The 144,179-nt window shown below is 37.3% G+C and overlaps 1 pseudogene; it reads left to right on the top strand.

Moving 5' to 3' along the window:
* The first annotated feature begins 16,365 nt into the window (after nucleotides 1-16,365).
* On the top strand, nucleotides 16,366-66,501 carry LOC139176521 (large ribosomal subunit protein uL24 pseudogene; annotated as a pseudogene).
* Nucleotides 66,502-144,179: the final 77,678 nt, after the last annotated feature.

Below are 144,179 nucleotides of genomic sequence, written 5' to 3' on the forward strand. Positions count from 1 at the left end.
CAATCTTGATTCTAGCTTGTGCTTCTTCCAGCCTAGCGTTTCTCATGATGTACTCTGCATATAAGTTAAATAAGCAGGGTGACAATATACAGCCTTGACGTACTCCTTTTCCTATTTGGAACCAGTCTGTTGTTCCATGTCCAGTTCTAACTGTTGCTTTCTGACCTGCATACAGATTTCTCAAGAGGCAGGTCAGGTGGTCTGGTATTCCTATCTCTTTCAAAATTTTCCACAGTTTATTGTGATCCACACAGTCAAAGGTTTTGGCATAGTCAATAAAGCAGAAATAGATGTTTTTCTGGAACTCTCTTGCTTTCTCCATGATCCAGCAGATGTTGGCATTTGATCTCTGGTTCCTCAGCCTTTTCTAAAAACAGCTTGAATATCTGGAAGTTCATGGTTCACGTATTGCTGAAGCCTGGCTTGGAGAATTTTTAGCATTACTTTACTAGCGTGTGAGATGACTGCAATTCAATGTGTAATATACTAAAAATAACTGTATAACCATGTTAATTGATGAAGAAAATCATTTAAAAATTCTACACATTTTCATGTTTAAAAACCCAACCATTTTTAAAAATAGAATAGAATGGAGTTTCTTCAACCAAAAAAAATGTTTATCTGTGCAAGTCCTACAACCCAACTCCTTCTTAATGATGAGAAAGTGGAATTATCTCCCTTAGTGCAAAAGAAAGACAAAAATGTCTCCTCTCTTCATTTCTATTCAACAGTTTTCAAAAGGATCCAGGTAATACAATAACTCAAAAAAAAAAAAAAAAAAAAAGGCATATGTGTTTGAGAGAAATACTCACAGATGAAACAAACACATTTGTAAAAATCCTAAGAAGTCAACAAAATATCTATTAAAACTAGCATTTGTAACAAGGTTATATAATCTGTGGTCTATTTTTTTGGCTGCACCATGGGGCATGAGAGATCTTTGTTCCTCAACTTGTAATCAACTTGTACCCCTTACAGTGGGAGCATGGAGTCTTAACCATGGCCTGGCAGAGATGTCCTGTGGTCTGTTTTTAAAAAGCAGCCTTATTTCTATATTCTGACATCAAAAATTGGAAAATGAGATTAAATACACAAGAAAAAATTGATTATTTAACATCTGTTTGAAAATGTATTTAATCCACATGAGCAAAAAAAGAGCTACTACCTCTTTAGATTCTAAATAGAAGACCTAAACTCTTTTCTCTGAAAGGGAGAAGATTAACTCAATTGTCAACTATTTGATGAAATAACTTGTATTTGTAAATTACTGCATTAGTTCCTGAGAGGCACAAAACTTAATTGCTTGTAATTTCATGCCCTAGGGAACTTGCTTAAGTGAGCTAAGACACATGTAATGATCTATGACATGTAGGAAGTGGCATCATTGTGCCATTAATTTCCTGAGGCAGCGGAAGCTGTAGGGCTCTATGTAAGGTTATTGGTGGCCCTTGCTAAGAAGATTAAATCTTAGGGGTCATGATGGTGTGAGACCAGTTAATCAGAGCAGGCTGGAGGGAGAGTGGGGAGAAGTGGTGGAGCATTAGATGAGGTACATTCTATAAAACAAGTTAAGTTATTGTTAAGTTATAAGTTATTGTCCCACTAGGTAAAAGTTACTTGGTTTTATGAACCAGTTTGATTAAATGGCCACCTATAACCTTATTAAAAGACACTTGCTCCTTGGAAGAAAAAGTATAACAAACCTAGACAGCATATTAAAAAGCAGAGACATCACTTTGCCAACAAAGATCCACATAGTCAAATCTATGGGTTTTCCAATAGTCATGTACCTATGTGAGTTGGACCACAAGGAAGGCTGAGTGTCGAAGAATTGATACTTTTAAACTGTGGTGCTGGAAAAGAGTCTTGAGAGTCCCTTAGACATCAGGGAGATCAAACCAGTAAATCCTAAAGGAAATCAACCCTGACTATTCATTGGAAGGACTTATGCTGAAGCTAAAACTCCAGTACTTTGGCCACCTGATGTGAAGAGCCAACTCATTGGAAAAGACCCTGATGTTGGGAAAGGTTGAAGACAGGAGGAAAAGGGGATGACAGAGGGTAAGATGATTGAATGGCATCACCAACTCAGTGGACATGAGTTTGAGCAAACTCCAGGAGATAGTAAAGGGTAGGGAAGCCTGGAGTGCTACAGTCCATGAGGTTGCAAAGTCAGGCACAACCGAGTGACTAAACAACAATAACAACATAATCTTATGTGATTTTGCTTTCTCAGCAAAATCTCTTTCTTTCTCTTCAGTGGTTTGTTCTCCTTTGTGAAGTTAAATTATTCTCCCTTGACTTAGTCTTAGATATTTGAGCTTGATAGCTCGGCTACTTGAGGTAACTGATGATCTTTGTGGCCTATACCCGTGCTAAAATTTTATGTATATCCTCCCATTTCCATAAAAGAAAAAAAATATTGTGAACAGGGAAAGAAAACTGGATGGATTATGTATCCAGTTGAGGATATTTTATCAAAAGTAAGCACCCACTCTAATTTATCTACATTACCTGTTACTAACTTTAAAATAATTGGTGAGGTTTCTTGTACTGTCAAGCTATCTTTACATCTGATTTTTCCTCTTAAAGGGCAAGATTGATATGTCTCTCACAGAAGAAATTATGCCCCACAATCATTCCTATTCTTTCTTGTATTCCTGAAGTAATGAGAACTATATTTAGAAGGCAATTTAAAACACACACACACACACACACACACACACACACACACACTTATCCTGAGAGTTAAGAAGTTCATGTTCACATTTAATTGATTAGACAAAAGAACAGAAAGGATGAAATAAATCCAGTGGCTGCTTATTTAATGTCTAAAATAATTGTACTAACCAGAGAAAATATTACTCAGTTAACTCATTTTTCATCTTTAACAAATAATGGTGTGTAAATAATACCCATTTATTTAAACTTTTACTGAAGGTAATCTTTAACTATATGAATGTTGGTTAATTTTGATAAACTTAAACCATAGTAATAAATTTTATAAATAATTTTAACAAACACAAATCACAGTAATCCATTGCTAATATTGAAATCAAGTATTATGTCAGAAATGAAAAAGTGAATTAAATGTAAGGGCTGGGGAAATACACGTGATGTATGCCTTGGAATTTGATAAACTTTTTTATTTTATTGAATCAAGGCAACATACAAAACAACTACCTGTGCTTCTGAAACTGCATATAAAAGACAGAAAATGGTGACATGTTGATGATGAAGTACTGAACAGTCTCTCCTCAACTGCTGAGAATCATAACCTTAAAGAGAACCATGCACATCTTGCTATACTCCAGATTCTGGAAAAAGTGCCCGCATTTATAATAGCAAGGTGGTAAAGACTGGAATCAGAGATTTCAGTAAGGTCATAGTAAAACCAACTGCCAAATAAGAAGTCTTTCGCAAACCAAGCATGATTAAGGAATCCATACAATATAAACTATGATATAAATTACACATATATAAGTATACAGAAAAAAAAAAAAGTTGGCATTTGTTGAAGAACAGTTTAGTTCAGTTCAGTCACTCAGTCATGTCCAATTCTTTGTGACCCTATGAACCTCAACACACCAGGCCTCCCTGTCCATCACCAATTCCCAGAGTTCACTCAGACTCACGTCCATCGAGTCAGTGATGCCATCCAACCATTTCATCATCTGTCATCCCCTTCTCCTCCTGCCCCCAATCCTTCCCAGCATCAGGGTCTTTTCCAATGAGTCAGCTCTTTGCACGAGGTGGCCAAAGTATTGGAGTTTCAGCTTCAGCATCAGTTCTTCCAATGAACACCCAGGACTAATCTCCTTTAGGATGGACTGGTTGGATCTCTATGCAGTTCAAGAGACTCTCAAGAGTCTTCTTCAACACCACAGTTCAAAAGCATCAATTCTTCAGTGTTCAGCTTTCTTTACAGTCCAACTCTCACATTCGTACATGACCACTGGAAAAACCATAGCCTTGGCTAGATGGACCTTTGTTGGCAAAGTAATGTCTCTGCTTTTGAACATGCTACCTAGGTTGGTCATAACTTTCTTCCATGGAGTAAGTGTCTTTTAATTTCATGGCTGCAATTACCATATTCAGTGATTTTGGAGCCCAAAAAAAGTAAAGTCAGCCACTGTTTCCACTGTTTCCCCATCTATTTGCCATGAAGTGATGGGACCGGATGCCATGATCTTTGTTTTCTGAATGTTGAGCTTTAAGCCAAATTTTTCACTCTCCTCTTTCACTTTCATGAAGAGGCTTTTTAGTTCCTCTTCACTTTCTGCCATAAGAGTGGTGTCATCTGCATATCTAAGGTTATTGATATTTCTCCCGGCAATCTTGATTCCAGCTTGTGCTTCTTCCAGCCCAGCGTTTCTCATGATGTACTCTTCATAGAAGTTAAATAAGCAGGGTAACAACATGTAGCCTTGACATACTCCTTTTCCTATTTGGAACCAGTCTGTTGTTCCATGTCCAGTTATAACTGTTGTTTCCTGACCTGCATACAAGTTTCTTAAAAGGTAGATCAGGTAGTCTGGTATTCCCAACTCTTTCAGAATTTTCCACAGTTTATTGTGATCCACACAGTCAAAGGCTTTGGCATAGTCAATAAAGAAGAAAGAGATATTTTCCTGAAACTCTCTTGCTTTTTTGAAGATCCAGCAGACGTTGGCAATTTGATCTCTGATTCCTCTGCCTTTTCTAAAACCAGCTTGAAGTACAATTCAGGAAAAGAAATGAAGCCTCGTCAGTGAAAGAGAAAATATACTAATGAACATATAGAAAAATGGAGCAAATTTGTTCTTAAAATAAGAGGTATATGTGAAAAAATACTGAAAATAAAATTATAATTTAAATAAAATATGTTTATTATAATAACTGCATATTTTAGCATGGAAGTTAAATAGTATGGTAGAGATTTCAAATCTTACTAAAAACTATGGTCATTGATATGTGTTGCAGAACATCTTGGGAGTTTACAAATAAATTCTCACATTTTTGGTTGTTGAATTTTGACAGTGCTGACCATACAGTCCAGTTGGAAGAGAGAAGGTGTTTTCACAAATTGTTCTGTGACAACCAGATACTCATTTTATATGCATACACAACCTGCAAAACAGATCATAGACACAAATTTAAAACACCAAACTTTAAAACTCTTGGGCACAACATAGGAGTAAATCTTTGTGACCCAAAGTTAGGTAGTGGTTTCTTAGACAAGACCAAAAAGCCTAGGTGAAAATATTAAAAAAAAAAAAATAGGTTTCATCAAATTTAAAGCTTTTGTGCTGCAAACAATTTCAACCTAGAGAATAGGAGAATATATATCCATATTTCTAAGAAGAGAAACATATCTGTAGTATGTAAAGAATACTTTCAAATAAATAGTAAAACAACTCAATTGAAAATGAGCAAAAAATTTGAATTATTTCACCCAAAGTTTATTTATACAAATGCTCAGTAAAAACTTATAAAAAGATCTCAACATTATTTGCTATTAAGGCAACACAAAGCAAAAAAAAAAAAAAAAAAAAATGAAATACCACTTCGCACTCACATTTTTAAAAAAATTTTCCTATAATTTTTTAAAACAAGTATTGGTGTGTATGCAGGAAAACTGAAACCCTAATTCATTGCTGGTGGAAATGTAAAAAGATACAGCCACTTAGGAAGATACATTAAGCATAAATTAATCACATGAGTCAGCCTTTCCATTTCCTAGGAAGATACTCAAGAGAAATGAGAATATGTCCACACAAAATCAAGAACATAAATATGTATATCAGCATTATTCATAGTAGTCTATATGTCAATCAACTGGTGAATGGGTAGGAAAATATATATTTATACAAGGAAATGTTATTTGGCAATAAAAAAAAAGAATGCTGGAACATGCTACAATATGAAAGAATCTTGAGCACAGTATGTAAAAGAAGGAAGACCACACAATATATTATTTACATGAAATTTAAACGCTAGATACATCTAAAGAGACAGTAGGTAGTTTAGTTGCTTAAGGTTAGTGGTTGTGATACAAAGTGAACTCTGGTGGACATGTGGTTTCATTTTTATGGAGATGTAAATGTTTTAGCATTAGGTCATGGTGATGGTTACAGAACTCTGCAAATATATTAAAAAACATTGAACTGTATTCTTTAAAGAAGTTAATTTTATATGTAAATTATAACTAGATAAACTTAAAAAATATGGTATACACAACTGGAGACAGAGTTAGTGAATGGACAGTTAGGTCGGAGAAAATCACTTAGAATTAACTATAATGAGATAAAATTATGGAACAGAAGTTAATATACATGAAGCATAGTTTTTAAAAACCAATAATACACATAAGTATTGTCATAGTCAATGAATAAGTAAAAACTAAGATCAACTAATTAATATTTTAATTGGTGAGAAATTTCCAAAATCGAAGAATGACATGAGATTTTAGCTCCAGTCTAAAAAATTATCAAATTCACATCCATATATAACCTGTGTGTGTGTGTTCAGTCACTCAGTAGTGTCAGACTCTGCAAACCCATGGACTGTGGCCAGCCTTATTTGTCTTGTCCATGGGATTGCCAGTCAAGATTACTGGAGTATGTTGCCATGCCCCCTTCCAGGGGATCTTCCTGACCCAGGTATCAAACCCATAGCTCCTGCATTGGCAGGCAGACTTTAACAGTGAGACACCTAGAAAGTCTCACTATATAGCCTAGAAATATTTAAAGTAAATTCTTAAAATAACAGATAAAAATGGTAAAATCTCAGAAAACAATACAGACAAGTGAGCAGACCACTTTTCATTCTCCCCACTGCTAAAAAGATATAACAGAAAAAATAGAACAATATAAATCTGTATTGTTAAGAATATATACCTAGTAGATAATTCCTTCCATGGAAAGTAATAGTCTGGGACGTTTTTATGTCTAATGTCTTTACCTGTAAGCATTTATTACAATGACCTGGCTTTTATATCAAAATTATGTTATGAATTATTTTTCAATTTGTTGTTGTTCTGTTGCTAACTCGTTATCAACTCTTTGTGACCCCATAGACTGTAGTATGCTAGGTTTCACTATCCTTCACTGTCTCCCAGAGTTTGCTCAAACTCATGTCCACTGAGTCAGTGATGCTGTCTAACAATCTCATCCTCTGCTGACCCCTTCTCCTTTTGCCTTCAAGCTTTCCCCGTGAGTCAGCTGTTGGAATCATGTAGTAGTAGTAGTAGTTAAGTCGCTACGTCGTGTCTGACTCTTGCGACCCAATGGACTGTAGCCTGCCAGGCTCTTCTGTCCATGGGATTCTCCAGGCAAGAATACCAGAGTGGGTTGCCATTTCCTTCTCCAGAGGATTCCTGGGTTCAACCCAGGAATCGAACCCAGGTCTCCTGCGTTGCAGGCAGATTCTTTACCGATTGAGCTATGAGGGAAGTGGCCTAAGTATTGTAGCTTCAGTTTCAGTATCAGACCATCCAAAGAATATTCAGGGTTGATTTCTTTAGAACTGACTGGCTTGATTTCCTTGCCATCCAAGGGACTCTCAAGAGTCTTCTCCAGCACCACAGTTAAAAAGCATAAATTCTTCCATGCTCAGCCTTCCTTATGGTCCAATTCTCACATCCATACATGACTACTGCAAAAACCATGCTTTGACTATATGAACCTGTATAGGCAAAGTGGTGTCTCTGCTTTTTAATATGCAGTCTGTTGTTCAGTTGTTAAGTCATGTCCAATTCTTTGCCCCCCACCCAGAGACTGCAGCAAGCAGGCTTCCCTGTCCTTTGCTATCTCCCAGAGTTTGCTCAAACTCATGTCCATGGAGGCAGTGATTCCATCCAACCATCTCATCTTCTGGCACCCCCTTTTCTTCCTGCCCTCAATGTTTCCCAGCATCAGGATCTTTTCCAATGAATCAGCTCTCTGCATCAGGTGGCCATAAGAGCTTCAGTGCCAGCATCAGTCCTTCCAATTAATATTCAGGGTTGATTTCTTTTAGGATTGATTGGTTTGATCTCCTTGATGTCAGAGGGACTCTCAAGAGTCTTCTCCAGCACCACAATTCAAAAGAATCAATTATTTGGTGCTCAGTCTTCTTTATGGTTCACTTCTCACACCTGTACATGACTACTGCAGAAACCACAGCTTTGACTGTAGAGACTTCTGTAAGCAAGTGATGTCTCTGCTTTTTAACAGGCTGTTTAGGTTTATCATAGCTTCCCTTCCAAGAAGCAAGTGTCCTTTAATTTCATGACTGCAGTCACAGTCCACAGTAATTTTGGAGTACAAGAAAATAAAATCTGTCACTGCTTCCACTTTCCCCTCTTCTATTTGTCATGAATGATGGAACTGGATGCATGATATTAGTTTTTTGAATGTTGTTTTAAGCCAGCCTATTCACTCTCCTCTTTCACCATCAAGATGCTCTTTGGTTTTTCTTTACTTTCTGCCATCAGAGTGGTATCATCTGCATATCTGAGGTTGTTGATATTTTTCCTGGCAATCTTGATTCTAACTTGTGATTCATCCAGCCTGGCATTTCTCATGATGTATTCTGCATAAAATTACATATGCAGGGCAATGATATATAGCCTTGTCATACTCCTTTCCCATTTTTGAAGCAGTTTGTAGTTTCATATCCGGTTCTAACTGTTGTTTCTTGTCTTACATACAGGTTTCTCAGGAGATAGGTAAGGCAGTCTGGTATTCCCATCTCTTTAAGCATTTTCAACATTTTGTTCTGATCCAAATACTCAAAGGCTTTAGTGTAGTCAATGAAGCATAAGTAGATGTTTTCTTGAAATTCCCTTGCTTTCTCTATTACCATATAATATGAAAATAAAGAAAGTGAAGTCACTCAGTAATGTCCAACTTTTTGCGACCCCATGGACTGTAGCCTAGGAGGCTCCTTGGTCCTTGGGATTTTCCAGGCAAGAGTACTGAAGTGGATTGTCATTTACTTCTCCAGGGGATCTTCCTAACCCAGGGATCAAACCCAGGTCTCTCACATTGCAGGCAGATGCTTTACCTACCAAGCCACCAGGGAAGTTATGCAATATAGTACCCCACAATTTAGTGTCTTAAAACAATAAATATTTTTACAATCTCAGTTTCTGTGGGTCAGAAATTTAGGTAATGCTCAGCTTAATCTTTAGGCTTGCTATCCCCCACAAGTATGCAGTTTGGGTGTTGACTGTGAATGTACATATTTCAGGATTCAAGTAAGGGGAAATTTGCTTCCCAAATCAAACATATTATTGTTGGAAGAATTCAATTCTTCACTCTTTTCAGAAGCTAAACGTGGAAGGTGGATTCCATCACAGCAAGTGAGAGCAAAGGATAACAGAAGTTCATCTTTTTATTATGATTATTTCATATAATTTATTCCTTCAAGTGAGTCAGTTTTCACATGCAAGGGGGAGATTATACAATGACATGAACAGGAAGTAGTGATCACTGAAAGGCATTTTAGAGGCTGCCTACCACTTGATCATTTGTTGTCTGCTTTCCTATTGTCTATCTACCTTCTCAGCCTATAAAGTAGCTGAGGCCATTCAGTTTCTAGTCTCATGTCCATGTAATTCCGAATTATCAAGTGGGAATATTGGATGATATTCCTGGGAGTGATGAGAACTTGACCACACTCTTGCTGTGTACACTCTCTTGTACATCTTGTCTTCTAGTTGATGTTAGATGACGCTTAGTTTCATTTAATGAAACTAAGGAGATGAAGTGTCTCCTTAGTTTCATTTTGATCTGAATTTGAATTACTGTCAAGCGGAGCAGACCTTTATATCACATCAGGTTCCATTTCCTTTTTTCCCACTGCTTTTGGAATTCATTGTTTATTTATTCCTCAATATGTCACTTCCATAAAAACATACAATTTCAAATCTTAATTAAATTGGAAGTTTAAAAAATTTCTTCTTTTTCTTGGAGAAAGATAATTTTTCATGATAAGGAATGCAAAGAAATCAGAGATGCTTTTCTAAAATAAAAATGTTTTGAGCATTCCTGAAAAGAAAATTTGAGAAAAAAGAAAACAAACCAATAAATCAAAACTAACTTGAACCTTATATATTTGTCTTCATGGTGTATGGCTACATGACATTTCATTGCCAATTTCACATGTCTTCCTAAATATGCACACTTTTAAAATAAGTTATTAGGTATATGATTATTGAGAGGACCCTCCTGATCAGATGCATATGTGTCTCTTGTGTTCCTGTTTTCTTTGTGCTGGTTGTATATCTGCACACTACATCAAAACCACACTAGATTTTTAAGTCTTTTTATGAAATCTTAAAGTTACTTGTCTTACCCACACCAGCGCCCATCTGGAACTTAATTTATGCTTCCCTTTCTGTTGTAAATGAATTTTCTCCTTCTCCTGTCACTAACCATAGATCCACAGACCTTGTGAAACTAACTGCTACTAATAATTCATATCTTTTTTTTTTTTTTGATTTGATTTTATTTTTTTTATTTTTTTTTTTTTTTACATGTGTTCCCCATCCTGAACCCTCCTCCCTCCTCCCTCCCCATAACATCCCTCTGGGTCATCTCAGTGCACCAGCCCCAAGCATCCAGCATCGTGCATTGAACCTGGACTGGCATCTGGTTTCATACATGACATTTCACATGTTTCAATGCCATTCTCCCAAATCTTCCCACCCTCTCCCTCTCCCACAGAGTCCATAAGACTGTTCTATACATCAGTGTCTCTTTTGCTGTCTTCCAATAATTCATATCTTAAATTAAATGTTTCCTTGCCAAGAAAATTACTCTTTGACATCCTTAGACCAGAAAATTACCTTTAATAATAAAAGCTAATAATATCATATACATATACATGTATGTATATGTCCTTTTTGTTGAAGTAGGTTAATTTACAATATTGTATTAGTCTCACATGTACAGCAAAGTGATTAGTTATATATATATATATATATCAGATTATTTTCCAGTATAGGTTATTGAAAGATACTGAATATAGTTCTCTGTGTTATACAGCAAATCCTTGTTGTTTGCCTATTTTATATATAGTATATTTTATCTATTAACCCCATACTCCTAATTTATCCCTCTCTCCAACATCTTATATTTTTGATAGCTCATCTGGTGGTCTCTAATTAAATTTCTGTAATTTTGTGATTTATTTTATTTACTTATTAACCTGTGCAGCCCTTGAGGACAAAAGATGTGCTTCTTCTTTTTTTCTTTCTCAATCATGGCAAACAGAGTGTTAGGTCAGTGTCTACAAAAAGTAGATTGTCCACAAGATTGGTGGAGTGTATGAATAAACAAATGGAGGAGATATAACTGAAATTTAGTAGAAATACATATAAATGTACACCTGTGTTATTGCCGTTCTGCAAAGGTGAGAGAGACCTCCACCCAAAATTTAATTTGAAGTTTGAGGCTGATGGAGCCACACACACAATAGGGTATGAATAATTTATTAGTTACATAAGGAAGTTTCCAAGGAGAGCTGGCATACTTCCCAAGCTGTCCTGAAATGACTTGAGAAAGAAAGGAGACTGGCTTGTGGTTAGAGTGTAGGACTGGGGGACAGGATTTTGTATCTGAGCAAGAGATTGTGTTCTTTGGTACTTAGGCTAGAGCCCAAACGGGCAGCATCCTGCTTTCTTATAAACTGAGCCAGATAATAAGCAAAAGGGGATGAAGGAAGGGTGAAGCATAAAAGCTGTCAGCAAACATCTAAAAAATAGGTTCTGTGTATTTACTAATTTATTTGTCACTGTGTTGTGTTCTTTTTATTCATTTAATCCTCATAACAAACTTAAATTGCCAATAATACTACTGTATTATACAGATGAATAAACAAGACAGGAAAGTCAATTCAATGGATCACACTTAATCTCAGCAGAACTAAAAGAAAAGGAAAGGTATATTTGATTCAAAAACCTATTATCTTAAACATAATTTAATCTTCTTTCTCCTGACCTGGATATTTTACCCTCTTCCTTATTTTTTTACGGGTTTCTCTCGTAGCTTAGTCAGTAAGGAATCTGCCTGTAGTGCAGGAATCCTGGAGAAGGAAATGGCAACCCACTTCAGTATTCTTTCCTGGAAAATCCCATAGACAGAGGAACCTGGTGGGCTACAGTCCATGGGGTCCCAAGAGTTGGACATGACTTAGCGGCTAAACCAACATAATTACATATCTGATGCCTTATTTTTCAAAGACATACATAAATATAAATATAGAAAAGAAAAGGTTACTAGGATTGGGTATGTTCATGCATAAATCACACTGAGATTGAAAAAGTCACATTAAGATAATTACACTTTTAATGACTTTTTCAATTTCAGTGTGATTTAGCTCCTGTATAATGTCTATAGGATCTGTCAATCAAAAAAATTTGTAAAATGATTTAAAGCTAATATACACATGGTCCTATGACATTGGTATTGGGATTTAGTATTTGTAATATATTTTTGATCTCTCACAAGTTACTTTTTCTTTTTATTATTCTAATACCATGTATACATGTCTACCAGCACATAACATATAGAAAAAATAATAATCCCTACCTTTACCCATCATTTCTATTTTTTTGCATAGGTTGTGGAATCAGAGATAACTGACTTTAAATGTTGGCTCTGTCATTTACAACTTGTGTTACAAAACCAATTTGAATAATGCTTCCTACCTGACATATTTTGAGGATTGAGAAAAAGTTTAAAAAAATACTTAGCAACTGTCAAAACCATATAATCAATAGTTCTCTTTCTTTTCTTTCTTTTTAAGCTTTCTCTTTAATTGTCTCCATTGAATTTTTAATTTCTTTATTTAGATTTCAGAGCTTTTTAAATAGATTAAAAACAATATATAAAAAATTATTCTGGCAACATATTTTTAGACAAAATCATATTATGTTGATACATTTGAATCAGTAAATATTATCAGACTAATAGCCTATTAGTTATTATTTAGTTCTTTAACAATTTAAAATGCATCTTTATTGTATGGAAGATGAATTATTTTAATTTTATTTTAATAACACCTCTAACAACTTATCTTTTGGTTTCTATTTGAATAACCTCTATAACAAGTGCATGAATTTAGATGCTGTGTAGTATTTATGGTGGGAAAGTTCATGACATCTGACATAAAAAGGATTTTGTCTAATGTTCCATAATAAACTCTTCCTAAATTTCTCCTTGCATGCATGCATACTGTCACTTCATTCGTGTCTGACTCTTTACGACCCCATGGACTATAGCCAGCCAAGCTCCTCTGCCCATGAGATTCTCCAATAAGAATACTGGAATGGGTTGCGATGCCCTCTTCCCAGGATCTCCCCACCTCGGGGATTGAACCCACATGTCTTAAGTCTCCTGCATTGGCAGACGGATTCTTTACCACTAGCACCACCAGGGAAGCCCTAAGTTTCACATGAAGCCCTAGGAAAAGAGTAATTATAACTTCAGCATTTCTAAAATTTACTGATAGCAACCACTAGGATTTAGAGAGGCATTTCAAGTACTTTGGGGCTTTCCTGATAGCTCAGATGGTTAAAATTTGGCCTGCAAAACAGGAGACCTGGGTTTGGAAGATACTCTGGAAGAGTGCATGGCAATCCACTCCAGTAGTCCTGTCTGGACAATCCCATGAACAGAGGAGCTTGCCAGGTGATAGTCCATGAGGTTGAAAAGAGTCCAATGGGACTGAGCGAATAACACTTTCAATTAATTTGGGGGAGATTTCAATTAATGACAGTGAAGCTATACAGGATACAGAAACATAATGTTGGGTAATAACAAATTTACCTTCTGACACTGTGTAATAATACAGAATTCTCTCAACTTTTTTTTTTTTTTAACTAAGAGGTGCATGCTATGTACTACAAAGAATACCAAGCAGCCTCACTTTAAACACAGATCTTGCTTTTGGAGAAAATCAACTTTATCCCCATTACATCTATATGCCTCTTCTTCTTCTTCTTCTTCTTTTTTAATCATTACTCTTCTCTGTTTATGTACTTCTGTTTCTCACTGGTCTAATTGATATTCTCAATATCATCAATTCTCAAATATCTCAAAGTGATCTTAAAATGTAAATATGTTTACTATTTCAACCACTTGAATAAATGATTATAATTTCCTATTTCCTTGAGTAAGATACAACAAAAAAAATGTCTTCAGTGGTATATTACTATCAAATGTGTGTGCATTTATTAATGACATTTTATTATATTGTTTCTGTATGTTTTTAAATGCAATTACTTTATCAAGTCCTTCCCATGTGACAGGAACATTGCTAAACACTTTAATATTTTAATTGCATATCCCATTGAACATCATAATAGCCAACGAAGTACATGTTGTTATTATAGTTGCCATTATAAAGATGGTGGAATTAAAGCTTATAGAAGCTTTTAGAAGTTAAACAAATTGCCCAAAGATATATATACTCTTTAGTAATAAAGCAATAAAGTTGGTGTTCAAACCAACTGATGGATATAGAGATACATACAGACTGATTTCCTATATAGCCCTAGTATGAAATACTTGTTGAAAAAGTGAAAATGACATATGTGTATAATTATGGCTAGTAGAGGTAGATAATTGCTCAGAATTATGGGTAGGTAATCAACAGAACAAATTTAAATGCATGGGTAACTCTTTCAAGGTAGGGCTTGCTGCCTTTTGAGTGGAATGAGCACTTTAATACAGATAATAATATCTGGAAATTAGAAATAAGTATAGAATGTTGACAAAATTTACCAAGCTAATGTGAATTTGTCTCTTAATGAAAGTGAGCTAATGTACTAGTGCCTATGCTGCATTCTATGGGCAGACGGTTTTGTTATAATCCATTATCAGCTCTACTAGTATTGGATTTCATAGTGCGATAAGAGCTTATCTCTTTTCACCTTGAGGAATATAGGCATCCTCACTTCAGGATAGTTTAAATGAGTCTGCACTAGCAAGTTCTGCCATCTGTATATCCCCCTCCCAGAAAAAATGAAAATTGTCTTAAAAAATAGTAATAACCAGCAGGCTGCACATCTGCACATGTAAGGAACTCAGAAGTCACTACCAGAAAATCACTACAAGTGAAAATCTGAACAGCTTGTTGGCTCCTTGAGACTGAGATTACAGGGAAAACCACTGCCCCCAAGACTGCAGAGACTGACAATTTGGAGAAACTAAGGGGTGAATACAGGGAGCCCCAGTTTATTTGAACAGAGATTCAAGAGCAGAAACCACCAGGAGAATAAGCCTTGTGTGAGGACAGCAAACCCTGAACTTGACTTGATGAATGGCTGGAGGCCCAGTGTGGACAACTTGGACAGCAAATGCTAGAGGGAGGCTGAGGCATGGGGTGGGGACCCTCAGTATTGTAATATTTATCTCCAGAACCTCAGCCACACTCCCACAGTATCACAGGGAAAAAAAAGAGAAAACATACCTTCAGGCTTCTGGTAGGGAGAGGGAAAAGAGGTAAGCATTTTGAAATACACGCGTGCCCTCTTCTTCTTCTTCTTCTTTTTTGTCCTGCTCTTAGCAAGACCTGTCTTATAAAAAGTTAACTTGAGTCTGAAATGGATGGAGTATTTTCAAACCTAACAGACCTGGGGAAGGGAAATAACCAACTTCAGGACCAGTCTAGCCATCCTGTCTCACCTAAAGGAAAGAGAAAAAAAAAAAAAAAAGAGAGAGAGAGAGAGAGAAATTCTCATGAAATTCAGTCCAGAGGCACAAGCTTACTAAGAGTGAGACCTAATTAAAGATGATAGAACACTTCCCTTTCCCCTATACCTCACTACTACACCACCAAGACCTGTTTACAGCTCCTGCTGCTGCTGTTAAGTTTATAGCAGTTCCTTTACTCAATACATTATGTAGTCCTGTCAAAAAATAAATAAATAAATAAAATGCCTACCAAAAAGCAAAAACACAATTTGAATAGAAAGAATAAACATCAGACCGGAAACTGTAGGGATGTTGGAAATATTGAGTATTGATTATACCAAGAATATAAAGCAGCTATGATTAAAATACTAAAGCTGTGATTAAATACTTGATCTCTAAATGCTGAGGATGCTAAAGGATGAGGTGACAGCATTCAAGAACAGACAGGCAATGTAAGCAGACAGGTTGGAAGTTCTAAGAACTAAAAAGAAATGCTAGATTTCCAAACTGTTGCAACAGAAATGAAGAATGTCTTGAATGTGCTTATTAGTGGACTGGACGTGGTTGAGGAAAGGATCTTTGAGGCAGTGAATATAATTGATAGAAACCTGGAAAAACGAAATGGAAAGAAACAGGCTGAAAAAAGCAAAACAATATTCAAGGACTGTGGGACAACTACAAAAGATATAGCAGACGTGTAATGGGAGTAGCAGAAGAAAAAGAAGAGAGAGGAAATAAAAAAGGAACAGAAGAAATATTTGAAACAACAATGACTGAGAACTTACCCAAATTCATGTCAGACACCAAACAACATATCCAGCAAACTCAGAATATAACCCCTCTCCCAAAAAAGAACTCCACACCTAGGTATATCATTTTAAAACTACAGAAAAATCAAAGATAAAATATAATATAAAATATAAAAATCAAAGAAAAGATATTCTGAAAGAAGCCAGAGGAAAATAAAGCACCTTATCTGTAGAGGAAAAAAGATAAAATTATATCCAGCTTCTCAGAAACCATGCAAGCAAGAAGAGAGTAAAGTGAAATAGTGTTGGGAGAAAAAACTACTAACCTATAAAATTCTGTTCCCAGTGAAATTATCCTAACAAATGAATAATAAATAATATTTCTTCTCGTAATGTTTCTCAGGAAGAAATATTCAGATAATTTTTTGCCAGTATACCCGCCTTTGTAAAAATGTCAAAATAAGTTCTTAAGGTAAAAAGGAAATAATAAAGGCAGAATAAAGTGAGTAAGAGCACGGAAGAAGGAATTATACCTTATAAATTATACCTCATTTGCTATATTTCGTAAGTTTAAAATTGTTTTGAAAGAAAAATTTTAAATGTCAAGTTTTTAATCCTTGTTTCTTTTTCTCAATCCAACCCTTCTCCCAGGGTGATCTCAACCAGTTTTATGGTAGAAAGTACACCGATACTTTTTAAAAATTTTATCTTTGGCACTGCCCTCATTCTGCTGGTATATTTAAATAAAAAATAGATATCTTAGGGTAAATAATCATAATAAACACTATTTTCAACTCTTAAATTTATCCTTCCACAATTATTTTCTTCTCAATAAATAGCACTGCTACATACCCAATAGTTCAATACTAAACACTTTGGTTCCTGCTGCCCTCATCACCCAGTTTACCCTGTTGCTACCACCTTGCAATGCTTCTCAATGTTCTTCTCCATTTCGACTCCTATTTCTCTAACTTTCGTCCCTGTCAATCTCGGGGCTGTTTTAACACAGTAGCCTCTTGTCTCCTACTTTTGGTCTTGTTCACCTAAAATTATCTCCACACACAGCAATCACAAATCGTAGTTTGGATCATAGCCTTACCGCACTTGTATGCTTTTGAAGTGTAACATCCACCGGCAAGTTTCAATTCGGTCTAGCTCTTGCCCAGCTCTTCATCACGATTCCCTTTAATTCTCCCTTCCTTGCAGTCTACATCAGCTCTCCTAGCTTCCCTTCTGTTCTATTGTGCCAAATGCTGACTAAGTTTAATCCTTCATTTTAGGTAGCAACTCCCCATTCCTTAGTTAAAATTATCATGTCACAATAATTTATTTTACAGATTGTGACCCAACTAGAAATGATCTTATTTACTTTTTGACAGCTTATTTTTTGTTCATCTCTACCCACTCAAATTTGAAGACCCCTGGTAGCTCAGATGGTAAAGAATCTGCTTGCAGTGCAGCAGACCTGGGTTCAGTCCCTGGGTTGGGAAAATCTCCTGGAGAAGGGAATGGCAACCTACTCTAGTATTCTTGCCTGGAGATTCCATGGACAGAGGAGCCTGCCGGGCTACAGTCCATGGGATTGCAAAGAGTCAGACATGACTGAGTGACTAACACCCACTCAAATTAAGCTCCATGATGGCAACAAATTGTTTGCCACCTCTCCATTCAAAATAATTAACTAACTCCAAAATTATCTTAGGAAAATATAAATTAGGATGGATATATGAACCTGTATCACTCTGAAATTAATTCCAGCTTTCTCTTGTAATGTTTTTGTACATCAGTTGGTGAATTATTTAAATGACAGACACATTGTTACATTTCCTTGTGAAGAATGTGAGGCTATTATTGATATATACAGAAGAGAGAGAAAATGGAAATTAGCTGGTTGTCTAGTTGACTGACTCCAATTACCTGGCATAAGTCAGAACACAGCAAAGGGGTCCTGCCAAGAAAAGAGAGAAAGGCTCAGTCTTATCATTTCTTTGCAGGTGGCCATCATTCAGAGCTCACCGTGACTTTCTTGTGCATTCAGTGAAGATAGTTTCAGAGTAGTAGATATTGATGCACTGTAGAAAAAATTCATTGTTTTCGGTTAAAGAAAAAAAAATCAACCTTAAGCATTCAGTTGCAATCACAGGTAAATGTTATTGTCCTTTAATGTAAAAGAGAGAGAGAAAAAAAAAACTCATCTGCCAAGAACAAGAGAAATATTATTACTAAGACTGGTAATAATAGTGGCAGACACATTTAAAGATATTTAACTTACACTTCTCTTTTTTAAGCACACTTTCTGCCAAGGACAGGCTGCTTGAAACAGCAGACCCAAGTAAATACTTCAACACCTTCTGTCAGGGCAAGTGTAGCAACACAGAGCTGCCTTTCAGCTGCTATTTTGTAACTAGCCTCTTTCCTCAACAAACTATGCTGATTTGTAGCTTATGTTTTACCTTAGGAATATAGCACTTGAATACTCCTGGAACTGTTGTTTGCTGGGCTAGACAATATTTGTTCCTTAGTTTATTTCAAAACAAGTGCACCTACCGTTTTATTCCTGTTAAAAGGGAGATCACATTTTTTTTATTTTTCTATTTGTTGGAAAGCTCTCATAGCACTTTGTAATAAGTTAACTTCATTTATTCATTGTTAAAGCCGATCATTGAGTCACATATAAGCTATTTACTGATGTTCTCATACTCTCCCATTCTCTAAAGACACCGAGAATAAAACTGTGAGTAAAGTTGTGTTACCCTCAGGATGCATAGAGTTTAGTGTGTAGACACATTGATCAGATGATCACTGAAACTGAAATGCTTGGAAATGTTGAAGAGCACATAATTGCTGTAATTGACCTAGACAATTTTATCATGATGGCCATAGTTAGAAAAATTTATGCTGCCATAAAATGTACCAGTAGGGAATCAGGCTGAAGAATGAGGTTTATGATTGCTTCTAGTTTTTTAAATGCACCAAACAAGACTCTAATATTTTAATACAGTAAGAGGTAGACAATGTGTAGCTAAGAGGACATGGAATAAGGACAAATTCGTGGTTCTTGCCAGGTCATCACTGTTATGTCTTATAATGCAAAATCATAAGAAAATCAAACTACCTTAAGTGGCTCACTTTGCTTTTCATGTTTGCTTCATTGTATCTAGCATTATTTCATTCATTAATTTTACTGCAAGCCAGGAAATATTTCACCTTTGAGGATGTCATAAACAAGTAAAAGCTAATAGCCTCTGTCCTCAGAGATCTTACGGGTTATATCCGTATATATTAAAGGAGAAATTTTATATTTATACTAATACCTTACTTGTTCTTTTCCTTTAAAGGGAAGAAATAACAAATATCCATGCAAAAATTTAGGGAGGAGATGCTAAAGCTGAAACTCCAGTACTTTGGCCATGTCATGTGAAGAGTTGACTCATTGGAAAAGACTCTGATGCTGGGAGGGATTTGGTGCAGGAGGAGAAGGGGACGACAGAGGATAAGGTGACTGGATGGCATCACTGACTCGATGGACGTGAGTCTCAGTGAACTCCGGGAGTTCGTGTTGGACAGGGAGGCCTGGTGTGCTGCGATTCATGGGGTTGCAAAGAGTCGGACACAACTGAGCGGCTGATCTGATCTGATCTCTATTATATTTTCTCATAAATTAGTTTTAAGTAAAGCAGAGCATAATACCCTATTTTATTTTGTTTCTCTTGTTCTTCCATTAAGTAACTTTAAAAGTCAAAAAAAAAGGAGAATCTTGTAAAAATACATATCTTTTGATTAACCAAGTTAAATAATTTTATTGGCCAAATTAAAATTGATTTCAGAGGCATCCAAAATTGTAAACTGCTTTCTTTATTATTGGAGTTAATGATGAGGACATTGCTGCTGATACTACAAATATTTCTTCTATAAGTTTGTTAGGGAGTTTATAGGTTTTGGCAAGGAGCATTTATCTATTTTTAAAATAATTTTACTTATGTTTGGCTCTGCTGGATCTTTGTACTCTTCGTTGTGTTACACGGGCTTCTCATTGCAGTGGCTTCTCCTGGTGTGGATCATGGGCTGTAGGGTGTGCAGGCTTCGTAGTTGTGTCATATGAGCTCAACAGTTGCAGCCCCCAGCCCAGTGCACAGGCTCAGTTGCTGCAGGGCATGGGTCAGTTGCTCTACTGCATGTGGGATTTTCCCAGACCAGAGACTGAACTCCTGTGTGTCTCCTGCATTACAGGCAGATTCTTTACTGCTGAACCACCAGAGAATCCCCCTGTTTACTTCTTTTTGACTGAAGAATAGTTTTTTTAAAAAAAAATTTGGTTTTGTTGACTGGGTAGAAGGGAATGGTTATAGAGTAGTGAAAGACAGTGCCTAGACAGCCAAATTACTTCAATCTGGAAACAAATTGGATAACAGATGTTATAGCCTCATATCCTACATTTCTATACATGCTTATATCCTCCATTTGACTATTTACAAAGACATTTTCTTTGTTTGACGTTTTTCATCCAAAACAACAAAGCTATTACAATGCATATATGTGTCCACATTTTACAGATGAAAAACCTAAGACTGAGAGTTTCCTTTCCTTGCCCAAGTTCACAGTGCTTACAAATAACGGAGGTAATAAAAAAGCCGAGTTTTATGAATTCAAGTCTGAGGCTGTATGGATTAAGTCACTCTGCAAGATACGAAATCCAATGTGATCACTGCTAATTTAAATCTTTTAAAACTGTGACAATTATAGTAGAGATGAAAAAAGCTCTTAAGCCAATAAACCTTTTTGAAATGTATGCAGTACAAAGTGCTTATATTTGTTACTTTGGAGAAGATATGATTATGTCGATAAGTCTGAGGGAAATATAAAACGAAGTGAAAGGTCCCCTTCATAATTGTTATGATGTATGCACACTTATGTGGATTCAGATTTTCCACTTTCCTGTGGAGTTACTCATAAAAGCATTACAGTGTACTCTGAAAGATTACTTTTCAGTTTCTCTCTGTGATACCTGTGGTCATATAGTACTTAAATCCCTGCTGCTATTCTGAAAACTCGCATTTTCTGAGGTAGTTAGTAGATTATCCACTCCATGGAATGATTTGTGCCAACAGATAGATTGACACATACCTAATTTACTCTCAGCTACGTGAAACCTCTCATTTTCTTCAGCGTGCGCTTCAAATCAAGTGCGCTCTGACCATCTCGTCTGCTCATTACTTCTGAGTAAGTGTTGTGGTGGAACTTGCCATAGAAATGACAGTGGTGCTCTGACCTCGCTCAGATGGTAGTTCATGGAGTCCGTCAGTGAACTGGAATGTTTTCAGAGTTGGAAGTCTTGTTTCTGTTGATGTGTTTCAGCGTGGTGCCTCAGATACACAGCATTCACCAGTTCGCCGTTTTAGAGATGACTGCCTCTGAGGAGCAAAAGTAATGATTCAACTCCTCAGATGAAAGTTGGAAACCCACTTTAAATGAAGTAGATTGTGCATCTCTTGGTGATGTATTAAATAAGTCATCTAAAGTGAACCGAGAAAATATGCCCAATTGTGAACAACTAACTTCACTTTATGGTCTTCCGATGTGGCCCAGCAGTGAAGAACCTGTCTGCCAAAGCAGGAGACATGGGATCCATCCCTGGGTAGGGAAGATCCTCTAGAGGATGAAATGGCAACTCCACTATTCTTGCTGCAGAATCCAATAGACAGAGGAGCCTGGAGGGTTACAGTTCATAGTGTTTCAGAGTAGGACATGACTAAGCACGCAGGCACACACTTTCCTGTATAATAGGAATCGTATAAAAATCCTCTGAGCTTGAAGCAAGAAGCACTAAGGATGGTGTTACATGTAAAAATTGTAAAGATATTCTGTAAGGCATTAAGACAGCATTCGTCAAACTAGTTAAAATCTGGAGATTTAAAGTTATTTTCTTTTTTTATTTCTTGATATATTTAAATGTACCCTCTCTCCCTCCCTCTCTCTCTCTCTCTCTCTCACTCTGCACATTTGTAAACCAACAAGCATTATTAAATAACTTGAATCTGTCTCTGCCACGTGATTTAGAACTTTATGGAAATCTTATTGTTACTGTTGTGGTTTCTGTGTTTTTCCCTTTAAACATATAAAACTGTTTATAAGTGATTGGGTTTTCTCTATCCCTTTTATCCATAATAATGAAAAAAATTTTTCTTTAAATCTTCATTTTCTTACTGATTGAATGAACTACTTTTCAAAATTCACCATGTGATTAAATTTGGAGTGGGAAGAAATTCTCAAATTGCCTGGAAGACTCTGTTATGGTAAATATAAAATGATATTTATAATAACTGTTGTAGAAACTGATATATTCTATCGAGTTTCATTCAGCATGTCATTCATTTCATTGTATGTCACCAATGACACTCAACATGTCATAATTGTACATAGGAAAAATAATTTTCTATTAGGCTTCTTTCTAAAATAACATAAGACCATATATTCCATATCATAGAACCAAGAAAGGCCTTAGCCTTAAAATAGTCCTATTCCCTTTATTCTATGAGAAAGAAAATGAAAAAATAGACACTATTGCAACATTTGTTCGAGTCACATCTTATTAACAGGAAATGGAGTAAAAATAATTTTATATTTATTTTTCTATTGAAGTATAACTGATTTACAGTGTTGAGTTACATTCTGCTGTACAGCAAAGTGGTTCAGTTTATATATATATAAATTATATATAGTGTATATATAGTTTATGATTGTTCAGTCACTTTGTTGTGTCTGACTTTATATATATATATAATTTATATGTTATATAAATTGTTTATATATGTATAATTATTTTAAAATATTTTTCCATTGTGGTTTATCACAGAATATTGACTCGAGCTCCCTACCTATACCTTGTTATCTGTTCTATATATAATAGTTTGCATCTGCTGAACCCAAACTCCCATTCCATCCCTCCCTCCACCTACTTAGCAACCACAAGTCTGTTTTCTATATCTGAGAGCCTGTTTCTGTTTTGAAGATAGAGTCATTTATGTCATATTTTATAATCCACATATAGCTGAAGTCTAATTATAATCTATTATATGGTGTTTGTCTTTCTCTTCCTGACTTCACTTAGTATGGTAATCTAGATCCATCCATGTTGCTGGAAATGACATTATTTTGTTCCTTTTTATGGCTGAGTAGTATTCCATTGTATATATGCACCACATCTTTATCCATTGATCTATTGATGGACATTTAGGTGGTTTCCATGTCTTGGCTATTGTGAATAGTGCTCCTATGAACATAGGGATGCATATATCTTTTTGAATTATAGTTTTGTCCTGATATATGCCCAGGAGTGGAATTGCTGGATCATATGGCAACTCTATTTTTAGTTTTTTGAGGAACCTCCATACTGTTTTCCATAGTGGCTGCACCCGTTTATATTTACACCAACAATGCCAGAAAGTGCCCCTTTTCTCCACACCCTCTCCAGCATTTGTTATTTGTACAGTTTTTAATGATTGTCATTATGATCAGGGTCAGGCAGTGGCTCATTGTAGTTTTGACTTGGATTTCTCTAATAATTAGCAACAATGAGCATTTTTTCATGTGCCTATTGGCCATCTGTATGTCTTTTTTGGAGAGATGTCTATTTCATTCTGCCCCATTATTCAGTTGGTTTATTGTTATTGAGTTGTGTGAGCTGTTTGGTTATTTTTGAAATTAAGCTTTTGTTGCTCACGTTGTTTGCAAATGTTTTGTTTCAATCCTTATATTGTCTATTTTGTTTGTTTATTTGTTTGTTTATTATTTCCTTTGCTATGCAAAAGCTTATAAGTTTGATTTTGCCTCAGGAGGCTAACCTAAGAAAATATATTGGTATTATATATGTCAGAGATTGTTTTGCCTATTTTCTCTTTAGGAGTTTTATGATGTTATGTCTTATATTTGTCTTTAAGCCATTTTGAGTTTATTTGTGTGTGTGTGTGTGTTGTGAGAGTGCGTTCTAACTTCATTGACTTACATGTGACTGTCCAGTTTTCCCAACATCATTTGCTGAAGTGATTGGCTTTATGGAAGATTAATTGACCATAGGTGTATGGGTTTATTTCTATGCTCCTTATTCTGCTACATTGATCATGTTTGTTTCTGTGCCAATACCTCACTATTTTGATTATTGTAGCTTTGTAGTATTGTTTGAAATCAGTGTGGAGGGGTTATGCTTCCTGCTTTGCTTTTCGTTCATTTTGTCCTTTTTCTGGAAATTCTGCATCTTTTATTGTTTCATACAATTTTAGGATTGTTTGTTCTAGTTCAGTTAAAAAATGTAATGGGTGATTTGATAGGGACTACTTAAATCTATAGATTGCTTTGAGTAAATATAAATATTGACTTATTTTATATGCTTTTTCAACTCTTCCAAACAGTCCTATTTAGGGAAATTTATGAAAACTATGTGGAGAAGGCAATGGCAACCCACTCCAGTACTCTTGCCTGGAAAATCCCATGGATGGAGGAGCCTGGTAGGCTGCAGTCCATGGGGTCACACAGAATCGGACACGACTGAGCAACTTCACTTTCACTTTTCACCTTCATGCATTGGAGACGGAAATGGCAACCCACTCCAGTGTTCTTGCCTGGAGAATCCCAGGGATGGAGGAGCCTGTTGGGCTGCTGTCTATGGGGTAGCACAGAGTCGGACACGACTGAAGCAACTTAGCAGCAGCAGCAGCATGAAAACTATGTAACCTAGTTGAAATAATTATGAACACCAGAAGGTTTAGAGGTGCTGTTTTGCTCAGACTGAGAGTTTTTCAGTGGCTAGGTGTTATATGTGGCTATTTAATTCATTTTGCCTACATATTTAGTGAATATTAGTGAGAACAGACTTTTGGCCAGAGCATAAATTTCTGTAGCAAAGGAAATACAGGGAAAAGAAGCCATATTCCTAATACCAATTGATAAAACTAATTAAAAACTAAAGCATAGAGACCAAAAGCATATGTGTATCATTTCATCCCAATTTTTTTTTACTTCAGTTAATTTTCCCATAGTTCTTAAATGTCATCACTAAAGAAAATGAACGATGGTCTTACTAAATTTCTTTTACTATATCTCATTCGCCTATATCATTTAAAACTCAGTTTTCATCAACCAACCAACAAATAAATAATCTAAAATAAAAATCTACTTAGAGCTTTCTCCTTTTGGATAATGTCAATCTCTTATTTCTCTTTGTTATAAACAGATAATAAAATCTGCCTCTCAACTTTGCCATGATAATTAAATGGCTTATAACAAGAACTCAGGGTATCTCCCTCCCATCTTCTCTCTTTGTTTCTCTCTCTCTCACCACTTCCACCTTCAAAGTTTTTTTTTTTTTTTTTTTACTTCAGAAAACATTTCACTTAATACAGCATACTTGGAGTGAGGTATTTTCATTAATTCCAATTATACACCAGAAATTGTAAATGTAATTCTTCTTTATCTCTGGACTATGTGCAACACAAGCCTGTGTTGTTCTGTTTCTTCACCATATTCCTCTATCTGTCCTGCTTTGCTCTTCCCCACCAAAACCATCTGAGCACTGATTTTCAAGCCATCCCATTATACTTTCTGAAATGTAGTTTCCTTTACTGTAAATTTTTTGTAGTATGTAAACCATCAGAGATTTTAAGCATTCTGGTGGTTTTGTTGTAACCTGAAGTGAGAACTTATTCTTTCACATCTATCTAAATCCTTTGCATGTTAAAAGCATTACTAGGTATTCCATCTCCTTGTGTAAAATGTGTCAATTACAAATGCCAGACAAAGCAGTCTGTATATATATTATCCTTGATTTGCCATTTGTCAATATCTTTGACATTTCCTCAAATTGTAGTTAATTTCATAATCCACTGATATTAGGTCATTCCTCCTCATTTCAAAAGTATTTTGGCTTACAGTTCATTTTAACTCTAATACTAATCCATCTTAATTTTTTTGTCATTTCAGTGTAGATGCATATAAAGGATTTTCCCTTTCCTTGAATCAATTTTTTGTCTCATTAATTATTTTCATCAGTGTAATTTCATGCTGGTGTTTCTCTCATCTTAAAACCAACCAAGAAATAAGCAACTAGCCAATGCCTCATTTTTCCCCCCCTTTGGCTATTCTTTTCAAAAGCAAAAGCAAAAGGATTATTTATAGCCTTTCTCCAGTTCTTCTTCTCTTTTATGATCTCTTTCCAAATCAAGATTCATACACTTCACCAGTTAATGTCATTGTTCTTACAAAGTTTGACAGTGATCTTCATTTTGCTAATCCCAGCAACCGGTTATCAGTTTTTATTTCAGCTAATGTATATCCTTCCTCCTTGATGTGTTTTGTCCTGTCTGGTTTCTAATCTCTCACATTTGTGCTTTTGCTCTCAGTGCTCTTCAGTCTCTATCAAGTCCTCTGCCTCTTCCTGCTCCATTAACATGAACACTTCAACCCTCCTCCACCCCAGTGGACACTCCTAGGTCTTAATTGTTGATTTTCTTCTTTATACCCTTGCCTTTTGTGATCCCACTTAGTCTGTGAGATTAAATATCATCTATATGCCAATAATTAACAATTTCCGCACAGGTATCTCACCCTAATACCAGACCTTTGCTTTAACTTGTACAGTGGACGGTTGACATTTTACACTTGATAGATATCTCAAAATCTGTATTTCAAGGATAACTTAATCTGAGCCATCAAACATATATTTCCTCCTGCTCCCTACAAGCACATACACATACATCTCTCATTTTGATGGCAGCTTTTTTGGGGGGCAGATTATTGAGTTCATCACTGACATCTTGCTTTATTTCACATTCTGTATTTAATGTGGGCTTCTGTGGTGGCTCAGTGATAAAGAATCCATCTGCCAATGGAGGAGATGTGAGTTTCAATCCCTGGGTGGGGAAGATCCCCTGGAGAAGGAAATGGCAACCCACTCCAGTATTCTTGCTTGATAAATGCCATGGACAGAGGAGCCTGGTGGGCTATCATCCATAGGATCTCAAAAGAGTCAAAGACAGCTTAGCTACTAAACAACAACATCATCTAATGTACCAGAAAATCTGTCTCTATCTTCATATATTAGAATTTTGCCACATCTCAATTCCTATTCTCATCATCACATTTTCCACTTTGGTACTATAATTTGCAGACTTGAAGTTTAAAGGTTATATTAAAAAAGTTGTGTAGGGTAGCTCTGTGTATGTGTGTGTGTTTAATGGTGTCTTGACTCAGGTCTAAGGCCTTGATTAGAAACTGACCAGTTCCCTTTTTGAGTAGTAAGTGAAGATCACAGTCCAACCACAATGCCTGGTTGGGTTCTCCCACTCTGGGCCACTATGCAGTTGCCTTCATTGCCATGGGGCCCAGTACCAGATAGCTGGGGACAGTTCTTTGTCCTGATTCTAGGGAAATTATTCAAATTAGGTAATCAACAGGGAGCCCAGGAAACAGCCAACTGTACCCCAGTTACCATAGAGAAGCTTCCCCCCAAACTCCAGCTTGTTATCCTCTCCCCACTATAGCCATCTCTGTAGCTCTGCTTGACATCCTTCTTTTGTTCAGAGGTGTAACCAAGAGTTCAGCTTTTCATCTATTCAGGTGACATATATTGTGTCCTACATCAAAGAATCTTTAAATCGCAAAAAGCACTTTGCCTTCTGAATTCTTCTTACTTTCTTCAAAATGGAGAAACTTACAGAACAGCAGATGAGAAAAGAAATTGGTTGGAGCATTCATTCCCTAGTTTCTTCTCTGGTGAAAGTGATTTTGGAGGGAGAGCAGTGATCAGTCCTGAAGAGAGATCTTAGTTCCCAGTCCAGGAATTAAACCAGGGTAACCTGGATGAAAATCAAGTGTCTTAGCCACTAGAATGCCAGGGGCTAGAGGCAAGAAGCAAAGTGGCCCTGGCTTTTGCCCCTGTTTGAAAGCAAGAATGTTTCAAGGAGGCAAAAATGGTAAAAACAGGTACAAAGTTTATTATTAGAGACACAGAACAATGCATGGGAGAGCACAGAGGAAAACAGTTTGTTTATCCAACTCAGAAGCAGGGCAGAGATGCACACCCAGAGAGAAAGGGTATAGGCATCCTCTCGAATGAAGGGGAGGGCAGTAAGTCAGGCACTAGGCAGACACACACCCAGAGAGAAGTGCAAGCATCCTGAGTGATGAGGAGCACAGTGCAGAGGTGATGTCAATCACTTATATAGGATGGTCCTTCTGGACGTTGTTCAGTTCAGTCACTCAGTTGTGTCCGACTCTTTGTGACCCCATGGAACACAGCATGCCAGGCCTCCCTGTCCATCACCAACTCCTGGAGTCCACCCAACCTCATGTCCATTGAGTCGATGAAGCCATCTAACCATCTCATCCTCTGTCGTCCCCTTCTCCTCCCACCTTCAGTCTTTCCCAGCATCAGGGTCTTTTCAAATGAGTCACTTCTTTGCATCAGGTGGCCAAAGTATTGGAGTTTTAGCTTCAGCATCAGTCCTTCCAATGAACACTCAGGACTGATCTCCTTTAGGATGGACTGGTTGGATCTCCTTGCAGTCCAAGGGACTCTCAAGAGTCTTCTCCAATGCCACAGCTCAAAAGCATCAATTCTTCGGCATTCAGGATCTTTGTTTACCTTTGGCCAATTATCTTTCTTCTTTCTTTACATCTGTTTGGTCCATGGATCCTCCCCAAGATGAATGAGCAAATTTTTGCTAAGGTAGATCCCACCACAGAAGCCTATGGGTGTATGTCCACATTTATTATGGGATGTGTTCCCTCTCTTTTTGACCCCCAAGAAGCCTTCCTGTGCATGTGCAGATAAAGAAGTCTTCCTTGACCTCAGAAGTGGACACCTTATCTCTTTGTTCTGGTAGAGCTCAGCTTTTACCACTAACTTTGTCCTTGGAGAATCTTGGGGAGAACGAAGCTTAAATTTTACTTCCCTTGATAAATACAGAGTGTCTGGCTTAGAGACCCCCTGTCTTGTACCTCAGAAGTTCAAAAGTGATTATGTTTCTCTACCAAAGGGCACAGCTCATAAGGTGACTTTTTCTATGGCTAAAAGTTTCACCGAGTTCTGTTCACTACTCATTCTCCTGATCTTTTAGGTGTGTGGTAGGTGTTTTCTTCTTGATTCATCATGCCTTGTTTCTTTTTATTTTTTCCTTTAAACAAGGAAGCAATTTTGTAAAAGTTTTCTTTATTATATTACATTTAATTATTTATAAATTAATATTTATTACTTTAAGAGTGCGATTTGTTTCCTCCTTGGACCCTGACTGATACTATTACTGCCATGCAAAATTGAACCATTGTCATATGTGCCTGGATTATAGTCTCCCAACAGGCATTCTTGCTTCCGCCATTGTCCCTTTATAAGTTCTTCTCTGCAAAACAGCCATAGGTTCAAAAACATATCCTTTTATCTATTACTCCTCTGCTCAAAGCCTTCCAGCAGATCTCCATTCTGCTCAAAGTAAAAGCCAAATTTTAAAAAGTAACCTTAAATAAAATGGACCATATTATCACTCTGATATTAGCTCCTATTGTCCTTTCTCTTTACTTAACCCAGAAATACAATCCAGATTGATTCCTCAGTGGTATAAGCATCTTCTAATGCTGGGCTTCCCTTGTAGCTCAGTGGTAAAGAATCCCCTGATCCCTGATTAGGGAAGATCCCCTGGAGAAGGAAATGGCAAACTACTCCAGGGTTCTTGCCTGGGAAATCCCACGGACAGAAGAGCGCTGTGGACCACAATCCATGGGGTTGCAAAAGAGTCGGACAAGACTTAACAACTAAAACAAAAAACAACAAATCTTCTGACTCTAGACAATTTCAGTATTAATTATATAAATATTTAAGACAATAAAATTACCTTCAATAAGTTTTCCTTAAAGAATCAAAAAATATATGTGATTTCAATTATTTGTCATTTTTGTGATTAAGAGAATTTAAACTATTGGATAATAGTTCAGTCTTTTAATTCCATTTATGATATCATATTGTGCAACTGAATTATATGTGTTTAAAGTGATATTTTGCTGATATAATTATATAATTTTAGGTATATTTCTACAAATATATCCCTTCTGCATACTCATGTTCATATAATTAAGAAATATCTTGTTAAAATTTTAATTTATTATAACCTATCAATTATATTTTTTAAAGTTATGATAAGTCATTAAAACAGAAACATATTTGTTAAGGAAATTATCTATAGCAACTTTCAGTGCACTTAAAGTAATTAACAATATAAACCAATTCAATAAATAGATTGAACACTAATTCAAATACTCCTAAAAGGAGTTGCAAATATTTACTAGACTTATAAATAGAAAAATAATATTTAGAAACTGAGCTTAAAAGACTTAGGAAGGACATGGATTTCGAACATATATCCTGACTGAACTGATGGTACATTTATAAGACTCTAGTAACTTCTAAAAATTTTTTATTTGTACATAGAAACCGCCCTGAGGTTTCAGCTTTTGCTTGAATTGTATAAATCTACAAAGAGCAGTGCCCACCTTTAAGCAAAAGCAGACAATCTAAAAAAGTCACTTCCTTCCTTGATCCCATCAGAGAGGGAAGGGTGAGAGACAGGGGAAAGCTTCCACAGTCATGCAGGCATGGGGAGGGGAAAGAGAAGACATAGCAGGAGATGCACAAACCAGAATCATTCTTCTCATTTTCCCTGTGGAACAAAAGCCTTCGGCCATTGGAGAAAGGGAAGATTTAGTGTCACCTTATGGGGATAGGTGAAGGCTCATTAGATCTAAAGAAGGATAATAACTTCAAAAAAAAAAGACCAATATAAGGGGCAACAAATACAAGTATTTCCTTCAATCGCTCTTCTGTTTTCCCCTGGAAATAAAAACATGCACACATGCTCCTTCTTAAAACCTGAACAAACGAAAAATATGTACTTTTTTTTTAAAGTGCTGCTCCTTTTCTCTTTTATCTCTGTGTGTATTTTCTTATTCTTCATCCACTCCTCAATTCGGTACAATCTGGCATCACTCCCCTAGCCCTCTATTGAGAACGCCAGTCCTAATTGCAGCAGCAGCCTCTGATTTGTCAGTCCTTAGCTTTTATACCCTACACTTTCTGTAGCACTTTGCTTTATGAAAATATGTCAACATTTCTATTTTTAAATGTCCAGTCCTTTAACTTCATTAATTGTACATTGTTTCTTGGTTTTCTGCTTATTCTATGAGAGGTTCACCTGCCTTCATTTGCAAGGGATTCTTTTCTTACACCTGTCCTTTCTCAGTTAAAATCTTATCTACTGTTCTCAGACCAACCCCTTTGTGATCTTTTTCTTGCATTAATGTCACTTCATGGGTACATTAATTCAAGACCCATCTTTCATGTTTCCTTGATTAGTGCATTAACTTTTTCAACCATTTTCTATTCAATACCTGTTATAAATGAAGCAGTGTGTTAGGCAGAGAAGGTAGAAAGATGAGTTAAGATATAGTTCCTTCTTCCACTAAGCTTATTGTTTATAGAAAGAAATGTTTTAATATAAAATAATACAGTTGCAACGATAGATATCTGTATAATAAATGCAAAAGGTTAGATTACTTCTTCAAAAAGGAAGAGCAATCACCATTGGTTTTTAAAAGGTGTTGATGATGGACTTGAGTTGTAAAAGATGAATATCTTTGGTTTTTGGGTGGTCAACTGGGTAGGTACATTCTCTAACTGATCTTGCCTTCATTCTGAACATTCCTAACACCATTATCCACAAAGTAATAAGATATCTTTTCAAGAATTAAATTCTGATCATATCATTCCCCAGTTTACAATCTGTCAATGATGCCTATTGCTTTCTGAAAACATAACAGGAAGTGCAGTGACCACTTGGTTTGTCCCAGCCATCATCCCTTTCTACCCTTCCCCATTTCAGGATAATTTCACTACCCTGAAATGTGGCATGTTCTTTTTCCTAGTGACCAGAATGCTCTCCTCGGACTTTGTCACCTAACCAACTGCAATACATCCTTCAGATTACAGCTTTAATGTTGGTTCCTCAGAGAAGTCTTCTATAGCTCCTTAGGTAATGTCACCCCTGTTTATGCTCTCAGAGCATAATGCATTTTCTCTTGAATGAAATTGTGTCTATTGCAATTCAGTACTTTTAGTGATGATTTTATTTTTCAGTCTTTTTTCCCCCATTCTATGTTCAACAAAGGCATAGGTGATTTAGCTCAACACACAACTTTCTATATGGTATGTGCCAGACATTCGATAAATGCTAAATGAATACCAACACTTTAGGCCCACATTTCATGAGCCCTTTTTATACTTTAGCTGGAATATTAATGAAACAGGCATTTTAGTAATAGTCTTCAAAAGAAATAAAATGATCCAAATAATTATATATGTACACAGAGCATAAGCACATGCACATTCACCAGCGTTTAGTTGAGTGATATGATATAGAAGGGAAACTTATCAACTTGAAACCATGGATCACATTTAATTCCAACTTATAGTCACTTTGCTAAAGAGAAAATACCTCAAGGGCAGGGTAAAAAGTAAAAAAAAAACAAGGATATGTAAATTTTTTGATATTAAAATTGGAGAAGTAAAATTAATTCACATTTATTGTGTTAGAATACATACAGACAGATGTAGTAAATTATTATATTGATAGGAAAAACATTAAAAGAGCTGTCTTAATTTTTACTTTAGTTATGCTATTATTGGTTACCAATGGATCATAAAAATCAAAGAATGAGAAAATGAGATACCATTTATGTCATAAAACCAATGCCAATCAATTAATTAGGTCTTTACTGCTTGTTGAGAATACTTCTAAAAGGTGGAAATATGAATGTGAATTCAGTTAGAAATAAGTTTGTACTTGAAGTAATAATGATCCTCTCCCAAATATATGTGTACAGAAAAGTGCATACTATAGAGCAGAACAGAATTTTTATGACAGGTACAAAATTTGGAATCATATGCCCTGTTAATCCACTAGCTCCCTTACTTACTAACGATGTGACCTTTGCTGAATTAATCTCTCATGTTCTAGATTCCTTATCTACAAAATATAGATATTAAAATAACATTTCATATAGTTGATTTGCTCTCCTAATAAATTTACCAATGATAAGAACTTACTAAAACTCCTAACACATAGTAAGTACTAAAATGTTAGCTAGTATTATTGTTATCACTATCTATCCAGTATTGTATGCACTAAAATACAGTCTTTAATTATTCAGATTTCATGTAATACAATTGTTTTGTTATTTCACTCAATTTTTACAAACAGGCAAGAGAAGAGAAGAAAGGATATTTTTCAAGAATGGGCTGGTGTGAAGTTTGAATTACTAAAAGAAACCTTATAGATTTTAGATTTTAGAAGATAACATAGTAGAAAACCTAGATGACTTTGGGAATGGCAGTTACACTTTAGCTACAATACCAAGGACAGGCTCTATGAAAGAAAAAATTGATAAGCTGGCCATCATCAAAATGAAAAGTTTCTTCTCTGTGAAATCTTATCTCAAGGAAATAAGAAAACAAGCCACAGACTCGGAGAACTACTTGCAATAACATACCCGAATAAGGACTCTAAAAACACAAAGAACTCTTAAAAAATATATACAAAATATACAGAAGCTCTTAAAACACAGTACGAATTTAAACAACCTGATTTTTAAAAATAAGCTAAAGTGCTTAAGAGACATTTTACCAAAGAAAATATACAGATAATTGAAAAGATGCTCCGCGTTGTCATCAGGAAAATGCAAATTAAACCAAGATATCACTACACACCGATAAGAATGGAAACAACTTGTAACTATGATGACAACAAATTTTGGCAGAGATATGAAACAATAAGAATTCTCATTCATATTCGTAGGAATGCAAAATGGTACAGCTAGACTGAAAGATTGTTTCAAGATTTCTTACAAAGCTGAACATTCTTTTGACATATGATCCAGCAATTATGCTCCTGTAGTCTATGCAAAGTATTTTAAAACTTGTATGTATGAAAACCCGCACATGTATTTTGTAACAGTCTTATTCATAGTCACCATGACTTGGAAGCAACCATATTATATATTTCAGTAGGTGAATGGATACATAAACTTTGGTAAATCTAAACAATGGAATATTCAGTTCAGTTCAGTTGCTCAGTCGTGTCCGACTCTTTGTGACCCCATGAATCGCAGCACACCAGGCCTCCCTGTCCATCACCAACTCCTGAAGTTCACCCAGACTCATGTCCATCGAGTCAGTGATGCCATCCAGCCATCTCATCCTCTGTCATCCCCTTCTCCTCCTGCCCCCAATCCCTCCTAGCATCAGAGTCTCTTCCAATGAGTCAACTCTTCTCATGAGGTGGCCAAAGTACTGGAGTTTCAGCTTCAGCATCATTCCTTCCAAAGAAATCCCAGGGCTGACTCCTTTAGAATGGACTGGTTGGATCTCCTTGCAGTCCAAGGGACTCTCAAGAGTCTTCTCCAACACCACAGTTCAAAAGCATCAATTCTTCAGCTCTCAGCCTTCTTCACAGTCCAACTCTCACATCCATACATGACCACAGGAAAAACCATAGCCTTGACTAGATGGACCTTTGTTGACAACAAATGTCTCTGCTTTTAAATATGCATCAAGGTTGGTCATAACTTTCCTTCCAAGGAGGAAGCGTCTTTTAATTTCATGGCTGCAGTCACCATCTGCAGTGATTTTGAGCCCAAAAAAATAAAGTCTGACATTGTTTCCACTGTTTCCCCATCTATTTCCCATGAAGTGATGGGGCCGGATGCCATGATCTTCGTTTTCTGAATGTTGAGGTTTAAGCCAACTTTTTCACTCTCCTCTTTCACTTTCATCAAGAGGCTTTTTAGTTCCTCTTCACTTTCTGCCATAAGGGTGGTGTTATCTGCGTATCTGAGGTTATTGATATTTCTCCCAGCAATCTTGATTCCAGCTTGTGTTTCTTCCAGTCCAGAGTTTATCAAGATGTACTCTGAATATAAGTTAAATAAGCAGGGTGACAATATACAGTCTTGATGTACTCCTTTTCCTATTTGGAACCAGTATGTTGTTCCATGTCCAGTTCTAATTCTTGCTTCCTGACCTGCATGCAGAATTTTGAAGAATTTTCCACAGTTTATTGTGATCCACACAGCCAAAGGCTTTGGCATAGTCAATAAAGCAGCAATAGATGTTTTCCTAGAACTCTCTTCTTTTTCCATGATCCAGCAGATGTTGGCAGTTTGATCTCTGGTTCCTCTGCCTTTTCTAAAACCAGCTTGAACATCAGGAAGTTCACAGTTCACATATTGCTGAAGCCTGGCTTGGAGAATTTTGAACATTACTTTACTAGCATGTGAGATGAGTACAATCGTGCAGTAGTTTGAGCATTCTTTGGCATTGCCTTTCTTTGCAACTGGAATGAAAACTGACCTTTTCCAGTCCTGTGGCCACTGCTGGCATATTGTGTGCAGCACTTTCACAGCATCATCTTTCAGGATTTGAAATAGCTCAACTGGAATTCCATCACCTCCACTAGCTTTGTTCGCAGTGATGCTTTCTAAGGCCCACTTGACTTCACATTTCAGGATATCTGGCTCTAGATGAGTGATCACACCATCATGATTATCTGTTTCATGAATATTTTTTTTGTACAGTTCTTCTGTGTATTCTTGCCACCTCTTCTTAATATCTTCTGCTTCTGTTAGGTCCCTACCATTTCTATCCTTTATTGAGCCCATCTTTGCATGAAACATTCCCTTGGTATCTCTAATTTTCTTAAAGAGATCTCTAGTCATTCCCATTCTGATGTTTTCCTCTATTTCTTGGCATTGATTGCTGAGGAAGGCTTTCTTCTCTCTTCTTGCTATTCTTTGGAACTCTGCATTCAGATGTTTATATCTTTCCTTTTCTCCTTTGCTTTTTGCTTCTCTTCTTTTCACAGCTATTTGTAAGTCCTCCCCAGACAGCCATTTTGCTTTTTTGCATTTCTTTTCCATGAGGGTGGTCTTGATCCCTGTCTCCTGGACAATGTCATGAACCTCATTCCATAGTTTATCAGGCACTCTATCTACAGATGTAGGCCCTTAAATCTATTTCTCACTTCTACTGTATAATCATAAGGGATTTGATTTAGGTCATACCTGAATGGTCTAGTGGTTTTCCCTACTTTCTTCAATTTAATTCTGAATTTGGTAATAAGGAGTTCATGATCTGAGCCACAGTCTGCTCCTTGCTGACTGTATAGAGCTTCTCCATCTTTGGCTACAAAGAATATAATCAATCTGATTTCGGTGTTGACCATCTGGTGATGTCCATGTGTAGAGTCTTCTCTTGTGTTGTTGGAAGAGGGTGTTTGCTATGACCAGTGCATTTTCTTGACAAAACTCTATTAGTCTTTGCCATGCTTCATTCTGTATTCCAAGGCCAAATTTGCCTGTTACTCCAGGTGTTTCTTGACTTCCTACTTTTGCATTCCAGTCCCCTATAATGAAAAGGACATCTTTTTGGGGTGTTAATTCTAAAAGGTCTTGTACGTCTTTGTAGAACTGTCAACTTCAGCTTCTTCAGCATTACTGGTTGCGGCATAGACTTGGATTACTGTGATATTGAATGGTTTGCCTTGGAAATGAAGAGAGATCATTCTGTAGTTTTTGAGATGGCATCCAAGTACTGCATTTCGGACTCTTTTGTTGACCATGATGGCTACTCCATTTCTTCCAAGGTATTCCTGCCTGCAGTAGTAGATATAATGGTCATCTGAGTTAAATTCGCCCATTCCAGTCCATTTTAGTTCGCTGATTGCTAGAATGTCGACATTCACTCTTGCCATCTCTTGTTTGACCACTTCCAATTTGCCTTGATTCATGGACCTGACATTCCAGGTTCCTATGGCATCCGGTCCCATCACTTCATGGGAAACAGATGGGGAAACAGTGGAAACAGTGTCAGACTTTATTTTTCTGGGCTCCAAAATCACTGCAGATGGTGACTGCAGCCATGAAACTTAAAGATGCTTACTCCTTGGAAGGAAAGTTATGACCAACCTAGATAGCATATTGAAAAGCAGAGACATTACTTTGCCAACAAAGGTCCGTCTAGTCAAGGCTATGGTTTTTCCTGTGGTCATGTATAGATGTGAGAGTTGGACTGTGAAGAAGGCTGAGAGCTGAAGAATTGATGCTTTTGAACTGTGGTGTTGGAGAAGACTCTTGAGAGTCCCTTGGACTGCAAGGAGATCCAACCAGTCCATTCTGAAGGAGATCAGCCCTGGGATTTCTTTGGAAGGAATGATGCTGAAGCTGAAACTCCAGTACTTTTGCCACCTCATGCGAAGAGTTGAGTCATTGGAAAATACTCTATTGCTGGGAGGGTTGGGGGCAGGAGGAGAAGGGGACGACAGAGGATGAGATGGCTGGATGGCATCACTGACTCAATGGACGTGAGTCTGAGTGAACTCTCAGAGTTGGTGATGGACAGGGAGGCCTGGCATGCTGCAATTCATGGGGTCGCAAAGAGTCAGACATGACTGAGTGACTGATCTGATCTGACCTGATCTGATGCAATATTGCTCTTTACAGCGTCGGACCTTGCTTCTATTACCAGTCACATCCACAGCTGGGTATTGTCTGTGCTTTGGCTCCATCTCTTCATTCTTTCTGGAGTTATTTCTCCACGATCTCCAGTAGCATATTGGGCACCTACTGAACTGGGGAGTTCCTCTTTCAGTTTCCATCCTATCATTTTGCCTTTTCATACTGTTTGTGGGGTTCTCAAGGCAAGAATACTGAAGTGGTTTGCCATTCCCTTCTCAGTGGACCACATTCTGTCAGACCTCTCCACCATGACCTGCCTGTCTTGGGTTGCCCCAGGGGCATGGCTTAGTTTCACTGAGTTAGACAAGGCTGTGGTCCTAGTGTGATTAGATTGGCTAGTTTTCTGTGAGTATGGTTTCAGTGTGTCTGTCCTCTGATGCTCTCTTGCAACACCTACTGTCTTACTTGGGTTTCTCTTATCTTGGGCTTGGGGTATCTCTTCACGGCTGCTCCAGCAAAGCGCAGCGCTGCTCCTTACCTTGGACGAGGGGTATCTACTCACCGCCACCCTTCCTGACCTTCATCGTGGGATAGTTCCTCTAGGCCCTCCTGCACCGGCGCAGCCACCGCTCCTTGGATGTGGGGTTGGTCCTCTCAGCCGCCGCCCCTGGCATCAGGCATGGGGTAGCTCCTCCCGGCCGTCGCCCCTGACCTTGAACATCAGGTAGCTCTTCTCAGCCGTTCCTGCGCCATTGCAGCCTGGCACTCTCGGCCGCTGCCCCTGACCTCGGACGTGGGGTAACTCCTCTTGGCTGCTGCCCTTCGGGTATGGGGTCCTCCCAGCTTCTGCCCCTGACATCGGACGTGGGGTAGCTCCTCTCAGCCATGCTTAGTGCAGCCACCTGCACTTAGTGTGGAATATTATTTAGCATTAAAAAGTGGGTAGTGTTCTATTGTATGTGTGTGTGTGTGTGTGTATCTGTCACACCTTCTTTATCCATTCATCTGTAGATGGATATTCGGGTTACTTCAATGTCTTAACTATAGAAAATAATGCTGCTTTAAACACTGGGGTGCATGTATCTTTTTGAATTAGAGTTTTCTCTGGATCATGATGCATATAACCATGATGGTGTGATTACTCACCTAGAGCCAGATATCCTGGAGTACAAAGTTAAGTGGACCTTAGGAAGCATCACTCTGAACAAAGCTAGCAGAGGTGATGGAATTCCAGCAGAATTATTTCAAATCCTAAAAGATAATGCTGTTAAAGTGATGCACTCAATATGCCATCAAATTTGGAAAATTCAGCAGTGGCATTTTCACAGGACTGGAAAATGTCTGTTTTCATTTCAATCACAAAGAAAGGCAATGCCATAGAATGTTCAAACTACTGCAGAATTGCACTCATCTAACATGCTAGCATGGAGAAGGAAATGGCAACCCACTCCAGTGTTCTTGCCTGGAGAACCCCAGGGACAGGGGAGCCTGGTGGGCTGCTGTCTATGGGGTCGCACAGAGTCAGACACGACTGAAGTGACTTAGCAGCAGCAGCAACATACTAGAAATAAATACTCAAAATTCTCCAAGCAAGATTTCAACAATATTTGAACCAAGAACCTCCAGACATTCAAGCTGGATTTAAAAAGGCAGAGGAACCAGAGATCAAATCGCTAACATCCACTGGAATATAGAAAAGCAAGAGTTCCAGAAAAACATCTATTTCTGCTTTTTTGACTATGTCAAAGCCTTTGACTGTATGGATGACAACAATCTGTGGAAAATTCTGAAAGAGATGGAAATACCAGACTGCCTGACCTGCCTCCTGAGAAATCTGTTTGCAGGTCAAGAAGCAAGAGTTAGAACTGGACATGGAACAACAGACTTGTTTCAAACTAGGAAAGAAGTATGTCAAGGGTGCATATTGTCACCCTGTTTATTTAATTTACATGCAGAGTACATCATGTGAAATGCCGGGCTGGATGAAGCACAAGCTGGAATTAAGATTGCTGGGAGAAATATCAATAACTTCAGATATGCAGATGAAACCACCCTAATGGTAGAGAGTGAATAGGAACTAAAGAGCCTCTTGATGAAAGGAAAGAGGAGAGTAAAAAAGTTGACTTAAAACTCAACATTCAAAAAACTAAGATCATGGCATCTGGTCCCATTACTTCATGGCAAAGAGATGGGGAAACAATGGAAACATTAACACACTATTTTCTTGAGCTACAAAATCGCAGCAGATGGAGATTGCAGCCATGAAATTAAAAGAGGCTTGCTCCATGAAAGAAAAGCTATGAACAACCTGCTGCTGCTAAGCCGCTTCAGTCGTGTCCGACTCTGTGCGACCCCATAGACGGCAGCCCACCAGGCTCCCCTGTCCCTGGGATTCTCCAGGCAAGAACACTGGAGTAGGTTGCCATTTCCTTCTCCAATGCATGAAAGTGAAAAGTGAAAGTGAAGTCGCTCAGTCAGGTCTGACCCTCAGTGACCCCATGGACTACAGCCTTCCAAGCTCCTCTGTCCATGGGATTTTCCAGGCAAGAGTACTGGAGTGGGGTGCCATCGCCTTCTCCAATGAACAACCTAGACAGCATATTAAAAAAAAGTCCGTCTAGTCAAAGCTATGGTTTTTCCAATTGTCACATATGGATGTGAAATTTGGGCCATAAAGAAATCTAAGCACTGGAGAATTGATGCTCTTGAACTGTGGTGTTAGAAAAGACTCTTGAGTGTCCCTTGGGCTGCAAGGAAATCAAACCAGTCTATCCTAAAGGAAATCAGTCCTGAATGTTCATTCGAAGGACTAATGCTGAAGCTGAAGCTTCAATACTTTGGCTACCTGATATGAAGAGCTGAGTCATTAGAAAAGACCCTCATACTGGGAAAGATTGAAGGCAGGAGGAAATGGAAATAACAGAGGATCAGATGGTTGGATAGCATCACCGATTCAATGGACATGAGTTTGAGCAAGCTGCAGGAGGTGGTGAAGGACAGGGAAGCTTGTTGCAGTCCATGGGGTTGCAAAGAGTCAGACATGACTAAGGGACTGAAGAACAACAACAATGCCCAGCAGTGTGATTGTTGGATCATATGGCAGCACTATTTTTATTTTTTTTAAGGAACTTCCATTTTGTTTTTCAGTAATGGCTATACCAATTTACATTGCCACCAATGGTGTAGTAGGATTCTCCTCTCTCCACATCCTTTCAAGCTTTTGTTATTTATAAACTTTTTAACTTTGATAGGGATCACATTAAATATATAGATTTCTTTGGGTATTGTGAACATTTTAACAATATTAATTCTTTGAATTCAAGATTATGGGATATTTTTTCATTTCCTTGATTACCTTTAATTTTATCGATGTGTTATAGCTGTCAGCTTATGTCTTTCATCTCTTTGGTCAGGTATATTCCCAAGTAGTCAATACTTTATTTTTAATGCAATTTTAAAAGGGATTGTCTTTTACTTTCCTTTCCTGATATCTCATTGCAACTGATTTCTGTAAGCTAATCTTAGATCCTGCTACCTTGCTGAATTCATTTATCAGTTCCAGTAGTTTTTGTGTTGAGTCTTTAGAGTTTTCTATATATAGTCATGTGATTTGCATATAATGACAATTTTACCTCTTCTCTTTCAAGTTGGTTACTTTGGGTTTTTTTTCCCTCATCAATTCTCTGGATAAGATGTCCAATACAATATTGAATATAAATGGTGAGAGTGGGCATCTTTGTCTCATCACAGATTTTAGTAGGAAGAATTTCAGCTTTGCACCATTGAGTATTATGTTGTCTGTTGGTTTGTCACAAAATGCCATTTGCAGCAATATGGGTGGATCTAAAGATTATTATGGAGAAGGCAATGGCACCCCACTCCAGTACTCTTGCCTGGAAAATCCCATGGACAGAGGAGCCTGGTAGGCTGCAGTCCATGGGGTCGCAAAGAGTCAGACATGACTGAACGACTTCACTTTCACTTTTCACTTTCATGCATTGGAGAAGGAAATGGCAACCCACTCCAGTGTTCTTGCTTGGAGAATCCCAGGGACAGGGGAGCCTGGTGGGCTGCCGTCTATGGGGTCACACAGAGTCGGACACGACTGAAGGACTTAGCAGTAGCAGCAAAGATTATCATACTGAGTGAAGAAAGAATAATCCAAATACCATGTTATCACTTATATGTAGAATCTAAAATATGATACAAATGAACGTATTTACAAAATAGAAGTAGACTTACAGAAAACAAATATATGGTTACCAAAGGAGAAAGGGGGTGTTGTTGTTGTTGGGTAGGTATCTAAGTCATGTCTGACTCTGCCATCCCATGGGCTGCAGCACCCCAAAGGAGAGATAAGTTAGGAGTTTAGGATTAGCAGATACAAACTACTATATATGAAATAAACAGTGCCCTACTGTATAGTATTGGGAAGTGTCTTTTTCTGACTTTTTTCACTTAGCATAATGTCATCATAGTCTATCTGTGTTGTCACAAATGACAAAATGTCCTTCTCTTTTATGGCTGAGTAATATTTCTGTGTGTGTCATATTTTTAAAATCTATTCATTCATCACTAGTCACTTAGGTTTTTACCATATCTTGGCTATTATAAATAATGCTGCAATGAATATGGGAGTGCAGATAACTTTTCAAGTTACTGTTTTTGTATTCTTTGAATGAATACCCAGAAGTGGAATGCTGCATTTTATTGCAGTTCTATTTTTAACTTTTTTGAGGAACCTCCGTATTGTTTCCTATGGTGGCTTCACCAATTACTTTTACTAATGTACTAAATTCATTAGAGTATGTTAAAGTTCTTATGTTCCTTATCATGAAAGAACTTATAAATGTGAATAAAAAAAACACATGAGGTAGAAAACTAGCCTTGGAAAATCATCTGGAAATGAAACCTATTTGTGAATAACAAATTATCTTGGTTACAAACATAATTATTTTATTAGTTTGTAAAATGTGGAACTCATTTAAGCATCAATTGTTAACAAAATTGGTATTATTTGATACCAAAGATAAAAACTTATAAGACCATAAGTCTTCAGTATAAAGTTTATAATTTTTCCATACCAAATTAAATAATTCATATAGCAGAGCAAAAATTCCATGTATTCAAATGAAATAGAAATATAATAGAGTATGACTTACATTTCTTATTTTCTTAGTATCTTACTTTTAAATAAGAAATTAGGAAGGACACATTTTGATGAGGGTCATTATCACATATTATAAAATCAAAATTGCTGGAAGATTATAAGACATAACATTATTTTCTGTACCACTGTTTTTTTTAAAACTCCTCATTAAAGTTATTTCAATAATTATAAGATGCATCATGATTCAAAGATGTTGAAGTCTGGGGCATAAGTGCATCTTAGAGTCTTTAATTTATATGGTAATTTAGTAGGTATAAAGAAACGATTGAGTTTGGGTCCTGATTCACAAAATGAAGCTTTTCCCCTTTACCAAAAATCTTATGCTGAAATAGTGAATTAGAATCCTTTCTATAATTCTGTGCTTTTTTACCCTTTGATTTTTATTTTATATTAGAATATAATTGATTTACAATGCTGTGCTAGTTTCATGTGTACAGCAAAATTAGTTATATGTATGTCTTTCTTTTTTCAGATTCCTTTCCCTTCTAGGTTATTACAGAATATTGAGTAGAGTTCTCTGTGCTGTACAGTAGCTACTTACTGATTATTTTATTTTATATATAATAGCATGTGTATGGTAATCCCAAGCTTTTCATTTATCTCTCTCTACCTGCACCTTTCATCTTTGATGAGTATAAGTTTGTTTTCTTTGTCTGTGAGTCTATTTTTGTTTTGTAAATAAGTTATTTGTATCATTTTTCAAAATTCCACATACAAGTGATATTGTGATATTTTTCTTACTCTGTCTGACTTACTTCACTTAATATAATAATCTCTAGATCATCCTTGTTGCTGCAAATGGTATTTTTTCATCCTTTTCATGGCTGAGTAATGTTCCATTGTATTTATGTACCACATCTTCTTTATCTATTCCTCTCTAAATTGATGTTTAGGTTTCTTTTATGTATTGACAATTGTAAATAGTACTGCAATGAACATTGGGGTGCATGTATCTTTTCATTATGGTTTTATGTAGATATACACCATGTAGTGGGATTCCTGGATCATAGTGTAGCTATATTTTTAGTTTTATAAGGAACCTCCATACTGTTCTCCATAGTGGTTGCACTAATCCCCATCATCTCACTGGCTAGTACAGTAATGCTCAAAATTCTCCAAGCCAGGCTTCAGCAATACGTGAACCATGAACTTCCAAATTTCAAGCTGGTTTTAGAAAAGGCAGAGGAACCAGAGACCAAATTGCCAACATCTGCTGGATTATCGAAAAGGCAAGAGAGGTCCAGAAAAACATCTATTTCTGCTTTATTGACTATGTCAAAACCTTTGACTGTGTGGATCACAAGAAACTGTGGAAAATTCTGAAAGAGATGGGAATACCAGACCACCTGACCTGCCTTTTGAGAAATTTGTATGCAAGTCAGGAAGCAACAGTTAGAACTGGACATGGAACAACAGACTGGTTCCAAATAGGAAAAGGAGTACGTCAAGGCTGTATATTGTCACCCTGCTTATTTAACTTCTATACAAAGTACATCATGAGAAACGCTAGGCTGGAAGAAACACAAGCTGGAATCAAGATTGCCAGGAGAAATATCAATAACCTCAGATATGCAGATGACACCACCCTTATGGCAGAAAGTGAAGAGGAACTAAAAAGCCTCTTGATGAAAGTGAAAGAAGAGAGTGAAAAAGTTGGCTTAAAACTCAACATTCAGAAAATGAAGATCATGGCATCCGGTCCCATCACTTCATGGGAAATAGATGGGGAAACAGTGGAAACAGTGTCAGACTATTTTTTGGGGCTCCAAAATCACTGCAGATGGTGACTGCAGCCATGAAATTAAAAGATGCTTACTCCTTGGAAGAAAAGTTATTTCCAACCTAGATAGCATATTGAAAAGCAGAGACATTACTTTGCCAGCAAAGGTCCATCTAGTCAAGGCTATGGTTTTTCCATGGTCATGTATGGCTGTGAGACTTGGACTGTGAAGAAAGCTGAGCGCTGAAGAATTGATGCTTTTGAACTGTGGTGTTGGAGAAGACTCTTGAGAGTCCCTTGGACTGCAAGGAGATCCAGCCAGTCCATTCTAAAGGAGATCAGCCCTGGGATTTCTTTGGAAAAATGATGCTAAAGCTGAAACTCCAGTACTTTGGCCACCTCATGGGAAGAGTTGACTCATTGGAAAAGACCCTGATGCTGGGAGGGATTGGGGGCAGGAGGAGAAGGGGACGACAGAGGATGAGATGGCTGGATGGCATCACAGACTCGATGGACGTGAGTCTGAGTGAACTCCGGGAGTTGGTGATGGACAGGGAGGCCTGGCCTGCTGCGATTCATGGGGTAGCAAAGAGTTGGACACGACTGAGTGACTGAACTGAACTGAACTGAACTGAATCCCCATCAACAGTGTAGGAGGGTTCCCTTTTCTTCACACCCTGTTCAGCATTTATTTTTCATACACCTTTTGATGATAGTCATTCTGACTGGTGTGAAGTGACACCTCACTGTAGTTTTGACTTGCTTTTCTCTAATAATTAATGATGTTGAGCATCTTTTCATGTGTTTGTTGGCCCCCTGTATATCCAAAGTATGATCTCTCCTAGTGGAGATCACTGAATACATCTTGTAATTTTTGTATGTTACAAACTGCCCACATACAACACTTTTCTTTGTATTTTGTGAAACAGTTTGTGAAATGCTAATTGACTTAGTCTACACTTTATGAAACAAAATATATATTACACAGATTGTGGTAGGCACAATAATGCCCACCCCCAATTTCCACATTCTAATCCTTGAAACCTATTAATATGCTAGATGACATGTCAGGGGGAATGAAAGTTGCAGATGAAATTAAAGTTTGCTAATCATCTATCCTTAAAATAGGAATTACTCTGGATTATCCAGGTAGACTCAGTGCAATCACAAGGATTCTTAGAAGTAAAAGAGGTATACAAAACCAAGAAAATGCCTGAGTGATACTGGGTGAGAAAGACTCTACCAGCGTTAAGGGCTGTGAAGATAGATGGGGGCCGCTAGCTAGAAAAGGCAAGGAAATAAATTCCACTCCAGAACCTCCACAAAGAAGTCAGCCCTGATGACAGCTTGCTTTTAGCCCAGTCAGAATTGTATCAGATTTCTGACCTACAAAAATTTAAGATAATATTTGTATGTGTTGTAACCCCTTGTGTGTGGTCATTTGCTATTGCAGCAATAGGAATCTAATACACAGATTCCTGTGTATTTTTTCCCCTCAAAATAGTCCCTCAAAATCTCATACTCCTTAGAGTGTGGTATAATAATAATAATGTATTGAGAAAATATAGGTTAAACCCTAGATTCTTTATATGATTTCATAAATCCTCATAGTAATCCTTCAAGTTAAATGTTTTTATTCTTCATCTTTCAGTTGAGGAAACTTTTTCAAAGATACTAAATAAATTTCCCAGCATTATAGCAGTAATTGGCTGAGCCAAGATTTGCAATTGGGCATTTGACTCCAGATCTCATAAATATATCTTTCTTGATTGACTTTTATTTAAAAACATTATTTAACATTTTAGGACCTTCCACTCATTCCCAACAGAAACTACATTGTCCAAAAGAGCAGAGCAGGTATAAATTCTATCACCTTTGTTTATATTCTTAGACACAATGACCTCGAGATACACTTTCAGAAATCTAATTCCATTTCCTTTAAAAAGTAGAATGTTATGTAACTATTATAGTTACCATAAATATAATTTACTTTTTAATAAGTTCTAAAATTGACAGTACTAGTAACTGAAACCCAATCTTGTAATTTTTTCTCTCTTCAGTGGTATATGTTAATTAATCCTAAAATTCCATATTGCAGTTTTTGTTACCAAATATCAGATTAAGTTAATAGAGTCATATATACATATATATGGGCTTCTCAGGTGGCACTAGTGGTGAAAAACCCACGTGCAAATTCAGGAGACATAAGAGATGTGGGTTCCATCCCTGGGTTGGGAAGATCCCCTGAAGGAGGGCATGGCAACCTACTGCAGTATCCTTGCCTGGAGAATCCCATGGACAGAGAAGAATGGTGGGCTATAGTCCATGAGGTCATGAAGAGTCAGACAGGACTAGAGCAACTTAGCATGCATATATATATATACACACACACACACATATATATACACACATATATATGTGTGTCTGTGCATGAAAGTGAAAGTGTTAGTCACTCAGTCGTGTCTGACTCTTTGTGACCCCATGAATGGTAGACCGCCAGACTCCTCTGTCCATGGAATGTCCATGTGAGAATCCTGGAGTGGATTGCCATTCCCTTCTCCAGGGGATCTTCTTGACCCAGAGGTGGGACCTGGGCCTCCCTCATGGCAGGCAGATTCTTTACAATCTGAGCCACCAGGGAAGCCCATGTCTGTGTGTGTGTGTGTGTGTGTGTGTGTGTGTGTGTGTGTGTAATATATGTATATATGTATGTGTATGTATGAAGTGAAAGAAAGTGAAAGTGAAAATCACTCAGTCGTATCCAACTCTTTGCAACCCCATGAACTATACAGTCCATAGAATTCTCCATGCCAGAACACTGGAGTGGGTAGCCTTTCCCTTCTCCAGGGGATCTTCCCAACCCAGGGATCAAACCCAGGTCTCCCACATTGCAGGCGGATTCTTTACCAGCTGAGCCACAAGGGAAGCCTGAATTTCAATCAAAGAGTCACAAATTTCCTAGAAATCAGAAAGCAATGAAAATACTCAGTTTTGCAAGTAAGAAGATAATCCAACCCCTGCTTATTAATATTGCAGTCAAATATCTAGAGTTTAACTTCACTTCATGCTGCTGCTGCTGCTGCTAAGTCTCTTCAGTCATGTCTGACTCTGTGCAACCCCATAGATGGCAGCCCACCACGCTGCCCCGTCCCTGGGATTCTCCAGGCAAGAACACTGGAGTGGGTTGCCATTTCCTTCTCCAATGCATGAAAGTGAAAAGTGAAAGGGAAGTCGCTCAGTTGTGTCCGACTCTAGCGACCCCATGGACTGCAGCCTACCAGTCTCCTCCATCCATGGGATTTTCCAGGCAAGAGTATTGGAGTGGGGTGCCATTGCCTTCTCTGTCACTTCATGCACCACACAGTATATTTTCTGAAATTATAAGTATTATTGGAGAAGTTAATTTTTATAATATAAACAGCAATATCAAATTAAGCTTTGACATGAGAATAGCTGTTTTAAGTTTCCTAAAAATAACATGGTCATTTTGTTAAATGTTAGCTAGCAAAGACAATAAAAGATCAAAAGACAAGGGTATACAGATATCTAATTATAGCAACAAGAGAGGATGCAGGAGAATCTGTGTTGAAAATGTGTAACAACAATGACTAACATGTTCATGAAAATGAACTCTCCCCCAAATAGCTAGAAGGGATATTTATTTATAATATTTGATACTGAAATCACATTTGAGAGGAAGAAGAAATTATTTCTTCCTGATACATGTGACACAAATCAAAAGAGTTTAAAGACCTTCAACTATTTCTGGATCTTAACTACTCATCCTACGATCAAATATTTCTATAACAACACAAATTCACTGTTTTCTAATGCATACTATTGATCATGAATGTCAAAGGAAGATAAATATATGCCTCAGTTTAAAGTTTCATCAACCACCACTAAACAAAGAAATGGATGCTGCTATTGTATGTATTTCAAGAACATATTTGCATATGTAGAAATAATGTGGAGGGCCTGCTGCTTGTCACAATGAAAGAGTTTTTCATTAAAAGCAGTAATTGTTGGTGATAATACAATATGGCATGGTAAATGGGTGTTTCAGATGTATAACTAAAAATTATTCTAGGAATTATTCTTTGATTGTCCAAAATTTTTATCTAGAATATCCTAGCAAAATAAAAATCAAGGAAAATAGAAAAGGAAAAAGCTTGTCTTTCAAAATATGAGAGAAAAATGATGCTTTAACATGTTTCTCTGTTACTTGGTATGATACTCCACTAAACATTTTCACAACATTCATAAGGGATCAGTGTTTACAAAAGCTCTTGTATATGGGGAAATGTCAAGTTATTTTAGGGATCTTTATCAAATTAGCTTTCAAGATAATAAATAATGCATATTTGTATTTAATTAGAAGATCATCTATTCCTTTACAATAATATAAATCACTGTCTCTATTTCCTCTGTTGTCTGATATCTTGACTGGGACTTTTTTTTGCTATGCTGCACATTACATGGGATCTTAGTTGCCTAACCAAGGATCAAACCTGCACCCATTGCATTGGCAACATGGTCTTTACCACTGGAATGCCAGGGAAGTCCAGGACATACTTCTTACCTTTAAAGAACTGCATCTTAAATATATTCCAATTATTTCTTATGCTATCTGGTTAATCAGAGATTTATTTTAAGTATTCTTACACAGTATGCAGTATTCTTTAAAAGTTTCATGGAGATATTTAAAATATTATAGAATCTAAATGAACTCATTCTCATTTAGGCAGATTTAAAGAAAAGATCACAATGAAGAATGGTATTTAGAAAGAAAATCTCAGTATTGGCATGAATTTATTGAGTTATTTTATTTGCCCCTGAGCAATAAGCAACCAAAAGCAATATACACAGTCTTGGGAAATGTCATTACATTAGTATTACTCAATTAATAATATTGTAATATTCTTTGTAATTTCTATACTAAAAATAAACTCTTTAATTGGCTACCATGGATAAATAAAGGAGAAGGCGATAGCACCCCACTCCAGTACTCTTGCCTGGAAAACCCCATGGATGGAGGAGACTAGTAGGCTGCAGTCCATGGGGTCGTGAAGAGTCGGACACAACTGAGCAACTTCACTTTCACTTTTCACTTTCATGCATTGGAGAAAGAAATGGCAACCCACTCCAGTGTTCTTGCCTGGAGAATCCCAGGGATGGGGGAGCCTGGTGGGCTGCCATCTATGGGGTCTCATGGAGTTGGACACGACTGAAGCGACTTAGCAGCAGCAGCATTGATTAAGAAAGGGGCAGATATGAGGTAAATATTCCAAAATATTTTCGTATCAAGCTTTATGTTTGCAATGTTTATCTTTTAGTGATGAAATGTAGGTTCCTTTTTTTAATTTTTCATGGAATACCGGGCCCTACAGCTACTATATTTTTCATTTTATCAAATGTTACCAAGTTTTCTCTATTCTGTGAATAGCTAATTTGTCAAATCCAGTATCTGTAGAAAATGCTAATGAGATTATTACATGGTATGAGTGAGTAAGTGATAGTCACTCAGTTGTTTCTGACTCTTTGTGACCCCATGGACTGTAGCCTGCCAGGGTCCTCTGTCCATGGGATTCCCAGGCAAGAATACTGTAGTGGGTTCCCATTTCCTTCTCCAGGGATCTTCGCTATCCAGGGATTAAACCCAGATCTTCTGTATTGCAGGCAGATTCTTTACTGTTTGAGCCATCAGGGAAGCCCATGAATCATTAAGTAACTCAACTCTGTACGGTACTTTCTTCTCCCCATTCATTTTGTTTTTCTGTATGTTCATAGGGAACTTTTGTTTTAGGTCGACTAAAGATCACACATAATATGGACATATGTGCTAAGTCGCTTCAGTTGTGTCCGACTCTCCAACCCCATGGACTGTAGTCCGCCAGTCTCCTCCATCTATGGGATTTTCCAAGCAAGAATACTGGAGTGGGTTGCCATGCTCTCCTCCAGGGGACCTTCCCAACCCAGGGATCAAAGCTGTGTCTCTTGCATCTCTTGCATTGATCTCCAACTAGTTCCATCTCCTTGCTGCCAAAGGGACTCTGAAGAGTCTTCTCCAGAACCACAGTTCAAAAGCATTAATTATTTGGTACTCAGTCTTATTTCTGGTCCAACTCTTACATCCATACATGGCTACTGGAAAAACCATAGCTTTGACAAAATGGATCTTTGACAGCAAAGTGATGTCTCTACATTTTAATATACTCTCCAGGTTTGACATAGCTTTTCTTCCAAATAGAAATATCTTCTAATTTCATGTCTGCAGTCACTGTCCACACTGATTTTGGAGCTCAAGAAAATAAAGTTTATCACAGTTGCCATTGTTTTCCCATCTATTTGCCGTGAAGTGATGGGACCAGATGCCAGATCTTTTTTTTTTTTTTTTAAATTTTATTTTATTTTTAAACTTTACAATATTGTATTAGTTTTGCCAAATATCAAAATGAATCCGCCACAGGTATACATGTGTTCCCCATCCTGAACCCTCCTCCCTCCTCCCTCCCCATACCATCCCTCTGGGTCGTCCCAGTGCACCAGCCCCAAGCATCCAGTATCATGCATTGAACCTGGACTGGTGACTTGTTTCATACATGATATTATACATGTTTCAGTGCCATTCTCCCAAATCTTCCCACCCTCTCCCTCTCCCACAGAGTCCATAAGACTGATCTATACATCAGTGTCTCTTTTGCTGTCTCATACACAGGGTTATTGTTACCATCTTTCTAAATTCCATATATATGCGTTAGTATACTGTATTGGTGTTTTTCTTTCTGGCTTACTTCACTGTGTATAATAGGCTCCAGTTTCATCCACCTCATTAGAACTGATTCAAATGTATTCTTTTTAATGGCTGAGTAATACTCCATTGTGTATATGTACCACTGCTTTCTTATCCATTCATCTGCTGATGGACATCTAGGTTGCTTCCATGTCCTGGCTATTATAAACAGTGCTGCGATGAACATTGGAGTACACGTGTCTCTTTCCCTTTTGGTTTCCTCGGTGTGTATGCCCAGCAGTGGGATTGCTGGATCATAAGGCAGTTCTATTTCCAGTTTTTTAAGGAATCTCCACACTGTTCTCCATAGTGGCTGTACTAGTTTGCATTCCCACCAACAATGTAAGAGGGTTCCCTTTTCTCCATACCCTCTCCAGCATTTATTGCTTGTAGACTTTTGGATCACAGCTATTCTGACTGGGGTGAAATGGTATCTCATAGTGGTTTTGATTTGCATTTCTCTGATAATGAGTGATGTTGAGCACCTTTTCATGTGTTTGTTAGCCATCTGTATGTCTTCGTTGGAGAAATGTCTATTTAGTTCTTTGGTCCATTTTTTGATTGGGTCATTTATTTTTCTGGAGTTGAGCTGTAGGAGTTGCTTATATATTTTTGAGATTAGTTGTTTGTCAGTTGCTTCATTTGCTATTATTTTCTCCCATTCTGAAGGCTGCCTTTTCACCTTGCTAACAGTTTCCTTTGTTGTGTAGAAGCTTTTAAGTTTAATTAAGTCCCATTTGTTTATTTTTGCTTTTATTTCCAATATTCTGGGAGGTGGGTCATAGAGGATCCTCCTGTGATGTATGTCGGAGAGTGTTTTGCCTATGTTCTCCTCTAGGAGTTTTATAGTTTCTGGTCTTACGTTGAGATCTTTAATCCATTTTGAGTTTATTTTTGTATATGGTGTTAGAAAGTGTTTTAGTTTCATTCTTTTACAAGTGGTTGACCAGTTTTCCCAGCACCACTTGTTAAAGAGATTGTCTTTAATCCATTATATATTCTTGCCTCCTTTGTCAAAGATAAGTTGTCCATATGTGCGTGGATTTATTTCTGGGCTTTCTATTTTGTTCCATTCATCTATATTTCTGTCTTTGTGCCAGTACCATACTGTCTTGATAACTGTGGCTTTGTAGTAGAGCCTGAAGTCAGGTAGGTTGATTCCTCCAGTTCCATTCTTCTTTCTCAAGATAGCTTTGGCTATTCGAGGTTTTTTGTATTTCCATACAAAATGTGAAATTATTTGTTCTAGCTCTGTGAAGAATACCGTTGGTAGCTTGATAGGGATTGCATTGAATCTATAAATTGCTTTGGGTAGTATACTCATTTTCACTATATTGATTCTTCCAATCCATGAACATGGTATATTTCTCCATCTATTAGTGTCCTCTTTGATTTCTTTCACCAGTGTTTTATAGTTTTCTATATATAGGTCTTTAGTTTCTTTAGGTAGATATATTCCTAAGTATTTTATTCTTTCCGTTGCAATGGTGAATGGAATTGTTTCCTTAATTTCTCTTTCTGTTTTCTCATTATTAGTGTATAGGAATGCAAGGGATTTCTGTATGTTGATTTTATATCCTGCAACTTTACTATAATCATTGATTAGTTCTAGTAATTTTCTGGTGGAGTCTTTAGGGTTTTCTATGTAAAGGATCATGTCATCAGATCTTAGTTTTTTGAATGTTTTAAGCCAACTTTTTCACTCTCCTCTTTCACTTTCATCAAGAGGCTCTTTAGTTCTTCTTCACTTTGTGCAATTAGGGTGGTGTCATCTGCATATCTGAGGTTATTGATATTTCTCCTGGCAATTTTGATTCCAGCTTGAGCATCATTCAGCCTGGCATTTCTCCTGATGTGCTCTGCATATAAGTTAAATGAGCAGAGTGACAATGTACAGCCTGGACATACTCCTTTCCCAATTTGGAACCAGTCCATTGTTCCATGTCCGATTCTAACTGTTGCTTCTTGATCTGCATACAGGTGACTCAGGAAACAGGTAAGGTTGTCTGGTATTCCTATATCTTTAAGAATTTTCCACAGTATTTTGTGATCCACACAGTCAAAGGCTATGAAGCAGAAGTAGGTGTTTTTTCTGGAATTCCCTTGCTTTTTCTATGATCCAGTTAATGTTGGCAATTTAACCTAGTACTACTCATTTACTTTACCTTGTAGACTGATATGCTGTATTCAAATTCTAAGTTTTTGGGGATAATTTTATAACGAGGCAACTGAGAAATGGAATCTTTTCCTGCTGGATCCATATACAAGGATGTTACAGTCAGCAGCAATTGCAGCCACCATGGATGGTGAGCTGGTCAGCCCTGAGGTAACTCAAGAAGGAAAGAATATCTGATATCTCCAGTATTAAATACTGATAGTAAATGCCTATCTATCTCCAGACTGCAGCCACTCCCTACAATGAGCCCTGAGGAAAATTTAGAATGTGAAAACTCAGGATTCTGGCCCAACATAGCTGAGATGCATATCTCAGGAATGATTTCAATGAGCCTAGACACTTGCATCTTCCCATACACTGAAAAGGGCATTCCAAGTGGTGCATTGGTAAAGAATCTGCTGCCAATGCTGGAAACACAAGAGATGTGGGTTCTATTCCTGGGTCCAGATATCACCTGGAGTAGTTGCCTGGAAAATCCCTTGGATGGAGGAGCCTGGTAGGGCTCCAGTCCATGGGTTACCAAAGAGTCAGACACGACTGAGTGAATTCTCTTCACTTCACTACTTGAACTTACTAGGTGGAAAATTTTCCAGTCTGAGATGTACATTATGTGATAGATTCTTCTATTGTAGTCATGATACACACTTTTAATTCAGTCCATATTATTTGCTATATTCAAGTACTTAGAATATGGGATACTGGCTCTTTCAAAGAGGGAAGTTTATAAGTTGGAGAAGACCCATTATCAATGAGGTTGTTGTTGTTAAGTCTCTAAGTCTTATTTGACCCTTTGTGACCCCATGGGCTGCAGCACATCATGCTTCCCTGTCCTTCATAATCACCCAGATTAATCAAACTCATGTCCATTGAGTCAGTGATGCCATCCAACCATCTCATCTTTGTTCTCCTTCTCCTCCTGCCCTCAGTCTTTCCAGCATAGGGTCTTTCCTCATGAGTCAGCTCTTAGGATCAGATGGCCTAAGTATTAGAGCTTCAGCTTCAGCATCAGTCCTTCCAGTGAATATTCAGGACTAATTCCCTTTAGGAGTGACTGGTTTGATCTTCCTGTAGTCCAAAAGACTCTCGAGACTTTTTCAGTACCACAGTTTGAAAACATCAATTCTTTTTTATTGCCAAATGCAGACTTTAATTGAAGAAAGTAGGGAAACAACTCAATCATTCAGGCATGACCTAGATCAAATTCCTTGTGAATATACAGGGGAAATGCCAAATAGATTCAAGGGATTAGATCTGATAGACAGAGTGCCTGAAGAACTATGGATGGAGGCTCGTGAAATTGTACAGGAGGCAGTGATAAAGAACACCACCAAGAAAAATACGTGCAAAAAGGGAAAATGGTTGTCTGAAGAGGCCTTACAAATAGCTGAGAAAAGAGAAGTGAAAGGCAAAGGAGAAAAGAAAATATATACTCATTTGAATGCAGAGTTCCAAAGAATAGCAAGGAGAGATAAGAAAGCATTCCTCGGAAATCAATGCAAAGAAATAGAGGAAAACAATAGAATGGGAAAGACTAGAGATCTCTTCAAGAAAATTCAAGATACCAAGGGAACATTTCATGCAAAAATGGGCACAATAAAGGACAGAAATTGTACAGACCTAACAGAAGCAGAAGATATTAAGAAGAGGTGGCAAGAACACACAGAAAAGCTATACAAAAAAGATCTTCATGACCCAGATAACCAAGATGGTGTGATCACTTGCCTAGAGTCAGACATCCTTGAATGTGAAGTCAAGTGGGCCTTAGGAAGCATCACTACAAACAAAGGTAATGGAGGTGATGGAATTCCAGTTGAGCTATTTCAAACCCTAAAAGAGGATGCTATGAAAGTGTTGCACTCAATATGCCAGCAAATTTGGAAAACTCAGCAAGGCAATGCCAAAGAATGTTCAAACTACCGCACAATTGCACTCATCCCAGGGTCAGGGAGCCTGGTGGGCTGCCATCTATAGGATCCCACAGAGTCAGACATGGCTGAAGCAGCAGCAGCAGCAGCAGAACACTCTGGTAAAGTAATGTTCAAATTTCTCCAAGGAGGCTTCAACAGTATGTGAACCAAGAACTTGCAGATGTTCAAGCTGGATTTTAAAAGGCAGAGGAAACAGAGATCAACTTGCCAACATCTGTTGGATCATTGAGAAAGCAAGAGAGTTCCAGGAAAAAAAAAAAAAAAATTTACTTCTGTTTTATTGACCTCGCCAAAGCCTTTGACTGTGGGGATCACAATAAATTGTGGAAAATTCTTAAAGAGATGAGTATACAAGATCACCTTATCTGCCTCCTGAGAAATCTGTAGGCAGGTCAAAAAGCAGCAGTTAGAATTGGAAATCGGAAAACAGACTGGTTCAAAATTGGAAAAGGAATACATCAAGGCTGTATATTGTCACCCTGCTTATTTAAGTTATATGCAGAGTACATCATGAGAAACTTTGGGCTGGGTGAAGCACAAGCTGGAATCAAGATTGCTGGGAGAAATATCAATAACCTTAGATATGCAGATGACACCACCTTTATGGTAGAAAGCAAAGAAGAATTAAAGAGCTTCTTGATGAGAGTGAACGAGGAGATGAAAAGTTGGCTTAAAACTCAACATTCAGAAAATTAAGATCTTAGCATCTGGTCCCATCACTTCATGGCAAATATTAGGGGAAACAATGAAAACAGTGAAAGATTATTCTCTTGTGCTCCAAAATCACTGCAGATGATGACTGCATCAGTGAAACTAAAAGACACTTGCTCCTTGGAAGAAAAGCTATGACAAACCGAGACAAAGTATTAAAAGCAGAGACTTTACTTTGCCCACAGAGATCTGTCTAGTCAAAGCTATGTTTTTTCCAGTAGTCCTGTATGGATGTGAGAGTTGGACTATAAAGAAAACTGGGTGCTGAAGAATTGATGTTTTTGAACTGTGGTGTTGGACAAGACTCTTGAGAGTCCCTTGGACTGCAAGGAGATCAAACCAGTCCATCCTAAAGGAAATCAGTCCTGAATATTCATTGACAGGACTGATGCTGAAGCTGAAACTCCAATACTTTAGCCAACTTGGGAAGAACTGACTCATTGGAAAAGACCCTGATGCTGGAAAAGATTGAAGGTGGGAGAAGGGTACGACAGAGGATGAGATGGTTGGACTGCATCACCAACTCAATGGACATGAGTTTGAGCAAGGTTTGGGGGTTTTTGAAGGACACGGAAGACTGGTGTGCTGCAGAGTAGGACACAACTGAGTAACTGAACTGAACTGAAATGCCTTTTAATTTCATGACTGTAGTCACTGTCTTCAGTGATTTTGGAGCCCAAGAAATTTAAATCCTCTACTATTTCTATTTTTTCCTCATCTATCTGCCATGAAGTGATCTATGAGGAAAGTTATGTTAGTAACTGAAAGAATGAATAAAAGAGCCTAAGTTGAAAAGCCTAACTACTTGAGAAATAGGGGTTGGAATTATAGAGATATTAAAGGGGTTTCCAAGGGCTCAGATTTCTGGACAATTGTTCAAGAGTAGCTTTGTCAGAAAGTAATGGAAAGCTATTAATTCTACTATATACTGTTGATTCTAGGATAAAAATACGATGTCTATATTTAATACTATATCATTTAAAACGTACTTAGAGTGATATTATTAGGCAAATTTTTTTCAGTGATAAACTTCCAGACAAGTATATTTCAGGCTTAAGAAGGGATACATTCACTTGCAAGGTAATACAACAAGATCCATGGCAATAGTGAGTGTGTGCTTGTGTGTGTATGTATACACATTGAGTGGGAATATGGGCTTCCCTGGTGGCTTAGACAGTAAAGAATCTGTCTGCAATGCAGGAGAGCCAGGTTCAGTCCCTGGATCTGGAAGATTCCCCTGGAAAAGGGAATGGCTATCCACTCCAGTATTCTTGCCTGGAGAATCCCATTAACAGAGGAGCCTTGGTAGGCTTCAGTCCATGGTGTTGCAGAATTGAACACGACTGAACAACTAACACTTTTACTTTTCTTTTCATGGCAAGAGTATCTAATATCCTTTGCCTTACAGCCATTTTTATAGAAAAAATTATAGAAACATATCTTTATATTCAATTTTTCAGATATATAAAATTTCACTTTTTTTTATGCAGTCTTTCAAATTTGCAGTTGATAGTTGTAAATATCTCTCATCACTACTATCTTTTCCTTGTTTGTTTCATTTATAGCATTATCATAATCTGATCCCATAAAAAATGTGTCTGCACTTGCTGTATAGAAAATTAGATAATAAAGTTCTTGAGGGCAGTTAGTTTAGCTCTTTACCCACTGATAGACACTCATTGCTGGAAAAGTGTTATATGATAATGATTTATGAAATATGTAAATAAATGACTTAATTATACCATATCTTAATAGTTAATACTTAGTAATATTTAAATTTTTCAAATAACGTTTTGAATTTACAAGGGACAACTTAATAGGAATTTTTTGTTAATAGGAATTGCTTGCAATATAGTTTCTAACATAAAATTGCTTTAACAATGCATGAAATACTTGAGTTTCCATAGTGTTATTAAGCAATGTTATGATTAAAAAAAAATGGAATATAATGTCATGTAAAAATACCCAATAAAGAGGAATGTTAACATTGTGTCTCTGTATATACTCAGTTGTGTCTTACTCTCTGCGACCCCATGGACTGTAGCGTGCCAGGCTCATCTGTCCATGGCATTTCTCAGGCAAGAATACGGCAGTGGGTTACCATTTCCTCCTCCAGGGAATCTTTCAGGCTCAGGGGTTGAATACATGTCTCTTGTATCTCCTGCACTGGCAGGCAGATTCTTTACCACTGGAACCACCTGAGAAGCCTATGTTAAGATTAAAAATATATAATTGAACTTTGGTAAAAACTTTTCAGCTTTGTGTTAACTGACTTGTGTTAATGGCTAGAAATTGAAATGCATGGCAGTTTCTTATTCCCATGAAAATTTAGTAATCACTAATAAAATTTATTGTCCTAAATATATTGATAATAAAATTGATTAACATTATGTTTGTTATCACATGAGTATTAAATTAATCATCATTGTTGATTTGCCCATATTCTAAGTAAACTGTATTAACTATTTTATCTCTGTTCCAAAATGTCTTCTATTGTTTCACAGCCAGGAATCTTAGGAAAATTCTCTTCAAGATTAAACTTTAGCTTTTGTCCTATAAACTCTCAACAAAATACAAGCATGCTGTTTCAATGTTTATTTAAATTTTGGGCTTTCTGCCTACTAAAGAAATGAATATTACTAATGTTTATTATAAAATTCAACAAAAGAATATTCAATTTATTATAACACTTAACTGACACACAGTAATTGCCTTTTCTTCTAACATTCTGATTACTTTGAGAGGTCACTATTTAGAAACTTATCTGTAGCCAGTATGCAAAAATCAGTAAACAGCATGCAGTAAAATAAAATGCAGTAAGAATGGCAGTTCTTACAATCTACATTCTAATTTGCTGTGTTGAACAACCTAAAATGATCAGGTGAAACAATCATATTTGCATGTAGCAGTACTTGATTCTTAATATTGCTGCTGCTGCTGCTGCTAAGTCACTTCAGTCGTGTCCAACTCTGTGTGACCCCATAGACGGCAGCCCACCAGGCTCCCCCATCCCTGGGATTCTCCAGGCAAGAACACTGGAGTGGGTTGCCATTTCCTTCTCCAATGCATGAAAGTGGAAAGTGAGAGTGAAGTCGCTCAGTCATGTCCGACCCCTAGCAACCCCATGGACTGCAACCCACCAGGCTCCTCCGTCCATGGGGTTTTCCAGGCAAGAGTACTGGAGTGGGGTGCCATTGCCTTCTCCAGATTCTTAATATTAGAGGTCATTTTAACAACTCTTAATTCTCCTTTTTCATTTTCAATAATAACCATCTTAACTTGTTCCTTTTTCTTTTTAATTATTTTAAACAAAGGACTTATACCGACAGGATTTCCAGCAGTTTTTGATAATTTGTGCTCAATGAAGTTTATTGATTTAAAGAAATAGGGAGGGGACAAATATCCCAGTCCATTTTTTTCATATTGTAATACTATTTTCAAGTGAATAATAAACAAATTCAGAGCTCACAGTGTGTTATTCTTAACTGGAATGATATAATCGAGTACCTTATTGGAAACATTTTCTACCATTTGGTTTAAGAAAACATTGGTCAGGAATATATTTTTGAATGATGTGCTTATGTGTCTGTGCATGTGTGTGTGTGAGTGCATGCTTGCTCAGTCATATCCAGTTCTTTGTGATCTCATGGACTCTAGCTCACCAGTCTCCTCTGTCCATGGAATTTTCAAGGAAAAAATACTGGAATGGGTTGCCATCTTCTATGTTAGGGGATCTTCCCTACCCAGGGGTGGAACCTGCATCTCTTGTATTTGCTGCACTGGCAGGAGGATTCTTTTACGACTGGTGCCACCTGGGAAGCCTTTTATAATAATATATCAGCTAAAGTTTTTGGAATTATATTTGTCTAAAATGTGATTTTTAGTTTATATATCCATTGCCTTCTCTGTTAGCAGCTAGAATCTAACTGGGAAATATGTGTCACATAGGTGTTAATATTATTAATTTCTATTATCTTCCAAATTCATTTTGACCATTAGAAAATGCACCTTTTAAAAATTAAACTTTTAATGTCACACAGACTCAAATACACTTGTAAAAGACTCTAAAATGTCTTCTTGTTTCTATTCCAAATAATATCTCAAATCTCTCAACTTTTACAAATTCTACTGCCTCTATATTAGTCTCTATTATCATTTCTTCCCAGATCAGAGAATTTCGCCCCTCCTCTTTTTTCTCATATGTCCTGCACCCAGATTTATGAATCATTAAAAAAAATTTTTAATTGATTATCTTAAGCATTATAATGTCTTTCAGTTGTACTTAAAATCACATCTGTGATGCTGGAAGTGATGAATCATTCTTCTGCCTTCCTCCCTGATTTCATCATGTGCCATGCTTCCCCTAGGTCAGAATGCTTCCAGGAGCTCTCCTCTTCTTATAATTCCTCTAGCACTGAAGACCTCCCCAATTCAAGTTTGTGCTCACAGATTTCATTACCTAGAAATTCCTTCGCCTTGACTGTTCTCCTCCAGCAATGACTGCCCTCCAGTTTTGCCTAAACCATTATTCTCTCACAGTACTATCTACATTATAGCTCCTATTAAAATAAGTAATCATATATCTAGGTATCTTTTATGGTTTTACATCTTTTTCTACCAATGCTTCATGGAAGTAAGTTATGTCTTTTGTGCACACCCATGTGCCCTGAAAACTAATGCAAAGTTTGGCAGATATGCTTGTTGAATGCCAAGAAGTATGAATAAGGAAATCAGTGGCAACTACTGTGACCCTTTCTTCTGTTGTATCTGTTCACTGGGACTATTAATTTCTTTTCTTAAGTGAATTCTCTATCTCTCTCACTCATATTTTTGAAGTTTCAATATCTCCCTCTCAAATGAACTTTTCTTTAACCTTCTATCTACTTTTTAAAATAAAAGCAATAAAGTAAAAGCACTGCCTTTTCACTAAATCATGAACAAATATCATATATCTTATGACATCTAAATTTATGAAAATGCCAAGGTCAACTAAAACATTTATTGAGTTCTACTCTCAAAACAAATTTTCTAGGTTTTGTGTATTTCCTCTGAGCATTTTCTATGTTGAAGATGGTTTTCTTCCATCTGTCTGCATAAATCTGACCTATTCTCGTGTGCCAATCCCAAATACAATGTATATTATAAAGTTATTTATCATTATTACAGATAAGTTTTTTTCTCATTTGTTTTCTCATAATATTTTTGTCTATGCAGTTATATTTACATCTTCTATTACCCAATAAAATATGTCTTCTTATTCTTGTAACAAAAGGGAAAAAAAGAATCTAAAAAATCTTAAAATAATTGAAAACCCCTTGACACACTAGAACTACAACAGAACTTGCTGATTATCTTCTTCAATTATTTCTCCCTGAAACTAAAATTTAAAAAATTTAATGAAAATACATCTTACCCCTTGGTCAATTTGCTTATTTATTCTTCTCTGTTTTACTAAGATATAATTAATATATACCATTATATTAATTGTAGGTGTACAACATAATAATTCAGTATTTGTGTGTATTGCAAAATGATCATGGCAATGTCCAGATTACATTCACCACCACATATAGTTGCAATTTTTTTCTTGTGATAAGAACTTTTAAGATCTACTCTCTTTAATAGTTTTCAAATATATAATACAATGTAATTACCTATAGTCACTATGATGTACATCTCCAGAATTTTTAAAAATTTTATTTTTCTTTGGGACTTTATTTCAAAATCCAACTGTATTGGTGTGTTTTGTCATCTGTTGAATACCTTGGGAAGTATAGGCAATCATTTCATCTAAGGATTCTTATAATTGCCACATAGATATGTATCAGATCAGATCAGATCAGTTGCTCAGTCGTGTCCGACTCTTTGCGACGCCACTAATCACAGCATGCCAGGCCTCCCTGTCCATCATCAACTCCCAGAGTTCACTCAGACTCATGTCCATTGAGTCAGTGATACCATCCAGCCATCTCATCCTCTGTCGTCCCCTTCTCCTCCTGCCGCCAATCCCTCCCAGCATCAGGGTCTTTTCCAATGAGTCAACTCTTCGCATGAGGTGGCCAAAGTACTGGAGTTTCAGCTTTAGCATCATTCCTTCCAAAGAAATCCCAGGGCTGATCTCCTTCAGAATGGACTGGTTGGATCTCCTTGTAGTCCAAGGGACTCTCAAGAGTCTTCTCCAACACCACAGTTCAAAAGCATCAATTCTTTGGCGCTCAGCCTTCTTCACAGTCCAACTCTCACATCCATACATGACCACAGGAAAAACCATAGCCTTGACTAGACGAAACTTTGTTGGCAAAGTAATGTCTCTGCTTTTCAATATGCTATCTAGGTTGGAAATAACTTTCCTTCCAAGGAGTAAGCGTCTTTTAATTTCATGGCTGCAGTCACCATCTGCAGTGATTTTGGAGCCCAGAAAAATAAAGTGTGACACTGTTTCCCCATCTATTTCCCATGAAGTGGTGGGACCAGATGCCATGATCTTTGTTTTCTGAATGTTGAGCTTTAAGCCAACTTTTTCACTCTCCACTTTCACCTTCATCAAGAGGCTTTTGAGTTCCTCTTCACTTTCTGCCATAAGGGCGGTATCGTCTGAATATCTGAGGTTATTGATATTTCTCCTGGAAATCTTGATTCCAGCTTGTGTTTCTTCCAGTCCAGCGTTTCTCGTGATGTTCTCTGCATATAAGTTAAATAAACAGGGTGACAATAAACAGCCTTGATGAACTCCTTTTCCTATTTGGAACCAGTCTGTTGTTCCATGTCCAGTTCTAACTGTTGCTTCCTGACCTGCATACAAATTTCTCAAGAGGCAGATCAGGTGGTCTGGTATTCCCATCTCTTTCAGAATTTTCCACAATTTATTGTGATCCTCGTGTCTGACTCTTTGCGACCCCATCAACTGAAGCCAACGGGGCTCCTCCGTCCATGGGATTTTCCAGGCAAGAATACTGGAGTGGGTTGACATTTCCTTCTCCAGGGGAACTTCCCGACCCAGGGATCGAACCCGGGTCTCTCACATTGTAGGCAGACGCTTTACCGTCTGAGCCACAAGGGAAGTCCCATGGATATGTGTAGAAAAGTCCTATATCTTTTAACATACCGTTAGCTAACCAGAACAAAATGTGATCTTATCAGTGTTCCTGAAGCTCTCTATCTAATATCACTTCCAAAGCTGAAGAAGTAAAATAGTACAATAATGTCTTAATGAATGGTTAGTATTTAGTTTTCCAAAAACTGTTAATACTTATATACTTAAAGAGTTAAAACTTATAAACTTTCCTGAAATGATATATTTTTGCAAAAGAGGAAATTCTGATGTAATATCATGAAATTTATAAAGAAAATATAAGAGCATTAATTTCAGCGTCCATACATTAGAAAAATTAAATTTTCCAAGGGAATATTCAATTCAAAAAGCTTATTAAATTCTTCTCACACAATACTCTCCATGCATACAAGAATAGATATACTCAAACCTCCAGAAAAAGATGACAATTTTGGAAAGTACTTGTGGTACTTATTCCTGCTTAAATTATTTTGGAAATTAATGTTCTTGTTATTCATGTGTTATGTGATGAAATTTTGTAATCTGACTGGACATGGAACAACAGACTTGTTGCAAATCAGGAATGGAGTACGTCAAGTCTATATATTGTCACCCTGCTTAGTTAGCTTATATAAAGAGTACATCATGAGAAATGCAGGGCTGGATGAAGCACAAGCTGGAATCAAGATTGCCAGGAGAAATATCAGTAACCTCAGATACACAGATGACACTACCCTTATGGCAGAAAGTGAAGAAGAACTAAAGAGCCTCTTGATGAAAGTGAAAGAGGAGAGTGAAAAAGTTGGCTTAAAACTCAACATTCAGAAAACTAAGATCATGGCATCTGGTCCCATCACTTCATGGCAAATAGATGGGGAAACAATGGAAACAGTGAGAGACGTTATTTTGAGGCTCCAAAATCACTGTAGATGTGACTGCAGCCATGAAATTAAAAGATGCTTGCTTCTTGGAAGAAAAGTTATGACCAACCTAGACAGTATATTAAGAAGCAGAGACATTACTTGTCAGCAAAGGTCTGTGTGGTCAAAGCTATTTTCCAGTAGCCACGTATGGATGTGAGAGTTGGACTGTACAGAAAGCTGAGCGCTGAAGAATTGATGCTTTTGAACTGTGGTGTTGAAGAAGACTCTTAAAAGTCCCTTGGACTGCAAGGAGACCCAGAGAGTTAGTCCTAAAAGAGACCACTCCTTGGTGTTCATTGGAAGGACTGATGTTGAAGCTGGAACTTCAATATTTTGGTCACCTGATGTGAAGAGCTGACTCCTTGGAAAAGATCCTGATGCTGGGGAAGATTGAAAGCAGGAAAAGGGGACGACAGAGGATGAGATGGATGAATGGCCTCACCAACATGATGGCCATGAGTCTGAATAAGCTCCAGGAGTTGGTGATGGATAGGGAAAGCCTGGCATGCTGCAGTCCATGAGGTCGCAAAGAGTCGGACACGACAGAGTGAGTGAACTAAACTGAACTGACCTTAAAAAAGTAGTGATATATAAGTAACAGACTTAAGAATAGGGTTTCCTACTCATAAGGTTAAAGATGGATGAGACAATATTATCTGTTTCCCACTAAATTACAATTTTCTATCAATACTAGTGCGACTAGCACACAGATACTCCTATAATTTAGCACTCACAGTGTCTATTCTAAAAGTTACCTAGTGTTAATTCTTTTAGGGTCAGATTTTTCTCTTTTCCCATCAATTCCACACACTAGAACCAGATCTTTCTCCAGAGAGGCAGGCTTTGGTCATAGTGATGATCTCATTTAAAACATTTCTTTGAATTTCAAATCCCTGTAGGAAAGAAATGTGACATGAGATAGAAAGCTTTCCTAATTCTGCCATCCTCACCTGCACATAAAATCCATTTCATGTACCACTGCTGCCTTTTATTTATGCTTCAGAACTTCATATACCTCTTCTGCCTTAACATATTTTGTTAATTATTCTCCTTTCAAATGAATATCCTCCTGCATCATATCTTTCTATACAAATTTCACCCAACTTTCAAAGAAAAATATGTCAGTCTCTTCATAATATTTGCATTGATGCTGTAAGAAAACAAGGCTTGTTCTTTTAAACTCCTTGGAAATTTATTCATTGTCTCTCTCAACGACACTTGCCACCTTATACCCAGTTTTCTGCATTTGTGCCCCAAATAACTTTTCTCATTACACAAATGTGGTGCTCATTGTCAGCATCGTTTTTCATGTTTTCATACTTTTTAGTTTCTAGTACATTGTATATGAAATCTCTTCATAAATGTTTGTTGAATAAAGGCCTAGGAATATAAACACTTTCAAATAATAAGTCATATGAGCCATAATTTCTTCTGAATTACCTTTTAATTGTACTAGCATGTCTCTGTTGAATTAAAACCTTGAGCATATCTAAATTTAGGCAAATATTTCTTAGCTCATGGAAGGCTCATCATCTTAGGAATGTCTCAGTTTCAAGTACCATAATACCTACCACCTTAAAACTGCTCATAAAAATCCACGTAATCCCTTTGTGACTTCTGACCAAAGCAAGAATCGAAAAAGGCATTTCAATGCGCCTTCCCACATTCTCAGGAAAATTATGTCTTCTCCTCTTTCTAAAGAGCTAAGACAGAAGTACAACGTTCGATCCACGCCCATCTGAAAGGATGATGAAGTTCAGGTTGTACGAGGGCACTACAAAGGGCAGCAAATTGGCAAAGTAGTCCAGGTTTACAGAAAGAAATACGTCATCGCATTGAACGAGTGCAGCGGGAGAAGGCTAATGGCACAACTGTCCATGTGGGCGCTCACCTCAGCAAGGTGGTTATCACCAGACTAAACCTGGACAAAGACCACAAAAAGATCCTGGAACGTAAAGCCAAATCTCGCCAAGTAGGAAAGGAAAAGGGCAAATATAAGGAAGAAACAGTTGAGAAGATGCAAGAATAAAGTCATCTTGTCTACAGCTTTCATTAAAAACTGTTAAAATGAAGACTCCCCTGGCAGTCCAGTGATTAAGATTCCATGCTTCCCATGCAGAGGGTGTGGGTTTGATTCATAGTCAGGCAAGTAAGATCCCACAAGCTGCACAGGCCAAAAGAAAGGAAAGAAAATCCACTTAAGAAGAGACCTGAAAGTGAAGTCACTCAGTCGTGTCTGACTCTTTGCAATCCCATGGACTGTAGCCTGCCAGGCTCCTCCGTCCATGGGATTTCTCAGGCAAGAATACTGGAAGGGGTTGCCATTTCCTTCTCCAGGGGATCTTTCCTACCCAGGGATCAAACCCTGGTGTCCCACATTGCAGGAAGACTCTTTACCATTTAAAGAGAGCTGGAGTTAGGCATTTTAGTGTTGGGTGAGACAGCTTATCAATACCCTTGCTTTGACTGGACTGCCTTGTGACTCCTTAGCCTTCTCATTGTCTGAGAGGGCATAGGGAAACCATGCAGGGGCCAAAGGCTCACATCCTCAGGCTACAGTGACCAGAACAAAAGAGTTCAGAAGATCAAAGGAAAGAAAAGAATCCTATTTATTCTTCCAAAACGAGAGTAAAGTCTTTCTTGAAAATGCTTGAGCCAGATTTCCCAGGCATATCATTGGCCAGAGTTAGTTCAAACGCCCAACTGGTAAAGGAAAACAGAATCTTTTAAAACCAATTTAAAGCCATGATTTCTTACCTCCAAGTGCATGTTGCTGTCAAAACAAAATTGTAAGTAAGAATAAGAAATGTCTGGTAGATAGAAAATTAACCATACTGTCATTGTGTAAAACCCATGATTAAAACTGAAACTCCTGTGTTATTACTTCAGCTTTATATTTATTTGCATATTCAACCTAGCAAAAATTGCAAACAACAGAAAAAAAAAAAAATCAACCAACCATAATACCCAACCAAAGGAGCCAAATAAAATATTGCACTGAATTATTTCTCTACAATGCTTGCATCCTATTTTTCATGTGAGTTGAAATACAGAAACATACACCAATACTGCATATGGTTGTTTATCTGTACTGAATGCATTATATCTGTTCCTTCTCAGATAATAATACTATACTTAGGGTACACTTCCTGTTATAGTTTTCCTCACATTGCTTTGTGATATATTAAAATGTCTTGCTTCTTCACTTAAATATCAGTTTTTAAATGGCAGGCAAATCTTTATATTTTTGTAGCCTTGCAGATTTGGATACTACTAGTTTATAGGAAATAAATAAATATTTATCATATGAATAGATGTTGAGGAATAATGAAGCCGAGGAATATGGATGGATGAATGAATAACAGTCTTGTCATATTGAGGTTTAATCATTGTTTTCTGTAGGGAAAGTCAATATCATTCTTTCCAGTTTATTCTTAATCACTAACTAGCTACACACTCAGTTGGATTTCTATTCATGATTGCAAGTTCTTTACAATTTTAATTGGCTCACCAGACAGACTTCTTGTTTTTGAGTTTTAAAATGAGATAAAATAGATTATCTATCTTATTCAAAAATGAGCTTTAGATTGCAAAGTATAAATCTTTTGGACTGCTATGCTTTTGTGTGTTTATAAAGAATAGTGTAGTGTTTTTCTAATATGTCACCTTAGCTAAACTGGATCTATATATATTTCCCAGAATTTCATTTTCTTTTGGTTCCAGGTTAGTGTTGGCCTAAGAAATTCACATGTCATTTGTTAAACAGAAGTGAGTTAGCGTTTCCCCACTGTGAAGGTGCTTGTAGTCAATGCACACTTTGAATCTCATGTATATTTTTACTAAACAGTTGGCTCACATGGCTGGTGTCTTCCAGCAATCAGTTCCTTCATTCTTTCCACTTTCATCTGATCCTCCACCTTTTCCAAATGCGGGACCGGATGCAAATACACGTCTGAACTAAAAGGCTGCATCCTACAGGTTACTGACATTACCAATGGTGTTGTTTACGAGAGATGGAGTGGGGTTCAGTTTTAATTTGTGAGTTTCATTTTATTCTTGTGGGTTCCAGTTTGGGCTTACTCTCCCTCATTTCTTGCCAACCTTCTGTTCCCAAGTGCTGGCCCTAATGACCCTGTTCACAATACTATATGCAGAAGCAACAAGGTTACACGATTCTGCAAAGTTTAATCCCTACAACAAATTCCTTAATGGATATTGCATATAGTAAATTTACTGATCAAACTGATACAACTAATACATGATGTATTATAGGTTCATGAATTTGAGCAATTAAAATTTTTCCTGGTTGTATTAAAATGAAGAGTCAATTTTTGTCTTAAAATGGAAGAATTAAGAAATAAACCTTTTGAAAAACTCAGCAGAGCTGCTGAGAGAGACCCAGAGCTGTCATGCCAAGATCCAACTCCAAGCAGAATGACAGGCACCTTTCTAAGCAAAGCGCTTCCACACAGAAGCTTTTCTTAGAGAATAAGCAAACACAACTTTCATTTTCTTCTGGTATATATTACTTCATATGATTATTATTTCAGCTAATAATTGACGGCACCACTTTTCTGTCTTTAACACTCTGTTGTAAGCTTCTTAAGAGTCTATGTGTTTGTAGATCTTGGACACGTGGTTGGTTCTCAAAAACATAAGTTGATAAATGAATACTCTAGCAGAATACACTGAAGGAAAATGCAGCTTCACAAATGTCACTGTACATAGGTCTGACTAGTAGCTGGAGTTTAGAAACAGAGTGGTTGAAAGAAAAAAAAAAAAAAAAAAACACGGTTCATGGGAACAGCAAGCCCAGTATAAAAAGTAAGAGGTAAAAGAAATCATTAGTTAAGAACACACAAGAAAATCCCATATGAGGTTGCGAAAAGAAAGAAGGTGATAGAGAGTAAGAGACAGAGAGAGGGACAGGAAGAAAGAGGGAGAGGGCCAAACAATTTCAAAACCCATATAGTTTTCTTAATTTGACATGGATAAGGGCTTTAATAATTCCTGTTGAAGACTTAGTTTATTATTTGAAGGAACTGTATAGTATACACAGTTGTTAGGAAAATTGAATGATAATTGACTATTAACTAAATGTAAATCAAGCAGTTTTTATTTTGATTTAATGATTCTTCCAGGAATTTTTGTGAACAGATTTCCAACAAAGGTGGACTATACATGATATTTGGTAAAATTTTGCTACCTTATATTACAGTCTTCTTTCACAAGGTTCATTGTTTCTTTATGTGACATAAATTATTTTCTTTCCTAATTAGAACATTTTTATTGTTTGAGACTTGACCTGAATGTCCATAAATCTTCACCATTTAGAACTTCTGCTTTATAAATGTTTAAACTATCCATATATCTCTGATCTTATGTTTGGCGTTTACTGAACATTAATTAATTCATCAGCTAATTAAAATTAAATCCAAGGGAAACTGAAGTGTGGCATTATGAAAATCAGCATGCACAATTAATTCATTGTCTCCTTGGCTTACAAACTTCACCAAAAATAACTTTTATTTTCTGGTCTTCAATAGTCTAGGAGGCATGTTCTGTTTCATTGCCACACAGCTACATTATTAGGATTTAGAATTCAAGGGTATTTCTGTTAATTCTATAAAGAAGGCCCATTAAATTTATAAATATGCTAATATTTGAGCTCAAAACTAAATGCATAAGATTCACAGTAAATAGCTCAAGGAGATGGAGAATAAAAGTGGTTTCTTATGATTAAAGGAAGTAAGCACTCTATTCAATAGTATGAAAAATGAAAGTTGAATGGTCAACAACACATAAGGAGATGAATAAGTGCCACATATAAACTTACATATGGAGCTTAGTGTATCACCTAGAAGTTCTTTAATCTGCAAAAATCATTAACTTGCCTGTTTAATCATCAGTGAAATAAACAGGAGTGTTGTTTATTTTTGAGTAACAGAAAACTGTGGATATGCTGTTTTTGCCAGTGGTTTAAAATTGTGAAAACCAACTTTTCTATGATTCTCTTATCTTCTCTTTATGATAGTAAATAGATGCTAAAGCTCCAAGTATTATAAGCATGTTCAGTGCAGGAGAAAGTATTAAGGTGCAGAGCCAGCTGTGACCCCTCCTATGAGGTAAAAAGTTTTAAGCAGCCTTTCACAAACCCAATAATCAGAGTTGAATGTCTTAGTAATGGTTCTGGGGAAAATGTGTCTAAATATGATTCAAATTCACATGTAATGAAAGAAAATATTGACACATTTGAGAATATTAAAACATTAAATAAACTTTTCCATGAGGAATAAAAGGAAAGATAAAAGATGAACAGGGGGAAAATATTTGTAATACACGCTACAGAAAATTCTAAAATCTGTAATAGGACTTTAAAAACATCAAGGGAAAAGATCAAACCTCAGTGAAAATGGAGCAGAATATATACACAGACAAATCACCAAAGCTCTTAAACATAAGACAAACTGCTAATGTCACTAATGAGAAAAAATGCAGTTTCAAATTATTCCAAAATAACCATTTCTCATCGGTCAGTATTGTCAATATTCAGAAGTTTGACAACACACTCTTTCAGTCAGTCTGTGGAGAAACAGGCAATCTCCTATATTTCTTGTAGAATTAAAAATGATATAACCTACATGCCAATGCAGGAGATGTGAGTTCGATTCCTGGGTTAGGAAGATTCCCTGGAGAAGCAAATGACAACCCACTCCAATAATCTTGCCTGGAAAATCCCATAGACAGGGAATCCTGGTGGGCTAGAGTCCATGGGGTCACAAAAGAGTTGGACATGACTTAGCGACTAAACAACAGCAACCACCCTAGTGTAAATGTATTTCACAGTAACTATAAAAATATAGATTGCCCAGGAAATTCCATGGAAAGAGGAGCCTGGTGGGCTACAGTCCATAGAGTCACAAAGATTTGGGATTTGGACATGACTGAGCACGCTTGCAAAAAAAAAAAAAAATATATATATATATATATATATATATATATATATATACACACATATATGTGCATTAATCCATTGGATGAAAAATCACACTTTGATACAGTAACTCTAAACATTCATCTCTAAAAATATTCCCAACATGCAAATATGTACTCTTCTGGTATTATTCCTAATAACAAGCTATAAAGTGAAATCGCTCAGTCATGTCCGATTCTTTGTGACCCCATAGACTGTAGCCTACCAGGCTCCTCTGTCCATGGGATTTTCCAGGCAATAGTACTGGATTGCTATTTCCTTTCTAGGCGATCTTCCCAACCCAGGACTGAACCCGGGTCTCCCTCATTCTAGACAGATGCTTTACCATCTGAGCCACCAGGGAAGTCCTATAACAAGCTATAGGACACACCTAAATGGGCATATCTTGTTGTTGTCTGGTTGCTCAATGGTGTCCGACTCTTTGCAACCACATGAACTGTAACACACCAGGCTTCCCTGTCCTTCACTGTCTCCCAGAGTTTGCTCAGATTCATGTGCATGGAGTCAGTGATGCCATCCAACCATCTCATCCTCTGTCAGCCCCTTCTCCTCCTGCCTTCAATCTTCCCTAGCATTAGAGTCTTTTCCCGTGAGTCAGCTCTTTGCATCAGGTGGCCAAAGTATTGGAGCTTCAGCTTCAGCATCAGGCCTTCCAATGAATATTTAGTCTTGACTTCCTTTAGGATGGACTGGTTTGATCTCCTTGCAGTCCAAGGAACCCTCAAGAGTCTTCTGCAGCACCACAGCTTGAAAGCTTCAGTTCTTCAGTGCTCTGCCTTCTTCATGGTCTAACTCTCACATCCACACGTGACTACTGAAAAAACCATAGCTTTGACTAGAGGGACCTTTGTTGAAAAAGTGATATCTCTTCTTTCTAATACACTGTCTGGGTTTGTCATACCTTTTCTCCTATGGACCAAGAGTCCTTTAATTTCATCACTGAAGTCACCATCTGCAGTGATTTTGGAGCCCAAGAAAATAAATTCTTTCACTGTTCCCCATCTATTTTCCAAGAAGTGATAGGACCAGATGCCATGATCTTTGTTTCTTGAGTGTTGAGTTTTAAGCCTGCTTTTTAACTCTCCTCTTTCACTTTCATCGAGAGGCTCTTTATTTATTGCTTAAATTATTTTTTATCTATACATTAAACTACAATATTAAAAAATTAAGAGATTGGATTCTGGCATGACATTTTAAGGGGCTCCATGTACCCAATTCTCAGTGAAAAGAATAAAAGTCATTTAAGAATAAAAACATATGAAGTCTTTGGGAATAGACCTAAAAGCACAGCAAATGATGGAACATTTAGTCAAGAATGTCTACTGAAATTCCATAAGAACAGAGAGAAGCTGTGGTGTTTGCTTTATGACCTGCCTCTTTCATTCTCCTAGCCCAGAGTAATGGAACCCCCAATTTCCAGATGGGTGCAGCTAAGGATGCAGGCTTCCTTTCTCCCAAGGTCCCCGTTTAGGGACAATGACACCTAATCTGGATGGGCAGAACATAAGGCGTTTTCATCCTTTCCTCAGCTACCTTTTGCAGACATTAATTTTGATACAATTGGGGATAAGAAATTGAAAATTCCTTCTTTCTCTCAGCCACCACTTGTGGCAAGGTGTCTCTATGTGAGGGCACAGCAGACTGTAATTCTAAATGCCTACATTAAAAAAGAAGAGATAGCTCATAGATCACATCAGGTCAGATCAGTTCAGTTCAGTCGCTCAGTTGTGTCTGACTCTTTGAGACCCCGTGAATTGCAGCACACCAGGCCTCACTGTCCATCAGCAACTCCCAGAGTTCACTCAGACTCACGTCCATAGAGTCAGTGTTGCCATCCAGCCATCTCATCCTTTGCTGTCCCTTTTCCTCCTGCCCCCAATCCCTTACAGCATCAGAGTCTTTTCCAATGAGTCAACTACTCACATGAGGTGGCCAAAGTACTGGAGTTGCAGATTCAGCATCATTCCTTCCAAAGAACACCCAGGGCTGATCTCCTTTAGAATGGACTGGTTGGATCTCCTTGCAGTCCAAGGGACTCTCAAGAGTCTTCTCCAACACCACAGTTCAAAAGCATCAGTTCTTCGGCACTCGGTTTTCTTCACGGTCGAACTCTCACATCCATACATGACCACAGGAAAAACCATAGCCTTGACTAGATGGACCTTTCTTGGCAAAGTAATGTCTCTGCTTTTGAATATGCTATCTAGGTTGGTCATAACTTTCCTTCCAAGGAGTAAGCGTCTTTTAATTTCATGGCTGCAGTCACCATCTGCACTGATTTTGGAGCCCAGAAAAATAAAGGCAGCCACTGTTTCCCCATCTATTTGCCATGAAGTGATGGGACCAGATGCCATGATCTTCGTTTTCTGAATGTTGAGTTTTAAGCCAACTTTTTCACTCTGCACTTTCACTTTCATCAAGAGGCTTTTTAGTTCCTCTTCACTTTCTGCCATAAGGGTGGTGTCATCTGCATATCTGAGGTTATTGATATTTCTCCCAGCAATCTTGATTCCTTCTTGTGCTTCTTCCAGCCCAGCATTTCTCATGATGTACTCTGCATATAAGTTAAATAAGCAGGGTGACAATATACAGCCTTGACGTACTCCTTTTCCTATTTGGAACCAGTCTGTTGTTCCATGTCAAATTCTAACTGTTGCTTCCTGACCTGCATATAGGTTTCTCAAGAGGCAGGTCAGGTGGTCTGGTATTCCCATCTCTTTCAGAATTTTCCTGTTTATTGTTATCCACACAGTCAAAGGCTTTGGTATAGTCAATAAAGCAGAAATAGATGTTTTTCTGGAACTCTCTTGCTTTTTCCATGATCCAGCAGATGTTGGCAATTTGATCTCTGGTTCCTCTGCTTTTTCTAAAACCAGCTTGAACATCTGGAATTTCTTGGAAAATTTTGAGCATTCCTTTACTAGCGTGTGAGATGAATGCAATTGTGTGGTAGGTTGAGTATTCTTTGACATTGCCTTTCTTTGGGATTGGAATGAAAACTGACCTTTCCAGTCCTGTGGCCACTGCTGAGTTTTCCAAATTTGCTGGCCTATTGAGTGCAGCACTTTCACAGCATCCTCTTTCAGAATTTGAAATAGCTCCAGTGGAATTCCATCACCTCCACTAGCTTTGTTCATAGTGATGCTTTCTAAGGCCCACTTGACTTCACAATCCAGGATGTCTGGTTCTAGGTGAGTGATCACACCATCGTGATTATCTTGGTCATGAAGATCTTTTTTGTACAGTTCTTCTGTGTATTCTTGCCACCTCTTCTTAATATCTTCTGATTCTGTTAGGTCCATATCATTTCATTGACTTGCTATTCCACCTTTGGAAACAACAGCAACAAAAAATATCAAATTAAAGCAAGCAGAAAGAAGAGAATAAAGGCTAGAGTGTATATAAATGATATAGAGACTAGAAAATCAAAACCTCAAGATAACAATTTAATTGTACTAGAATATGTTATAATTAAAGTTCAGATAATATTTTTTTAATGTGGATGGATAGAAGTTGACATCCTCATGTATTGTTGGTAAGAATGTAAAATTTTACAGATTCTTTGTAAATCATTCTGTTATATTTTCTAAAAGTTAAACATAAAGTTGCCATTTAATGCAGCAATTCCACACATACATGTATACATAAATGAAATGAAGGATGGACAACTGAATATCTATCAAGTAATGAACAGACAAATATAATATAGATAACACAAGCAAACTATGTACACATACATACAATGAAACATCATTTGACCAAAAAAGAATGAAGAACACCACCACATATGATGAACTTTGAAGATACTGTGCTAAGTGAAAAGAGTCATAAAAACACACATATATTATTCTATTTATGTGAAAGTTCCAGAATAGCAGTACATAGAGATAGAAGATTAGTGGTTCTCTAAGGCTGAGGGTCATTGTGGATTGACTGGTTATATCTAAAAGTTATGGAATTTCTTCTTGAGGTGATGAAAATGTTCTGTAATAGATAGTAGTGTAGGTAGCAAAACTCTGTGGCTATGCTAAAAGTTATTGCACTATACATTTTTAGATGGGTGAATTCTATGGCATGTGAATTCAATAGATCTCTTATAAAAATAATAAAGAACTCTATGCACTGTTATATAAATATTTTCATACTGTATCAAGAGAACAAAAAAGGCACACTTTTTTGCTTTATGTATATTATGTACTATATCTGATTAAGAAATATGAAGAGATAAGAATGCACAGATTTTTGAAACCCACAAATATATAACAGAATTTAAGGAAAGCAGAGACCTATAGGAGTTGAGAGGGGATTAGGTATAAAAATAGGAAAGGAATGGGCGTATTCTGAGTAAACATATTAATTTTAAATATTTAATTTTTAATTGAAGGATAATTGCTTTACAAAAGTCAGAATAGGAAAAACAAATATTGTACATTAACATATATATGGAATCAAGAGAAATGGAACTGATGAACATACTCATAGATTTTAAAAGCAATTAATATAACCCAGATAAGAAATATAATGCCAGTGAATAGAAATGGAGATTAGGGAACCTAATATTATCTTATTGATACCATTATCCACATACAAATGAATTTTACCACAGTCCTCTTATAACTGAAAGGTTATATTGAGTTTTATTAATAGTTTTATGTGTGGGAGTGATGTCATTTTTATCTGCAAAGTAAGATTTAGTATATGAGTAATTATCAGGATGCTATTGTTGTTGAGAACAGTCTTCTAACTGTGAATTAATATAAATGATAATACTGGATGGAAAGATACCCAGTGATGCTTGATTGGATCTCGTGATTTAAAGTACTTTCTGAGATATTTTCCATGAGTATCAATGGCATGCCAGTTTCTCTAGTGGCAATATGGACATGTAGTGCATGTACCATATTCCACAGAAAAGGAATCATGTATTCTTAGAACATAGATGATATTGGGACTGAGACTAAGAAATCTCAAGGTAATCTTGGAGTCAGAAAATGATAAAGTGCTAAAAATATGTCGAAACATAGAAGACAGCTGGAGGAGTGGTCACTAGCCAAATCTGGAACAGCTCGGAGATTGTCATGAATAGAATGGATTATAAAGCTCTGGCTAAAAAACAGTTTCTGAGTTCCTAAAGTATTCTTGTAGAAGCCCTTTCCGAGCAGTTTCAGGTTCACAGCAAAATTGAGTGCAAAGTACAAAGAGCTCCCACACGCCCCCTATTCAGTCCTCACTCCCCTCACCTCATAACCTCTTCATCATACCCCACACCAGAGCAGAACATTTGTTATATCAATGAGCAAATATTGACAGATTATTATCATCCAGAGTCCATAGTTCATCTTGGTGTCATCCATTATGCAATTTTGACAAATGTATAATGACATATACCCTGCATCATGTGGAATAGTTTCACTGCTGAAAGTCTTCTGTGCTCCACCTATTCACCAACTCCCAACCCCTGGCAAACACTGATTTTATTTTGTTTTACTCCCTTCATAGTTTCAGCTTTCCCAAAATATCCTGTAGATGAAATCATATAGTATGTAGCCTTTTAGATTGCTTTTTTCCCCACTTACTAATACACAGTTAAGTTTCACTCATGTATGTTTGTATCTTGATAATGTAATATCTGTGTGTACCGAAATTTGTTTACCCATTCACCTACAGAAGGGCATTTTGATTGCTTCTATGTATTGGAAGTTACAAATACAGTTTTGGCTGCTTTAAATATCTCTGTGCAGGTTTTTGTATAGACATAAGTTTTCAATTTATTTACTTGGGTAAATACCAAGGATTGCAGTTGGTGGATTACATGGTGAGAGTAAGTTTCCTTTTGTAAGAAATCACCAAATGGTCTTCTAAAGTGACTATACTATTTTGCATTCCCATCAGCAATGAATGAACCTTCCTGTTGCTTCACATCATCAGCATTTGATGTTGGGAGTGTTCTAGATTTAAGATATTTCAGTAAAAAGTATCTCATTGTTATAATTTGAAAGTGTACAGTGACAGAGGATGACTCACTTTTTTATATGCTTCTTGTACATCTGGGTATCTTCTTTGGTGAGATGGTTGTTCAGGTCTCATAATCTTCTAACTAGGTTTTTATTTGTTTTTATCTATTGAGTTATAAGAGATTTTTTTATAATTAACTTTAGCTGAGAGACCTTTTCCTATAGACATTTTGCAAATATTTTCTTCTAGTCTGTGGTTTGTCTTGTTTTCCTGATGATGTCTTTGCAGAGCAGAAACTTATTTTTTTTTTTTTTTTGAGGAATTTCAGTTTATCAGTGCTTTCTTTCATGAAATGGTTCAAAGATCAGTTTACTATATTTGTGTGGAACTACTTCTGGGCTCTCTATTTTGTTCCATTGATTTATCTATTCTTTCATCAATACCATACTCCCTTATTTTGGAAGAAAAGTTATGACCAACCTAGATAGCATATTCAAAAGCAGAGACATTACTTTGCCAACAAAGGTCCGTCTAGTTAAGGCTATCATTTTTCCTGTGGTCATGTATGGATGTGAGAGTTGGACTGTGAAGAAGGCTGAGTGCCGAAGAATTGATGCTTTTGAACTGTGGTGTTGAAGAAGACTCTTGAGAGTCCCTTGGACTGCAAGGAGATCCAACCAGTCCATTCTGAAGGAGATCAGCCCTAGGATTTCTTTGGAAGGAATGATGCTAAAGCTGAAACTCCAGTACTTTGACCTCATGTGAAGAGAGTTGACTCACTGGAAAAGATTGATGATGGGAGGGATTGGGGGGGAGGAGGAGAAGGGGACAACAGAGGATGAGATGGCTGGATGGCATCACTAACTCAATGGAGGTGAGTCTGAGTGAACTCCGGGAGTTGGTGATGGACAGGGAGGCCTGGTGTGCTGCGATTTATGGGGTCACAAAGAGTCGGACACAACTGAGCACCTGAACTGAACTGAACTGAAGTCCTAAAGTCACGCATATTAATTATTTACCTTTGTTGTGTTGAATTGTTGCCTCTTTTTAGTTAGAGATTTATTCTTTTCCTAATATTGTAAGGAGATTGCAAGCCAGCAAGACATGGGACAACAAAACCTGTTTTCAGTCTACCTTCTCAGGTAAATATTATGATATAAAATGTCATCCAGCTGATTTCTGTAACAAACATTTGTGATTTTTCTTGTCCTCTTCCACTGCTTATGCCAAATAGCACATTTTCTTTAGGAGAAATGACTATTCCCCATTTACGTCTTAGTGGTACTGTCACAGGCTAGAGGAGTGATTGAAACTAGAATAATCTAAATATTTTTTTCTATTAATAGAGCCAGAAAAGAGTGAATAAAGGCAACTCAAACAAAAACATGTTGAAAACCTTGTATTCCAGTGATGATATGCAAGAAAATGTAGGTCTACTGTCTGCTCAACTAAGATGCTTTTGTTCTCATTCTGTCTCCTGGCCTACTTTTCCTGACCCTTGACCATTTTAATAATTGTTAGCTTTATTTGCTCAAGTAGAGTCATTTACTGTTACTTTTCTTTAGAAATTCCTGTTAGAACAAATATAAAAACATTTTATGAATTTGATTAACTTAAAAACAAAACTGAACATTTAAAAATATTTGTAATTGCCTTTATGCTAATTGACAATCCATGCCTTAGGATTTTTCAAATTTTTTTCTTATGTGTTTCTCAAAATTTAAGCTCATTGAAAGTAATTGCTTTCAATTCTTTTTTTTTTTTTTTAATAATGGGGTTGTGGGAATTACAGTGTAACGGCTAATATATATCATTCAAAGAAAAGTACACTTAGGAATACAAATTCTGATTTTTCTGATTTTCAATTAACAGAAATGAATTTGCTATTGCTAAGGTTTTAAAATACAGTTAAATATAGTAAATGTTCCATATGAATTGAATCCTCAGAATTTGTCAGAGTTGAATAGTCACGGCCCAGATGATAAATGACTAAGAACTTTTTGAAAGGACAAAGATAAAAGGACAACTTTAAAGTGTTAGCAAAACAATGAGCCATTTTAAACATTTTCCTGGCCTATATTTGTTAATGGACTAAGGAAAATGCCTAAATATATCAAGTAAATGCTCTGCTGTTGCTGCTAAGTCACATCAGTCGTGTCCGACTCCCTGCGACCACATAGACGGCAGCCCATCAGGCTCCCCGTCCCTGGGATTCTCCAGGAAGGAACACTGGAGTCGGTTGACATTTCCTTCTCCAATCCATGAAAGTGAAAAGTGAAAGTGAAGTTGCTCAGTCGTGTCTGACTCTTCGTGACCCCATGGACTGCAGCCTACCAGGCTCCTCTGCCCATGGGATTTTCCAGGCAAAAGTACTGGAGTGGGGTGCCATTGCCTTCTCCAGTAAATGCTCTAATTGTCTAAAATTTGTGTTATTAGCATTTGGGAACATTTATTTCTGGGTTATAGAAGATGTTATCAAGACCTAAATTTGATACTATGTGTTCTTTCATCACAACATTGAATGTAAAAGACTATTTCATTTAAATTTATTTAAATATAAATATGGAGATTCTCCACAACAATAAAGAATTATAGGCCCACCATCTAGAAGAGACAGAAAGTATAAACACGAAGCTATTTTTGGGTCCTCCTCATCTCTTCTATTGAAGATTTCTCTGAATCTATCATATGCTGCTGAGAAGCTGAGGAATTTTGATAGACTCATAAGGCTATAGAGGACAAGATTTGTTCAGGACTTGCAAAGGAGAAGTATTTCTGACCAACAAGGCAGATTTTAGAGTGGGATCCCAAAGAGACACACCTTAAAATAATCTCAAACCTTGATTAGACACATCTCAAACCTTCTTGGATGCCTTGTACTTCTTCCATGCCAGATTATTTTTGTCTTGTTCAGTACGGTAGCCACCAGCCATACATGGCCATTTAAAATAAATGAGTATCCCTTTCTGAAACTTAAGAATTTGAAAATGTAGACTCTAAACTTATTGCTTTTTTTTTTTTTTTTTTCTGCCATTAGAAATCTCAGATCTTATTAAGCAAAGCTCAGTAGTTGATTTTCACAGCTTGGGGTTTGCTTCCCTAAAATTATGTCATGTCCTCAGAATGTCACAGAATATCTCAATTATTTTTCCCTGAAAAAGCCTGGTGTTATGTCTATTAGGCTGCCCTACTTTAACAATAGGAATGAATGGTTGCTTCACAAAACATTGTTTTTACTGACTGTCCTTTTGCTGTTCCGGGATGTTATCCATGATAGCATAATAACATTTGGATGTTGTGTCTCCCCGGACTCCTCTTAGCTGTGACAATTCCATCTGACTTTTGCAGAAGCCATGGAGGTAAGTTGAAAAGGGATTTGATAAAAGTCTAGGTCTTCATTCTTTAAATCTTTTATAGTGACACTAAACTCTACAAATCTTCCCAGGGTATGCTACAGCTTTGGATTTATTATCTTGATCAAGGATTTGAGGATATTTAAGAGATTTCCACTCGAGGCTTCCTGTCATATGGTACATGCTTGCTTTAAGTTAAACCCTTAGAGAACTGTTCCTGCCCTTTCTTTATCTGATCAATAGCCACACATGTTCCTCACATTTTTTTCCTGTTTAAAAATGGGTTAGAAAATTGTTGATGATTTCATATTGTTTTTGGAAACATAAAAATTGTAATTACATATTGAATCAAGGGAAATAATACTGTAAAATAGACATTCTTTTTTTAAAATTTATTCTCTATATTTTGTTCCTATATTATAGTAGATTACGTTGAAGCATAAACCTTTCATAAAGACTAAGCCAATGGAAAACATCTACTTCTGCTTTACTGACTACACCAAAGCCTTTGACTATCTGGATCACAACAAACCATGGAAAATTCTTCAAGAGATGGGAATACCAGGCCACCTGACCTGCCTCCCGAGAAATCTGTATGCAGGTCAAGAAGCAACAGTTAGAACTAGACTTGGAACAACAGACTGGTTCCAAATAGGAAAAGAAGTACGTCAAGGCTGTGTATTGTCACCCTGCCTATTTAACTTATATGCAGAGTATATCATGCAAAATGCCAGGCTGGATGAAGAACAAGCTGCAATCAAGACTTCTGGGTGAAATATCAATAACCTCAGATACGCAGATCATACTACCCTATGGCAGAAAGTGAAGAAGAACGAAAGAGCCTCTTGATGAACGTCAAAGAGGGGAGTGAAAAAGGTGGCTTAAAACTCAACATTCAGAAAACAAAGATCATAGAATCTGGTCCCATCACTTCATGGCAAATAGGGAAACAGTGGAAACAGTGAGAGATGTTATTTTTTGGCTCCAAAATCACTGCAGATGGTGACTGCAGCCATGGAATTAAAAGACCTTTGCTCTTTGGAAGAAAAGCTATGATCAACCTAGACAGCATATTAAAAAGCAGAGACATTACTTTGCCCACAAAGGTCCGGTCTAGTCAAAGCTATGGTTTTTCCAGTGGTCATGTATGGATGTGAGAGTTAAGACTATAAAGAAAGCTGAGCACCAAAGAATTGATGCTTTTGAACTGTGGTGTTGGAGAAGACTCTTGAGAGTCCCTTGGACAGCAAGATCAAACCAGTCCATCCTAAAGGAAATCAGTCCTGAATATTCATTGGAAGGACTGATGCTGAAGCTGAAACTCCAATACTTTGGCCACCTGATAGGAAGAACTGACTCACTGGAAAAGTCCCCGATGCTGGGAAAGATTAAAGTCAGGAGGAGAAAGGGACAATGGTGGATGCAGTGGTTGGATGGCATAACTGACTAGATGGACATGAGTTTGAGCAGGATTCGCAAGTTGGTGATGGACATGGAAGCCTGGTGTCCTGCAGTCTATGGGGTCACAAAGAGTCAAGCATGACTGAGCGACTTAATTGAACTGAACTGAATGGTGCACGCAAAACAATTGTGATTAGATCATCATTTAACAAACTTCACTTTCACTTTTCATTTTCATGCATTGGAGAAGGAAATGGCAACCCACTCCAGTATTCTTGCCTGGAGAATCCCAGGGACAGAGGAGACTGGTGGGCTGCCATCTATGGGGTCGCACAGAGTCGGACATGACTGAAGTGACTTAGCAGCAGCAGCAGCAGTACATGTAGTAATATTACTAAAGATTTTAGGAAAAATGGGTATTTTGTGTTCTAATTTTAAGTCAACTTAAAGTGATTGGTTTATCTAGGAAATTACAAAGAATGTAATATAATAATTATCCTACATAGGTGTTTGTGTGTCTGTCCAAGTTGGGTATATGTTCAGCAAAATATTTTTTAAATTTCTTGAAAAAATATTACTTGTTTTCATTTTAATTCACAAACATAATATTTTATAAACATTTAGTTTAAAAATATCTTGGAGTTTTGGGCTTATTTTTAGGTATGCTCATCTAATTAGGTCTCTGAACAGGTATTAACACCTTCAAATAGTCCTGAGAACTGGTCTAAACTTTTCCATTGTATTTTAAGTTTCTGTATATGATGGAATCTAGTTTAGTTTTGTTGTACTTAATATAAATAATAACAATATATTTGATAATTGTTATCACTTTATTAAAGTTACTTTTAATCAGAAGTCATTGAAATAATCAACTATGATATATCTCAAGGTTAAGAATGAGTCTGTACATATTAATGGTCCAAAATCTTTAGAGTAATTTATAAATAAGGACATTTATTATTTAATAATAGATAACGAATATTTAGTAAATTTACTAAGAGACAAGTCTGCCTACAGAGGCCAAGGAAAAGAATAAATTCTAAGCACCATCATTATATTGTTATTAATCCTTATTGGTGTTTTACTTATTATCAATGTTGGTAACTATGTTAGGAAAACGTCTTTGACAATCTAATAACTGGTTAGATTAAACAAATTAGAAAATGAACTCATTTAATATTCTCTCCCTCAAAATAATTACATAAAAATAAGATTATATTTTATCACACATACAGAATTTAGCACTTGATTTCAAGGTGTTGCACATTTCTCTGAAGACTAATTTGGATTTTGGTTTAATTTTGAAAATATATCAAGAGAATAGCTTAGACATACAAAAACAAGAATTTTTGGACACAAAATAGACAAATGTTAGTACTTCATGTTATACACATACTTTTCTCATTTAGATTATTAGAAACCTCAGTGTATGCTGTGAATAAAGTCTCATTTAGAAGTCCATTCAAAATTAATTATTGAATAAATGATCCCAAATATTCAGAAGATAAGGACTTCTTAGTAAAGTATAAAGACATGCTATGTGTCAATAGAGTTTATAATCTAATGGCTCATGAAACCAGCTAAAGTATACATTTTAACTGTGATTTCAATTAAGTATTAGGCATTTTTCTTATAGTCTTATAATAGTGATCACAAAGTAATATCCACAAATTTCATATGAATTATTTAACTCATAAATATTTTTAAAGAGGGTTTTTAGTTCATTTCAACACAAACATACCTGTTATTAACTCTCCTTCTTTTCTTCCCTGTTAGTTTTGTGTTCTCAAGTGCCAAAATTACAAGTATTAAAATATAAATAGTAGAATGATGTAATAATCAGTTAAGCTTACCAATTTCTGTGCCACCACAGATTGCCAGGTATAAAACAGACCTGGATTTATTAAAGACTAAATGTACACTTCGAATTTTGCATCAAACAGATTCACTCACTCACGAAGTTAGAATGAAGCAAAAAGACAAGACAGTGTTAAAATAAACATCTGAACCTGAAAAATAATATAGAAAAAAATGAAAGAATATGTTTACAAGAACAAACCAAGCAAGACTGTAATCAAAACAAAAAGCATAAAGGAAATTGTTAATAAACACATTAAACACTAGTGAGAGTTTTTTCTTGAAATATATATTATATAAAATTAAACTTATTTAAATTAGTAAGAAAACTATTCATCACACTAAATTATAAAAAAGAAATAATGCATATATTCTCTTTACTGAAGAAATGTATATGGGTTATACCAAAAGAAAAAACAAAACAAAACAAACCCTAATATAAAGGAAATGGGAGTTATAGCGGAATAATATGTTTTTGCGCATCAGACTGGCAGATATGATAAAGAGTAACATCAAAGCTTACTGAAATGTTAAGGAGAGAGGCACTTTATATAAACTATTACAGACATAAACGAATGTAGTAGAGTTTTCAAAATCAGTTTAAATTACAAGTGTACTCACTGACTCAGCAAGCCTATGTCTCTGTATAACCACTAGCCATATGTCAATGATCATTCCAATACCACTTGTAAAAGAAAACTGTTGGAAATAATAACTGTTTATCAATACGGATAATCTTAAACAAATTATGACATATTCACATTATGCAATGATATTTAATCATTAAAATATGAGAAAGTGAAATGGCAAGGCTAAATCTCAAAAATATATTGTGAAATGAAAATGCGTACAGAAGGACAGATACAGGATCTTTTACTTTATGAAAAAACAGATACAAAGATAGCAATGAAAAGTGAAAATGAAGTCGCTCAGTCGTGTCCGACTCTTAGCGACCCCATGGACTGCAGTGTACCAGGCTCCTCCGCCCATGGGATTTTCCAGGAAGAGTACTGGAGTGGGGTGCCATTGCCTTCTCCGAATATATATGTATATATGCATTAAGAGTTAAGTGAAGTCGCTCAGTCGCGTCCATGTTTGCGATTCCATGGACTGTAGCCCACAAGCATCCTCCATCCACGGGCTTTTCCAGGCAAGAAAACTGGAGTAGTGGGTTGTCATTTCCTTCTCCAGGGAGGCGAGCACAAGGAGCCGGACGCTGGGCGCTGGGCGCGGCGGCAAGCCTGAAACCCACGAGGTGAGAAATGGGGCAGGAAGGCGCACACCGAGGGCCGGACCGACCCGCCGCGCCCCGCCCCGCTCGAGGCGAGGACGGCCCGACCGCCCAGGGTCACCCCACGAGGGACGCAGCGCACCACGGCGGCGGCGCGGAGGAACGAGAGGGCGCCCGGCGTCGGGGACACAGGCCCGACGTCTACCCGCCCGAGGGGACTGGAGCGGGGCGCGGCGAGGGGACACGGGCGCTCCCGCCTCCTCCGGCACGCAACGACGTCGGCGGACAGACGGCGATGCCCGGCAGCGGAACGGGGCCGCGGCGACCGGGCAAGCTAGACGCACCAGGGCAGAGCCCCGGAGATCCGCCAGGAGGGCCGCACGTAGCGGACGGAGACGGGACACCGACGGCGTGCGGCCACGTAGGCCGGCGTAGCGGAAGACGCAGCGGCAGCACAGAACCAGCGGTGGAGGTGGGGTGGCCGCGCGCCATTGCGAGGGGCCCCGGGGCAGCTTCAAAACGACCCGGAAGCGAGTGGGCCGCCGGGGCGCTCCTCGGGGTCTCACCTCTGAGGCCTCCCGCACAAGGGCCCTCTCGCGGCACCCAGGACGCCGACTGGCCTCCCCGGCCCCCGGCTGGCCGCCCTCGCTGGGCTCGCGCCCATCTCCGCCAACGCCCAGAGCCACAGCCGGCCCGGGAGAACGCTCTCCCGCCGCGGCCCGGCGCCCCCACTGCCCTCACGTTCACCTCGCCGTGCCCAGCCAGCCTCCCCACTTCTCGGGGACCGAGGGCGCCACCGGCCAGCGGAGTTCGCGTGACGACACCCGCATGAGGCGAGACCGGCTCGGTCCCAGACAGGGGAAGAGGGCGCAGATGGTCACCGGCGCGGGCCAGGGGGAAAGCTGACAGCGCCGGGGAGGGGCGCGGGCGCAGTCCAGGGACCAGAGAAAACCGGGGCACAGCCAGACCACCAGGAAAACAAGCTCGAGGTCCCACCGCCACACACTCGAGGGCAGTCCCGTGACGCCTGGGATGCCGGCTTGTCCCGGCCACGCCCGGAGCCTCCCACGACCCGGTCCCACCGCGTGCCGCAGAGGAGCCGAGTCCACTCATCCCATCCGTCCGACCTCGGCAGATCCGGCTTCCATCCAGTCCGACCCCGAAGCTCAACGTTCTGGGGACGCGCTCAGGATCTAGCTGGCAAGCTGGTGCCCGCACACCGCGCCACTGGCTGCAGCTCTGGGCGGGGGAGGGCAGGCAGGGCAAGCTCCTCACGGGTGGGGGACTGGGGAAGGACCGGGCGACCCCATCCCAGTGGGCCCACCACGGGGTTTGGCCGCCTGCACACAGGGCGCACGCACGGCCCCACTTGTTGGTTGCCCTGCGGGTCCTGCCTGACCCTCTCCTGACTCGGAGGGAGGAGGCGCAGCCCGTGATGCTGAGTCTGTATCCCATCAGGGTGAAATGTAAGTCGTAATCATTTCAAGTGAATAACTTCAGAATAAACATAGAGATATGCTCAATATTCTTATTATGTAAGGCAAGCATTTATATTAACTATATAAACATTTATATATATACATATACAAACATGTTTATATGTATACATAAACATTTACAAGTATACAAAAAATTATACAAAAATTTATATTAACTATATAATTTATATTTTGTACGTGTATACTTATACAAAAATTTATGTATTTATAATTCATAAATTTATAATTTATATATGTATATAAATTTTTATATACAGTTAATGTACGTTTTTGCCATACATGATAAGAATATTTAGAGTATCTCTATGTTTATTCTGAAGTTATTCATTTCAAATGATTATGACTTACATTTCACCTTGATGACATATAGAGTCAGTCATTTAAATGACTATGATCATAGGATCAGAAGACTATTCAGCTACTATTTAACCATGTGTTGTTCTTCAGTCACTAAGTGATCTTTGATTCATTGCAACCCCATGGAATAAAGCGTGCCAGACTTTCCTGTCCTTCACTATCTTCTGGCGTTTGCTCTGACACAGGTCTATTGAGTCGGTGATGTCATCCAACCATCTCATCCCCTATGACCCGCTTCTTCTCCTGCCCTCAATCTTTCCTAGCATCGGGGTCTTTTCCAATGATCTGGCTCTTCCATCCAGTGACTAAAATATTGCTAAAGTATTTAGTCTTGTAAACTGTGGATATTAGTTAGTCTTTTGGTACTACAGTTTCTGTGGAAAATTCTGAAACAGATGGGAATACCAGATCACCTGACCTGCCTCTTGAGAAACCTATAGGCAGGTCAGGAAGCAATCATTAGAACTGGACATGTTGGAGAACACTCTTGAGAGTCCCTTGGACTGCAAAGAGATCCAACCAGTCCATTCTGAAGGAGATCAGCCCTGGGATTTCTTTGGAAGGAATGATGCTAAGGCTGAAACTCCAGTACTTTGGCCACCTGATGTGAAGAGTTGACTCACTGGAAAAGACTCTGCTGCTGGGAGGGATTGGGAGTAAGAGGAGAAGGGGACGACAGAGGATGAGATGGCTGGATGGCATCACTGACTCGATGGACGTGAGTCTGAGTGAACTCCGGGAGTTGGTGATGGACAGGGAGGCCTGGTGTGCTGTGATTCATGGGGTCGCAAAGAGTCGGAGACGACTGAGCGACTGATCTGATCTGATCTAATGGAACAACAGGCTGGTTCCAAATAGGAAAAGGAGTACGTCAAGGCTGTGTAATTGTCACCCTGCTTATTTAACTTATATGCAGAGTTCAGTTCAGTTCAGTCGCTCAGTGGTGTGCGACTCTTTGCGACCCCATGAATCGAAGCACGCCAGGCCTCCCTGTCGATCACCAACTCCCGGAGTTCACTCAGACTCACGTCCATCGAGTCAGTGATGCCATCCAGCCATCTCATCCTCTGTCGTCCCCTTCTCCTCCTGCCCCCAATCTCTCCCAGCATCAGAGGCTTTTCCAATGAGTCAACTCTTCGCATGAGGTGGCCAAAGTACTGGAGTTTCAGCTTTAGCATCATTCCTTCCAAAGAAATCCCAGGGCTGATCTCCTTCAGAATGGACTGGTTGGATCTCTTTGCAGTCCAAGGGACTCTCAAGAGTCTTCTCACATCATGAGAAATGCTGGGCTGGAGGAAGCACAAGCTGGAATCAAGATTGCCAGGAGAAATATCAATAACCTCAGATATGCAGATGACACCACTGTTATGGCACAAAGTTAAGAAGAACTAAAGAGCCTCTTGATGAAAGTGAAAGAGGAGAGTGAAAAAGTTGGCTTAAAGCTCAGCATTCAGAAAACTAAGATCATGGCATCTGGTCCCATCACTTCATGGGAAATTGCTGGGGTCCAGCCCCAGCTGATCCAGGGTATTCGAAGGAGAGACGGCATCGGCGACATATTTATTTAAATATTCATCAAAGATATAAAGAGTAATAGAATGAGGATAGCTAAGTGAAGAAATTCAGTGGAGAAAAGAGGCTGAAATAAGGATAGCTCAGTGAGGAAATTCAATGGAGAAAAGAGGCTGAATAATTCAGCCAGAAGGTGAGAGAAAGAACGACATGGGGAGACCAAGTTTCGGTGAACAAGGCGCGCACTTTATTTTTCAAAGTTGTTTTTATACCTTAAGTTATGCATAGAGGATAATGGGGGAAGGGGTAGAGTCATGCAGTAAGCCAGGCTTTCTTCCTGCAAACTTATCATATGCAAAAGTTTAAGTGATTTGCATCATCTTCTGGCCCGGAGGCCTGTTAACATTTTAAGACCCTTTCTTCAGAAAACTTATTTTTCTCTAAAGGTGATTTAGGCAGGCGCCACCCTCCAGTTGCATTCCTATAGGGCAAAGGTGTGATGGGCTACAACAAAAAAGAATTAACTCAAGGGCCCAAGGTTACAAACATTAAAGCTACTACTTACACCAATTATATTAATCAATACACTGCCAGGGACACAGCAGGTAAGGGATATGGAGACTTAGCAGCAAACATTGGCCCAACAAGTGAAAAACCCTTCACCAATACAATTTCTAATCAATCTTTTAACTACTCAAAGCAATCTGTGTTTAGACAATTTAGAACATCTCCTGCCTCTCACAGTTGGGAGGCTCTGAACAATCACATGTGGCTGGAAAAACCTATTCAGGCAGGCTAGAGGATTTCCAAAGGAGTTTGTAGGTTGAAACACTGTCACACCCAGGAATTATTAACTGGAGCTGTAAGCTAACTCTTTTTTTCAGAGAGAGATAGTGGGGGACAGCCCCCCGTAAAGTCAGAGGTGTAGGTGAAAGCACAAAGCAGAAAGTAGGCAGACTCTGGTTTTGGGGGCAGATGCTCGAGAATTTCCAGGGGGACTTCTGAGGCTCGGTCCCACCTTTGCGTATGCCGAGCCTCCTTCCTCATGACCTTTGCCATGGGCGGAGTTCCTCACGCTGGCTCCCGGCAGTGATAGAATTCCAGTTGAGCTATTCCAGATCCTGAAAGATTATGCTGTGAAAGTGCTGCCCTCAATATGCAATATGCACTCAATATGCAATATGCCAACTCCCGGCAGGAAATAGATGGGGAAACACTGGAAACAGTGTCAGACTTTATTTTTCTGTGCTCCAAAATCACTGCGGATGGTGATTGCAGCCATGAAATTAAAAGACACTCCTTGGAAGGAAAGTTTTGACCAACCTAGACAGCATATTAAAAAGCAGAGACATTACTTTGCCCACAAAGGTCTGGTCTAGTCAAAGCTGTGGTTTTTCCAGTAGTCATGTATGGATGTGAGAGTTGGACTATGAAGAATGCTGAGGGCCGAAAAATTGATGCTTTTGAACTGTGCTAATGGAGAAGACTCTTGAGAGTTTCTTGGACTACAAGGAGATCCAACCAGTTCATCCTAAAGGAGATCAGTCCTGGGTGTTCATTGGACGGACTGATGTTGAAGCTGAAAGTCCAATACTTCAGCCACCTGATGCAAAGAGCTGACTCATTTGAAAAGACCCTGATGCTGGAAAAGATTGAGGGCAGGAGGAGAAGGTAACAGAGGATGAGAAGGTAGAATGGCATCACCACCTGATGGACATGGGTTTGGGTGGGCACCGGGAGTTGGTGATGGACAGAGAGGCCCGGCGTGCTGCAGTTCATGGGGTCACAAAGAGTCAGACATGACTGAGTGACTGAACTGAACTGACTATAGTTTCTAACTTATAGGCAAAATTACAGTTGTGAGGGTTTGACAATATTATATTAACATGTAATTAACATCAAGAGAATTTATTAGGATATATTCAAATATATTGTTTTTGCCATTATTACTGTTACTGACATTTTTTATATTAATATGTTTAGGATTTTCTCCTTTCATTCAGTCCAAACAATAAAATATTCACTCAAGTTTTAATGTGGAAAGAATCTAACCAATCTGGTTCCTATCGAGGTGATTACTAAGACTGCATAGTCCTTTGAAGTCCAGTAATTCTTTTATTTCCATCCCCTGTTTCATGGGTCCACAACCCTTGAAAAGTTTGAGAACCCACTTCCTAAGTTTTAGGCTCTCTAACAAATCGTATGTGGCTATTCCCTCTAATGGAGAAGGCAATGGCACCCCCACTCCAATACTTTTGCCTGGAAAATCCCATGGACGGAGGAACCCGGTAGGCTGCAGTCCATGGGGTTGCTAGAGTCGGACACGACTGAGCAACGTCACTTTCACTTTTCACTTTCATTCATTGGAGAAGGAAATGGCAACCCACTCCAGTGTTCTTGCCTGGAGAATCCCAGGGATGGGGAACCCTGGTGGGTTGCCGTCTCTGGGGTCGCACAGAGTTGGACACGACTAAAGCAACTTAGCAGCAGCAGTAGCAGCTCTAAGGCATTACTTCTCTCCAGGGGTACTGGTATAGAAAGGGCTGCAGGTCACAACTTTTCTGTGAACAATGGACTTCAGTACACTTTGAAGCCTTACATCATCACTTGCTTCTCCTTGGAAGTCCTTCAATACATTTTCACTTCAATCTCTCTTATTTTTTTCTTAAAAGTTTTTGTTAACAAAACTGGATCACTTTTATAATATAATTTCTCATAATGTGGATATTTCAGCTTGCATTTCTATAGTTTAATACATTCTTTAATATGTGTATTAATTGTAATTTGATACTTTGACTCAGAGGTCTTTTGGCCAGTTTGTCAGTAGAAACAATTTGAATTGCTAAATTTAGGTTAATTAACACTCTGTTATTGTTGTTGTTCATTCTCTAAGTCTTATCCAACTCTTTGAGACCCCATGAACTACACTGCCAGGCTTCTCTGTCCATCACTATCTTCCTGAGTTTGCTCAAACTCATGTCCATTGAGTCAGTGATGTCTTCCAACTGTCTCATCTTCTGTAGCCCCCTTCCCCGCTCACCCTCAATTATTCCCAGCGCCGAGGTCTTTTCTAATGAGTCAGCTCTTCATATAAGGTCGCCAAGTTATTGGAGCTTCAGCTTCAACACGTCTTTCCCAATCAATATTCAGGGTTAATTTCCTTCAAGATTGACTGATTTGATATCCTTGCTGTCCAAGAGACTCTCAAGAGTCTTCTCCAGCACCACAGTTTGAAGGCATCAATTCTTTAGCACTCAACCTTATTTATGGTCCAACTCTCACATCCACACATGACTACACAAAAAACCATAGCTTTGACTACATGGACCATTGTTGGCAAAGTGATGTCTCTGGTTTTTAATACACGGTCTAGGTTTGACATAGGTTTTCTTCCAAGGAGCAAGCGTCTTTTAATTTTATGGCTCAGTCACCATCCACACTGATTTTGGAACTCAAGAAAATGAAATCTGATACTGTTTCCACATTTTTCCCATCTATTTGCCATGAAGTGATAGGATCAGATGCAACAATCTTAGTCTTTTGACTGCTGAATTTTAAGCCAGCTCTCCTCTTTCACCTTTTACAACTAAAATTTCAGGTTCTCTGTTACACTAGCTGTGCTCATTAGTAGCCTCATGTGACTAATGTCTTCTCTAGTGGATAGTGCACATACAGAATATTTCCTGCTACACAAAAATTTTTATTGTGCATCGCTATTCTGGAGGCTTAATATGCTTCATATTGACTCCCTTTATTTAGTAAATTACTTCCTAGGTTATATTGCAAACTTCCATTGTGGGAGTGATATGTAATCTGTATATATTTACTTTTTGTGATATTATTAGCCATTGATGACCATTGTCTGGATTAATTAAGTCATTAGGTTTAGAAAAATGAAATTGTAATAGCATTCTTACTTATTATATGGAAGTGTTATGTAAATACAAGCTTCTATTTGCCTTTAGCTTAGTTACAGGTAATTGGGGAAGAGGCAGGTATAAATGTTTTATTTTTTCCTTTTCTTACCATTTGCAAAATACTATTTTATTTTTTAGCATTCCTCAAAGTCACCAATGAAATGCTTTCTGTATTATTATTAAACAAGGATTTAAATATATGTGATACTTTTGAATAAAATGCAGTTAGTACCTTTAATGGATGCTCTAAAATTTTCATCTTTGACTGATGGGAGCCTCCTCAAGTTGACTCCTGAGTCTTTTCACATGAGGTGAAAGTTTTTGATAATTCTTTTTACAGTAAAATATTCTAAAAGTATCTTATGTGGATGCCCTGCCCTAGACCTGATATATGATCGTATTTCTATAAACTCTGGCTCTTTTTAATAGGACTGGATTTTAGAAATGACAGTCATAGTAAAGTTTGCTGTTGGTCTTATAAAAAAAAATCGCTGAGGCAAAATGAATATATACAAGTCCACTTATTTTATTGTAATCTGAGTGGTCTAGGAGTATAGAAAAAACAAAAATGTATACACAGCTAAGTCGAATTCATAGCAGTAGTTACATCTGAGGACTGGAATTACAAAGGGCAAGGAGGAATACTGCTTTACCTATAATGTTTAAATTTTCACAGAAAGTTTAAATAAGCTTCTCTTACCAAATATTTGATTAACCTTTTATGTAATAGAACTATAAAAATTGTTATGATCAGTTTAATTTTAAGTTTATTGTTCATTAAATTGTCTCTACAAATGCCATTTTAAAAATACTAGTGAATTATACAACTAACTGATGTATGCCATAGTACAAAATTTGGGAATGAAAAAATAAAAAGAAAAAGTTAACAGAAATTTGCTACCAAGAGGCACGATTAGGTTAAAGGCTTCTCATGTCTGACAGAATTTGCAATAGTCATCAACTTTGCCATGCCCTTGTTGTGTAAGAATTAGTTTTCTCATGACTCATATGTTAATGATGAGAGCCATCTCATAGAATTAAGATGGGCGAAGGCAATGGCAACTCATTCCAGTACTCTTGCCTGGAAAATCTCATGGACGGAGGAGCCTGGTGGGCTGCAGTCCATGGGGTCGCGAAGAGTCAGACACGACTGATCGACTTCCCTTTCATTTTCACTTTCATGAATTGGAGAAGGAAATGGCAACCCACTCCAGTGTTCTTGCCTGGAGAATCCCAGGGATGGGGGAGCCTGGTGGGCTGCTGTCTATGGGGTCGCACAGAGTCGGACACGACTGAAGTGACTTAGCAGCAGCAGCAGCAGCATTACAAATCTAAAACACTTAGCACAGTAACACTTTCACATAGTAAGTGTAAAAAAAATTATTAGTATTGCTATTGATACTGAGAAATACTGAAGGCCATTAATATGTTATTATATACCCTATGATAAATTTCCTGTAACTTAAATTTAAAATGACAAAATTAAAAAGAATATGTACATGAAAAATAAGCATACTTTTGGTTAAATGGTATAATTTTTATAGCTTTTAAAAATGTATGTAATCTTTTCATATTGGTTTTAATTAAGAATATCTAATTCTTAATCAAAAGGGAAAGGCCAAAGAATAGGAATTGTGATGATTCCAATGACCACCTTAATATACCTCAAAATTGCACATGCCAAACAGGGTTTGTCTTCATATAGTATTCTATTATAAGAAATTTCTGTGAAGTTAGCTGTGTCAGATGAAATAAATGTCTGCATTATCCCTAGGACAGGACTCATCCCTATCTTGTTTGTAATTCTGTATTTCAGAAATGAAGCAGATTCTTCTGTTTTTCTTCATTTGTGTGTCACAGGAATGAACATAATTCTGACATAATAGAAAATATCATGAATAGGAGTAGTACTACAGGCTGCAAATATACAATTAGAATTTAAGTAGCCTATTTTTAGAAATTTTGTTGGTGTCTGGCAGATTTAAGTACAAGGGGATTTTGCTATTCAGCAGTTCTCCTTTATGTACTTTAGGGCAAGTGGTAATGTGCAATTTATGGTAAATTGAGCATATCTCAAACTCTAGTTGCAAGGTAGACAGTTAATAATACCAAACTGATTGGTGTTAAAGTAAATGGGTAAGAGAAGAGGATTGGGGTTCAGTAATTGGTTAATGGCCACAGTACTAAGGCATAGGACCAAATTCATTAGGTCTCACGAAGAGAAATGTTTTGATGGACACTAACAGTCATCCAGTCTCAATATAAGAGACACTTAATCTCTTGTATCATAAGTTTTAGAGTCTAAAGAAATGCATTAAACTGAGAGCTCTCCAGTAAAGTGATGTAATGTGTAATTGACATCAAAAGCACATGCCCCTATCACCAAAAGCCATTAGTGTCTTTAAATTCAGACAGATTGTCTGAAAGCAGTGGTTCCTAACCATTTAAACTAGAGCTTAAAACCCAGAAATATGAAGTGTAAAAAAATCTATTTCTTCAAATAGACAAACTATGGAAATTATTTACTTATAATTTTTAATATAAATTATTTATTTTAATTGGAGGCGAATTACTTTACAATGTTGTAGTGGTTTTGCCATACATTGATATGAATCCAACACAGGTGTACATGTGTTCCCCATTTTGAACCCCCCTCCCACCTCCCTCCCCATCCCATCCCTCTGGATCATCCTAGTGCACCAGTCCTGAGCACCCTGTCTCATGCATTGAACATATGCACATATGATAATATACATATTTCAATGCCATTCTCCCATATCATCCCACCCTTGCCCTCTCCCACATCGTCCAAAAGACTATGCTATACATTTGTGTATCTTTTGCTGCCTCACATATAAGGTTATCGTTACCATCTTTCTAAATTCCATATATATGTGTTAGTATACTGTATTGCTGTTTATCTTTCTGGCTTACTTCACTCTGTATAATAGGCTCCAGTTTCATCCACCTCATTAGAACTGATTCAAATGTATTCTTTTTAATGGCTGAGTAATATTCCATTGTGTAAATGTAGCTCAATTTTCTTACCCATTCATCTGCTGATGGACATCTAGGTTGCTTCCATGTCCTGGCTATTACAAACAGTGCTGCAATGAACATTGGGGTACATGTGTCTCTTTCAATTCTGGTTTCCTCGGTGTGTATTCCCAGTAGGGGGATTGCTGGGTTATATAGAAGTTCTATTTCCAGTTTTTTAAGGAATCTCCACACTGTTCTCCATAGTGGCTGTACTAGTTTGCATTCCCACCAACAGTGTAAGAGGGTTCCCTTTTCTCCACACCCTCTCCAGCATTTATTGCTTGTAGACTTTTGGATAGCAGCCATTCTCACTGGCTTGAAAGGACTATTTTTACACCATTCTGTCATATTCAGTACCAGAAATGGAGCCTGTCCTTTCACAATGACACTGTTCATTTTGAGAAAAGAATTACCAATGTTTTCAAGAGTTTGCTTCTTAGGATCTCCCATAGTTTTAGACTGTTAATAAGGAGGCTACTAATAATGTGACTCAGTAGTAACCACCTGCCAGTGCAGGAGACACGGGTTTGAACCTGGGTCAGGAAGATCCTCTTGAGAAGGAAATGACAACCCATTCCAGTATTCTTGCCTGGAGGATTCCCATGGACAGAGTAGCCTGGCAGGCTACAGTCCATGGGGTTGTAAAGAGTCAGACACAGGTGAACAATTGAGCACGTTAATAAGAGGACAGGTTGACCAGAGGAGTTTGGGATGCAGATGATAACAAGAAAACCATGGTCTGTGGTACTTGGTTGTGGCAGCCCTAATAGATAAATACTGACTCTGATTCCTTTCTCTCATGATGATCTTCCCAAATCAGAAGTCTTATTCTTGAGCCTCTGACATTCTTCAAACTCAAAACCTCAAAAATTCTTTTCTTACTTGTAATCCATAAATACTGTCTAGTCCTTTGAGGAGAGGGTCATCTTCTTCGCCCCACTATCCTGATTTTTTAAGCCAGGAACTCCTCTTCTGCTCTTTAAATCCTCTTGTTTTGATTATCAGCGTGTTTTGAAAGCAAGGGAAAAGCCTGGACTTTAGAAAGTCTAATTCTCATTGAGAATTTATGTATGCTTCAAACTGATGAAAAAAGAGAGAGAAAATATTGGGGGAGAGGGACAAAATTAGTATTTAAAGACCTTAAAACTTTTTAAAAATAGCTCTTTAGAATTATTTCTTTATTTTGTTAAAATTCTTTAATTTTTGCTTTAATGTACCATGGCAGTTTTTACATGGACATTATAGACAGATGATTTTGGTGGATATGATTTGGTATTAAGTGATAGGAAATGACCAGAGATGTTTAGAGTAGCTGCAATATCACCTAGAAAAAGAGGACACTTTGCTTTTTTTTTTTTTCTCCTCTCTTGAAAATGGCACTGCTCTAGAAATAATACTATATAACCCCCCAAGTTTGTGACTGACAGCCAGCCTGGTTTTATGAACAGGACATGCTGAACCTCAATGTAGGGCATTGTCATTGTTCAGTTGCCCAGTCGTGGCTGACTCCTTATGGACTGCAGCATGCCAGGCCTAGTGCATTCCCAATAGCAATTATTCTCCACTGTCTGTAGAGACTGTTTCGAATGGTAACATTTCTCTTATACTTCAGTATATGTCTGGTCAGGCCAGTATATGTGATATTTCTTTTTTTCCTAGAAATATTATTTGGTGGTGTTGCACTTTTCCTATGGGTCCTTGAATAAAAGCCATATATTTAAATGTTTCATTGATGTAGATGCTAAGTTATGTCTTACTTCATTAAAACAATACTCTAAATAGGAAACTTATTTTTCATGTAGAATAATGATACTAAAAATGTACATTTGAAATGCTAGTGCAAAAAGGAATTTAATGTTTACTCTGAATGTAGATTCTTATAATACTTACTCCAGTGTCTGCCATGAAGCTAGGGATACTGGGTTACCTCTCAAGCATGAAGTAATTCCTAGGGGTCAAGCCACAGTGCAAAAGCCTGAGGAAAATGCATAATTATTTTCGAATATAAAAGTTTTCTTCACAACACAGAGACATATATTCCCTTGAGACAAATAAAAACCAAGAGCAATATTAGAGTAATATTGAATGCTTTGTAATATTTAAAATGTTAAATAGTTAGTCTATCATAACTCAATTTTAGGCAATGGGGTGATTTTGTTTTTTCTAAAGATCTAGTATACACACTTCTATTATAGCTTGGAAAATTTGTATAACGAATTTGAAATGCAATCTGTATTATATCTGAAATATAGTTATTTAATATAGTTATTAAATTTTCTATTTATACTCACTTATAGATTTTCCCCCATCCTCATTGATTTAACTTTATTATTTTAAATACATGTGACACTAATATATTTCTGAAAGTCAAAGTTATGACAAAGAGTGGATAGTGATACAGATCAGTGAAACAACTAGAGGGTTTAGCAACAGAACCCCTAGACATTTTCAATATAAATTTGGCAAAAGTGCCAGGACATTTTATAAAGTAAAGGAGGGAATTCTCAACATATATTCTTGGATAGACTGAATATATGTATAATAAAACACTAATTACAATGCTAATCCCATACTGCCTGAGAAAATGAATTTGAGATAAAACATAAAAATGTGTGTATAAGAAATACACTAAAAAGAGACATAGAATATCTTTGTGAACTTGAAGTAGACAGAATTTTCTTAGGACACAAAAAGCACTAATTATAAGATTTTCAATGAATAACTTTTCAAAATTATATACATAATTATATACAAAACTGTACAAACATATACAGAATCATGTATATTTAATTATATGATTATATACAATATTACATACATACATATATGTAGCAAAACACTAAGATCCAGAGTGTGTAAGTGACTTCTTGAAACCACTTACAAGCAAGTAAAAAATAACAGTAGTCAAGTATGGGTGTGAAAAAAAATTTGGAAAAAAATTTTTTTCCAGTAGTCATGTATGGATGTGAGAGTTGAACTATAAAGAAAGTTGAGCACCAAAGAATTGATGCTTTTGAACTGTGGTGTTGGAGAAGACTCTTGAGAGTCCCTTGGACTGCAAGGAGATCCAACTGGTCCATCCTAAAAGAGATCAGTCCTGGGTGTTTATTGGAAGGACCAATGCTGAAGCTGAAAGTCCAATACTTTGGCCAACTCATGTGAAGAGTTGACTCATTGGAAAAGACCCTGATGCTGGGAAAGATTGACGGCAGGAGGAGAAGGGAATGACAGACAATGAGATGGTTGGATGGCATCACCAACACAATGGACATGGGTTTGGGTTGACTCCAGGAGTTGGTGATGGACAGGGAGGCCTGGCATGCTGCGGTTCATGGGGTCTCAAAGAGTTGGACATGAATGAGCGACTGATGTGAACTGAACTAAAAAAATATCAATAAAATAGGCAAGAGACATGGACATATATTTCTTAACATAAGATTCATCATTGTTCAGTTGCTCAGTCATGTCTGACCATTTGCAACCCCATGGACTGCAGCACACCAGGCTTCCCAGTCCACCAACTCCCAGAGTTTGCTCAAACTCATGTCCATTGAGAAGGTGATTCCATCCAACCATCTCATCCTTTGTCGTCCCCTTCTCCTCCTGCCTTCAATCTTTCCCAGCATTAGGGTGTTTTCCAATGAGTCAGTTCTTCACATCAGGTGACCAAAGTATTGGAGCTTCAGCTTCAGCATCAGTCCTTCCAATACATATTTAGGTTTGACTTCCTTTAGGTTTTACTGGTTTGATCTCCTTGCGGTCCAAGGGACTCTCATGAATCTTCTCTAACACCACAGTTAAAATGCATCAATTCTTCTGTGGTCAGCCTTCTTTATGGTCCAACTCTCACATTCATACATGACTATTGGAAAAACCATAGCTTTGACTAAATGGACCTTTGTTGGCAAAGTAATGTCTCTACTTTTTAATACGTTGTCTAGGTTTGACATAGGTTTTCTTCCAAGGAGCAAGTGTCTTTTAATTTCATGGCTGCAGCCAGCATCTGCAGAGATTTTGGAGCCCCCCAAAATTACGTCTGTCACTGTTTCCATTGTTTCCCCATCTATTTGCCATAAAGTTATGGGACTGGATTTCATGGTCTTTGTTTTTTTGAATGTTGAGTAACATAGGATTCAGTTCAGTTCAATCTCTCAGTCGTGTCCGATAATTTGCAACCCCATGAATCTCAGCACGCCAGACCTCCCTGTCCATCACCAAATCCCAGAGTTTACTCAAACTCATGTCCATCAAGTCGGTGATGCCATCCAGCTATCTCATCCTCTGTCATCCCCTTCTCCTCCTGTCCCCAATCCCTCCCAGCATCAGGGTCTTTTCCAATGAGTCAACTCTTCGCATGAGGTGACCAAAGTATTGGATTTTCAGCTTTAGTATCAGTCCTTCCAATGAACACCCAGGACTGATCTCCTTTAGGATGGATGACTGGTTGTATCTCCTTGCAGTCCAAGGGACTCTCAAGAGTCTTCTCCAACACCACAGTTCAAAAGCATCAATTCTTTGGCGCTCAGCTTTCTTCACAGTCCAACTCTCACATCCATACATGACTACTGGAAAAACCATAGCCTTGATTAGACGGACCTTTGTTGGCAAAGTAATGTCTCTGTAGGAATGGTCAGAAAAATGTAGAAATGTGATAATTATCACTAATCAGCAAGGTAATGCAAATTAGAATCACATTGAGATATACTTCCTATCCATTGAAATAGCTGAAATTTTAAAAGGCCAATATACTGTGTTTATAAGGTTGTGGAACAATTGTAACCATAACTCATTGTGGGTGCATAAGTGTAATTTTTCAACTAATTTTGTAAATATGTTGGCAGTTTCTACTACATTGAAACATACAGCTGCCTGTGAAGGGAGGAGATAAAGCAACAGGGTTTCGAAGGATGCCTGCAGGTGTAGAAGAGAAGGAAACTAACCCCAGTCAAATTCCTTTCAATATTATAACTGGGCCCACAGGACTTGAAACAAAATTTTTCTAGATAGATGGTATTAATCCGTGGATTGTTTTTAAAAGGATATTCCCTTTTATGCAAATATATCCAGAATCTGTGGATTCTTAAAATTTGGCTCCTTAAAGATGTCATGTGAATGAAAGTATAAAACAGAGATGTTTTGAGGATTAAAATCTCTCCTCCAAAGCCTACAGAAAAATCATTTGGTGTCTGCATCTGTTTTTGGGGGACAGGGCTGCCTGTTCAGAAAGAAAGGGCTTGGGGGAGTTGCCACTGATGTTTCAGACCCCTTCTTCCTGATTTATTTGTGTTTTTGAAATTATTAGTGTCACTTGATCTTAGGTATGAAATCTGATTTACTTGAGTCTGATCTATCATTTGATCCTTGCAGTGAATCAGTAACCTAGACCAGCAGTTCCATTCCAAGGTATTTAGACAAGAGGAATTAAAACATTGTGTTATGACTGTTAAACTAGAGGTATTATGCCCTCTGCTTGGGTTGTTGAATGTATGGCTCCTAACCATTCAGGCAGTCTTCACCCTTCCTTCTGTGTTCTTTCTTCTGCTGATCCTTCTCTTAACCTTCAGTATCCTTTCCCCTATTGCCATATTTTGAGAAATATATGTTTAAGTACCTTATTTTAGTATGTATTTGTATTTGAAATTTCTCAGACTTCATTTTATGTGACTTTACTGGAAAATGTCACCCTGTAAAATGTCTTACTGTTTATATTTAGCATGATAACAATAAAAAAAAAACTTTCTTCTTTGTGTTTAACTCTATTTTTTTTTTTCTAGCCTATTTGTGTCCTTTAGATCCTGATCATTGTTTATTGCTGAATGTATATATAGAAACAAATTATAATCTCCTTTTGGAGGATGAATTAATCACTCTAAAAAAGATTCCTTCATATTGCCATGCTATTTCAACTCTATTTTAAATTTCTATCATCCAAAGTCCTAGACACTTATTTTCAAGTGAATCTATGATAATGTTCCTGGTGGCTCAGAAGTTAAAGCATCTGCCTGCAAGGCGGGAGACCCAGGTTCAGTCCCTGGGTCAGGAAGATCCCCTGGAGAAGGAAATGGCAACCCATTCCAGTATTCTTGTCTGGAGAATCCCATAGATGGAGGAGTCTGATTGATTACAGTTCACGGGGTCACAAAGAGTGGGACACGACTGAGCAAATTCACTCATGATAATATTACATAAGACATACAATAACTGACTAAGTTTTAGTTGTGCATTTACTCTGCTGTCTTTCCAATATAAAACCATGAAAGATAGGGATAATGCTTCATTAATTTCCCCCCCCCCCCAGGGTCCCTAAATCATAGTAGATATAAAACAGATGCCCCCTATATCTTTTCAATTTTTCTATAATGATAATTTTCCCTTTGGAAATCACTTCTCTCTAACTCTCATCCTGTGCTATCCTAGTTACTTCTTCCTAACTTAACTCAGGCCAACCAGAACATTTCACTTACCTAGGTAAAGTCACTGACTCAGTATTGATTACTTGATTCAGTTCAGACCATTAAGGTTTATTATGTAAATATACTCTTTTCCAAAAAGAATGCATGACATGGCTTTACAGTTTTACAAACCAATCAATTTATTTTCTTTTGGCTTAATTTAATTTTAGTTGTTTTTCTGCAATTTAGAATAAAAGAGTCCTATCTAATCTAGGATTATACATTATCATAAATAATATGACTTCTTCATTTTCAATTATAATGTTTAAATAAAAAATACATTACTTATAGTGAATCAACACAGTTGCCTTTGAAAAGTATTGGGTTAGCCAAAATGTTTGTTTGGTTTTTCTGTAAGATGTTACGGAAACATCCTTTGGAAACCCAATATTTACCTTTCTTCCAATATGTTGATAGAAACTTTCTACTGAAAAGTACATGAATCTTGATTGTGCATTAAAATAACTTAATAGAAAAAAAATAAAATAACTTAATAGTTGACTTTGCTAGAAAAAAGACTCAAAGTTGATTTCATTTTCTTAATAATTTAAAATTTTATCTAAGTGAAAGCATCTATGGGTAGACTTATATTTTATAGTTTAGAATCTGTAAACAGAATGAAAGTATTGTGCTAAATTTCATTTACATTTAAATATAAATAATTTATAGAAATTGAAGAAGCATTTTGGAAAAAAATTTGTGTATTCATAAATGTCACCAATTAATCTAATACATGATAAAAGATTATTTACTAATGCTTACACAGAATGCATTTAGATTGTATTATACCTGATTTTCTCCCTTCTTCAGTAGTGGGAATTGTGCAGAGAACTTTTGTTGTATGTCATATAGATAGTCATACAGAGAGTAACAAATCTGTTTCAATGATCTGCTATTTATTTAAAGACGAAAATTCTAATAATGCTGAATGCATATTTTCCCCACATGGTCTATAGCTTTCTTTTTAAATAACTTAGAAACATACATGACTATTAAAGGTTTTCTTTATTGAAATAATTCATTGATATTGAGTCAATCAAGTTTGTATTTGCATATTTAAATCATGTTTGAATCATGTTTCTTAGCTAAATATACATAAGGAATTAAGGGGAAATTTTAGTTATTTGGAAGATTGATAGTCAAGTATTTTTCCTGTATTTTATAGGAAAATATGAAGGTTTCAAACATAGCAAAATATTATTATGAATATTCAGCTACATGCTAAATAAAGAAACACACTCAAAAATATTTAAATATGATTTTGTGTACATACATTTTCTTTTTCCATTAATGGCAAAGTGGCTTAATTCTTGTGGAAGATTTGTACTGTATTTGATTAAATAGAAAGTGTAGTATAAAGTGTATACTCTTAAAAAATAGGTCAAGTGAGAGAAAAGTCAGAGATTTGTGATTTTTAACACAGTACATATCAGGCAAAGAGGCTTACAGATTAATCCTTTCAAAGATGTGATTATTGCTTTTGGAAGCTCTGAATCAAAGGTACTAGCGAAGTCAGTAAGAGATGACATACATGAAAGACTACATCCTTATCAGACTGATGAACTGAAAGATTCTCTGACTCATTTTTCAATTTTACAGCTCTTAAAAGTACTCTTGTAAGGAGTACAGTACTTTTTGTCAGTAAGTAATTAACCTTAAAGTATAGGTGGTCTCATTCAAGACAGAAAAACCTAATCTTGTACCTGAAAGCCCTGAATGCTATTACAAACACAGGAAGAATTCAGGTTTTTATGTGATTTCATTCCAAATGAACAATCTTAAAAACATTTCTTACCAAAACACAATTCACATCTATCTAAAGAAAGAAAGTAGCCTAATGAAACATATGCTACCTATGTGTGATTAAATTAAAAAAAAAAAAAATGATGACCTGTGTGACAGAATGGAGAGTATTTTAAAATTAGTAGTATGCAAAAAGAATCTATAAGAAAAGAGTACTTGGGCACCAATAAGAGTTTTAGTAAATGTGTAGTGGAAATTAATCATGGAATTACTATGAGATGGCTGGAGAGATTTTCTGTTTTTCAAAGTTTTAGAGTTGAAACCCATAAAGCATCAGTAATAAGGCAAGATGTCTAAAATAGTAGAGAGTATTCTTTTTACACATTGTATGAAGTACTAGATCAGATCAGTCGCTCAGTCATGTCCAACTATTTGTGACCCCATGAATTGCAGCACGCCAGGCCTCCCTGTCCATCACCAACTCCCGGAGTTCACCAAGACTCATCGAGTCAGTGATGCCATCCACCATCTCATCCTCTGTCGTCCCCTTCTCCTCCTGCCCCCAATCCCTCCCAGCATCAGAGTCTTTTCCAATGAGTCAACTCTTCCCATGAGGTGGCCAAAGTACTGGAGTTTCAGCTTTAGCATCATTCCTTCCAAAGAAATCCCAGGGCTGATCTCCTTCAGAATGGACAGGTTGGATCTCCTTGCAGTCCAAGGGACTCTCAAGAGTCTTCTTCAACACCACAGTTCAAAAGCATCAATTCTTCAGTGTTCAGCTTTCTTTACAGTCCAACTCTCACATCCGTACATGACCACTGGAAAAACCATAGCCTTGACTAGATGGACCTTTGTTGGCAAAGTAATGTTTCTGCTTTTGAATATGCTATCTAGGTTGGTCATAACTTTCCTTCCATGGAGTAAGTGTCTTTTAATTTCATGGCTGCAATTACCATATTCAGTGATTTTGGAGCCCAGAAAAATAAAGTCTGACACTGTTTCCACTGTTTCCCCATCTATTTCCCATGAAGTGGTGGGACCGGATGCCATGATCTTCGTTTTCTGAATGTTGAGCTTTTAAGCCAACTTTTTCACTCTCCACTTTCACTTTCATCAAGAGGCTTTTGAGTTCCTCTTTACTTTCTGCCATAAGGGTGGTGTCATCTGCATATCTGAGGTTATTGATATTTATCCCGGCAATTTGATTCCAGCTTGTGTTTCTTCCAGTCCAGCGTTTCTCATGATGTACTCTGCATATAAGTTAAATAAACAGGGTGACAATATACAGCCTTGACGAACTCCTTTTCCTATTTGCAATCAGTCTGTTGCTCCATGTCCAGTTCTAACTGTTGCTTCCTGATCTGCATACAAATTTCTCAAGAGGCAGATCAGGTGGTCTGGTATTCCCATATCTCGAAGAATTTTCCACAGTTTATTGTGACCCACACAGCCAAAGGCTTTGGCATAGTCAATAAAGCAGAAATAGATGTTTTTCTGGAACTCTCTTGCTTTTTCTCTGATCCAGCGGATGTTGGCAATTTGATCTCTGGTTCCTCTGCCTTTTCTAAAACCAGCTTGAACATCAGGAAGTTCACGGTTCACATATTGCTGAAGCCTGGCTTGGAGAATTTTGAGCATTACTTTACTAGCATGTGAGATGAGTGCAATTGTGCGGTAGTTTGAGCATTCTTTAGCATTTCCTTTCTTTGGGATTGGAATGAAAACTGACCTTTTCCAGTCCTGTGGCCAGTGCTGAGTTTTCCAAATTAGCTGGCATATTGAGTGCAGCACTTTCACAGCATCATCATTCAGGATTTGGAATAGCTCAACTGGAATTCCATCACCTCCACTAGCTTTATTCGTAGTGATGCCTTCTAAGGCCCACTTGACTTCACATTCCCGGATGTCTGGTTCCAGGTCAGTGATCACACCATTGTGATTATCTGGGTCATAAGATCTTTTTTGTACAGTTCTGTGTATTCTTGCCATCTCTACTTAATATCTTCGGCTTCTGTTAGGTCCATGCCATTTCTGTCCTTTATCGAGCTCATCTTTGCATGAAATGTTCCTTTGGTATCTCTGATTTTCTTGAAGAGATCCCTAGTCTTTCCCATTCTGTTGTTTTCCTCTGTTTCTTTGCATTGACCGCTGAGAAAGGCTTTCTTATCTCCCCTTGCTATTCTTTGGAACTCTGCATTCAGATGTTTATATCTTTCCTTTTCTCCTTTGCTTTTCACTTCTCTTCTTTTCACAGCTATCTATAAGGCCTCCCCACACAGCCATTTTGCTTTTTTGCATTTCTTTTCCATGGGGATGGTTTTGATCCATCTCCTGTACAATGTCATGAACCTCATTCCATAGTTCATCAGGCACTCTATCTATCAGATCTAGGTCCTTAAATCTATTTCTCACTTCCACTGTATAATCATAAGGGATTTGATTTAGGTCATACCTGAATGGCCTAGTGGTTTTCCGTACTTTCTTCAATTTAAGTCTGAATTTGGCAATAAGGAGTTCATGGTCTGAGCCATAGTCAGCTCCTGGTCTTGTTTTTGCTGATTGTATAGAGCTTCTCCATCTTTGGCTGCAAAGAATGTAATCAATCTGATTTCAGTATTGACCATCTGGTGATGTCCACGTATAGAGTCTTCTCTTGTGTTTTTGGAAGAGGGTGTTTGCTATGACCAGTGCATTTTCTTGGCAAAACTCTATTAGTCTTTGCCCTGCTTCATTCCGTATTCCAAGGCCAAATTTGCCTGTTACTCCAGGTGTTTCTTGACTTCCTACTTTTGCATTCCAGTCCCCTATAATGAAAAGGACATCTTTCTTGGGTTTTAGTTCTAAAAGGTCTTGTAGGTCTTCATAGAACCATTCAACTTCAGCTTCTTCAGCATTACTGGTTGGGGGATAGACTTGGATTACTGTGATATTGAATGGTTTGCCTTGGAAACGAACAGAGATAATTCTGTCGTTTTTGAGATTGCATCCAAGTACTGCATTTAGGACTCTTTTGTTGACCATGATGGCCACTCCATTTCTTCTGAGGGATTCCTGCCTGCAGTAGTAGATAAAATGGTCATCTGAGTTAAATTCACCCATTCCAGTCCATTTCAGTTCGCTGATTCCTAGAATGTCGACGTTCACTCTTGCCATCTCTTGTTTGACCACTTCCAATTTGCCTTGATTCATGGACCTGACATTCCAGGTTCCTACGCAATATTGCTCTTTACAGCATCGGACCTTGCTTCTATCACCAGTCACATCCACAGCTGGGTATTGTTTCCTCTTTGGCTCCATCCCTTCATTCTTTTTGGAGTTGTTTCTCCACTGATCTCCAGTAGCATATTGGGCACGCACCGACCTGGGGAGTTTCTCTTTCAGTATCCTATCATTTTGCCTTTTCATACCGTTCATGGGGTTCTCAAGGCAAGAATTCTGAAGTGGTTTGCCATTCCTTTCTCCAGTGGACCACATTCTGTCAAATCTCTCCACCATGACCCGCCCATCTTGGGTTGCCCCACAGGCATGGCTTAGTTTCATTGAGTTAGACAAGGCTGTGGTCCTAGTGTGATTAGATTGACTAGTTTTATATTAGTTTCATGTGTACAACATAGTGATTCAAAATTATATACATTATGAAATGATCACTACAATAAGTTTAGTTACCATCTGTCACCATACAAAGTTAATGTATTACTGACTACTACCCCATCCTGTACATTACATCCATGGCTTATTTAATTTATAACTAGAACTTTGTTCCTCTTGATCTTGTTCATGCATTGTGCCCCCTGACCCAACCATCATCTTGCACTGTATCTATGAGTATGGGTTTTATTTTGTTTTACTTTTTAGATTCTGCATACAAGTAAAATCATGTAGTAATTGTCTTTCTCTGCCTGACTTATTTTACTTAGCATAATACTCTCAAGGTCCATCCATGTTTCTGCAAACAGTAAGATTTCTCTCTTTTTAATGGACTGAGTAGTATTTCATTGTATTTGTATACACCACATCTTCTTTATTCATCCATCAATAGGTACCATTTTTTCCCCATATCTTGTCTATTGTAAAAATAATACTATAATGGCCATCCGGGGTACATATATCTTCTTCAAAACATGTTTTTCTTTTCCTCACATAGATACCTACAGGTAGAATTGCTAGATCATATAAAGCTCTATTTTTTTTTTTCCAGAGAGTATGGAGGTTTATATTCCCACCAATAGAGCATGAGTGTTCCCTTTTCTTTCCCAAACAACATCTGCTGTTTCTTGTCTTCTTAATACTAGCGATTCTTGTCAGCATCTATGGGGTCACAAAGACTCAGACATAGGACTGAGTGACTGAACAGCAGTTCTGTCAGCTGTGATATAATGCCCTTGTGGTTTTGGTTGGTATATCCTTGGTGATTATGATGTTGTGATCATTTATTATACCTAATGACCATATGAATATCTTCATTGGAAATATGTCTATTCATATCCTCTGCCCATTTGTAAATTTGTTTCTTTGCCCTTAAACTATATGAGTACTTTATATTAATATAGCCCTTAATGGGATATATGGTTTGGAAGCATCTTCTCCTATTCAGTAGGTTAACTTTTATTGATTTTTTTTTTTTTGGCTGTGCATAAGATTTTTAGTGGGATGAAGTCCAATGTGCTTATTTTTCTTTTCTTGTCCTTGTCTTTGGAATCAGATCCATAAAACATCACTATGACCACTGTCAAGGAGCTTACTGTCTATGCTAGGGTTAGGGTTTATTTTGATCAATCCATTATGGCTGGCTGGAAAATCCAATTGAGAAAAATTCTGAGACACAGGAAGAGAAATAGAGATAAAAATTTCTGGTCAAATTCACTGCCTTCAGATTTTGATCTCAGTTGGTTCCCATATCAGGCTCAAGTGTGAAATTGATAGAGAAAAACAGTAAATTGAAGGAGTTGGAGGAGTTTTCATTGAGAAAATAATGTTCTATGTTTTACTAATTGGATCATTTAAGATATCAGTACTTTTAACATTTCTTCTACAACTAAAAATAAATCTACTTACCAATCTGAAAACATTGTCTTTTGAAATAGGTTGAGTCATAAAAATAGCGGAATGAATTTGAATAAGCAACGTATAAAGCATATGTAAAATTATTTATGTCTAATATTTCTGTGGTAGCATAAGTGATATATATATACATAGGCCTTCCCTGGTGGCTAAGATGGTAAACAATCTGTCTGCAATGCAGGAGACACAGATTCAATCCTTGGGCTGGGAAGATCCACTGGATAAGGGCATGGCAACCCACTCCAGTATTCTTGCCTGGAAAATTTCATGGACAGAGGAGCCTGATGGGTTACAGTCATGGGCTTGCAAACAGTCGGACATATCTGAGTGGCTAACACTTTCACATACATGCTGTTGCTGCTCAGTTACTCAGTTGTGTCCAACTTTGTGAGACCCCATGGACTATAGCCTGCTAATCTCTTCAGTCCATGGAATTATCCTGACAAAAATACTGGAGTGGGTTGCCATGTACTCTTCCAGGGGATCTTCCCAATTCAGTATATGAACTCATGTCTCCTGTGTCTCCTACATTGGCAGGGGAATACTTCAACACTGGTTATTTGGAGTAAGAAGATAGTAGGATAAACTTCTTGACCTCAGGGAGTTTATGAATTAATTTAAAGGGATATTTTTAGCCTCAACAAAAAAAAAAGTCACTTGAGTGAAAAACAAAAATGACATATAAATAGGTGCAAAATAAAAATACTTAGTTAAAGCAGTAAATTCAGATTCCTCATTCATTGTGTTCAATCAGGAAATGAATAAAATGAGAGTTAGAAAGTGATTAAAATTTTATGTGAAATTTTCTATTACTTTTAATACTGGAAAAACTTGAACATAAATATGAGAGAAGGGAAGGCGATTAAAGATAAAGATGAAATGTGATTCATTGTTGCAACAAAGTCCTAAGATAATATGTAAAGCTTGTGTATGCTGTTGCTTCAGTTGTGTCCCACTCTTTGCAACCCCATAGACAGTAGCCCGCCAGGTTCCTCTGTGCATGAGATTTTCCAGGCAAGAATACTGGAGTGAGTTGCCATGCCCTCTTTCAGGGAATCTTCCCCACCCAGGGATGAACCCTCGTCTCCTGCCTCACAGGAGCCACCAGTGAATACCAAAATTTATAAAGCAGTACAAGATAATATCTGCCTGCAAAGCAGGAGATCCTGGTTCTATTCCTGGGTTGGAAAGATCCCTTGAAGAAGGGACAGGCTACCTACTCCAATATTCTTGTGTTTGCCTGGTGACACAGATGATAAAGAATCTGCCTTCAATGAGGGAAACCTGGGTTCAATCCTTGGGTTGGAAAGATCCCCTGGAAGAGGGCATGGTAACCTTTCCATGGGGTCTCAAAGAGTTGACACAACTGAGTTACTAAGCAAAGACCACCCACATGAGATAATATATATAACATATATTTTTTCCTTAGAAAACAGATCTTTTAGAGGACAGTTGAAATGTGTTTCAATTTGTAATAAACTATAATGGAAAATGTAATAACCTAAATGGGTACAATAAAGGACAGAAATGATGTGGACCTAATAGAAGCAGAAGATAGTAAGAAGGGGTGGCAAGAATACACAGAAGAACTATACAAAAAAGATCTTCATGGCCCAGATAAACATGGTGGTGTGATAACTCACCTAGAGCCAGACATCCTGGAATATGAAGTCAAGTGGCCTTAGGAAGCATCACAATGTACAAAGCTACTGGAGGTGATGCAATTCCAGTTGAGGTGATGCAATTCCAGTTGAGCTATTTAAAATCTTAAAGCTACTGGAGGTGATGCAATTCCAGTTGAGGTGATGCAATTCCAGTTGAGCTATTTAAAATCTTAAAATATGAGGCTGTTAAAGTGCTGCACTCAATATGCCATCAAATTTGGAAAACTCAGCAGTGGTCACAGGACTAGAAAAGGTCAGTTTTCATTCCAATCCCAAAGAAAGGAAATGCAAAGACTGTTCAAACTATCACACAATTGCACTCATCTCACACACTAGTAAAGTAATGCTCAAAATTCTCCAAGCTGGGCTCCAACAGTACATGACCTGTGAAATTCCAGATATTCAAGCTGGATTTAGAAATGGCAGAGGAACCAGAGATCAAGTTGCCAACATCCACTGATCATGGAAAAAGCAAAAGTTCCAGACAAAGATCTACTTCCACATTATTGACTACATCAAAGCCTTTGACTGTATGGATCATAACAAACTGTGGAATATTCTGAAAGAGACGGGAATACCAGACTACCTGACCTGCTTCCTGAGAAATCTGTATGAAGGTCAGGAAGCAACATATAGAACTGGACGTGGAACAACAGATTGGTTCCAAATGGGGAAAGGAGTACATCAAGGCTGTATATTGTCACCCTGCTTATTTAATTTATAATGTAGAGTACATCGTGAAAAATGCCATGCTGGATGAAGCACAAGGTGGAATCAAGATTGCCAGGAGAAATATCAAAAACATCGGATATGAAGATGACACCACCTTTATGGCAGAAAGCAAAGAACTAAAGAGCCTCTTAATCTAAGTGAAAGAGGAGAGTGAAAAGTTGGCTTAAAACTCAACATTCAACATTGGGAGAATGGCATTGAAACATGTATAATATCATATATGAAACGAGTCGCCAGTCCTGGTTCGATGCACGATACTGGATGCTTGGGGCTTGTGCACTGGGACGACCCAGAGGGATGGTATGCGGAGAGAGGAGGGAGGAGGGTTCAGGATGGGGAAAACATGTATACCTGTGGTGGATTCATTTTGATATATGGCAAAACCAATACAATATTGTAAAGTTAAAAAATAAAATTAAAAAAAAAAAGAAATTACAAACCAGTGCAAAAAAAAAAAAAACTCAACATTCAGAAAACTGAGATCATGGCATCTGGTCCCATCACTTCATGGCAAATAGATAAGAAACAGTGGAAGCAGTGACAGACTGTATTTATTTTGTTTATTTTATCTTATTCTGCTCCAAAGTCACTGCAGATAGTGACTGCAGCCATGAAGTTAAAAGATGCTTGCTCCTTGGAAGAAAAGCTAAGACCAACCTATACAGCATATTAAAAAGCAGAGACATTGCTTTGCCAACAAAAGTCTGTCTAGTCAAAGCTATGGTTTTCTCAGTAGTCATGTATGGATGTGAGAGTTGGACTATAATATAAAGAAACCTGAGCGCCAAAGAATTGATGCTTTTGAACTGTGATGTTGGAGAACACTCTTGAGAGTCCTTTGGACTGCAAAGAGATCAAACCAGTCAGTCCTAAAGGAAATCAGTCCTGAATATTCATTGGAAGGACTGATGCTAAAGCAAAAACTCCAATCCTTTGGCCACCTGATGGGAAGCACTGACTCATTGGAAAAGACCCTGATGCTGGGAAAGATTCGAGGCAGGAGGAGAAGCGGACAATGGAGGATGAGATGGTTGGATGTCATCACCAACTCAATGGACATGAGTTTGAGCAGTCTTTGCGATTTGTTGATGGACAAGGAAGCCTGGTATGTTGGAGTCCATGGGGTCACAAAGAGTTGGACATGACTGAGCAACTGAACTGAATGGATAATAGAAAAGATTCTGAAAGAGAATATATATAAACTGAATCACTTTGCTGTGTATCTGAAACATTGTAAATTAACTAAACTTCAATAAAAAAATAAAATAAAAAGAGTACCTAACTCATAGAAGAAAAAAGAAAAATAATAAAAAATAAAAGTGAAGAAAAGGTGTATGTATAGTACAGAAAAATATGAGTTATCATAGGACCAATATAACTTTGCAAAGAAGTGACTGATAGTCTCAGTATTTTCTATGAAAGACCAGGGGTAAGATTATAGAGCACTTTATAAAATTTGAAGATTTGCGAAAGTTGTTCTGACATTACAGAAAGAAAACTACCCAAAGTTGTATAAGGGCATTGTCAAGAAGTAGCAGAGAGCCAGTTAAACAAGACATCAATCTTTTTATTTTCAAGATTATTTTCATACATGTAATATATCATAGTAATATAATTTTACATTCGAAGTACAATAATAACTACGTTAATGAGAATAAATATGTATATTGAGGAATGAGGAGCTAATAAGAGGAAGTTCAATTCTGTTCAGTTCAGTCACTCAGACATGTCCAACTCTTTGTGATCCCAGGCCTCCCTGAGGATGGATTGCAGCATGCCAGGCCTCCCTGTCCATCATCAGTTCCCAGAGCTTGCTCAAACTCATGTCCATTGAGTCGGTGATGCCATCCAACCATCTCATCCTCTGTCATCCCCTTCTCCTCTCACCTTCAATCTTTCCCAGCATCAGGGTCCTTTCCAATGAGTCACCTTCACATCAGGTGGCCAAAGTATTGGAGTTTTAGCTTCAGTATCAGTCCTTCCAATGAATATTCAAGACTGATATCCTTTAGGATTGAATGGTTTGATCTCCTTGCAGTCCAAGGGACTCCCAAGAGTCTTCTCCAGCACCACAGTTCAAAAGCATCAATTCTTTGTCGCTCAGCTTTCTTTATAGTCCAACTCTCACATCCATACATGACAATTGGAAAAACCATAGTTTTGATTAGACAGAACTTTGTTGGCAAAGTAATGTCTCTGCTTTTTAATATGCTGTCTAGATTGGTCATAGCTTTTCTTTCAAGGGGCAAGCATCTTTTAATTTAATGGCTGCAGTTATTATCTGCACTGATTTTGAAGCCCAAGGAAAAAAAAAATCTGTCACTGTTTCTTTTGTTTCTCCGTCTATTTGCTATGGAGTGATGGGACTAGATGCCATGATCTTAGTTTTTTGAATGTTGAGTTTTAAGCCAGCTTTTCCACTCTCCTCTTTCACTTTCATCAAGAGGTTCTTTAGTTCCTTTCCTCTTTGCTTTCTGCCATAAGGGTGGTTTCATTTGCATATCTGAGTTTATTGACATTTCTCCCAGCAGTCTTGATTCCAGTCTGTGCTTCATTCAGCCCTGCATTTTTCATGATGTACCCTACATAGAAGTTAAATAAGCAGGGTGAAAATATACAGCCTTGATGTACTCCTTTCCCAATTTGGAACCAAAGCAAAAACATGTGAATTTGTATATAAAAAGTTACAATAAAAACTGAATGATAAAAGTATTTTGAAAATAATGTGAGTGCTCATGGGTTTGTGTTTGTAGACAGAAGCATACACACACACACACACATGTTTAATAAGAGAGATTGGGGAAATGTATTTACAAGACATATGACAGAAAATCAAGCAACAATAAATGTTAATAATACTGTGTCTAGGAAAGTTCTGACTGTGTGGATCACAATAAACCATGGAAAATTCTGAAAGAGATGGGAATACCAGACCACCTGATCTGCCTCTTGAGAAACCTGTATGCAGGTCAGGATGCAACAGTCAGAAATGACAGGGAACAACAGACTGGTTCCAAATAGAAAGAGAAGTATGTCAAGGCTATATATTGTCACTCTGCTTATTTAACTTACATGCAGAGTATATCATGACAAATGCTGGGCTGGAGGAAGCACAAGCTGGAATCAAGATTGTTGGGAGAAATATCAATAACCTCAGATATGCAGATGACACCACCCTTATGCCAGAAAGTGAAGAATAAAGGAACTAAAGAGCCTCTTGATGAAAGTGAAAGAGAAGAGTGGAAAAGCTGGCTTAAAACTCAACATTCAAAAAACCAAGATCATGGCATCTAGTCCCATCACTTCATGGCAAATGGATGGCGAAACAGTGGAAACAGTGGCTGACTTTATTTTTCTGGGCTCCAAAATCACTGCAGATGGTGATTGCAGCCATGAAATTAAAAGATGCTTACTCCTTGGAAAGAAAGTTATGACCAACCTAGACAGCATATTAAAAAGCAGAGACATTACTTTGTCCACAAAAGTCCATCTAGTCAAGGCTATGGTTTTACCAGTGGTCATATATGGATGTGAGAGTTGGACTATAAAGAAAGCTGAGCACTGAAGAATTGATGCTTTTGAAATGTGGTGTTGGAGAAGACTCTTGAGAGTCCCTTGGACTGCAAAGAGATCTAACCAGTCCATCCAAAAGGAGATCAGTCCTGGGTGTTCATTGGTAGGACTGATGTTGAAGCTGCAACTCTAGTACTTTGGCCACCTAATGGGAAGAGCTGACTCTTTGGAAAAGACCCTGATGCTGGGAAAGATTGAAGGCAGGAGAAGAAGGGGACAATGGAGGATGAGATGGTTGGATGGCATCACCGACTCAATGGACATGGGTTTGGGTGGACTCCGGGGGTTGGTGACAGACAGGGAGGCCTGGCATTCTGTGGTTCATGGGGTCACAAAGAGTTAGACATGTCTGAGTGACTGAACTGAACTGAGGAAAGTTCTAAACATTTTAAAATTTATTCTCTATTCAGTGCTAATGAGACATGCCTGGGATAGTTACTAATTTTACTGTAAATGTATAATTGAGGAACCAGCCCACAGCCACAGTTAGTATGAGGTAGTGCTCAGAATTGAACTCTGAAATATATTTAAGCACACTACAATACTCTAGTTGTTCATTTTAGTATTCAGTATCTCTCATCTCTAGAAATTGAAAAGACAATTAATTACATATAAACAAATGTGCAAAAGATACATAAATGAAACTAACAGAAAAAAAATTCAAATATTAGTCCAGGAATAAATATTTTATCCTACTTTTTCTTAAGAAATACAAAGGATTAAAATGTTGTTTTTGACTATCAGACATGGAAAAACAAAGAAGGAGATGATATTTGGTGATAATAAGGATAGAAAAAAATGGATCTACATGGTTTATGAGAAAATAAAGTGTTAGGACTCGATTTAAAAACAATTAGGCAATGGTTTTTAAGATAATGTTATATTTTTAGATGAATATATATACAGAAATAATAGATGCAGTATTATTTTTTATAGCTAAATTTGAAAATGATTGGAATATAAGTCTTTGGCGAGTTGATTGAATTAACTGTGAAAATTCAAGAATTTAAAATATTGTTTTAAATGTTAATAAGGTTTGCTATTTAAAGAATTCTCTTGATTTTTAAAAATCATGTAAAACATTATAAAACAGCAAAGGTGAAAGAATCTAATTTGCTAACAAGCAAAATAAAAGCTTGTGTGCCTGCTTATGTGCTCAGTCATGTCCAACTCTTTGTTACCCCACTGACCGTAGCCTGCCAGGCTCCTCTGTTCATGGGATTTCCCAGGCAATAATACTGAAGCAGATTACCATTTCCTTCTCCAGGAGATCTTCCTAACCCAGGGATTGAATCTGCTTCTTTTGCATCTCCTACAATGGCAGGCAGACTCTTTACCAATGTGCCACCTGGAAACATAAGATGCATTATTCTTCCATATAAATAACCAAAGTAAAATGATGCCACAGCTGTGTGAAACAGTAGGATCTTGCAAGTGAATTTAAGCTTTTTCTTATAGGCTCTTGGGAATCCATTAAAGTACCTGACCAGAGAAATGACATAATCAGTGCAGTTATTTAAGAATATCACCCTACAGTTATTTAGGGAAATAATTTTGGCCACAGAGATGAAATAATGAATATAGTTAAAAATCATTTGAAGATATATATAATACATTGGGAAATAGACCCTAGAGAGACCAAGTAGGAAGCCAGAACTGTTGTTCTGACACATGCAGTGACAAAGATTACTCCTTTCAGTAATATTTAGTGTCTGATATTAACTGAACTTATTTACTTTGCCAAATTATAAATAGCTTTATAATTTCTTCAAAATATACTTTTAGTAATTGCACAGTTAATGACATGCTGATATATGTTTTATTCAAGTCTTTGAATTCAACTATTTCCTGAATTTTTTACTCTGTTTGGCAGGGACAATCATCATCTTAACTTTGTAAAATAATGCTCAAAAGAAAAACTTCAAAACCTAGTTACGTTTGTCTTTGTAGTTTGTCTACACTGTTCCGTGGTCATTCTGTGCAAGGAGATAAACTCAGTTTATAAGAATTCATAAGAAAGAAGGGAACTGAGCCATTTAATCTTCTTATATTCTTGATAATTGCAAACTATGACAGTTCTTTACACTCTGTGCACCTCGTACTTTCACAGGGCTTGGCTTAGACATCCTTGAGTATTTCAGTAAAAATGAATGTACACTGTCATGAGTGCCTGTTTTGTGACAAAAATTGTACTTTCATGTTGCTTTTCAGTGCATATTACATATCATCCATATTTAGGTTAACAGATGGTTATTTTAGCATAATACATACTTGTAATATTCATATATCCATTTTTTTCATATTTTGTACCTATATTGCATTCAGAGCCCAATATTTTAATAGCAAAAGCTGAAAAAGACTTTCCATTCGTGGATTTTCATGAGTAAGGATGAAAAAAAATCAAAGTTCTTTTAAGGATTATGCAAAGAATTCAGTATATTTTGTATTAGAAAATCTCACTGATTTGCATATAAAGTATAGGGCTTAGTTTGGTATTAAAATATATATTTTATAAGGAATAACAGAAAATGTTTTCATACTTACAAATGCAAAAATGGAGGCAGAAAATCTCGTATAAAGAGTAATTATATCTATATTCATTTACATTATAATATCTACATTAAAGTAAAATGTGTATTCTAATTTTTTTTTTCTCAAAAGCAACACTTGTTAGTGACAGGAGTAATGAAGGAAGCAAATTAACACATTTTAGAAAGGGAGTTTTATCTCTGACTTTGAGGACTTGAAGGACACTTTTTGTGATTCACCACAGACCTTTTGGAGGAACAGGGGTCTTAAGTTTATGCCTCTCCAAATCTTCTTTTCTTGCAGGACAAGACAAATACCTACCTAATATGCCAGACTCAAAATTGAGACCCTTTTCCATGAAAATGTGCATAATTCTTGCATATTTCTCTTCATATACTTGGAAACCATGAAAGCAGAATCAACATCCCTGTCCTTTGTGATTGGATTGTGTTGACTTAAAAATATTGTTGGTGTCTTTTCTTCAGTAAGATGCCAATAAGTGAATAAAGCCAGTATCCAGTGCGTCTTTCAATGGCTCAGCGATAAGTAGCCCAGAATACACACAATCTGTAGTTCCACATGAGCCAAGGCCAAGACCACTTTATGGTAATTGTTTGTAAAGGGTTGAGTTTACTGTTGCTGTTTAGTCACTCAGTCGTGTCCAACTCTTTTGTCATCCCACGAACTGTGGCCTGGCAGTCTCCTCTGTCCATGGGATTTTCTGAGCAAGAATACTGGAGTGGGTTGTCATTTTCTTCAGGGGATCTTCTCCACCCAGGGATCAAGCCCTCAACTCCTACTTTGGCAGGTGGATTTTTTGCCACTGAGTGACCAGGGAAGCCCCCAAAATGATTGTCTAATGGGCTGAAAGAAGCACAAGCTGCAATCAAGATTTCCGGGACAAATATCAATAACCTCAGATATGCAGATGACACCATCCTTATGGCAGAAAGTGAAGAGGAACTCAAAAGCCTCTTGATGAAAGTGGAGAGTGAAAAACTTGGCTTAAAGCTCAACATTCATAAAATGAAAATCATGGCATCTGGTGTGATGAGTTGACTCATTGGAAAAGACTCTGATGCTGGGAGGGATTGGGGGTAGGAGGAGAAGGGGATGACAGAGCATGAGATGGCTGGATGGCATCACCAACTTGATGGACATGAGTTTGAGTGAACTCCGGGAGTTGGTGATGCACAGGGAGGCCTGGTGTGCTGTGTTTCATGGGGTTGCAAAGAGTCAGACGTGTTTCATGGGGTTGCAAAGAGTCAGACATGACTGAGCAACTGAACTGAACTGAACTGAACTGAGTGATTCACATTGGAAAGGATCCTGATGCTGGCAAGGATTGAGGGCAGAAGGAGAAGAGGGAGTCAGGGGATGAGATGGCTGGATGACTTCACTGATGCAATGGTCACAGAGTCAGACAGCGCTGAATGACTGAACAACAGTGATTCACAAATCCACATGAATATTGTCCTAATTAATTCAGGATAGCTACATCCATGAGATTTATTTTTTCAAAACCTGATATGGTTTTCACTTACTTATATGTATTTTGTATGAGGAAAAGCGTAGTATGTATTTTATGAATAGCTATTTTGAGAAACTTTATACTGAAGAAGAATTCATTTATAACAACTGAGAGTAAGTCACATTCAGAGTTGACCTAAGAGTAAATGGAAATATATTTACTTAAATGCAAAATACTGAAAAATATCTGTCAGTCTGTTTGAATTCTCTTAACTCTTATACCAGATTCTCACACTGTGTCTATTCACATTAGATGAACACTATATATGGTGGTTCAGTCCCTGGGTTGGGAAGATCCCCTAGAGGAGGACATGGAACTCACTACAGTATCCTTGCCTGGAGAATCCCATGGACAGAAGAGCCTGGCAGGATATAGTCCATAGGGTTGCAAAGACTTGGACATGATTGAAGTGACTTAGCATGCATGCATAGACTACATTTATACAGAAATTTTTACATATCAGATAAGAAACATTTGAAAATTGCATTGCTTTTTTCTATAATATTTCAGCAGATATGAACAGATTTAGCTTCTGCCTATAATAGCTTCAAAAACGAATGGAAATTGGAATATTTTCTTAGGCCTATATGTTTCATTTTTTGTGTGTGTGATTTTTTAGTTTATTTTTTTTAATTAAACAAATTTTAAATGTCGTACTCCATTGACTATATATATTATATTGTATCTTTATAGCCTATCTCACACCCAATTATTTGTGCCTTTCATCCTCCTAACCCCCATAATATCACTCCTCACATTGGTAACCACTAGTTTGTTCTCTGTGTCTGTGGGTCTGCTTATATTCTTTGTTATATAGTTTGTTGTATTTTTTATATTCCATGTATAAGTGATGTAATAAAGTATTCGCTTTTTTCTGATGTATTTCATTCAGTATAATGCCTTAGAAGTCCATCCATGTTGTTGGAAATAGGAAATTTTCATTTTATTTATATGGTTGAGTAGTATTCAGATGCCCATTATATCTACTACTCTGGACAGAATCCCTTAGGAGTGGAATAGCCCTCATAGTCAACAAGAGTCTAAAATGCAGTACTTGGTTGCAATCTCAAAAATGACAGAATGACCTTGGTTCATTTCCAAGGCAAGCCATTCAACATCACAGTAATCCAAGTCTATGCCCCAGCCAGTAATGCTAAAGAAGCTGAAGTTGAACAATTCTATGAAGAGCAGCAAGACCTCTTAGAACTAAAACCAAAAGAAAAAAATATTTCATTTTCATCATAGGGGGCTGGAATGCAAAAGTAGGAAGTTAAGAGATACCTGGAGTAATAGATAAGTTTGACCTTGGAGTAAAAAATGAAACAGTGCAAAGGCTAACAGAGTTTTGCCAAGAGAACACACTGTCATAACAAACACCCTCTTCCAACAACACAAAAGATGACTCTACATATGGAAATCACTAGATGATCCATACTGAAATCAGATTGATTTTATTCTTTGCAGCCAAAGATGGAGAAGCTCTGTACAATCAGCAAAAACAATAGCTGAAGCTGACTATAGCCCAGATCATCAGCTCTTTATTGCAAAATTCATGCTCAAATTGAAGAAAGTAGGGAAAAACCACTAGGCCATTCAGGTATGACCTAGATCAAATCCCTTATGATTATACAGTGGAAGTGACAAATAGATTCAAGGGACTACATCTGGTAAACAGAGTGTTTGAAGAACTGTGAACAGAGGTTCATAACATTGTACAGGAGGTGATGAACAAAACCATCCCCAAGAAAAAGAAATGCGATAAGGCAAAGTGGTTGCCTGAGGAGGCCTTACACACCTGAGAAAGAAGAGAAGCAAAAGGCAAAGAAGAAAGGGTAAGATATAGCCAACTGAATGCAGAGTTTCAGAGAATAGCAAGGAGAAACATGAAAGCCTTCTTAAGTGAACAACGCAAAGAAATAGAGGAAAACAACAGAATGTGAAAGAATAAAGATCACTTTAAGAAAATCAGAGATACCAAGGGAGCATTTCATGCAAAGATAGGCACCATAAAGGACAAAAACAGCAGGGACCTAAAAGAAGCACAAGGTATTAAGTAGAGGTGGCAAATATACACAGAGAAACTGTGCAAAAAAGGTTGTAATGACCAGGATAACCACAATGGTATGGTCACTCATCAAGAGCCAAACATCCTGGAGGGTGTAGTCAACTGGGCCTTAGGTAGCATTATTATGAACAAAGCTAGTGAAGGTAGTGGAATTCCAGCTGAGCTATTTCAAATCTTAAAAGATGATGCTGTTAAAGTGTTACACTCATTATCCCAGCAAATTTTGAAAACACAGAAGTGCTCACAGGGCTAGAAAAGTTCAGTTTTCATCCCAATCCCAAAGAAAGGCAATGCCAAAGAATGTTCAAATTACCCTACAATTGCAGCCAATTCACATCTAGCAAGTTTATACTCAAAATCCTTCAAAGTAGGCATCAGCAGTATATGAACCGAGAACTTCCAGATGTAGAAACTGGATTTAGAAAAGGCAGAGGAACCAGAAATCAAATTGCAAACATATGCTGGATCACAGAAAAAGCAAGGGGGATCCAATAAAGAATCTGCTTCATTTACTATACTAAAGCCTTTGACAGTGTGAATAACAGCAAATTGTGGAATATTCTTAAAGAGGTGAGAATACTAGACAACATTACCTCCTCCGGAGAAATCTGTATGCAGGTCAAGAAGCAACAGTTAGAACTGGACATGGAATAAGGGAATACTTCAAAATTGGAGAAGAAGTATGCCTAAGCTGTATATTGTCGCCCTGCTTATTTGCAGAGTACATGCAGAGTACACTCTTATATGCAGAGTACATCATACAAAATGCTGAGCTAGATGACTCACAAGTTGGGATCAACACTGCCAAGAGAATTGTCAGCAACCTCAGATATGCAGATGATACAATCTTAATGGCAGAAAGTGGAGATGAACGAGCCTCTTGATGAAGTCGAAAGAGGAGAGTGAAAAAGCTGGCTTAAAACTCAACATTCAGAAAATGAAGATCATGGCACCTGGCCCTATCACTCCATAGGAAATAGATGGAGAATCAAAGGAAACAGATTTCACTTTCTTGGGCTTCAAATTCAATGCAGATGGTGACTGCATCCATGAAATTAAAAAATGCTTGCTCATTGGCAGAAAAGCTACAACAAACCTAGATAGCGTGTTAAAAAGCAGAGACATCACTTTGCTGACAAACGTACTTATAGTCAAAGCTATGGTTTTTTCAGTGGTCCTGTAAAAATGTAAGAATTAGACCATAAAGAAGGCTGAGTGCTGAAGAATTAATGCTTTCAAACTGTGGTGCTGGAGAAGACTCCTGAGAGTCCCTTGGACAGCAAGGAAATCAAGCCAATCAATCCTAAAGGAAATCAACCCTGATTATTCATTGGAAGGACTGGTGCTGAAGCTGAAACTCCAATACTTTGACCACGTAATGTGAAGAGTTGATTCATTCAAAAGACCGTGATGCTGGGAAAGATTGAAAACAAGAGGAAGAGGGGAGCGACAGAGTATGAGATGATTGGACGGCATCACTGACTCGATGGACGTGAGTTTGAGCAAACTTAGGAAGTTAGTGAAGAATAGGAAAGCCTGGTGTGCTGTAGTTTATGGCATCACAAATGTCAGATACAAGTTAGTGACTGAACAACAAGTATTCTTTATCAATTCATCTATTGATGGACCTTTAAGGTGCTTCCATGTCTTGACAATTATAAGCAATGCTACTATGAACACTGGAGCATAGCTTTTTGAATTGATGTTTTAATTTTTTTCCATATAGACATCCAGTAGTGGAATTGCCATGCCATATGGTAGTTCTATTTTTAGTTTTTGAAGAAACTTCATACTGTTTTCCTCAGTGGTTACGCTTATCTACATTCCCACCAACAGTGTATGAGTGCTCCCTTTTCTCCACATTCACACCAACATTTGTTATTTGTGTTCTTTTTGATGATGACCACTCTGATAGGTGTGAATTGATATCTCATTGTGGTTTTGATTTGCTTCTCCCTGATGATTAGCAGCGTTGAGCCCCTTGGCCATCTGCATTTCCCCTTTGGAAAAATGTCTGTTCGGTTTTTCTTTCCACTTTTAATCAGGTGGTTTATTTTCTTGATGTGGAGTTGTATACGCTATTTATATATGTTGTATATTAATCCCTATTGATCACATCATTTGAAACTATCTTCTCCCATTCAGTAGGAGAAATTTTCTTTTCATTTGTTAATGGTTTTCTTTGCTGTGCCAAAACTTTTAGTTTAATTAGATCCTATTTCTTTATTTTCGCTTTTATTTTCTTACTTTAGGAAATGGATGTGACAAGATATTACTGCAGTTTGTCAGAGTGTTCTTCCTCTGTTTTTCTCTAGGAATTTCACAGTATCTAGTCTTACATTTAGGTCTTTATCTATCTTGAGTTTACTTCTGTATATGGTGTTAGAGAATGTTGCAATTTCAGTCTTTTACATGTAGTTGTCCAGATTTTCCAGCACCATTTATTGAAGAGACTATCTTTTCTGTCATATATTCTTGCCTCCTTTGTTGTAGATTAATTGACCATAAGCATGTGTATTTATCTGTGGATTCTGTATGCTGTCCCATTAATCTATGTATCATGTTTATGCCAGTGTCATATTGATGTGATTACTGTAGCATTGTAGTATAGTCTGAAGTCAGGGAGTCTTATTATAAAACATCTATAGTTACCTACATTACACATTCTGATATAATGACAGTTTCACAGAGGAGGAATTTTCATACTTTATTTATTAATACCATAACTCTTCAAACTAGATTTTCAAATACCTTTGCAACACAAGTAAATAGCATTAGGTATAAGAGTATTCATCCAATAAATATTAACTGGATACTACTTACGTATTTGTCAAGTCTTCTGGTAGGTTTTGGAAAAACATTGATGTTGGTACCTTTCATCTGGAATTTTACCTTCGAAATTCTGTGAGAAACTGGATTGGAAATTCCATACTCAGGAAATAGTGGTCAGTTGTAGAGCACTACCCAATAAAAGTTCTGCTCAAGTTTCAAAATAAATACCATAATGTATTGTGAGAGCAGCAGAACACCGAAAAGGAACCTCTATTACTGAATGCCATTGTTGAGGACATGGGGAAGAGTCTCAAATTTGTGGCCTTCTAGGAAAACATAAAATTCATAAAAAGCCCTATGGGAATTGTTTGTGAATCAAATAACCAGTGGAATCTCATTATTCCAAAACATCTCTGTTTAGTATGCTTATTGGTTCTTCTCCTCAGTGGATTTTCTGTTAGATTTCTGTTGCAAAAATCTCATACTGATTATTTGCCTTTAGAGCAAAATATTGAACTGGAAACATTCTCACATCCACTCTTGTTCTAAACTGCTATTGACATTTATGTACTTGGCATGCAAAATTGGCCTAACATCTTTCTAGACTTCCTAAAAGGCCTGCTGGACTAAAGTGAATTTAAAATACATTGACTTCAAATGCTGCTGTACTTCCTAACAAGTGTATCTTGACACCATTAGTCCCTGCTACAAAATTTTTGATAAGCTATTTATTTTATCATATATTTGACAGTCTTATTTTTGTGACACCACAGAACTATATTGAAAAGAATATTTATCTCCATTAAATTAGAAATAGCATATATTGAGGTCTGCAATATAACTTTTTTTCTTTTGGTAGTAGTCTAATAGCATTTATAGTCTCATTCTAGGATAATTTTTAATTGATAATGAAATCGACATTAAGTTTTTTCCATCTTTGTACATATAATTGCTATGTACCAATAAACAGCTTTGATGATTTTAAGAGTTACCTTTTGTTTTCAAATACTTTTAATGTGATCTGCTATTGAAGGCAATGGCACCCCACTCCAGTACTCTTGCCTGGAAAATCCCATGGATGGAGAAGTCAGGTGGGCTGCAGTCCATGGGGTCGCCAAGAGTTGGATATGACTGAGCGACTTCCCTTTCACATTTCACTTTCATGCATTGGAGAAGGAAATGGCAACCCACTCCAGTGTTCTTGCCTGGAGAATCCCAGGGACAGCAGAGCCTGGTGCCGTCTCTGGGGTCGCATAGAGTCGGACATGACTGAAGCGACTTAGCAGCAGTAGCGGCAGCAGCTATTGATTCTGTTTTTATGATGCCTATCATTTCTAATTACTTTTATAAAATTCAAATAATGACGTTTTATTTTATTTATTTTATTTTTTTAGATTATTAAATATTTTATTTATTTATTGCCATATTGGTTTCCCAGAATTCTTTTTTTTTTTTAACTTTACAATATTGTATTGGTTTTGCCATATATCAAAATGAATCCACCACAGGTATACATGTGTTCCCCATCCTGAACCCTCCTCCCTCCTCTCTCCCCATACCATCCCTCTGGGTCATCCCATTGCACCAGCCCCAAGCATCCTAAGTTATATGATTTCATTTATAAACTAAAATTCTCTTGAGTAAAGAAATTTGAAAACATAAATTATCTTGCCATAACCAGAAATATTTACTTATAGTAGAGAAGGAATGTAGAACAGAAGAATATAGTAGAGTGGATAACCAGTAGTGTGGTACCTAAAAAGAAGAAAGAATTTGGGATGTGTTTTGCAAAAGAAACTGATTGGGAAACATTTAAACTTTGTTATAAATTTCAGAGTGATTCCCCTGCTTACTAGATTCGCTATGTAGCCCGTCACCTATTTTTGTATGATGCACATATTACAATGTTTTTTCTTAATTTTTTACATTTTTTAAATTATCTATTTTTTAATTGAAGGATAATTGCTTTACAGAATTTTGTTGCTTTCTGTCAAACATCAGCATAAATCAGCCATAGGTGTACATATATCCCCTCCCTCTAAAAACTGAAAGAATAATGTTTTATGACAGGTAAAATTTTAAATTCATATGCCAATACCCATAAATTAAGTTTCATTGAAACACAGCCACATTTATCTTCCAGTTATAACCAATGGCTATGTTGTGCTCCAATGGCAAGGCCGTGTAGTTGTGATAGAGAATCTCTGCCTGCAAATTCTAGTTGTTTACTTCCCCATTTATATGAAAAGTGTGTTGACTCCTACTTCCGCGTATAGAGACGACTGTTCCTCTTGCACTTTCCTTTGGTTTGAGGAAAAAACAAAAACAGAATCAAACTTCACCAAACTAAAATGAGAATACGTTACAAGGGTACAGGGATGATTCATAAAATAAAAGAATGGAGTTGTACTTCAAAAAGGTACTCTGATCTCAGTTTAAACAGCCATCTTAATACTTTATATTTCTAACTCCCTGTTCATCTCTTCCATTTCTTTTTCTCTGTGTAGAAAAGACTCTCTGCTTCTTCAGTAAACATAGATGTTTCTTACATCTATAGACATTTACACCATGTTCGACACCCTACATATATCTATACTTCTTATATCAAGCTCCTAAAAACTTTCATTACTGGTCAAACTATTGAAAGGTAGGTTGATTCTTTGTCCCAATCCTAAATCCTGAGAATGTTATTGATTGGGCCAAATTTAGTCAAGTTACCTCCTAAAAACCATGTTTAAGGAAGGTAGTCATTTTGAAGAAGCATGGCTGGCCTTAACTTTCCCACCTGGCATATCACTGTCCGTATGGAAGGAGGCATTCCAGTATACTAAGGTAACAATGAACATAATGTCAGAAACCACATATATGTAAAAGTAATAGATACGATAAAGATATGAGATTATTTTTGAAATACCTTGAACACTTTTTCTTTCATAAAATCGAGCAGACAAGATTATAACCAAAGCACACTTGGTCAAAGCAGAAGCACACTTTTTTTTTTTTTTCAATCTATGAGTAACTACAAAAAATAATCATGGCAGAAATAGTAATGGTATATGATACATATTAGTCTTATTTTGTTTCAAATACTTCTCTTGCATAAATCTTCCAATCTTATGGGGTAAATAATATTGTAACCAGCATTTTACCCAGAAGAATCATCAGAGTTGGTTAAGTTCAGTAGCTTGAATGAGGTCACACAACTTTAAATGGCATTGTATGAAAATAATAGCCTGCTTCCGTCCCTACTAATCTACCTCACAGGATGAAAACTAGGAAGAATGAAAATCCATCAAATACATATTTGAAGTTACTTATGATAAGCATTTGTTTCTAAAATATTTATGTAATATTATTATAATATACATTTCCCCAAAATATAATATTCTATTAAAAGTGATTAGGGGCCAGACTTTAATTTCCACATGCAATAGTATAATAAAAATTATTATTGGATATGTGAAGAGAAGAGTAATGGATTTAGTTTGACATTTTTGTTTCTTCAGTCTGATTTAATTCAGAATGAATGGGCAACATTGCAAAGTTCTGAATAATATTAAAATTGACATCCAGTATGGATAACAGTCAAAGGTCCTCCTAAAATCATGCTTTTTTGAAACTCTGTACACGTAGCATGACAAATTAATAAAGTGTTATAAAAATTTAAATTAGGCATCTAGTTTGCAAACCAAGTATATTTAACCTTGATTTTGTTACTATTCCAAAGTTTTTTTTTCCCACTTTTAGAATCAAATTCATCTCTTTCTCATATTTACATTAGCTTGAATGATTTCTTTCAATTCTAGAACTGCATGCAATTCTGTCAGTTTCATTCCTGTGGGTTTAACACTTCCCTTAGCAAACTTCATTCCAGGGACAGTTTGGAGTTTGACTTATTTTGACAGAAAGATGTGTGAGCATTGTGGAGGAATCATCTGCCTTTCTGGATAGCATGATTACCTGTTAAGAAGGTGTGTATTGAAAGATGTTTACAACATAACCATCATGATGCTTACATTTAATAAATTGTGCATACATACATATACAAATGTAATAAAATATATATTTTTAAAAATTTTATGTAGTGTAATTCAATATTGTTATTTTAAATATCTGAAGAATTTCCTATGCAACAAGCAAGAGGAGACATAGTTTCCTAGGCAGTTTTATACTTTCTAATTCAGACAGATAAATATACTTTCATGGCACATTATACAAATGAAAAAACTTTATTTGTGATACTTCGTGCTATTCATGCAAGTGTTTTTAAACTGTGGGTATTATCATTTTATTTTTTTTCTCTCACTATATTAAACAGAAGGAGTTCTCAGAAAACAAACTTGATGAAGATATTGGGACTTGTATATATTGTTTTAACATATCTAATCTGATGCAGAGTGTCCTTTCTGATTCATTTTAAGCCTAATGGATGGACAAAGGTTCTAATCATAGCACAAAACATAAAGCAATGACTTAAAATTTTTTTTTCTTGTACAGTTCATACAATTCATGATAAGAACATGGTTCTGCATTAGGTCACAGAGTTTGCATGAGTGGTTGGTCACTTCAGTCATGTCCAACCCTTTGCGATCCTATGGAGTATAGCCTGCCAGGCTCCTCTGTCCATAGGATTCTCCAGGCAAGAATATTGGAGTGGGTTGCCATGGACTCCTACATGGGGTTTTAATGGCCCAGGGATCAAACCTGCATTTCTTGTATTGCAGGTGGATTATTTACCCACTGAGCCACCAGGGAAGCCTCACGACACAGAGTATATACAGCATTATAAATATGTGTGCATGTATAAACAAAGAGTTTTTAAGAGGTACTGATACATGTGAACACACTATTTAAATTTTATTCTATTACATGCAGTTCTTTTCTATCACTTTTTATTTTTCATTTTCTAATGCTGGTTGAGGCATACCAACCAGATTCACAGGAACCAGTTTAAAAAAAGCAAAAATCTAGAACCATTGATCAAGAGGTCTAGTTATTGAAACATCACTGCCATCACTGCCTCTAGTGTCAATTATGATTATTTTTAAAATGTATATTCTAATATATACTTAAGAAAACAGGAAGTACAAATACCTTATTATTTGTAGGGAAGACTATCAATCATACAATAGTCCAGACTGTGGTGACTATAGCATTTGAAAGGCAATTTATTTAACCATTAGAGACTTGACCCAGCCTCCTGGAAATATTGAAAGCTCTATGCTACTCCAAGAGAAAGACCAGTGACATTTTTCAGCTGTAGGATTTTGAGCCTAGCTCATCTTTAAAGCAGATAAAACTCAGAGAACTCCCATTCAACTTTGAAGAATACAAATTTTAATAAGAAGTGAAATTTCAAGCAAAAATGAGGGGGAGTGTAGTGAGCAGGATATTGCTAATTTATTAGACCTGTCACTTATATTTCTACTCCCACCATGACACTGTTTTAAGTGTCAGTGAAGCATGAGGATGAAAGACTTTTGAAGCCGTATCAAAGAAAAATAAGTTCTTTGACATAGAGTACAGGTACCTGAATTTAATATTTTCTCAGCTTTCACTTTCGATGCTCATTCATAATATACCATCATTTGTTAATTAAACTAATGCATTGGGGAAAATAATTTTAATTACTGGACCATTTCTGATTCAGCCATTGAAAAACACATAGATGTAAAAATGATCTAACACATGAAACAAATTATGTAAGTTAAACAGTGAAAAATCATTGAAATGCTCATATTAAATTGAAAGTAAAGTTTTAATATTAATACTCAAGTAAATTTGTAAAATCTAGGCACATTAAATTTTTATAAATTTGTTATGTTGTTTAGAAATAAATTATTTTTGTTGTTATTCAGTTGGTTGTATCTGACTCTTTGTGACCCCATGGACTGTTGCAAGCCAGGCTTCCTTGTCCTTCACTAGCTCCTGGAGTTTGCTCAAACTCATGTTCATTGAGTCAGGGATGCCCTCGAACCATCTCATCCTCTGTCACCCCATTCTGTTCCTGCCCTCATTCTTTCCCAGTATCAGGGTCTTTTCCAATAAGTTGACTCTAAAATTTCTTGGTTACTTTTTTTCCAATGATGTGAATCAGGTGGTGAAAATATTGGAGTTTCAGCTTCAGCATCAGTTCTTTCAATGAATATTCAGAGTTGATTTCATTTAGGATTGACTGGTTTGAATTGTTATGTTATTTAGAAATAAATTACAGTTTGATATATACGGTTGTTCACCTTAATTCTTAATATGTACTTCTCTGAATCTTATTTTGTTCAAAACTGAATGATAATGCATCCCAAAGCCATTATTCATCCAATGGCCATGTAAAATAGTATGTAGGAACCATAATTTATTTAATCACTTGGGGATGAACATTCATTTTGCAGCCACCCTTTTGCCACTATATGCATTGGTTCAATGATTCAGTTCAGTTAATTTCAGTCACTCAGTCATGTTCAATGCTTTGAGACCCCATGAACTGCAGCATGCCAGGCTTCCCTCTCCATTACCAACTATCAGAGCTTGCTCAAACTCATGTCCATCGAGTTGGTGATCCATCCAGTCATTTCATCCTCTGTCATCCCCTTCTTTGGCCTTCGGTCTTTCCCAGCATCAGGGTCTTTTCCAGTGAGTCAGTTCTTCACATCAGGGGGCCAAACTATTAGTTTCATCTTCAGCATCAGTCCTTCCAAAGAATATTCAGGACTGATTTCCTTTAGGATTGAATGGTTTGATCTCCTTGCAGTCCAAGTGAACAAGAGTCTTTTCCAACACTACAGTTCAAAAGCATCAATTCTTTGGCACTCAGCTTTCTTTATAGTCCAACTCTCAAATCCATACATGACTACTGGAAAAAACAAAGCTTTGACTAGACAGACTTTTGTTGGTAAAGTAACATCTCTGCTTTTTAATATGCTGTCCAGGTTCAATGATTTTTTTTTTTTTAATATGCTGTCTAGGTTCAATGATTATCTTTACTACAATACATTTAAGTTGTTAGTGCTTCCCTAGTGGCTCAGACAGTCAAGAATCTGCTTGCAGTGCAGGAGACCCAGGTTAATTTCCTGGTCAGAAAGATCCCCTAGAGGAGAGAATGTCAACCCACACCAGCATTCTCCCCTGGAGAATGCAATGGACAAAGGAGCCCGGCAGGCTCCAGTCCATGGGGTCACAAAGAGTCGGACATGACTGAGTGACTAACACTTTCACTTTCAGCTGCATTTACTTTGTGGAACTGATTTTGAGGAATGAAATTGTTAGATATTATTGAAACTGTATGTGTGCTTAATTAAATATTACCAGACTGCCTTCTAAAGAGGCCTTGAAAATTATACATCTATCATTAATTTATGACAATCTCCTTTTCTCCACAAAATGTTTAGCAATACATATTATTTCTTTTTATATTCTGTTAACTTTATAGATACACATTAATTTGGGATTCCCTGGTGACTCAGTTGTAAAGAATCCACCCTCCAAGCAGGAGATATGGGTTTGCTCCCTAGGTCGGGAAGATCCCCTGGAGAAGGGAATAGCAATCCACTCCAGTATTCTTGCCTGGAGAATACCATGGACAGAGGAGCCTGAAGGGCTATAGTCCATTAATCTCAAAGAGTTGGACATGACTTAGTGACTAAACAATGACATTGCCTTTCTCTGGAATTTGAGACTGTTTATTTATTTTTCATATTAAAACCAGATTTCCAAATGACATATTTTTCCTCTAAACAAGCTAATATTTTTGGTTCTTTTTCCTATAATTTGTCTTCTTGAAATTTCAGAAAGTTTAGATTTCCTATGATTTTTATAATGAGACATCAATTTCCTTATCCTTGACTACTTTTTCATTTATAATATATGCATAGTAGACTTGTTTAAAAAGATTTTAATCTTCATATATTAAATACATGTTTTTTTTTTCCGCCTTAAGCTTTTAGGAATATGTCACTATGAAAATATCCACTCCAAACATGTATATTCCTGTTTTATTTTTATTATAATATTTTTTAGGTATTTCCGTATGGTGCAAAGTAGGAATCCAGTTTTTTTTTTCCCCTGAAGACTGCAATTAGATTTTGCAGGCACCATTTATATGGATGAGTTCACTAAGCTTAAGTAACTATCTTAGTATATACAAAATCCTTATGTTTATCAATATTAATTTTTGTGCTCTTTTATTCTATTTTACTGGTTGATTAATGGGCTACCCTTGTGGCTCAGCTGGTAAAGAATCCGCCTGTAATGTGGGAGACCTGGATTTGATCCCTGGGTTGGGAAGATCCCCTGAAGAAGGGAAAGGCCAGTATTCTGGCCTGGAGAATTCCATGGATGAGGCCATGGGGTCGCAGAGTTGGACATGACTGAGCAACTTACACTTTCATTTTTCACTGGTTAATGTGCATATATCAATGACAGATAAAACAATTTTATAGAAAATCATTTTTTCTAGTCTCATTAATTCTTTTTGATTTAATGTCAGCTTTTCTCTAACTCAAGAAAATTAGCCTCCAATTATAATTAATTAAATGAAAAAATTAATTTTGCAAAAATAGTTATTTTATGGTAATAAGTTTTCCTTCGGAAGTACAAACAAGAATGTAGTATATCTTCTATGTTAGGTATTATTTTAAGCCCAAAAAATTATCTTTATCATATGATCCCCACAAATTCCTTGTTACATTTATTTTTGGATATATGATATTTCCATAGTCAATGTCAATGTGTTATATTTCTTTATTTCTACCTTGAGATCCATATAATAGCATGCATAAAAAATATTTTTGTCTATTTTTCTATCATATTTCCTTTTAACATCTAATTTTTTCCTAATAAATTCTCTTAATTTTATATGTGTAAATTCATGTCATAAACTGCATTTTTCCTCCAGTATGATATAGGTTATTTTATTCTCTTTACTATTTAATTTGTTAAAATTTCCCATTAATATTTAATATTGACATCTTTTTGTGTCTTTTCTTTCTAATATTTATAGTACCTAAGTTTTTAAGGGGCTCCCTGGTGGCTCAGTAATAAAGAATCTGCCTGCAAAGCAGGAGATGAGGGTTCAATACCTGGTTTGGGAAGATCCCCTGGGGAAGGAAGTGGCAACTCATTCCAGTATTCTTGCCTGGGAAATCCCATGAACAGAGGAGCCTGGCAAGCTGCAGTCCATGGGGTGGCAAAAGAGTTGTACATGACCAGCTGATTAAAAAACAAGTAGGTAAATCAGTGTTATAAGAGTGATGTAAAACAGATGAACAAAGATGCATAGTGTAAGCATGTAATAAATAGATCTTGCTATATAATTATGATATATTTGTTTAGATTTGTCCATCCTAAAGGAAATCAGTCCTGAATATTCACTGGAAGGACTGATGCTGAAGCTGAAACTCCAATACTTTGACTACTTGATGTGAAGAACTGACTCACTGGAAAAGACCCTGATGCTGGGAAAGATTGAAGGCGGGAGGAAAAAGGGATGACAGAGGATGAGATGGTTGGATGGCATCACTGACTCAATGGACATGAGTTTGAGTAAGCTCCGGGAGTCAGTGATGGACAAGGTGGCCTGGCATGCTGCAGTCCATGGGGTTGCAAAGAGTCGGACACAACTGAGCGACTGAACTGAACTGTTTGGATTTAAATGAGAAAAACCTCTTGGATTAGGATTCTTGAATAATACTTTTTTGAAGGATGTTTTATTTCTTAAACTTGCATTTATGAAATTCTACCTGTTTGATCTATCAATTAATAATAAAGAAGCACTGATGTCTCTAACAATGACATGACTGAGCGACTGATCTGATCTGATCTGACTGGATAATTGAATATTTTATCATTATGAATACCCCTCTTGTTTTTTGAAATTAATATGTCCATCATCGCATTCTTTTCATTAGTGTTAACATGGTATCAGTTCAGTTCAATTCAGTCACTAGGTCAAGTCCGACTCTTTGCGATCCCATGAATCACAGCATGCCAGACCTCCCTGTCCATCACCAACTCCCGGAGTTCACTCAGACTCACGTCCATCGAGTTGGTGATGCCATCCAGCCATCTCATCCTCTGTCGTCCCCTTCTCCTCCTGCCCCCAATCCCTCCCAGCATCAGAGTCTTTTCCAATGAGTCAACTGTTCACATGAGGTGGCCAAAGTACTGGAATTTCAGCTTTAGCATCATTCCTTCCAAAGAAATCCCAGGGCTGATCTCCTTCAGAATGGACTGGTTGGATCTCCTGGCAGTCCAAGGGACTCTCAAGAGTCTTCTCCAACACCACAGTTCAAAAGCATCAATTCTTCGGCGCTCAGCTTTCTTCACAGTCCAACTCTCACATCCATACATGACCACTGGAAAAACCATAGCCTTGATTAGATGGACCTTTGTTGGCAAAGTAATGTCTCTGCTTTTGAATATGCTATCTAGGTTGGTCATAACTTTCCTTCCAAGGAGTAAGCGTCTTTTAATTTCATGGCTGCAGCCCTATCTTTTTACTCTAACCTCTCTGAATATTTATATTTAAAGTTGATTTATTTTAATCAACTTATAGTGGGGGTTTTAAAAAAATGCATGACAATCTATCATTTAACTGGTAGACTGTTCACACTTAAAGTGATATTTGACAAAGTTGGATTAATAATTGCAGTGCTTATGACTTTTTACTATTAACTGCTTTCGTTCTTTGTTTCTTATTTTCTCTCTTATTATGTTTTTTGCTTCTGTGGATTCTAATCATTTTATCTGAATGCACTTCTCTCTTAGATAACAAATCATGATTTATTAAAAATATATTTTATTGATTGACCTAGAGTTTGTATTAATAGATTTTAAGTAACTTAGGTCCATCTTCAAATAATACTGTAGTACATCAGAAGTAGTACAGATATGACTAAGTGTTCTCCAGTTCCTTATTCCTGTCCCTTATACAATTGTTGTCATTTATTTTGTGTATCCTTTGCTAGAATCACCCAAAATGTTTCTATTATTGTTTTAACAAACAGTAACCATTAAATGAATTAAGAACAAGAAAAGTATTTATTTGACCTTCATTTTTTCTTACTCTTTAACTCTGTCTTTCTATATGTAGTTTCTAGTTTCAGGTCTATCTTATTTTCTTTTTGCTTAAGAACTTTTAAAACATTTTTTTGTGTGGCAGATCTGCTGATGGTCAAGTCCCTCACTTTTTGTTTGTCTAAGAAAATCTTTATACCCCTTCATTTTCGAAGATTAATGTTGTTGGAGAGAGAGAATTCTAGATTGGTTTTATACATTTTCAAATCATTCATTATTTTATTCTATTCTATTCATATCTGCATAGTTTCTTATAAGACTTCTACTGAAATTCTTGTTCTCCTATAGAAAGATATTCCCCCAACCCCATGTGCCTTGTCCCCATATTATCTCTTTGCCTTTGGTTTTCTGCAACTTGAATGTGGTATATTGCAATGAGTTAAACTGCACCCTGTCTCTCTGTCCCTGGAGGGACTTGCTGAAACTACTGCCCAGTTGCACTCATCTCACACGCTAGCAAAGTAATGCTCAAAATTCTCCAAGCCAGGCTTGAACAGTACATGAACCATGAACTCTCAGATGTTCAAGCTGGATTTAGAAAAGGCAGAGGAACCAGAGATCAAATTGCCAACATCCGCTGGATCATCAAAAAGGCAAGAGGGTTCCAGAAAAACATCTATTTCTGCTTTATTGACTATGCCAAAGCCTTTGGCTGTGTGGATCACAATAAACTGTGGAAAATTCTGAAAGAGATAGGAATACCAAACCACCTGACGTGCCTCTTGAGAAATCTGTATGCAGATCAGGAAGGAACAGTTAGAACTGGACATGGAACAACAGACTGGTTTCAAATAGGGAAAGGAGTACATCAAGGCTGTATATTGTCAACCTGCTTATTTAATTCATGAGAAACACTGGGCTGGATGAAGCAAAAGCTGGAATCAAGATGGCCAGGAGAAATATCAATAACCTCCGATATGCATATGACACCACCCTTATGGCAGAAAGTGAAGAAGAACTAAAGAGCCTCTTGATGAAAGTGAAAGAGGAGAGTGAACAAGTTGGCTTAAAACTCAACATTCAGAAAACAAATATCATGGCATCTGGTCCCATCAGTTCATGGCAAATAGTGACAGACTTTATTTTGGGGGGCTTCAAAATCACTGCAGATGGTGACTGCAGCCATGAAATTAAAAGGTGCTTGCTTCTTGAAAGAAAAGTTATGACCAACCTAGACAGCATATTTAAAAGCAGAGATATTATTTTGCCAACAAAGTAGTCAAGCCTAGTCAAGGGTATGATTTTTTCCAGTAGTCATGTATGGATGTTATTTATAAAGTAACTTAGGTCCATCTTCTTAATTTATAAAGGAAGCTGAGCACTGAAGAAATGATGCTTTTGAACTGTGGTGTTGGAGAAGACTCTTGAGAGTCCTTTGAACTGCAAGGAAATACAACCAGTCCATCCTAAAGGAAATCAGTCCTGAATATTCATTGGAAGGACTGATGTTGAAGCTGCAACTCCAATACTTTGACCACCTAATGTGAAGAACTGACTCTTTGGAAAAGACCCTGATGCTGGGAAAGGTTGATGGCGGGAGGAGAAGGGGACAACAGAGGATAAGATGGCTGGATGTCATCACCAACTCTATGGACATGAATTTGAGTAAACTCTGGGAGTTGGTGATGGACAGCAAGGCCTGGTATGCTTCAGTCCATGGGGTTGCAAAGAGTCAGACACGACTTAATGACTGAACTGAACTGAAGTGAAACTGCAACTCCCTTCCCCACAATTCACATGCTGAAGTCCTACCCCTGGTACTCAGGTTGTGATCTCATTTGGAGAATTTTTATAGAGCTAATCAAGTTCAAATGAAGTCATTAGGATGGATCCAAATTCAATAAGAATGGTGTCCTAATAAGAATGAGGGGATTTGGTCACAGACATCATAAAGGGAAGGTGATAGGAAGACACGAGAAGTAAGCAGCCTTCTATAGGTCTATATGCACCATCTCTTTACCACATGCCTCTCCGAAGCAACCAACCCTGATGAATGTGAGAAAAATAAATCTGGTATTTACACCATCCAAGGTTAGTTCTTTGTAATGGCAGCCTTATCAAGTTAACACATTTGCTTAGCTTTATTATTTGGGAGTTTGTTTTATTTGCTTATTTCTTTGCTTTGCTTACTTATTATTCCTTTAGTTCTCTGAGCTTCCTGTATCTGTTGTTTCTTAACTGCATGTTTTAGAATTGGCTCCAATTTTTATATGTTCTATTATTGATATTGCTTGCATTTTATTTTGAAAAGTGTCTGTCTTCAAGCACATTGATCTTTCCTCATTTGTGCTGAGTCTACTGGTGGGCTTTCAAGTATATTTTTACTTCTCATAGCTTTTAATTTCATACATATCCTTTTGATTTCTTCTTAGTGTTTCCATCTCTCTGCTTACATTACACATCTGTTTTTGCATGCTGTCTAGTTCTTGCATTAGAACTCATATATTTATCATAGTTACTTTACATTTCCTTTATGATAGTTCCAAAATGTGTTCCACACTAGTTTGACTTGCCTTTTGGAATGCCTTATAAGTTCTTGCTGAAAATTGTACATGTGTCTATTAATAGGAATTGAAAATAAAATAGGCCTTTTTGTGAAGATGTATACAATATTGGTTACTTTATTTTATTTATTTTAATGGGAGGATAATTTACAATATTGTGATGGTTTTTGCCATACATCAACATGAATTGGGCACAGGTATATACATGTCCCCCTATCCTGAAGCCCCCTCCCACGTCCCTCATCACCCTATCCTTCTCAGTTGTTCCAGAGCACTGGCTTTGGGTGCCCTGCTTCATGCACTGAACTTGCACTGACCATATTTTACATATGGTAATGTATTTGTTTCAGTGCTATTCTCTCAAATCACCCCACACTTGCCTTCTCCCACTGAGTACAATCACAAGCTTGGAAATACAAATTGTAATCAAAAATCTTCCAATAAACAAAAGCCCAGGAATAGATGGCTTCACAGGTGAATGCTACAAAAAACTTAGAGAAGACCTAGCATCCATTTTACTCAAACTCTTCTAGAAAATTGCAGAGGAAAGAAAACTCCCAAACTCATTCTACAAGACCACCATCACCCTGATACCGAAACCGGACAAAGATGCCACCAAAAAAAAAAGAAAACTACAGGCCAATATCACTGATGAACATAGATGCAAAAATCCTCAACAAAATTCTAGTAAACAAAATCCAAGAGCATATTAAAAAGATCATACATCAACATAATGATCATGATCAACATAATCAAGTCAGTTTTATTTCAGGGATTCAAAAATTCTTCAATATTCACAAATCAGTCAATGTGATACACCATATTAAAAAATTAAAAGATAAAAACCATATGATTATTTCAGTAGATGCAGAGAAAGCCTTTGACAAAAATTAAGCACCCGTTTATGATAAGAACTCTCCAGAAAGTAGGCATAGAAGGAACATACCTCAACATAATAAAGCTATATATGACAAACCTCCAGCAAAAATTATCCTCAATCGTGAAAAATTGAAAGCATTTGCTCTAAAATCAGAAAAAAGACAAGGGTACCCACTCTCACCATTACTGTTCAACTATGTTGGTTATAAGTTAGTCTCTGTTTAATGTTTCTTATAACTTTATGTGTCAGTGGCATCAGATTCCTCTACTATCATTGTTTTTGCTTCCCATCTTGACTTTGAGGTTCCCTGTTTTCCTCCTCAAAGAGGGTAGTATTAATATATACTAGTCTTTCAGCTTTGATCCTTGTTATTATATTGGAGCTGATTCATGTGACAGAAGTGAAGGAATAGGTATATTCTGTAATCTTCAAATAAAAAGCCATGTATTAGTGGATCTGTGCCTTGGTACTGAGATCTTCAGGTGTTTCTCCAGTGATATGGCTTTTTTCTTACCAATCCTCACACCCTCTTGTAGCTGCCACACTCTTGATGTGTTTTCTCAAAGCCCTAATACTTGTTGATTATTCTCCCCTTGTTAGGTGGTACAGAAAGGTTAGGGGTGTTTTAGTGGGAGGCTTATCCTTCCTCCAATTGGAATAAGACTTATCATAGACTTTTTTAGGAAAGCAGACTTTTTGCTGTGAGGAAGTCACTTAATATGATTCAAAATGATTACTACTTCTCCTCTCCTATCAGAGATATGAGCGGGTCACCATCAGATCATCATTAAGGATACACGGTGGGTCCTAGAGATAATGTCTGCTAATGTGCTGCCTTTGCCTCAGACTGTATCACTTAGGAGTTTCTTATTCTCATGCTAGTATATGTTCAGCCTCTGGAAGTCTGTCCACATTGCTCTTTGAGTCTTCCTATCTGTTTATGGCTTTTGCTCCAGTTAAGTATATCTTGGTTGTGACTCTATGTACACACCTAAGTCTCCCAAGTTTAGATTGGCAGCTTTCCCAACCACCTCAGTTTTCTAAGTGGTCCAAGGAAAGCTGGGCTTCCCAGGTGGATCAATGGTACAGGATCTGCCTGTCAATGTAGGAGACACAGGTTCGATTCCTAGATGGGAAGATCCCCTGGAGAAGGAAATGGCAACCCATTCCAGTATTGTTTTTTTTTTTTTTTTTGAATTTATTTTTTAATTTGAGGAAAATTGCTTTATTAATAGGATATTGTATTGGTTTCTGTCATACAGCAACACAAATCAGCCATAATTATACATATACCTCTCTCTCTTGAGACTCCCCCCACCTACCATCCCACTCATCCAGGTCATCACAGAGCACCAAGCTTGGCTCCTTGTATTATATAACAACTTCTTACCAGTTATCTATTTTACACAGGATAGTGTATATATGTTGATGCTTTCTCCACTCATCCCACTCTATCCTTCCCCATTACTGGACATATATGTTGAAAAACCCACAATTCTAAAAGACACATGTATCCTAGTGTCTATTGCAGCACTATCCACTCCAGTATTCTTGCCTGGAGAATCACATGGACAGAGGAGCCCAGTAGGCTACATACAGTCCAGGGGGTCACAAAAGAGTTAGACACAACTTAGCAACTAAAATACAACAAATTATACTTTTACAAAGCATTAATATATTTTAATAGTCCTTTCTCTAGTATATTTTTTCACTGTAATGCTTGTTATCATCTGGCAAACTGCATTTTTGTTTATTATAGGATACATGGAAAGAAAAAGCATTTCCATTTTCCATTTTGAATGAAAAAATAAATTTCCCTCTATGGCAATATTGCTTGGGACATTTTTACAAATCAAAAGCAATAGATTCCACTTCCTCCCTTAGTAGTCCTATTTGGTTTACAGAGACTGCTATTCTGGCCAGGTTTTCTGCATCAGTTATGCAAGAAAACATAAGGAATTGTATTCTAATTATCTCTCATTTGTAAATAAATAATCTAGTTAAAACCACAGTTTAGAAATATGTTTAAAGATTCTACTTTAGTGAGGTTCACAAAAAGACATTGTGATTTTTGCAAATATGGATGTTTTGGCAAATATTCCTTCATGGATGCTCCCCTGCTATAGCTAAGCTGTGGATTCCATGTAAGAAACAGTATCATAACATCTTAGTTTATGGGCTTTTTTCTGATTTTTTATTTGGTATTACGATATATCATTTCCAAAATTGATTTTAAATTCCGCGCATGTTGTTATCACTTGCATCTTACTTTTCCAGACTCATCACAGCCTAGTTTTATGTGTGTGTGCTTGAATACCATGTATACTTCCCTGGAGTCTGATATAAATTCCAGGTCTTCTGATTGTTGCACTTGAATTTAAATGAATTGAAGTCAAAAGGAAACAGAGCTGTGATATATATGACTTTTCAGTATAAATTTTCCTCTTTTACCAACGAGTGCCTATTTTAATATCCAGTATTTATACCCAGTGGGGCTGTTTGGATTATATGTTTCTAATCCCTACAAATCAGTCGTTTGCATTGCTGCAGTGACACTTAGCCCCTGAACATTGTCCTTGTGAGGAATGAATATAAACTTTACTGACTGGCTTTGATTTTTACAATATATCTTTTCATTTTAGTCTCTGCCACTGGACATGCTGAACTATCAACCCTAAATGAAAAAATAAATAAATAAATAAAGGGAGGCAAAAGAGGGCAACAAATTAGTCACTGGATCTTGATTTCAATTTTACTGTATGTCACAACAATTATCAAGTCGGTATCTAAAGGCAACTTACTTCAGTGATGCAGGAAAAAAACCTCAAGTCAGAGTGTCAGCAGAGGAAGCTTATGGCCAAAAAGTAAATAATTCACTAAATACTTTTGACCAAGGACTCTAATTTTCAGCACTGTTGTCCTTGACCTAGAGAGCATGTAGCTAAAAATGTATGAAAAGCTTTTCTCTAATGCGGAGCAGAGCAGAATAATGCCTCTAAAGTAATTTCAAAGTGGAAAGAAGAAAGCAATAAGCACAGCGGTTGGTAGATTGGAGACTGTGGGAATTTGTGCTCAAAGGAAAGCCTTCTTATCCAAATGAAGAGAAATGAGGGAACAGGGTTGCAGACAGGCATTCTGCTGTAGCCAGATCTGGTTTGACTCAGCTGATTTTACCCATCACTGAGAAAGGGTGGCTGTGCCATCAGTCATAGTCAGATCATTTTTTCTCTGTTAAATAGACAACTTGTCAGGTAGGTAACTAAATGTGTGTTATGCTCCAACTGCCACTTAGGAGCAGAATCAACACTCTGAGCGTGACTTTCACAATACAACATTCCATTAGGAAGATGGTAGCCATGCCAAATAAAGCTCCGAGGGCAATTTTCCAACAGCCATTCAGTGAAGTCAATGTCGGTTGAACTTTAGCAGAATGGAAAATTTTACTTCAAAAAAAAGTCAACCTGATTGAAATAGTTCCCTAGTACCTTATGCATTCACACAAAATAGGAGAGAGTATTCTGCATTGTTTATAGAGGGTCAGAATGAAATCCAGACATTAGGCTAGTAAACCAGCAAATTGTATCTTAAAAGTAAATGGAATTATAGATTAGCCGAAGAATTGATGTTTTTGAACTGTGGTGTTGAAGAAGACTCTTGAGAGTCCCTTGGACTGCAAAGAGATCCAACGAGTCCATTCTGAAGGACATCAGCCCTGGGATTTCTTTGGAAGGAATGATGCTAAAGCTGAAACTCCAGTACTTTAGCCACCTCATGTGAACAGTTGACTCATTGGAAAAGACTCTGATGCTGGGAGGGATTAGGGGCAGGAGGAGAAGGGGACAACAGAGGATGAGATGGCTGGATGGCATCACCAACTCGATGGACGTGAGTCTGAGTGAACTCCGGGAGTTGGTGATGGACAGGGAGGCCTGGCGTGCTTCAATTCATGGGGTCGCAGAGTCGGACATGACTGAGCGACTGAACTGAACTGATGGAGTGCAAATGTGTTGTACCAGAGAGACATTTCCAGGAATATTTTCACATTAGGGTACCTAGAAATATATGAAAAATGAAAATTCAATATTATTACCAATTTGGGGAGTAGAGTACCTTCTCCACTACAGTGAGAAAAATTCAGATTTCTCAGATAACTTTATCTGCATTAATGGATCATATTCTATAACTCTTGATTGTTCTTTGAAGTCTTTAGGATTTTTAAATAGTTCAAAGACTTCTTGATTTCTATGAGGAAAATGACATTTTTATATTGAATATATTATCAAAATATGTTTGTCTTTGGGGAAGATATTATACAAGGAGGTTGAAATCTTTAAAGGAAACTATATGATACATTCAGGGCATTCATCTAAGTTTCAAAGATAATGAGTTGAAAGCACTACCATATCAGTTAATTAAATAATAATAATAACCTAAGGTGACCACTAACTAGGTTCTTGATCAACTAGCAGAGCAAATTGAATCTGACAGTATTATTCAAACTTGTTATCTAAGCATATAAACAGCAAATTTGATTCTGACTGATAAGATCGAAGCTAACATAAGGGACATATTTGGTTCTCTTGATCTCTAGATCATATTCTTTCCCTCTCTCTCTCTCTCTCTCTCTCTCTCTCTATATATATATATATATATATATATACACACACACACACATATGCATGTGTGTGTGTCAACCTCACTCTATTCAGAGACAATGAGAGAAAAGAAAGGATTTTGGAGAAAATAATATATCAATACATAAATACATTTTATTGTGCTTCTGTTTATTATGCTTTACAGATATTGTATTTTTTCCCCCCAAGTTGAAGCTTTGTGGTAACCTTGCAGTGAGCAGCTCTATCAGCATCATTTTGCTAATAACATTTGCTCACTTCATGTCTGCCATATTTTGGTAATTTTCACATTTCAAACTTATTATTATCATGTTTAATTTGTGGCCTGTGATCAGTGATCTTTGATGGTATGTTGTAATTGTTTATTTTTCTTTTGTGTTTCTAATTAATTTCTATATATATATTGCTCTTCCTAGACATAATGCTATTGCACACTTAATAGACATAGTATATTGTAAATGTAAGTTTTATATGCACTGAGAAGCCAAAAAATCATGTGACGCACTTTATTGCAAGATTTGCATAACTGTGGTGATTTGCATCCAACCTGCAGTATCTATAGGGTCTGCCTGCATAGGGGAGCTGAGAGAGCAGAGGAGGCACAGAAGGGAAGGAGGGCTATGGTGCTGGATATGGAGTCTGACCACAGGAGCTGAGGAAGTGAGATAAGATGGCAACAGAGACAAAGCCTGGCACAGAGAGGCTAAGGAATAAGAGCTTGAGGATCCAGGAGTCATTTTCTTTTATCAATCATTGGTTTGTTTGATTTAATCCTAAAATCTTATTTTGCAGAGAGGCACTTTTAGGCTCCTGATAACATTTGGGAACCTCAAAACACTAATCCAAAAAGGCATACGCTTCAGTTCTGGAAATTTTTGAGCTACTATAGTCCTACTTGCTATTAAGAAAATTCAGTTTGGACATTTTGAAAGTTTCCTTTAATGGCAACTGGTACTCTAAATTCTCTTTGATTGAGCCAGTGAGAAATACACATGAGGAAGGACTATGATTTTTAAACATAAAAACAACCAGAGCCTCTGTAAGGGGACCACCTTCAAAATATTTAGATAATTTGGATACCATTTCTGAGATTTTCCTCTAGAAAGGAAAATAATTTTCAAACAAGGTAAATAGCTTACAGCACAAACAGCTCAATTCAAATAGCTCACAAGCTAAAACCAGCCAGCATAAAAACAAACAAACAAACAAAAAAACCAGCTCAGTCCTAGAGGATCTAGTCCAAAGGTCTTTTTATCCTGCTTTCAGTAAGTACACCCTAGTCCAAAGGAATGGGCCAATGGTTGAACTGGCACAGTTTCAGTGAAGCAGCCCCTATTCCCAGAGGAATGGCCGATGGCTTCACAGCTAGCTTTAGATGAAACAGTCTGCTCTCAGAATCAGACTGAAATGTCCAGTGAGTTCTCA

The sequence above is a fragment of the Bos indicus genome, chromosome 16 (assembly GCF_029378745.1).
Source record: "Bos indicus isolate NIAB-ARS_2022 breed Sahiwal x Tharparkar chromosome 16, NIAB-ARS_B.indTharparkar_mat_pri_1.0, whole genome shotgun sequence".
Classification (NCBI taxonomy): domain Eukaryota; kingdom Metazoa; phylum Chordata; class Mammalia; order Artiodactyla; family Bovidae; genus Bos; species Bos indicus.